Below are 144,179 nucleotides of genomic sequence, written 5' to 3' on the forward strand. Positions count from 1 at the left end.
GACTGAAGGAATGAGGTGAGGAGTAGAGTGAAGGAATGAAGTGAGGAGCAGAGTGAAGGAGGGGTGAGGGTGAATGAGTTGAGGTGAGGAGTAGAATGGGAGTGATGTGAGGGTAGAGTGAAGGAATGAGTGGTTATCAATGACCGGAGGTGTAGAAAAGGAAAGAGGGCCCAAGAACAGAGCTTTGGGAATCCCCCGAATATGGAAAAGGAGAAGAGTTGTGGGTAACACTGATGGAGCACTGTGATAGGTAGGAGAACCAGGATAAAGCAGGATCTTGAAGGCCAAGGGAATGGAGTTTATTGAGAAGGAACGGGTGGTCAGCAGTATAAAAGGCCTCAGAGAGGTCTAGTAGTAGGAGTATGGAGTAGTATGGAGTAGTAGTATGAGTATGGAGTAGTAGGAGTATGCAGTATGGAGTAGTAGGAGTATGGAGTAGTAGTAGTAGTAGTAGGAGTATGGAGTAGTAGGAGTATGGAGTAGTAGTAGGAGGAGGATGGAGTAGTAGGAATATGGAGTTGTAGACATATGGAGTAGTAGTAGGAGTATGGAGTAGTATGAGTATGGAGTTGTAGTAGGAGTATGGAGTATTAGGGGTATGGAGTAGTAGTAGTAGTATGGAGTATTAGGAGTATGGAGTATTAGGAGTATGGAGTAGTATGGGATATGGAGTATATGGAGTAGTAGGAGTATGGAGTATGGTGTATGGAGTATTTGGAGTATGGAGTAGTAGTATTGCGAGTATGGAGTATGGAGTATTAAGAGTATAGAGTAGTAGAGGAATGGAGTAGTAGGAGTATGAAGTAGTAGGAGTATGGAGTAGTAGGAGAATGGAATAGTAGTAGTATGAGTATGGCGTACGGAGCAGTAGGAGTATGGAGCAGTATGAGTATGGAGTAGTAGGAGTATGGAGTAGTAGTAGTATGGAGTATTGGGAGTATGGAGTATTAGGAGTATGGAGTAGTATGGAATATGGAGTATTAGGAGTATGGGGTATGGAGTAGTAGGAGTATGGAGCAGTAGGAGTTTGGAGTATTAGGAGTATGGAGTAGTATGGAATATGGAGTATGGGGTAGGGAGTAGTAGGAGTATGGAGTAGTAGTAGTAGTGCGAGTATGGAGCATGGAGTAGTAGGAGTATGGAGTATTAGGAGTATAGAATAGTAGGGGAATGGAGTAGTAGGAGTGCAAGTATGGAGCAGTAGGAGTATGGCGCAGTAGGAGTATGGGGTAGTAGGAGTATGGAGTATTAGGAGTATGGAATAGTAGGGGAATGGAGTAGTAGGAGTACAAGTATAGAGCAGTAGGAGTATGGAGTATTAGGAGTATGGAGTATTAGGAGTATGGAGTAGTAGGGGAATGGAGTAGTAGGAGTACAAGTATGGAGCAGTAGGAGCATGGGGCAGTAGGAGTATGGAGTAGTAGGAGTATGGAACAGTAGGAGTATGGAGCAGTAGGAGTATGGGACAGTAGGAGTATGGAGCAGTAGGAGTATGGAGCTGTAGGAGTATGGAGTAATGGAGTAGTAGGAGTATGGAGTAGTAGTAGTATGGGGCAGTAGGAGTATGGAGCAGTAGGAGTATGGAGCAGTAGGAGTATGGGGCAGTAGGAGTATGGAGTAGTAGGAGTATGGAGCAGTAGGAGTATGGAGTAGTAGGAGTATGGAGTAGTAGGAGTATGGAGCTGTAAGAGTATGGAGTAATGGAGTAGTAGGAGTATGGAGCAGTAGGAGTATGGAGTAGTAGGAGTATGGAGCAATAAGAGTATGGAGTAGTAGGAGTATGGAGTAGTAGGAGTATGGAGTAGTAGTAGTAGGAGTATGGAGCAGTAGGAGTATGGAGCAGTAGGAGTATGGAGTAGTAGGAGTATGGAGCAGTAGGAGTATGGAGTAGTAGGAGTATGGGGCAGTAGGAGTATGGAGTAGTAGGAGTATGGGGCAGTAGGAGTATGGAGTAGTAGGAGTATGGGGTAGTAGGAGTATGGATCAGTAGGAGTATGGAGCAGTAGGAGTATGGAGTAGCAGTAGTACGAGTATGGAGTAGTAGGAGTATGGAGCAGTAGGAGTATGGAGCAGTAAGAGTATGGAGTAGTAGGAGTATGGAGTAATGGAGTAGTAGGAGTATGGAGTAGTAGTAGTACAAGTATGGAGTATGGAGTAGTAGGGGTATGGAGCAGTAGGAGTATGGGACAGTAGGAGTATGGAGCAGTGGGAGTATGGGCAGTAGGAGTATGGAGCAGTGGGAGTATGGAGCAGTAGGAGTATGGAGCAATAGGAGTATGGAGTACTGGGAGTATGGAGCTGTAGAAGTATGGAGCAATAGGAGTATGGAGTACTAGGAGTATGGAGCTGTAGAAGTATGGAGTAATGGAGTAGTAGGAGTATGGGGCAGTAGGGGTATGTATTTGTAGGAGTATGGAGCAGTAGGAGTATGGAGCAGTAGGAGTATGGGGCAGTAGGGGTATGGGGCAGTAGGGGTATGGAGTAGTAGGAGTATGGAGTAGTAGGAGTATGGAGCAGTAGGAGTATGGGGCAGTAGGGGTATGGAGTAGTAGGAGTATGGAGTAGTTAGTAGTAGGAGTATGGAGCAGTAGGAGTATGGAGCATGGAGTAGTAGGAGTATGGATCAATGGGGTAGTAGGGGAGTATGGAGCAGTAGTACTAAATAATGGTGTGTAGAAATGGGTGTATTCTCCTCATCCTCCATTAGAACTTCACATGCATCTCCTGCCTGCCTTAGCGCTGCAGAGTATTGCAGGCTGGCCCCTGGAATGTGCTATGAATGGGCTAAGGGCTGTGTGTATGCCTTTTATTGTACAGCCACTCCCCCGCCCTCCAATGAATGTACAGCCACCTATACTACGTGCACTGGACTGGCTAATGAACGTGTGAGGAGGAGTGCTGAGCTCCACACACACAGGGGAGGCTCGGCAACTGAAATCTTCCCCAGCACTCTCTCACGCACATGGCAACAAGCCGACTGCCCATCAGAAAGATGGCCCCCCCATAACCCCGCCTACGTGGCGACGTACCACCAGCGACCGGCCAATCCAGACGGCGCGCCGCGGCCTCTGAGTGACAGCTGCGGAAAAGCTGCGCATGCGCGCGGCGCCTCCACTCCCGGTCCCCTCCCACCGCTGCTGCCTGCGTCTCCCTCGCCTTGTGTGTAGCGAGTGTGGGAGGAAGAGCGGGGCGATCGGGGCGGACAGCAGAGACATGAGAGCTCGGTGCCGCGCCTCCGACTCCAGGCAGTCCCCGGGCACGCTGGCTGTGCAGTGATCGGCTCCTCGGCATTGTACGGAAGGCTCAGATCGCGGTGTGTGTGTGAGATCGCGCAGACATGAGCGCGGAGGGATACCAGTACCGGGCCCTGTTCGCCTACAAGAAGGAGCGGGATGAAGACATTGACCTGCGGTTGGGTGACATCCTGACCGTGAACAGAGGGACATTGGTGGCCCTGGGCTGCGGGGAGGGCGGCGAGGCCCGGCCCGAGCAGATCGGATGGCTGAACGGCTACAACGAGAGTACGGGGGAGAGGGGCGACTTCCCGGGCACCTACGTGGAGTATATCGGCCGGAAGAAGATCAGCCCCCCGACCCCCAAACCACGCCCCCCTAGACCGCTGCCTGTGGCCCCTGGGGGCCCCCGGACCGAGGCTGGAGCAGAATCGCAGGGTGAGTCCCCGATCTGGTGTGTGTATGTGCTCTGATCGTACGATCGGCAATCACAGGCCCCAGTCACACCTCCGCGTTCCGACAACGCGTGCAAAAAAATTCTTACAGGCGCCCCGAAACGCGTGACGCTCCGAGGCGCCCCGAGAGGTGCCGCAGCGTCTGTCATAAATGCGTGATGCACAGAAACGCGTAAAAAATTTAAAGTGTGCAGAAAAAAAATGCGTTTTCGTGACGCCAGGTGTGAACGGGGCCTGGCGATTGTTTGGATCGATCGGATCAGGAGGTTGCATGGTGGATGCTGCCAGCTGGTTGGACGATTTTATCACCCCAGCCATCAGAACGATCATTTCGGCAGCCCATAGAATTGCCATAACAATAGATTTACATTGAACTGAGCCCGTCGGCCGGGACAAAGGATTATCGATCATGTTGGCATCAATCAGCAGCACTGAGATGATTTGCTGATCAATTCGATTGTATGTGGATCAGGTTAGGAGGTTGTATGGTGGACGAACGATTTTATTATCTGATGATGTGATGTGCACGATCGAATTGCTATAACTTCCCTTACTATAAAATTAAGTTGAACCGAGTCCATTGGCCGGGGCGGAGGATTATTGATCGTTCTGCATCAGTTGGCAGCATTGGAACGATTTGCCGATCAATTATATATGTATTGTGGATGCTGCCAGGTGGGCGAACGATTTTATTATCTGATCATGTGATGTGCACGATCGAATTGCCATAACTTCTCTTCTGATTGATTTAAATTGTACTGAGTCGATCAGCCAGGATGGAGAATTATCAATTGTGTTGCAGTGATCGGCAGCACTTAGACGATTTGCTGATCAAATAATTGGGTTGTATGGTGGATGCTGCCAGGCGGTCATACAATCCACCAAAACAATCATATCGGCAAACCCATTATCGATCGTGTTGCATGGATTGGCAGCACTGAGACAATTCGCTGATCAATTATTATATTTGAATCAATCAGGTTATGAAGGTAGATTCTGCCGGGTGGCCGAACGATTTTATTGTGCGATCCGTGTGACGTACAGTCAAGATGATCAAATTGCTACAACTTCCTTTCTGATCGATTTTTAGATTGAACTGAGTCGATCAGCCAGGATGGAGAACAATCGTATTGCAGCGATTGGCAGCACTGAGTTGATTAGCTGATCAGATTTATATGGTTGTGTGGTGTACAGTGCCAGTTGGCTGTACGATTTTATTTATCTGTTCATGAAATCAAAATGATCGCATCGGCAACCCATCCAATCGATCGGCCAGGATGGGAAAACGATCTTTCATGTTGCATCGATCGGCAGCACTTTGATCAGATTATGAGGTTGTATGGTGTATGCTGCGAGGTGGTCCTACAATTTATTTATTTTTTTATCATCTGATCCACCAAAACAACCATATTGGCAACACCTGTATCGATCGTGTTGCAGCGATTGACAGCACTGAGCTAATTTCTTAATCAGATAAGGTTGTATGGTGTACAGTGCCAGGTGGCCGAACGACTTTATTATCCGATCATGCCATCAAAATGATCGCATCGAATTGCCATAACTTCCCTTCTGATCAATTTACATTGAACTGATTCAATCGGCCAGGATGGAGAATGATCGATCATGTTTCTGAGATAATTTGCTTATCAGGCCAGCTTCTCCTGTGTCACCTGTATTGGTGTTCATACACACTTCAATCAGCCATCAACGTCTTTTCCAATCGATCTCTTCTGATAGGAGTAATCGATCTATAGAGGATGACCGATTGGATGGATATGACACACACAGAGGAAGTGGACCCTGATTGATGATTGAACGATTCTAAGTTATTGATCACATCTGTCTCCTCAATGCACGTGTTATAAGACGAGGCACACGGGACTTTGATGCACTTCTGGGGGAGATTTACTAAAACTGCAGCTCTGCACAACAACCAATCGGCTTCTAGCATCAGCTTGTTCAATGAAGTTTTTACAATTAAACCTGGAAGCCGATTGGTTACTATTCAGAGTTGCACCAGATTTTGCACTCTCCGGTTCTAGTTATAGTGTAATGGGGTTCGAAGGCAGCACTTTGCAAAACGCACATAAAATTCCACCACGCCAAAAACGTTGTGAAACCCGGTCTCCGATCCAATCAGATTATGAGATTGCATGGTGGAAACAGATGTGATCAATAACTCTTAATTGTATCTTCCAGCTATTAGAATCCGCTTGATCCTCGGTGTGTCATATCCATCAGATGCAGATGGGCCATTGGCTATAGATCAGGGCGAGGCAACCCGGGGCCCATCAGCTGTTGCAGCACTACAAGTCCCATCATGCCTCTGGGAGTAATTGTAATTGCCAGCCTTGCAATGCCTCATGGGAAATGTAGTTCCACAACAGCTGGGAGGTCCCCAGGTTGCCGACCAGTGCTAGAGATCAATTATTGCCATCCAGGGAGATCGATTGGAAAAGTCATTGATTTTTTTTTTTTAAAGCATATATGGCCACCAATACAGGGAGTGATCGATAATCATTAACGGTATCTTTCAGCTACCAATCAGAATCCACCTTCCATGTGTGTCATCTATAGCTTATTAGGATCTGGAGAAATTGATCAGAAAAGTCATTGATCGTTTATTGAAGCGTGTATGGTCACCAATACGGGGAGCAATCTGTAATCAATATAATCTATGATTGTATCGTCCACATATATCAGAATCCACCTCACTCATGTGTCATATCCACCGAATGGGTCAACAGTTAAAGATCAATTACTCCTATCAGGGAAGATCGATTGGAAAAGTCATTGATGGTTTATTGAAGCATGTATGGCCACCAAGACAGGGATAGATCTGTGATCAATAACCTATGAGACTATCTTCCTTCCTCCCCTGTGTGTGTCAAAGCCACCGAATATCATCAACTATCAATTGACTATTCTGTCCAATTTCCTCAGATTGATTATTTCTATCAATTGATGTGTGTGTGGCCAATAATACCTGTGATTGATCTGTGTATCAGCCATTGCACAGATCCAATCTGTGATTAAGATATAGAATGAGATATTGTTCCACGCTGCAATGGCTGCAGATATAAATCAAATATACCACCCATCACATACTATACAATCTGATTGTACAATCTCTGTTTAGATCTACCAGTGCCTGTGTAGTGCAAGGAGCGGCCAGATTGGATACAAGTTGTGGGATAGTTTAGGTAGGTCCTCAGTGTTGGTTGGTTGTACAGTCACATAGTAAGGTGTGTGATCGGTGCTTTCCCATGTCATCGGGAACAGATCCGTGCTGCATGCTGGGACTAGTGGTTGTTCCCCTATAGTTGGCGGGGCGTTCAGCGCTCAGTGTGTTCGTTTATCTCATCAGATGTCAGGATCTGGTCGGTGACCCCATACACATTTCCAGGTGTCTTCTCCAATGTCTATAGATTTCTCATCTTCAGTGCCGAGGACCACATTGTCATCAGGAGTGTAGTCCCCTCGGCCACCGGATATCCGTCTCTTGTAGCCACATCTTTACAGTCTGTGTGTATCACTGTGATCTGTGCGGTGGGCCAGGCTTGTCCCTTCTTCAGGAAATCTACAAAGACCAACCAAGGGATCCCTAAATCTTCCATTGTTTAAACTTTGCAATGCCTCCATCACATCATCCATCCCGCTCATCGCTAACGTTCTGCTACGTGATTGGAAGATTTACTGATGAGTGTGCAGACATCCCATGATCACCTGGAGGAGTGAGGACCACATCCAGTGTAGACAGATTTCTAAAGTGCTTTCAAGCCCTGAACATGTTTTACCTTAATTTATTGTCTGCATTATGGTAAAAATGTCAGCCCCCACCTCATACTTACCTGAGTCCTCACTCGATCCAGCACTGCCCATTTGTAGTGGTTCTCTGCTTTTTCAGGCTTGGCTGAGAGCAGTGGGAGTGTGTTGGTTCCAACTGCTGTCAGTCAAATCCTGTGACAGGGCAGTGGGTGGTAATGCCAAGCTACACTGTTTGTGTCTGGATGCAGGTAGCGCAGCTTGGGATTCAGCTTGCAGATGTGCCCCCATAGTATTTGACTTCCTGTGGTGGCACATGGAGAGGAGGAGCTAGGAGCATTGGTGGGGCACCCAAAAGAAGGAAGTTCTGGGCCACTTTGTGCAATTCTTCTTCTCCTTTGTTCGCCTTTCTTCTTCTCCTCCTTCGTCTCCTTTTTCTTCTCCTCCTTCGTCTCCTTTCTTTCTTCTCCTCCTTCGTCTCCTTTCTTTCTTCTCCTCCTTCGTCTCCTTTCTTTCGTCTCCTTTCTTTCGTCTCCTTTCTTTCGTCTCCTTTCTTTCGTCTCCTTTCTTTCGTCCCTACTCCCCCCCCCCCCCCCCTCTTTCTTCCCTACTTCCCCCCCCCCTCTTTCTTCCCTACTCCCCCCCCTCTTTCTTCCCTACTCCCCCCCTCTTTCTTCCCTACTTCCCCCCCCCCTCTTTCTTCCCTACTTCCCCCCCCTCTTTCTTCCCTACTTCCCCCCCCTCTTTCTTCCCTACTTCCCCCCCCCTCTTTCTTCCCTACTTCCCCCCCCTCTTTCTTCCCTACTTCCCCCCCCTCTTTCTTCCCTACTTCCCCCCCCTCTTTCTTCCCTACTTCCCCCCCCTCTTTCTTCCCTACTTCCCCCCCCTCTTTCTTCCCTACTTCCCCCCCCTCTTTCTTCCCTACTTCCCCCCCCTCTTTCTTCCCTACTTCCCCCCCCTCTTTCTTCCCTACTTCCCCTTCTCCTCCTTCCTCTCCTTTCTCCTTCGCAGGATGGACACCCCCTTTTAGCAGTTGGTCAATCTATGCCTTTGGCACCGCTCTCTCTGACAGCCGTAGAACGTCCTCTCTATTATCTCTATATCCCACACATGTATGGCCCCGGTGTGGTAGTGTTGCTGGCGTTCTGTGCTATGTTTATAGAAACTCTATACTGGACACCAAATTAGAAACAATGTTTACAAACACTGTAGAATGACTTGGGTAGCAGTTGCTCAATGTTCCCGCCGTGAATCTCTTATTACAGGCTAGTGAACTAATAGCATTGACATATGACATCTCCATCATCTGTGTGCTGCTTTGTTGTCTCTAGGTGATCCCTGGGCATTGAATTTCTCAGATATTATCATTACTGCTTAGTAATATGTAATATGCAAATCTTGTGGCTGCGTGAGACACCCCGTCTATCCCTTTTTTTTTTTTTTTTTTTTTTTTAATTGACAGGCTGGGCAATCTCTCATTTGAAGCATATTTCTGTAGGCTTTGCTCTAGACATTCTTGAGCCTAACTGAACTGTGAAGCGGTGGAATGTGCTGGCCTTGCACAAAGAAGGGCCAGTTCCTGTAGTTGGCTATTGAGTTTTCTCTTCCTTTTTCCTGTGCTGTATGCAGATCTGCCAGCTTTGTGTAGAAGACAATGGGGCAGAGGCCTCTTCTTTTACTGGTGACATTCACGGTGGACGAGTGACAGCGCCACTGCTTTCTGGGTCGATGTGCGGCTTGGATAACGTTGGAGCCCACGTAGGATGCTGTAGACCTTCTTGATGTGATTGTAGGGTCTCTTCCTCAACACATATTTGTCAGTTGTATCATTTAAAGTAAAAACTGTCAGTAATCCGAAGTTTTCATAGGAAATGGAATGCCGCTTTGTGATAGCAACATGTATGGCTTTGGTATATGGAGAGGAACAGCTTGACTTGGCTTGTCTGCATTGTCAGACGGAAGAGGCACGTTATGGGGGGGACCGGCTCTTATGCAATGCTTAGTACTGCTTTCTTTAGAGGAACCCGTCCTCTCCATGATGGAGGATAATAAAGGAACACACATGCTTGGATGACTTTTTATATCTTTCCAACTCGTTACAAACACACTGAAACGTTTCTTCCACCGAAGCGTTGCAAGCATGCATGGTTTTGCAACGTGATCTTTCTTAATTACATCTAACAAAGTTTGTATTTTGGCAACAAATATTTTGGATGTCTCAGGATTTCATTTGTAGGCATGTTGCAACATATCTGGCTTTGAATTATCGAATGATTGTTGTCACTAACTTGTTCCTTTTGCAGTTATACAGGCAGTCTGCATTGCACGAGATTGCGTTTTTTTTTTTTTTTTTTTTTTTCTCCCCTTAAAATCTAGAATCATTTATAAAATATCTGCAGAAAAGCGGCTTCCTGGCTTAAAACTGCCACCTACTGGTTGTCAGTAATGTGAGGCTGTATTATATTAGACTTGAACTAGTGATCACCTTGCATGGGGACTAACACACATATATATATATATATATATATATATATATATATATATATATATATATATATATATATATATATATATATATATATATATATATATATATATATATATATATATATATATATATATATTTTTTTTTTGTTTTGTTTTTTGGCTCATTCACACCATGTCTATTGATCCGCGTCATTCAAAGCAAGCACACAATTTCTTTCTGCGTACCTTGTTCACGCTATATAGGTGCACTACATAAAAATGTAGTATTTCTGCATTTTTTATTTTTTTTGCAATGCACTAAAACATTAATTCAACATGCCTACCATTAAAAAAATTGATGTGGCGCGTACAAAGAAGTATGTAGAAACGTGGCGCAATACATTAAAGCAGATCTTCACTGCATCTGAGCACCACAAACCAATAATGCTTTTTTTAAATTCATTTTTAATAATCAAAGCAAACTCATCCATCCATATTTCTATGCTTTTATTTTGTTGAGAAATCATTTTGAAAAAACTCCTCTTAGCATTTCTGGCTGTGGCCATCTTAAATAAGGACAAATGAGTCATGTAGCATTTACTTCCTGGAATCCATCTGTCCTTAGCTCAAGAATGCATGGGGGGTGGGGGTTGTGCTTCACTGAGAAAACCCCTCCTGAAGACTTCTATGATATATGACACCATCTGCTTTAGGCAAGGAATTAAGAAGTTGCTAAAGAGATTGGGGATCGACCAATATAGTTTTTTCGGTTATGATACGGATATTCCAGCCACCTCTCCTGCCGATATTTTGTACATTTAAAAAAACTGTCGTTTTTACTTTTACTTTATTTTAACTTTACAATTTTTTATTTTTTTTATTTTGTCTGTTTATTTTTTTTTATCACTAAGTGATGTCATGACTTCGCTTCCGGATTAGTAGATCTGAGACCCGACAAAGAATCAGCTTTGTTCGGGTCTTCGGCCAGCCTGCGAAAGTTCCAGCTGGTTGCTCTGGCCTCAAGGTGGGGCGAGGGGAGCCCGGGTAGCAGGGGGAGAACGTCCCTTCCCGCTGCTTGTAATAACAGCCGAGAAGCTGCTGAGCCACATTGGTGGTTGTTCCAATAAAGCCGACCGCCTGCTCTAAAGAACGGTTCCGGGGTGATGCATGCAGCTACGTGCATCACCCCGGATTTTTGACCGATACGTCTAAAAAAGTGAATATCAGCTGCCAATAATTGGTTGATCCCTAGAAGAAATGTAAAAAAAAAAGTTTAAGGCTGAGTTCACATCTATGCGAAATGGATGTGGCTTTCCCCGCATCCAGTTGGCATGGTAGGAAATTGTGACCGGCTCTCTATGGAGCTAGTTCACATCTCCGGTGTGAATTTGTGCTGACCAGGAGCCGATCGGCAGACATTTTTCGGTCATGCCCCTTCAAGGAAAGCCAGGCCTAACAGTCGGCTTCTATTGGACCAGCTGCAGTATACACGAGACGAATGTTGGCCGGTTTCTACTGAACCGGTCGATGGCACCTGACATTTGGACCGTGTGTACAGGACTTGACAGACAGCTAAATGGTCAGTGATAAATGGTGTCATACAGCTGGCTGTGCCAAGTGACATTGGTCCCCAGAACTTTGCAGACACCATCAAATGGGAGTACAATAGGCCACAGTTCAAGGAACCCTAGGGCTCCACAATAGCCCGATTGAGGATGGCTTCTCTAAGTATTGCCTTTGAAGTCCTTTTTTTTTTTCTGAATAAATGGAGTTCTGCTATCAGCAACAAAAGGAATGTAGGGCAGAGCAAGGCCAAAAACTTGGTTGTGTTGTCAGCTGGCATGCAGGCTAGTTCAATCTCTTGGAGACCCGGTGGTATGACGTTTCATTGTAGCTGTCATACCTTACAAGCAGCCTTTTGTCTACCCCAGAGGAACCCATGACATGTTGGGTCTCTGGGAACCCCTGCTAAAATCAATTCATCGTGGGGAAATTTGGAGGATATCTCCCCTTATATCACGCATAATGGCTGCTTTTACAGTAGTGGTCACATACACAATGCCACCCTTACCAACAGCTAAAGTTCTTTGGGGTCATGCAGCTCGCTCTGCCAAGTGGTATTGGACAATGAAACTATGCAGACACCATCAGATGGTCTGTTAGTCGGCTGCAGCTCAAGGTGTGCTGATGAAGATCTGTATTTTGCAGAGGTGAGATGTTGGCACAGATCTCTCAATTCTGGTCAACTGCTGCAGATGGTAGAAAGACAAAAGATGGTGTCATGCCTCCCAATCAGATCTTTGAGAATAAATAAATTGGAGGGTTGTGTTACAATAAAAGCATGCAATTGGTATGATTTTGTGGGAGGAACAGACGCAACCCACCACAGGAACATCTCGCCACTGAAATCTTCAGAAACTCGCTTAAAAGGAGTGACAGTTAGCTTTTAAAGGTTCATTCCATGAAAAACTGATGTTTTGTCCCACCCATTGACTGGGCTGTCATACGCTTATCCTGCCTATCATTTCATAGGGAGAATGTTCTTCCAAACAATGCTATGTGTGACAGGATCATGGCGTTTCTCATTGACTTGAACACTGAGATGTTACGCAGATTATCATGTCATCTCAGGAAGGAATTTTCACAAGGTAATTGTCGAAAAAAAACAACCTGGCATTAAATGTTCTAAATCTGTCAAGGATCTTACAATAGGATCTGTGCTCCAAATTCTTAGAGGTTGTAAACCTCCGGGGGAAAAAAAAGCCAAACCTGCAAGACAAAGGCATAATGAGCTAGTATGCATCGCATACTAGCTCATTATGAGATACTTACCTTAGAACAGTGCCCTACAGTGCTGCCCACACTCCACTCCCACAGTCGACATCTTTCCCAGCGTTACTTCCGGGTTCGGGGGCTCTGGCGCTGTGATTGGTTGGAGCCGCGATGCTGTCACTCCACATGTGCGTGGTTGCTGCCAGTCACAGCATGGGTACTGAAGAAAGGGCACGAGTGGGCCACTCCTTTAGTGCAAATGCGCCAATGACGTTGGCAGCATATATAGTAAATATCTCCTAAACTGTGCAAGTTTAGGAGATATTTACAGTACTTACAGGTAAGCCTTACTATCTGCTTACCTGTAGGTACAATTAACAAGGAAGGGAAGACTTTGCTTCCTCTAAATCAGCCACAAGCTTTGGAAATGGATTTCAATCTGGAATTTTTTATTCCTTATTTAGCTTTTTGTTTTTTAATCATTGCAGGTAGTATTACTGTTGAAATGGGGGGGAAAGGCATTGGCTGGCCGTACATTATACAATTTTCTTTATTCTATTTTACTTTAGATTTACCAAACTATATAATATGAGATCAATCTTAAACACTTTCGATTTATATGCAATCAGGTAGGCCCTTGCACTACAAAGTTAAATAAGAAAATGAATGTATGGCCAGCCTGAGGATCCTGTGAACTTTTCTTGGCCAGTCCATTCTGCTGGAGATCCCAAGAACTGCCCTTGAGCCCTGCAGGCTACGCTGACAACTGAAATCCGTTCCGTTTTAACTCGACCTCTTAAGATTAGGAGAGCTGCACTTGAATATATGAGTAAACCTCATTATCTAGAGCTGGGGGCAAGATGCGGCCCTTTGCTTGCCTTTATTCGGCCCTCCAACTGACACCAACAATCGGTCACTATTATTTCCACTGACACCAATGAGGGGACACTATTCCTCAAACTGACACCAACAATCTGTCACTAGTATGTTGTAAAGTGCAGCGCAAACTGTTGGCTCTATATAAATCCTGTATTATTATTATTATTAATAATTGTGTTTCCACTGACACCAATGATTGAGCACTAATTCTCCAACTGAAACCAGTGATAGGGCACCTTTCCTCCCTGTAATACCAAAGATGCATTGTTTAATCCCACCGGTGCCAGGATAACTTCTACTCCCAATGGCCACAGTCCGGCCCCTGTAAAGTCTGCAGGACAGTAGAGGCCCTTTGTTTAGAAAGTTTGGAGACCCCTGATCTGGAGTACCCGCCACGAGACTCCAGTTGCTATGCTTAAATCAAGGCCATCTGATGTATGTGGTTTATGTATGTCCCGAGGCTGTTGTGTTTTGTTACCATTGAGAATCCTAGCCCATACTAAGCAGCAATCGGCTTTTATCAGTGTTGCATCATCGACCCTATGAGAACTGGAGTCTGGTCTGGACTGTACTTCACAGTTCTTTGTAGGAGAGCAAACTCACGGCTTCTCCTGGTCTTTTACATTCATTGCATTCTAGAAAACTTGACAGTAGACACATAAGCGCTGTGCGGATATGGAACATTCCCCAACCCTTGCATACCAGAGTGATACTCCATGGGGATCTTTTATGAAGGAATTCTAAGTTAAAGACTTGCAAGAAAAGCACTTGTGTGGCATTGTCCTTGGAGAAGCCAATCTACAAACCTTCAGAGCTGATCTTCTAAAAGGTAATTTGTTACATCTTCATGTGTTACCGAGTCAGCCATGCCAGTAATAAAGAAATACGATCGTTTCCACTTTTTAACACTGATTACTTGCTCTACTAAGTCTCCTATGAGCCCTTAACAGGCGCTAATGAGGATAAGAAGTGATAGGACAGGTGTTTAATTGCTTACTTGAGTTCTAAGCTATACAGACGTTAAAACATTTTAATCAACAGTTTCTTCAAGTGCTTAGAGTTGGCAAGGCTTAGCTGTGCAAACTAGTTGAAACATGCACACCTATCCTGCGTTCTTCACTTGATGAGGGTTGATTTCTAGCATTTTACTAATCCCCATGCAGACTGTGAGCTCATACTTGGCAATCAAGATCCATTTTCTCACATGCGTGTTTGGTTAGGCCAGTGAACCGGGTCTTAGGATATTGAGTTAATGCAAGTAAGTGGCTAACAACTGTTCATTGTGTAAGGGCTTGTTCACACGGATGACCCAAATGTAAACCTCCTTGCCCTTGACCACCACTGAATACATGCTATTCAAGTAAATGGGGCAGCGCTGCAACTGTGCATGGTGTGGTGGGTCAGCATTTAAGGTTAAAGCAGCCAGTATAAAAGCAACATATCTCCACCACCTCACATTTGCCTGCTAAAAAGCGATCCACCACTTTGTAATTGCTTGTAAAGTGCACTTAAAATGGTTGTAACCCTTAAAATTAAAAAAAGACACAGATCCTATTCCTTTAAGGCATGATCTATAGCACAGTGCTTGTGCTGTGTAATTTGTCCCCCTGTCTGTGTTGATCACAGTAATCATGGCTGCTGAGCCATGATCTCCGTAGTCAGGTTACGTCCTCTCCCCCCTTCCTCCCTGTATATCGGCATGGGAGAGGCTCTTCTTCCCGCCGCTACTCATCCCTGCTATCACAGGGGAAGGAGCACAGGAGCTGGAACATGTTACAAACTAAAATACAGAACCAGCTGAATCTCGCTTCATGTATATTGGCTTAACCTCTCTAAGCCAACATGGTGACTTTACATGTACCAGATTATGCTGCCATTAACTATAGTGCATGTGTTTTTTTTATTTATTTTTTTAATGAAAAGGCTAAATACCCTTTCCCACACTGCCGCTGTGCAGTCATGAGATCCCCCTGTGCTGGCTGACATCACAGGGGAGTCTCGGCCCCTCCTGCTTCTCTCCATAGATCAGGGAAGACAGCGGAGGCGGATCATGTGACCACACAGCTGCGGTTGGAGAAAATGTATTTAGCCTTTTCATGAAAAAAAAAACCATGCACTATAGTAAAAAGGAATGTAAAGGCAGAAGTTTTTATTTTTTATCTATGCATTAATACAAGAAAAACCTGTGTGTGTAGCAACACCCCCCAATTACCTATCTGAGCTCCTTCTCTCTCCAGCAATGTCCACGATCCCCTCAGCCATCCAGTACACTCCTCCTGATTGACTAAGACTAGAGCAGCTGTGCTATTGGTTCCTGCGTCTGTCAAAGTCAGCCAGCCAATCGGGTAAGAAGGGGCAGGGCCAGACAGGTGATCCGTCTCTAAATGGATACATGGAGCTCTCACTCCGCTTGGGTGACCCCTGTAGCAAGCTGCTGGCTGACGGGCACTCGGGAGGGACTAGGAGCAGCTAAGAGGGAGCAGAGAAGAGGAGGATTCAGGCTGCTCTGTGCAAAACCAAGGAGGTAAGTATAACACTTTTATAACAAAAAAAGACCCTAGAGAATAAAATGGTGGTCATTGCAATATTTTACGTCACGCTGTATTTGTACAGCTGTTTTTCAAATTCAATATTTTGGGAAAAAATGGACTTCAATGAAAAATAAACAGTAAAGTTAGCCAATTTTTTTTTGTATAATGTGAAACCTGTTTGGCCCCTTTCACACATGCAGACATTATGTCCGTATTTCATCCATCCGTTTGCGGATGAAATACGGACATACATGCATTCCTATGGGATAGCGGGTGTCTGCGGATGAACATCCGCAGACACCCGCTATCGCCCGCCTCCGCAATTGTCTGATTCTGCAGACGGATGAAAATCCTATTTTTCTATCCGTCTGCAGAGCGGATCGGATGAACACGGACAGACGGTCCATGCTCATTCGATCCCCCCCATAGAGGAGAATGGAGAGCAGAGTTATCCGCTGGCTCAGCGGGGACAACGGAGCGATCCCCGCTGAGCAAGTGGATCATCACGGGGCGGATCATTACTGATCCGTCCCGTGTGAAAGGGGCCTTATGCCGAGATTCCCTAGAAAATCGTGATCTTTATTTTAAGCAAACAAAAATTGTGATTTTCATTTTAGCCAGAATCTTGGAGCTCTAGTGCAGATGCAGTACAGTGTATATTATTTTGTAATTGTCAGTGCCGACCAATGACTATAGCATGAAGACTGCAGATGGAAGAGGAGAACATGACCGCAGTGAGGATTGAGTGGGTACGGGAAGCTCAGACCTCCCACTGCTGAGGAAAGTGGGTCTGAAATAATGTACAAGTACTGTAAAAGTGGAGTTACTAATCAATGACTAAAAGAACAAACACAAACTGCACAACATTCATTAATAAAAGTAAACTGAACCCTGGGTCTCCATGTATGAAAAGCTTTAAAATGAGGAACTAGCATAATCGTATTAATAGAAGCAGTTGTGAGAACAACATATCAACTGACAGAGTCACATGGTGGGCAAGTAAACATCTCTAACATATATGCATGTGACATGGCGGTTTAGGGCTGGATGTGGAAAATTGGCCACATGGGACCCTCAACTTTTAAAATAAAGCTCCTTATTGTCAACCACAGCATTCACCAAAGAACGCGGCGCTGATGGTTTCCTCCTTGAATGAGCGACTTACTAACACCCTCAGAAATCCTCAGTGGGTACCAGGCCTCAGTGCCAGTCCTTCCATGCTGATTTTTACCTGACTTTGGTAAGTTTAGCACCCCCAATGCTGAAGTCCATTTTTTTGATAATGTATGCAATTTTATACACTGTGTTTATTGGTGCATAACACGCACTTTTTCACCCTGAAAATCGGGTGCAAATAGCGTGTGCCCGTTATACGCCAATACTTCAATTTTGACTGCCTCTGAGGGAGCGAGAAGGGGGGTAGGACGAGCGCTGTCAGATTACATACATTGAGAATCTCCTGTTTGCTTGGCGGCCTCTGTAATAGGAAGTCCCGTCTCCTGGGCCACCATTGGACCACTCTTCTGTCTATCATAGCAGAGTCTCACTGTATGTAATCTGTTGGCACTCGTCCCACCCCCCTCTAGGCTACAGATGGGCATCGACCAGGCTGCACTGATGGCAATGGTGAGGCTGCTGCCTTGAAGGCAGTGGTGAGGCTGCAGATGGGCATTAATCAGGCTGCATTGGTGGCACTGGCGAGGAGGCTGCATTGATGTGGACTAATGAGGCTACAGATGGGCATTGATCAGGCTGCATTGATGGCAATGGCGAGCCTGCAGATGGGCACTGACCCTTATTTTCCTTCAAAGTTCCTTATTTAAAATGTAAGTGTTATATTTTTTTTAAACCTCCCTCTTAAAATGAATGTGTTTTGTTATACGGTATTTATTTTTTGGAAACAGATCATTTGTGAGGAAACAAGTTCCTCAAACGTTAGCAGATCAGTCGCTCTACGTCGTGTTTGTGTCATGGCCAGCTTGCCTTGAGAACACATAACTAGCACGTTGTCGAAGGCTTTCATTTCCTGTCACTAACCCTCAACTTTGTGCAGCAATACCTTTTTTATTTATTTTTTCATTTTGTTTTCAAATGTCTTCAAAATGTGTGAAGAGCGATCCAGATGACGGAATTGACCCTGAATTAACGTTTTCCTTGGAATTTGTGGATTTAATGTGAAGGCAGCAGGGTTAAAATCTTGCATTTGTCTTGTCAGCCCGGACCTCAGAATGGTCAGGCTTTTTCCTGTCAGGAAAGCGTCATTGTTAAATGGCAGTCAGCAGCGTGACTGGCAGTTTCCTATGGATGCAGAGTGTCACCGTCACAGCTGTGGCAAGATTTGTAAAAGCCAACTAGAAGTCCGGAAAACAGTAAATGTTCAGAGACCGTTCCACTTCTTTCTGGTATTTGGGCTCCTCACTCACAGCTTTAGGAAGCTTTATTTAGGTAAAATGGAGTCGTCTTCATGTGGAAATGTCTAAAGGGTGGTAGTGCACATGTGGACGTAATTGCGCTGGTTTGTTTTCCTTAAAGCGTTTGTAAACCGCTGCACGTTATTTCATTTTTTTTTTTCTTCTTACTTGCGAGGCAAAAGCATAATGTGCTAGTATGTATTGCATACTAGCACATTATGTGAAACTTGCCTGAAAACGAAGCCTTCCAGCAATGCTGGCGACAACTTCCACCTTCACCTGTCTTGCTTCCAGGTTTGCGGACTCCAGCTCTGTGACTGGCTGGAGCCACGATGACGTCACTCCCGCGCATGCACCTGTGTCACAGCACAAGGCTCTGAGGGAACGCCACGGGTGGTCGTTCCTTCAGAGTGCATGTGCCAGTGATGTCACTGGCTGCATGTACAGTAAATATCTTCTAAACGGGACACGTTTAGGAGGTTTTTTACACTTCCTGGCAGTGCCGCATGGCAACTTGTGTTACTAAGAAATCTATACATGTAAATATATCACATGAAAGGGAATTTGGTTTTGTGCAAATGGTCCTGAGTCAGAAAAAAAATGCAGGCAGTGTGTTCCATATTTTAACAGTTTGCCGACCAGCCGCTGTCGTCATACTGTGACAGGTTGGCACAATCCCTCAAGTAGCTGTATGTTGGCTCGTGAACTTACTTTTGTGGGCGTGCGCCACCTGAGGCGCTCACACACTCCAATTGGCCTGCAGGGGAGCCAACGAGTGTGTCCAGCAGACTCTATGTCCGCCGGCCACCTGCAATCGTTCCCCTGTAGTGACAGAACGGGGATCTGCCTGTGTAAACAAGGCAGATCTGCGGTCTGACAGGGGAGATCCCATAGATCCTGTCTTTCTGCTATGCAGGAAGACGGATCCGTGTGTTTTCTCAGTCACACGGTCCCCCAGTTAGAAAACAAACGGGGAAGAAATGTAACCCCTTGATCACCCCTGATGTTAACCCCTTTCCTGCCAGTGTCAGTATAAATAACGTGCATATTTTTAGCACTGATTACTGTAGTAACATCACAGGCTCCCAAAAATAGTGTGAAAAATGTCAGGTGTCTGATCTGTCCACCGCGGTGTCCCAGTCCCGCTAAAAATCACTGATCGCCGTCACAAAAAAAAATTATGATGCCATAAATCTGTCCATATAGATTTTTGTAGACGTGACTACTTTTGCGCAAACCAATCAATATATGCTTATTGCATTTTTTCTTTTTCTTTTTTTTTTTTTGAATACCAAAAATATATGTAGCAGAAAACATATATGCCTAAACTAATACATTGAGGTTTTTTTTTTTTTTTTTATAGCAGAAAGTAAAAAATTGTAGTTTTTTTTTTTTCAAAATTGTCTCCCTTTTTTTCATGGCGCAAAAAATAAAAACTGCATAGGTGATCAAATACCTCCAAAAGAAAACTATTTGTGCGGAGAAAAGGACATCGGATTTGTTTGGGTACAACCTCGCACAATCGCACAGTTGTCAGTCAAGGCAAAGCAGTGCTGTATGACAAAAAATGAAAATGGCCTGGTCAGGAAGTTGGTAAATCTTTCCAGGGCTGAAGTGGTTAATGTGTGTCACAAAGGTGATATCTGATGACCCTCCATTCACCTCTATGATCCGATGGGTGTAAGCGTAATACATCTGCCTACCTCCAACCTGGTCCGCTAACGGAAGGGGATCCGTTCTGCACTATGTAAGCGGATGGTTTACACCCGGCTGCCCATAGAGCAGAGCGGGCTATTCCCCTGTCCTCTCTACCCGCTCTGATCAGCAGACCAACCCCCCTGCTGATCAAAGCGGAAGGCGCCCATGGGAAAGGGGCCTTAAGTGGCCCTGTTGGCACCAGCCAGCTTGATGAACATTGATCTGAAGATTAATGGATCCGGGCAGAAAAGTGTGTGAACGGTGACTGCGTCCAATCAGATGCAGTCACTGGATATTCTGACAGCCGCGGGCACCTACTGTCAGAACACAATGGCCTGCGGAGCAGATTCATCCATCTGCGCTGTTTAGTGTGAATAGAAGAATCCTCAGATTTCTATTGCTCAGTCCCAAGGCTGAACGAGAGAAATCTATGCATGTATCGCCCGCTTAGACCCCTTTCACACTGGGGCGCTAAAAATAGCACATGCAAAGTGCCCTGAAAGAGCCGCTGCTGTCTCTCCAATGTAAAAGCCCCAAGGGCTTCCACACTGGAGCGGAGCGCTGGCAGGAAAATAAAAAGTCCTGGTAGCAGCATCTTTGGAGCGGTGTATACACCGCTCCTGCCCAATGAAATCAATGGGGCAGCACGGCTATGATGCCGGGATAGCGCTGCTGTAGCAGTGGTTTTTAACCCTTTCTCGGCCGCTCATTTAAAACCCTCCCCGCTCGCGTCCGTCTAGTGCCGCTAAAACGATTGCAAAGCGGCGCTAAAAATAGCCGCTCCAGTGTGAAAGGGGCCTTAGATCCACCAGCGCACGTATTTGCGGTAACATTGGGGTTTCATTTATACTTGGAGCTGAGGTTGAGGGTCAGTTGATGATCTGTATTGTTGTGCAGCAAAATGCTTGTTGGTGTGTTGAGTGTTCCTGAAAAGCCACATTTAGAACAGTGGAAAATCGCTTTAGTTTGTATGCAAAAAAAAAGAAGCTACAAACCGCAAGTCAATCGCATAGAGTATAAATTTGGAGTTTTTCTGCTTTGGCAAATCTTGTGATGTGAAGTAAATGGTCTGGTATTGTCCTTTGTTACACTAGAAGTAATAGTAAAATTGTGTGTGTGTGTGTGTGTGTGTGTGTGTGTGTGTGTGTGTGTGTGTGCGCCTTGATCTCTTTAGAGCATTGTGTTGCCGTTCCATCCACAGTCATGGGATTAATCTACAGGCTGCGCAGTAATCCGATACCAGAGCGATCCTGTCTGAGCTGGTGTAGTCCTGTTTGAGACAGGCAAGGAAGTGCATATTCAACTTCGCAGGGAGAATAATGCGAGGCGACAGCAAGGCTTCCCGTATACACATGATGTATATTTTCATGTAATAATGCAACGCACATTTAAAAAAAAAATAAAAAAAATTATATTCCTGCTTAAAGGGTAACTCCGCTTTCGTGGGGGAGGGGAAAAAAAAGGCAAATGACGAAAAAATAATATAGCTTGTAAAATTGCTGCACAAGTTATATTGTAAGTGAATTAGAGCTGCGCAATTCTGGCTAAAATGAGAATCACAATTTTTTTATTTTTTTTTTGCTTAGAAGATACATGCACGATTCTCTTGAGATTCTCGCGGCGTAACATCAACTTTCACATTAAAACCAAAATAAAATTGGGCTAACTTTACTGTTTCATTTTCACGATTTTTTTAACGATTAATTGTGCAGCTCTAAATTAAAAATGACCTTTCTTTTTCAATCTGCAGCTGCTGTAATTTTCTCTAAATGCAATATGGCTACCTGGAGTTGTTCTGTAGACAGTGCGTGTACTGACCACTCCCCAGAAACATTTCCTGCTGTGTGATTGGCCCACCAATTTTCCTAGAAGTTTGCCTTAGACCCCTTTCACACTGTGGCGCTTTGCAGGTGCTACAGCGCTGAAAATAGCGCCTGCAAAGCGCCCTGAAAGAGCCGCTCTATTCAGTCCAGTGTGAAAGCCCTGAGTGCTTTCACACTGGAGCGGTGCGCTGGCAGGACGGTAAAAAAAAAGCCTTGCTAGCAGCATCTTTGAAGCGGTGTGTATACCGCTCATCCACTGCTCCTGGAGCACCACGGGCTATATTGCGGGTGGTTTTAACCCTTTTTCGTCCGCTAGTGGAGGTTAAAAGCGACCCGTTAGCGGCCGAATACCCTCGCAAGTACAACGGCAAAGCGCCACTAAAAATAGCGGTGCTTTTCCGCAAACGGACCCACCGCCCCATTGTGAAAGGGGCCTTAGATTTAAGTCAGCTTTCAGGCATCCCCTGCAACAAAAGTGCCATTTCCATAGGAAATCACGTCTAAAGGGATGCAGGCCCAGAAGATTTCCTCATTAGTGCTGTGCAGGTGCACAGCTGATGGATAATTATGAAACCTCTCCCATTAGAGCCCTTTCACACTGAGGGCGTATTGCAGGTGCTATAGCATTAGAAATGGCGCCTGCAATCCGCCCTCAAACTGCTGCACCATTCATTCCAGTGTGAAAGCCCCGAGGGTAGCAGAACGTCCTGCCAGCAGCTTCTTTGGAGCAGTGTGTTTACCGCTCCTCCACCACCGCTCCCCATTGAAATAAATAGGGCAGCGCTGCAATACCGTCGGCAAAACACTGCTATTGCAGGCGGTTTTAACCCTTTCTCGGCCGCTAACGGGGGGTAAAAGCGCCCCGCTAGCAGGTGGAAATGCGCAGCAAATACGACGGTAAAACGCCGCTAAATATAGCAGCATTTTACCGCTGATGCTATGTGCTCGGCAGTGTGAAAGGGGTCTTAGACCGACTCATCAGAGGAACACACAGGGGTTTCTTCAGAATAACAAAAGGTAGGAATCTGCAACAAAGGTTGTTATAATCCTTGCACTGAACATAGATCACCCAGAGGGGAATGGTGTATTTTTTTTTTTTTTTTTTTGTTTTTCTTCTCCTCTCAACAAAAGTGGAGTTACACTTTTAAAGTATAACTAAATGCAAAACTTTTTTTTTTTTTTTTTTTAGTTTTGACTTGGCGGAGATAGATTACAACAACTGATATTTTATTGCTTTTTTTTTAGCAAAAGGTGGTTCTACAAAGTATTGACTCAGGGGGGCTGAATACAAATGCACGCCACACTTTTCACATATTTATTTTTTAAAAAATTGGAAAACATTTTATTATTTTTCTTTCACTTCACAATTATGTGCCACTTTGTGTTGGTCTATCACATAAAATCCCCAATAAAAGACATTTGACGTTTTTGGAGGTAACATGACAAAATTATGGAAAATTTTGAAGGGGTATGAATACTTTTTCAAGGCACTATAAATCCAAGAAAAAAAAAAATCTTTTGGTAGGTTCTTTATCAGTGTTCCAAGGTCAGATAGATTAATGCTGCATTATAAACCAACCATTAAAAGCAGGGGGTCCGTGTTCTCATGAAAATTGCACAGCATTTGATAGTATCACTGCGGTCTCAACAAATTTTGTATGAAATCTTTTTTGACTTTTGTGGTTTTTCACTGAACCCAAACTATCTATTTATCTAGGGTTGTGACTGGTTAACTTAAAGTGATTGTAAAGGGGGAAAAAAACAAAAATAACCATGTTATCCTTGCCTGCTCTGTGCATTGGTTTTGCACAGAGCAGCCCCGAAATCTCACACTGGAGCTCTGGGTCCCACCCTCTTGCCCAGTGCTTCCATAGCAAGCCGCTTGCTATGTGGGCACTTGTGCGTGCTCACCGGCTCTCTGCATCCATAAGACACCTCAAGCGCGGCTCAGGCCCGCTCTCGCCTCATTGGCTGTGATTGACAGCAGCGGGAGCCAATGGCTCCTGTTGTTGCATCTTAGCCAGTCAGGAGGGAGAAACTTGGGAGTGCCTCAGGTCACCTGCACATTGCTGGATCAAGATCAGGCTTGGGTAAGTATTATGGGGACTGAGGGGGGAGCTGCACACTGAAGGTTTTTTTACCTTCATGATAGAGCTGCACGATTAATCGTTTATAATTGAGATCGCAAGTCTTTTTTCCCCCTCCCAATCTTAACAAAGCATTTTCCGATTCATGCAGAGTTCTCTGCTCAAGCTGACAGGCAATCTGCCAAGTTTCACAACATTCCTCAGAGCAAACTGTAAACATTGTAACATTTTTGTTCTTTAGCTCAAAGGAATGAACTTCAGTTTGTAAATGAGGGAAGTTTTTTTTTATTTATTTTTTTTCAGAGATCCTAAACAGTAAAATGGTGGTTGTCGCACTGTATTTGTGCAGCGGTCTTTTAGGGGGAAAAATACACTTTGATGAATTAAAAAAAAAATAGTAAAGTTAGCTCAATTTTTTTTATTTTGTGAAAGATGTCACGCCGCGAGAATCGTGATCTTTATTATATGGATTCCCCAGAATCGCGCAGCTCTAACTTCATGCATAGAGTATATGAAAGTAAAAAATCTTCAGCCTTTACAATCACTTTAAAGCCTGCAGGGAGTTATAGGAACAGTGGAAGGCAGAGCCAAGGTATCCAATACGTTTGCTGCTGTTTGTAGCCAAGTTTCCTATCCTAATCGAAGGACATACAAATAGTTGAATTGGGCCTAGTTTCTGTCTCTCCAGAAGAAAACGTTCCTATGGAGCATATTGTACATGCATTGAGACTCTTATAGGCGGTTTTCTCCAAGAGGAGCCTGAAAACGATCCTTTACAAATGTGCCTGTAAATGCTCAAATGTGCATGGACAAATAGGCTCACAGAGTTGCTTCTACAGGCTGCAAAAAAAAAAAGCCTAAATACGCAGCATTTTTTTATGCCAGTGTGCATGAGGCCTGTATGTGTACAGCAGTAACATTACATGGTATGATGTCTCTAAGTGGAGACCGATCCGTGTGATTCGTGGACATGTTCTGCAGAATAGATCAGCACGAAGTCAATGGGAAAAAAATGAAGTGAATTGAAAACAGCCATTGAAACGGATATTAAAGTCTGATTTAGCATTTTACTGTACATTATGCAATGACATTAAAGGTCTTACTGCGTGCCTGTGAGATACTTCCCCCCTGAGATAAGAGTAGGCTAGAAGTGAGCAACATGCAGCATTTATTGACCTTCTAGACTTGCTGGGTTAGCAGAGCGGGGTCTACAAGTATGTGCAAACTTCTATATGAGAAACTGTCAGCCAATAGGGATGCTTCAAATCAACGATTCTGCTTGATGCTTCTGTCCTGGAGGGAATAAAATTGGTTGCAGAGTTGAAAAGGCCTGTATGCTGTGCTAATCCTTTCATGTGTAGATGTCCTACATATAAGATGAAAGGATGTCAGTGGGAAATGTCTTCCAAGTATCATCTAGTGACTCTTCATGTGGACCTGTATTGTGCCGGATTGATGATCTTAGAGACTCCCTGTTGGCTGTTCTATTGCCCTCCTATAATTCATAATCTCCTTTTATACTGGGCCACTTATATATATAAAAAATGAGTTCAGGTTTGGATTTGTTAAGCTGTTTGTTTAAATTCATTCAAAATCATACTTAAAGGGGAACTTTAGTCAGCAAATTCCTGATGACTGTGGGCTGGCCCCTTCTGTAGGTATAATGTAATATATAATGTAAAACATTGAAAATAAGTGCCTATATGGTTTTAAAATCCAGTAATTCACTGTGTCATCCTGCTCTGCACATGCTCAGTTTCTCTAAATTTTTTTTTAGGCACTGTGCAAAATTTTTTAGAGGCCGATCTACTGACAGCCTAAAGATTTACTGCTTTTCAGGGGCTCTGGGCTTCGGCATAATGGCAGCCTCCAGCAAGAAGACACAGGAGCAGTGCTGGAGGCAAGTTACAGCACACACTCCTTTTTTGGTAGCATAATTTATTAATGTGGAATGTATGTTTCTTGCTAATTACTTGACTTCTGACCAGGCCATTTTTTGTGCTACTACGGGAATGTGTATCTTTAACTGACAATTGCGCGATCGTGACACTGCACCCAATTTACGTCCTTTTTTTTTTCCCCCCTACAAATAGATTTCTCTTAGTGGTATTTGATCACCACCTCTGCGTGTTGTGTGTGGTTTTTTTTTTTTTTTTTTTTTTTTTTTTTTTTACTAGTACAGTGGAACCTTGGATTACAAACATAATCTGTCCCAGGAGAATGCTTGTAATCCAAAGCACTTGCATACCAAAGCAAGTTTCCCCATAGTAGTGAATGGAAGGGAAGATAATTTGTTCCGCATTGACTTCTATTGCATGCAATACCGCATGTAATCGGGAGTGCGGATCAGTGACGTGTCACACACAGCCCTCCCCCACAGTTAGAATCACTCCCTAGGACACACTTAACCCCTACAGCACCACCTAGTGGTTAACCGTTTCACTGCCAATGACATTTTTACAGTAATCAATGCAATTTTACATTGAATGAATGAAATGCTTGTATAGCGCACAATGCGAACTGAATCGCCTCTAGGCGTTGTATTAATGCCAATGTGTCAAAATTGGCCGATGTGTCTGCCATAACGTCGCAGTCACGATAAAAATTGTTGATCGCCGCCATTACTAGTAAAAAATAAATTATGAATAAAAATTCCATAAAACTATCCCCTATTTTTGTGCAAATCAATAAACGCTTATTGCAATTTTTTTTACCAAAAATATGTAGAAGAATACGTATCTCCCTAAACTGAGGAAAAAATAATTAAAAAAAAATATATTTTTTGGAGATATTATAGTAAAAAAACAATGCTTTTTTTTTTTTTTTAAATTGTTGCTATTTTGTTTAAGGTGCAAAAAATAAAAACCGCAGAGGTGATCAAATACCACCAAATGAAAGCGCTATTTGTGGGGAAAAAAAGACGTTAATTTTATTTGGGAGCCACGTCGCGCTTCCACGCAATTGTCAGTTAAAGTGACGCAGTGCTGAATCGCAAAAAAGTGCTCTGGTCAGGAAGGGGGGTCAATTCTTCCGTGGCTGAAGTGGTTACACGTTTTGTTTCGTTTTGTTTTTCAATGGGATCAAAAACGCTGTTGAGCCATGTTTTTGATTGTTTATCTGCATTTTTTGTTGAATTTTTTTTTTTTCCAGCTGAGAAACTCCTCTCAGAGCCCAATAGTTTTGGGGTTTTTTTCCCAACCCAAAAAACGCAACAACTAATAACAGTTAACAGGCTATATGTGCATGGACATATACCGTAGGATAACATGCTGGAGAGTTTATTGACTGTCGAAAAAAATTTGGCTGAAGCCAAAAAATGCGGCTGTAAAAACGTCCAGCGGGCATGAGTCCTTAGGGATTCACACACACACATTGCATATCCTTTTTACTGCTTTGCTGCAAAGTGCCAGCGTTTTTTGGCTCAAGTTTATCCCATTGACTTTTCTACATAGGGCGATTCGCTAAGCATGATGATTTGTGATGGCCTTTCTGGAGAATAGAGCTGTAATGTTATTTCTTGAAGTACTTTCAACTCTGATGTTCCAAGCACGACTCTGATGGTGCCTCCTTGAACGCAGTGACTTCTGTGCTGACCTCCCAAAGCCGAAACAGATGTCTATGGTACAGGTGGCCGTGGAATCAATCACATATGCTTATCTGCTCTTGGCAGGGATCCATGGGGTCAGTCTATGGAACCTTTGTAGAAAAGACGCTCAGTCATTTTCTCTTTGTGGATGACCCTAAATGTTTTTGGCACACGGTGACTTTCTGCAGAGACGCACTACAACAGGAAAAGGGAGACTACCAAAGTCAAGCACATGTTGTGTTTGTTTAAAGCGTCAGCAGGCTTACCAAATAAACAGGTCTGTGGTTACTTATAACATCGTGTCTTACCCACCCCTATATAATCCTCTTATGTGCAAACAGAAAACGTGCTCTCCTCATCTTTTAGAAATTCTTTGAAGGTTCTTTAAAATACAGATTTACTCAATATGGGTAGTAGTAACAAAAGTGTATTAAACTTACTATTCTTAAAAAATAAAATAATTTTTTTTTACAAAGTGCAGGTGGCCCTTGTCTCTGTAATTTATTGAACCAGGCTGCATATGTAAGGTTTTATCTTGCAAACATTAATTTTCTTACATGTTCTGCCTTTTTGGTATCTTAAAACCTTTACAGAACTGCAGTATCAATAAAAAGAATTTTCAAGAAAAGAACTGCAGTCTGCTCACATAATTTAGTAATAAAAACCTCTATGCCATTCTGAAGCTTCCTGCCAACCACTTTTGCATTTTTTTATATATACTGTGATTCTGTACTTGCCAATAATGCAGGCAGAAATCTCCTTCCGCTGAGTCTGGCTGCATCCATTTTAACTGTGGGCAGCTGAAGCTGCTGCCTGTTCACTTCCTGGATTTACACAGAGGCACACCTCCAGCTCTGCAGCTCTCACTGGCCCTCTAATGACTCATCCCCCTCCCTTCCTGGTAAACTCACGAGAGTGAGAGAGAGAGCTGTGCATGATGTCACAAGCCTAGGCTAATGACCAGACAAGAAACAGGAAGTGGGCTGTATAAGGTATTTACTGGCAGAAAAAAAATGATTTACTATCCAAAAATAAATCAACAACAAGGGCAGAAGATTTAATAGATGGAAAGTTGAAAAAAATGACTGAAGGTTCGCTTTAATGTTTCAGGGAGCAGTAACTCAAAGCTAAAGTGCTATTTATGCAACTAATACCTTTTGCTTGATCAGCATGCAGTTAATTTTTTATATTTTTCAAATGATAGAATTTCAAAACCAAGAACGTATCTCTGGCTCGTTTTTGACATGCACCCTGCTGCCTTGATTTGTGTTTCAGTGTTTAGCTGGGCCATCTGCTGATTAGTTGCTTGATTGCATTCTCTTAACGGGTTTCCATGTAATTGATCAGCAGATTGCACAGCTAGAGTCTGCCCAGTGGCTAGCATAGTAATATGTATGACGTTTTCTTACCAAATTTATGCTTTAGATTTCTGTAGGTCAGTTTTTCTCAATTCCGGTCCTCAAGGTGCACCAACAGGTCATGTTTTCAGGCTCTCCGTTATTTTGCACAGTGGATTTGAGCAGTTTTACTGCCTTTAGTAATTACAACAGCCATTTCATCTGAGGGAAATCCTGAAAACGTTACCTGTTGGGCACTGGAATTGAGAAACGTTGGTCTAGATCAGTGATGGCGAACCTTGGCACCCCAGATGTTTTGGAACTACATTTCCCATGATGCTCCACTACACTGCAGAGTGCTAGAGCATCATGGGAAATGTAGTTCCAAAACATCTAGGGTGCCAAGGTTCGCCATCACTGGTCTAGATCAAGGCTATGCAATTAGCGGACCTCCAGCTGTTGCAAAAATCCCATGGTGCCTCTGTCATGCCTGTGGCTGTCAGTCTTGCTATGCCTCATGGGACTTGAAGTTCTGCAACAGCTGGAGGTCTGCTAATTGCATATCCCTGGTCTAGATCCTATTTTTCTCTATTCTCCCTATTCCTGTCTTATCCAGTCGCCATGTAAGGATAAAAGGTTAAACAAGTTGAACTGTCCGCCTCTTCAATGTAGATTGCGGAAAGGTGACAGAAAATCCAATTATAGTCTTTTTCCAGATTGTCTGCAGTTGGTTTAATAGAACGGTAAGGCGTCCCGTCATGACTAGGCAGATTCAGCCTTCTGAAGTTAAATCTATCATTTTCTCGCTGTCCTTTAATCTTGTTTCTAAAGGTGTATAGTGGGAACGGTAGTTTAACAAGATTACCTTGATGGTTAGGTGCGATTCCAGGCTGTAGACTCGAGTTTGGATTTGTTGGAGTAGAAGATTTTTATTATGAAGAGAGCTTGCAATGAAGAAACGTTCAGGAGGAGTCTGCTGGGTCAATGCTGAACATTTCTGTGGCACAGCGAGTTGCAACCTCTTCAAGTATTAGACAAGACTATGTATCCCAAATGGCTGAATGAGACCTCCATCATGGATCTATTTGTTTTTTGGAATAAATTGTAAAAAAAAGATATTTTTTGTCTGTGTATGCTGTATAGTACCCCCCCCCCCTCCCCCCCCCCCCCCGTTCCTCTGCAGCTGATATTTGGGGACTGACGTCATAGCCGGAAGTGACTTGTAGCCCTCCGCCACTCCTAAAAGCCAAAGGGAGGGAGGAGCTGTGGGACTGGTCTACACTTGGCAGTGTTGGAGGTTCCCCCTGCATGTCGTCCTATTTGAATCGGAAGAAGTGCCATGCCACATCAGAATATTGCCATTAGCCAGAGGTGTGGCAGAGGGCAAACAACGTATAGGGAAATGCTGTGCTGATCAGAAAGTGTTGCCGTCACTCCACCAGATATTATATGCATTACAAGGAACTGGCAGGATCAACAGGTAAATGGACTTGGAGGAAACTCTGGTGTTCATTGTATGTTCCATACTATGCCCATTGAGGTCTTGGCTTTTGCCTTGGAAGGCACTTTGAGCCCTTGAGTGAACAGAGGGCTATGCTGGTCACCGAGTTTTTATACCTACGTAGATGATTGCCAGCACACCAAGAATCGGCACAAAGTGGTGTCCAAGCAGGTAGTTTATTGCATGAGTACAACGTTTCGAGGTCACGCAGGACCCCTTCGTCACTTTGTGCCAATCCTAGGTGTGCTGGCAAATATCTACATTGTGACTTGAACCAGTATCCAGCTGGTTGTTGCTGCAGAGCTGAAATCTTGAGATCTTATACCAGGAACGTGTGCGATGGGAATATGAAGTATTACATGTTTATATACCTTTTATACGCACCTTGCAGGTTTCATATTGTTAATGTATTGCTAGCCCCAAATATTATTCGGCCTGTAATTTGAAATAGTCCGCTTCCATCTGGTGAATTCCAGTCAGTAGGTTTTTAGAGCACGTATTCTGTACGGTTATCTCCATTACTCATTGATGCCCTTGTTTTATATACGTACAGGCCATTTGAAGACTTGGCAGAAACCCAATTCTATTCATGCAGCTCTTATTTTTTTTTCCCCCTGCCTGTCCTTGTCTGTAGCATTGTCTCCAGTACTGGATCAGACTGCAAAATGGCTGCCTCCACTGTCAGGGTGACAGGTGCAATTTAATACACAAATTATATGTTGGATTAAAAAAAAATGACTAGAGGCATATAGTCTTCTAGAATTTCTGCATGACTGGCGGTTTAATCCTCAAAGCCCCGCGTAGTTGTGCGCTGTAAAATAAGATGTGGATTCATTGCTGTATTTAGTTGTGCACATACAGAGAACGCCTTTGTTAAATTCTTATGCAGTCCTGTGCGCTAAATGGAGCAGAAGCCTACTCTTGTCTGGCTCTACAGCTGCAACATGCCACAATTTAGATTGGTCCTTGGGCAGAGTCATGTTAGACTGAGATAACCCTGTGAGCAGTGGGTAATGCCACCTAAGGCCCAAAGATGGGTTCGGAGCTGTGGAAAAATCACACAAAGTTCCTGGCTTCACAGAGTGATGAAGTTGTAGTGGAGTCCATGGTGGCTGCCACTTAAACATTTTGGTTTCATCATTTTAATATGCCAACAGAAACCAATATGCTTCATATATCTGGGGCAGCTTGAAAAACATAATTAGTATACAAGTGTTGCACATCTTTTTATATATATAATATATATATATTTTTTTCACGCTTTTTATCATGAGGACCAGTTTTAGCTTTGCAAGGGGTCTTGTGATCATTATGTGACTAGTTTTGTCACTGCTACGTGTAGGCCGCACAGGACCACAATAGGTGTGACTGTCCCAGCTTTATAAGGCCCTATTTACAATAAGGCCCTATTCACACCTGAACGTAGCGTTTTCAGGCAGAAAATCGCGTGATTCTGCAGCGTTTTTTGCCACGATTTTGTGCAGGGCAAAAGGTCACCCATGTAAAAAGAAGAAAAACGCCCAAATCTGCCCGATTTGAGTGACAAAAAAGGGTCCAGAACTTGTTTGAGCTTCAGGGGACATGGAGTGGAGATGTGAACCATCTCCATTGAGAATAATAGATTTTTTCCCTTCCACGTTTTGTAGCTTCAGGCTTCAAGCTACAAAACGCTCAGGTGTGAATGGGGCCTAAATCAGACACTGGGCTGATTTGTATATGGATGTCTCTAACAGGTTTATAATATACAGTAGGTGTAAGTTTTGCCAGTGAAATAATTTTCTTCATCCGCTGAGAATGCTGTCAGCCCAGATAACCAGAACATTTGGTTCTCATGTGGTCTCTGAGACATTCATTCCATCTCTTGAACTGTAATCAAGAGAATGCTTGTCTCTCTTCCTAGAGAGACCACACCAGAATTTCTAGTTCCAGATAAGTGAGAGGAGTGTTCTCTTTTCAGTTTACATAAATATAACCCCCCTCCTCCATTATGGCATGTTCAGGCATGCTTCTGCTTGTCAAATATGTTGCCTGTCTTGCCCAAAAGCTGACACTTTTTAATGTATTGATTACCTGCTTTGTGCAACATGTTGCAGCAACTTATTACCAGTACAATTAAGAAAATGGTTTACATAGTAACCAAAAGTAATTTTACATTCTACTAGTATTTGAATTCCCCTCAGGGTGACTGAGGAATCGGTTGGCCATGATGAATTTTCCTGGGCTGTGTATTTTCGTGTGTGTGTGTGTGTGTGTGTGTGTGTGTGTGTGTGAGAGTGTGTGATTATGCAGCAGATAAAACCTGGTACACACGGGCCGAATATCTGCCGATACCGGCAGGTCAACAGAAACCGACCCATGTTCACCAGCCTGTCCAATAGAAGCCAGCCAATCGGCACAGGGGCATCAGATCAGCACCGGTCAGTGAGTGCGGACAGATGTGTTCTGGTGTGGGGTCCCTACACTACCAGGGAGAGCGATTTACTAACATCGGATAACGAGGAGAGCTCTTTACTAACATCGGATAACGAGGAGAGCTCTTTACTAACATCGGATAACGAGGAGAGCTCTTTACTAACATCGGATAACGAGGAGAGCTCTTTACTAACATCGGATAACGAGGAGAGCGCTTTACTAACATCGGATAACGAGGAGAGCGCTTTACTAACATCGGATAACGAGGAGAGCTCTTTACTAACATCCGATAACGAGGAGAGCGCTTTACTAACATCGGATAACGAGGAGAGCGCTTTACTAACATCGGATAACGAGGAGAGCACTTTACTAACATCGGATAACGAGGAGAGCGTTTTACTAACATCGGATAACGAGGAGAGCTCTTTACTAACATCGGATAACGAGGAGAGCGTTTTACTAACATCGGATAACGAGGAGAGCTCTTTACTAACATCGGATAACGAGGAGAGCTCTTTACTAACATCGGATAACGAGGAGATCGCTTTTAGATTTACATAACACCAACCTTGCAGTTTTCAACTGGGTCCTCTTTCAATTTAATTTTTCTATTAAGCCTTTTGTGTTGGGGTAAATCTTATTTTTTTGTTTTTTTTTCACTTGTTCAATTTTTTTTTTTTTTTCTTCCCTGCACAGTTGTAGCACATTTTCTAGTGGTTTCCTATGTTTTGTGAACTGCTTAGTACTGTAAAGTCTCAACCGAGGTTGATTTTGAAGTGTAAGTTCCGACTCCCTTTGTTCAATTTTTTTTTTTGCAAAATTCAGCATAATCTATAGTTTGTGCACCGCCACTTATACCCACATTAACCCCTCCATTATCTACATTGTGTTCTTGGTTTTAAACCTTTGCTGAATTCCCTGACCAGATGTCTATAGTATTATAGCATAGAAAGAAAGTTCTTGTCTTATTCTGCTGTGACCTGATTTACAGCTCCCATTTGTAAGGTCATGAAGAGCCAATGCACCCACTGAATGCTTGTGCCAGAAATCTCTGAGCCAGCCACGTTCTATAGGCCTTTTTAAAGTTCATTTTACTTGCAGATCCAACTCTGGTCATTTAGATTTTTGTGGTTGGTTTAGATTTTCCTTGATGTTGGCTACATTTCTCTTAATGACCCTGGCAGCTTTGAGCTGTGATCTTCTTAGTCCGCTGGCCGGCATCCATCAGTCAAATATCCTCTCACAAAACCTGCCTTACTAGTTGAGTGGCCAATAAAACTGATTGTGAAGTTAATTGCTGTCTTGCATCAGGTGTCATATGCCAGCTAGCTGGTTCACATTTTCCATTAACGATCCAAGGAGGTTTGATCCTGGCCTTAATTTGTTACTTTATACCACGTGCCAATCTGTAAAAGCTTTATCTTTAGCATGGATTAACGCACACTTTTTTTATTATTGAAATGAGAAGAAAATAATGACCTTGTAGTGATCCTGTAGCACCAATAGTTTGATCATGCAGAATTGACAGGTTTTAATGCGTGCGGGCACACTTCTCTGCTCTTTGGCCCATTTTATGGGTTATCCCATAAGAGGGACCATCTATGGCAGGAGTCTCCAAACTTTTTCTAAACAAAGGGCCAGTTTACTGTCCTTCAGGTTTTAGAGGGGAGCTGGACTTTGGCCATCATGAGTAGAAAATGTCCCAGCACCAGTTGGAGTAAACCAAGCCCCATCGTAGGTGCCGCTGGGAGGCATTGTGCCCCATGGTAGGTGCCGCTGGGAGGCATTGTGCCCCATGGTAGGTGCCGCTGGGAGGCATTGTGCCCCATGGTAGGTGCCGCTGGGAGGCATTGTGCCCCATGGTAGGTGCCGCTGGGAGGCATTGTGCCCCATGGTAGGTGCCGCTGGGAGGCATTGTGCCCCATGGTAGGTGCCGCTGGGAGGCATTGTGCCCCATGGTAGGTGCCACTGGGGGGGGGATTGTGCCCCATGGTAGGTGCCACTGGGGGGGGGATTGTGCCCCATGGTAGGTGCCACTGGGGGGGGGGATTGTGCCCCATGGTAGGTGCCACTGGGGGGGGGGATTGTGCCCCATGGTAGGTGCCACTGGGGGGGGGGGGATTGTGCCCCATGGTAGGTGCCACTGGGGGGGGGGGGATTGTGCCCCATGGTAGGTGCCACTGGGGGGGGGGATTGTGCCCCATGGTAGGTGCCACTGGGGGGGGGGATTGTGCCCCATGGTAGGTGCCACTGGGGGGGGGGGGATTGTGCCCCATGGTAGGTGCCACTGGGGGGGGGGGGGATTGTGCCCCATGGTAGGTGCCACTGGGGGGGGGGGGATTGTGCCCCATGGTAGGTGCCGCTGGGGGGGGGATTGTGCCCCATGGTAGGTGCCGCTGGGGGGGGGGATTGTGCCCCATCGTTGGTGCCGCTGGGGGGGGATTGTGCCCCATCGTTGGTGCCACTGGGGGGGAATTGTGCCCCATCGTTGGTGCCACTGGGGGGGAATTGTGCCCCATCGTTGGTGCCACTGGGGGGGAATTGTGCCCCATCGTTGGTGCCACTGGGGGGGAATTGTGCCCCATCGTTGGTGTCCAGTGAATGAAACCGTGTCCCAAGGGTCAGATACAAACAAGCTGAGGGCCACATCCGGCCACCACTGATCTATAGAAATACGAGCAACTTGCCTGTTACAGTTGCCCAGGGTTTTGGGCTCCTGGTCTGCAGGAAAATGCATCTAATTTATGATCCACAGTGAGAAGCCTATTTCTGTGTGTTCTGACTCCGAGCCATTTTGCTCAAATACAGCACATTTGAGCCAGGTATCATGTGGGCATGGTTCTGTGTACAGGCCCCAAGACTGATATGGATGTATTATGTATATATAGATATTGCATAATTTTGAAAAAATAAGCCCATGGTTTCATGAACCATAACTTGGAAATGTTACACAAGTTATTTTATATTCTAAAACTTTAAAAAATGACCTTTTCATTGTATAGTGTTGTTATACAGCTGGTGTTGCGCTTTAATGTGTTTTGTGTGGTTTGTCAGCTTGCTGTAAGGCCTCAAACACATTGATGTCACACACCAATAAAAATACAGTGGGTGGGCATACAAGAGGAAATGGGGCAAGGTGTGAAACTATTGTTGTATATTTTAAGCTGAAGAAGAATATAATGTTTTTTTGCAAGAGATTACAGCCGTCATCAAATGGCTAAATCTCTTTGCAACAAACAGTTGAAATCTCACTTGTAGGGTAGGCACGGCTTTTCAGTTTGTAACCTCCTACATATTGTCTACCACTCTTGTTTTGTGATCTTTTGGTGTACATTTTATGCATACAGATCGGGCCTTGTAGGCATATCTACGTAAAGGGAAGACTCACTTTAAGACTCGTTTTTTTTTGTGATGAGTTCTGTGTAAAGTCTCCTCTGTAAGTGTGTAATATTTTATAAATCTTTTATGTGTAGTTTTCAGTAATGTGTATTGGGCAATCCTATTTGTTCATTATGTACACAAGCTTTGATCAGACTAATTTTGCTTTGTTCCTCCTAATCTAGTTGCAAGACTACTCAACATGGTCTGTTTGGGGGGGGGGGGAATTGTGGCCAAATTTTTGCCTGAATGTAGCCCTGAAACAAAGCCAAAGATGCACAGGACTTCGGTACAAGCCACTCCACAGCCGCCATAGAGATGTGTGAACCGGCTCCATAGAGAGCCGGTCACAATCTCCTCTCCTGCGAAATGGATGCCCACGTCCAATTCACACTAATGTGAACCCAGCCAGAGTCTCTTGTGACTTTTTTTTTTTTATCTTTCCCATGATCAAGAAATCCAGAGCCTACTACATATGATTTGAAATTTGTACGAAAAATACTTTCAAAGTGATCTTGCAATAATCTGGTAGTTCGTGCACAGCTATCGAGAGCCAATCCGGACAGGCCATATGAAATTATCTGATAGGACAAGAATGAAAATTTCTCTCGTACAGTACCAGATCGTACAATGTTCATTTTAATACAGTTCGTCCGAAAATACAAATGGTTATTTTTTTCTGTCGTATGAGAGTTTTCGGAAACGTAACCTTCGTTTTCCATATGAGATTAGCATTCCAGAAAAATTTGATGATCATTTGTCCGATAATATCAGTGTGAGTACCTGGCTTAACTGTCTCCAGTAGAATTCAGATTCACTTGTGTATAAATGTGAATGGTCCCTGTCCAGTGAATGTTAGGCCGGGTCCCTTTTTGATTGTATCATAGCAGCAGTGTATTGTCTCTGTAAAGTGCCATTCACAGGAATGCAGGTGACCAAGGTGACACACAACACAATTTACATGAAAATGAGGTTTTCAGAGAAGTTGGTTTGTGCTCTGTGAACAGTTTTGCCACTAGCAAATATATTAAAGTAGAACAAAAATAAACATTTTGGATAGTGTAGGGCAGGTTTGTAGCATGTCTGGTTTGGATTGTTTTCTAGGATGTCCAGCTGGAGTGTCTACTGTACACCATGGGCAATACATCTGCCTGGTCAGTGGTCATGTCATATCAAACTTAGGAGCTGCATTTATCTCGGGAAGATGCACTTTATCTGCCTTTACCCGTCTTCTCTACTGGTCCTCTGCCTTCAATTCCTTATGTCCGTGACCTTTAAAGTATCTGCTTAAAGAAAAGTCAAAAGTTCTAAACTGAAAGTGGTTCTAAAGACTGAATGAATGTTTTTTTTTATTTACCTTAATACATTCTCTGCATTAAGGTAAACCTTCTAAATGCCCCCATTTTTATACTTACCTGAGGCCAATCTCAATCCAGTGATGTGGCTCCTCCTCATAGAGCGTTTACAATCACTTTAATACTGTTTCCAGGCCAATGAGTCAAAGTATTGGTGCCTCTGGGGCAGCACGACAACCAGTATACTAGCATTTTCAGGGAAGGTTATGGGTGACTCCATGCTTCTCCCATGACAATTTGCCTTTTTGAGGTACTTATAGATGTGTAATGATGATCAGAAGAACTGGTTGAGCCATCATTCTTTAGAAGAAGTTTAGACCGAGTTGTCAGCCAAGCATGCATGTTTCTGTGCTGTGTATACATCTCTATTGTTCTTCTAACCTTGGCTTATTGACGAAAATTGCAGCCCATTTGAATGTTGTCCCCAGGGCCATCTGCCTAAGGGGCGTCCATTTGGGTTGCAGACTGTCAATGAATGCTCAGTCCTCTCTACCTCTGTCCATTATTGGATAGTAAGTACATTTTCTCATATATGTATGCATCTTTGTCATTGGAGGCCTCCTTTTTTTTATTGTTTTTCACGCAAATGTGCTCTTGGTTGCCATGCAGTTTTTCAATGCTCTTTCAGCTCAGGTCAGTTTTTTCCATCCTCACTCTTACAAAGAGGACCAACATGATCTGAATGCTTTGGGCAGTAGACTCTCGTCTTCTGGTGTACATGCAAAGAAGAGCAGACATGCTTTTATAGTTTAGACCAGGGGTCTCCAAACTTTCTAAGCAAAGGGCCAATTTACCCTCCTTCAGACTTTATGGGGGCCAGACTGTGGCCAGTAAAAGTAGAAAATGCCCCAGCAATCAATGGTTTTAATGGAAGGAATATTGTCCCGTTGTTTATATCAATGAGAATAGTGCTTCATCATTAGTGTCAGTTGATGTATTAGTGCCCCAGAGGGCCAGATAAAGGCAAGTGAAGGGCCACAGTTTGGAGACCACTAGTTTAGAACATACCGTTGCTCTACCACACCATACCACAGTACGTGTAAAGATGTTGCATCTTCCAGACTGGCAGACCGGTAGTTAGATTGGTTTTTTTTTTCTCTGAAAGGGGAACTGTTACTCATGGCACCCAGTCAGCTTCTCCAACTAAGTTTGCACGGACAAACTTAAAGTAAAAAGCAGAAGATGATATGCTATAAGGAGCACATGAATTTTTTTTTTTTTGCTAGGCCTCTTAGTCCTTTACATAACAAGTTCCTAATGTGCAGGCACAGCCCTCTTGACAGGTTTTAAAAATACATACAGGACATATTTCATAGAATCTGGTCAGCATGGTCTACATATGGAGGTTGGCATATGGTAAAAAGATGTAACTTTTTGGCTTTTTCGCTCAAATAAATTAGCCAAGGCTAATGTAATGAACAGGCAGGCAACACATGCTGACGGTCACTGAGGACATTGGGGTGACCCCTCTCTGGCTCTACAGAGCCTCAGAGGTTTGTGAGAAACTAGAGTGGGCAAAATTTGGAATTCTTTTGTATAGAATTTATGTTACCAGTTTTATCTACTTCAATTGTGTGTTTTTTGCTGAGTGCCCTGCAGTTCCAGGTTTTGGTGCTTTACCAGGCCATTAATTTGAATGGGCTGCCTTAATGCAACGCACAAGAACACATTGCACCCGAAAAAAGTGTGAGGCTAAAAAACAGGTTTGGTCAATGGTCAAACATTTAGCCTAATCCTCGGAGACCCTGTCAATTTTAAGACATTAAGCCCGATAATACACTAAGGTTTGGTCAATGGTCATTTTTTGTGATAAACCCTGGAAGAAAATATAGGTGTTTGTAGCAACCAACCAGAATCTAACAGTCTGTTTTGTGATGGTGCAGGCTAAAGCCTAGTACACACTAGCAGTTTTTTTTTTTCCTTCGTTCAACCCAGCATGGCCGAATGCAAAAAAAACTGATGGCTCAGGGGGAGCCGGTGTACTAACTATCCGATGTTAGTACATCAATCTCCCCTGCTTTTGCTATTGTGCCACCCGACATTCAGCCTGTATGTGCTAGGCTTTAACCTCAGTCTTCTACGAACACACTTAAAGGGACAGCGCACCATCTAAAGAAGGGCCCCACCAAAAGCTGGCTGGTTGAATACCTTTGCAAAACCAAAGGAATTGGTACACAGTGATGGCAATATTAACTTATTTTATTGTTGGCTTGGGATATTGTAGATTTAGAGCGCCCTGCAGAGAAAACATAACCCCACCTTTTTTTTTTTTTTTTTTTTTTTGTACAATAGCTATGAAAGCATCTCAACCAGTAAAACGGAGTTGCTTGGCTTCCGACCTGGAGGTTCCACCTTTTTTGTGTTACTGAGGTTAATATAGATTTCAGTATAGGAGACTGGCAAAGGGTGTATAAAGACCCCATCCAATTTGTCAACTGTCTCACAAAAACATTAAGACTATAGGATTAACCTTTATGGAGAGGGTTTGGCAAATCCATCAACAGAGGCGATAGGACAGTCTGGTATTCTAGCAGAAAGCACATTTCAAAATGATCGTTCCTCCCTATGTTTACTCTTTGCATATCAGTGCTACTTTTAGTGTGTACAATGCAGAGAACATTCCTGCTCCTCCTCCCCCATTGCAAGAATTGTGCAACAGTTTAACCGAGTTTAAGAGGTTCTCATCTGTCAAATTCGTGCAAGCAACTACATGTGCGTTTCATTATTCAATTGCCTGGGGAGACTGCTGTTTAAGTTGGCAAGAAGTTTTTTTTTTTTTCTTAAAGATATAAAAAAAGTCAGTCTGTTGGCAAGATGCGAATGTCAGAGAGCATTGACCAAATGCCCGTGACTATGGACCCGTTTTTTGAGTTAGCGGGAGAGGGGTGCTATGTTGTCTTCTGCTGGTGCAGGGCAGGATTACTGTAAGATTCCCAGAGCACTAGAGTAGAATGTGGTTTCAATTTGTTGTTCTGGGCTTGAGATGACAGTACTATAGTAATAAAAAATGTGCCGAGTTTATTTCCAGATTGGTGGAAAATGAAGTCGCTGTTAGTTATGTTGGCAGCCTCCTAATGGCTAGTATGGTTTCCCATCCTCTTTGGTGTGAGTAAGCTCAGAACTCGATATTTAGCATTCTTCAGAGTGAATTTTCCAAGCACCCCACTGGTTTATGACCTAGCAGTCTAGTAGCCCAGGCACCCCTCCATTTACAATTCTAGTGCCACTTACATAACGTCCCCCAAGCGGTGTGCATTATTCCATGTGGCAGGAGGCGGCTGTACACACAAGATAGCGTCTCGTTTTGTAAGCCTTATCTTGTATAGACAGACAAAGATGACAGATGACAGTTTGTACTGATGGCTTTATTTTCCATCTAAAGGACATTGAAAGCACATTGGGAGTTGCAGTGTTTTACTGTTTTAGGATTTGTTCACTCAAAGTATGGTGGTGCCACCGCAAGACCATATAAAATGGCCTTTATTTTCCTGTCTGGCCACTTCTCACCAACCTGTTGGCTTGGTGTGCGATGAAAAAAAAGTATTGCATGCAGACCCTTTTTTTTTTTTTAATTATTCATGCTGCAAAGCTGGCAGCAGTTGAAATGTCTTTGTGACATTTCAATAAAGTTTGCATAAAAAAAAAAGTAAATGTGATGCACTGGGATCGGCACCGCTATCATCCTACCACACACCGGCAGCTGCATTCTAGAGTGAGTGGCCCTAGTTAAGGTTGAATCCATAACATATATATACAAACTGGCACTCGACAGCTTCTCCATAGAAAATATCTCCTAAACGTGTGCCGCTAAGGCCCCTTTCACACTGGGGTATTTTTCAGGTGCTACAGCGCTAATAATGGCACCTGTGTAGTGCCTGAAAAAATCTCACCCCTTTCACTCCAGTGTGGAAGCCGGAGGGCTTTCACACTGGAGCGGTGCGCTGGCAGGACTGTGAAAAAAAAAGTCCTGCTAGCTGCATCTTTTGGAGCGGTGTATTCACCACTCCTACCCATTGAAATCAATGGGGCAGCACAGCTATACCGCCGGCAAAGCACAGTTTTAACCCTTTTTCAGCCGCTAGCAGGGGGGTAAAACCGCATACCGACGGTAAAGCGGCGCTAAAAATAGCGCCGCTTTGACGCCGCTCCCGTCCCAGTGTGAAAGGGGCCTTAGGAGATATTTACTGTATACTGCATCGATGAGGTCATTGACATATGTGCTCTGAAGGAATGGCCACCCGTGCCATGACTGTCGGCTCCTGCACGCATGCGCAAGTCCGGGGCAAACATAATGGGGACGTTGCAGGCTTTGTTTGCAGGAAAATGTCACATCATGTGCTAGTATGTGATGCATACTAGCACATTATGCCTTTACTTTGCAGGGAAGGGGAAAACCTTTTTTCCCCCCGCGGGGTTTGCTTCCTCTTTTTAATGGGGTTTGTTGTGTGTTGTTTTTTTTGTTTTGTTTTTTAAGAGGGCACATAGTAAATTTTCTGCGTTGCATGGAGCTGGTGAGAATACCCGCATGGTCAGGTATTTAGAAACATGTGACCTGCTACAGTGACAGTGCTTGGGCCTAGCGCCAATCTCTTGTACTGTAGAATAACTGGCACGATTTAAAATAATATTTTTTTTTAAAAAAGGCTGCTTTTTACTATAGAAGAACATTTTAGGGAGGGAAACAAGGCGGCATATGCTTTAAATACTTGTGCAGATGGTTCTATAGTCAGGGTGTTAGAACTACAGTCCAAATGCTAGAAGTGATTAGCATATCTATATTGTTATCTGTGTGTTTTGCATAGTTTATCATCCCTTCACATTACTGTAAAGCAGAACTTTACCCATAACAACTTTATAGAAACGAATGTTCTTTAGTAAGGAACATACATTCCACCTTAAAGCGGAGTTCCACCCAAAAAATGGAACTTCCGCTTTAAGAGAAGGTGACCCGCCGACATGCAACATTTGGCATGTCATTTTTGTGGGGGGGGGGCAGCAGATACCCTCCTTTTCAGAGGGTTCCAGCTCCCACTTCCTTCTGGCACACCCTCGAAGCCGGAAGGAAGCTCAGCTCTCCCCCCTCCCTTTAGGCAATAATCTGGGGCAATTCACAGGTCCGAGATGATTGTGCGGCCAGTCGTGGCTCGTGCATGCGCAGTGGGTGCCTGGCTGTGAAGCCACAGCCGGGCGCCCACAGCTACAACGCCGGCGCCGCCGAGCAGTGGGGGAGACGAGCGGGGCTTCGATCCCCCCACATCTCTGGACCCGGGGACAGGTAAGTGTCCGATTATTAAGTCAGCAGCTGCAGTATTTGTAGCTGCTGACTTAATTGTTTTTTTTTTTGTTTTTTAAGCAGAACTCCGCTTTAATTGTGCTACCATAATTATTGTGCTGCAAATTGCCTCCAAAATTGCTCCTGTTTCTTCTTGCTGGAGGCTGCCATTTTGCTGAAGCTCAGAGCCCCTGAACAGCAGTAAATCTTTAGGCTGTCAGCAGATCGCCCTCTGCATGTTTGGCACAGTGCCGAAAAATAGAGAGCAACTGAGCATGTACAGAGCAGGGTGAGACCATGTATTATTGGATTTGAAACAGTATAGGCACTTATATTTCATGTTTTACAGCGCTTTACCAGCAAAAGGCGCCAGCCTGAAGTGATCTAGCAGGACCTAATTTTCATTGTTAGTAGTCAGTATTTCATCAGCTATAGAATATAGTTCATAGCGCCATGCTGAGTACAGTAGTTCACCTCTTCTTTGATCAGGTTGATCTGTATGGACATGCATTGGGCAGTCCCTAGGGCGCGGTGGCAATGCAGATCTTATTAGAAAAGTGTTATTTGATCTGCAATGAACATTTCATGCTTTGCTCCACCTAAGGTCCTGTGGAGGAGCCGTGGTGCCGGGCACAGCACTCTGGACATGATGCTAGAAAGTGACATGGATAAATATTCCTCCTACAGTTTAGCCGCTATTAGCTAGGATTACTTGTCATTTTAATTATTAATGATCCTACAGAAGTTTCCTAATGAGCCTTGAGGCCCACCCCGCGGGAAGACTTGTACAGAGCATGCAGTGTAGACTTCTATGGCACGTGCTTGGGGGGGTCGTTCACCTGCATAGTTCAATCAATCATAAATACTATACTAAATCAAGTTTATTATGGACAAAACTAAGTGCAGAAGAACCTGATGCAGAGTGTAAAAATAACCTGACAGCCTGATGTGACCTGTCAGTTGGCCAGATCTATTTATTGGGCTCCTTATCTACCCAGAGCTCAGGTCACCTTCTCCCTGGGTGCACTTACAGTACTGTGCTGCAGCATTACCCTTTCACAAAGCACACCCTCTTGTCATCGCCTATAGAAGTATAGGACTGATATCCATGAAAGATAAAGAAGATTCCTGCATTATACCCATCGCCAGCCAAGGTGGATAACCTGCAAGGGTGACCTACAGCTACTACATCATTATTAACCCACCATTTGGATGTCCTTCTTAAATTTACAATTGCCCAGTTTGTGGATTTATTTATTTATTTTATCAACCCTATTTTCAATTAATTTTATTTTATTTTGTGGTCTGTATCGGTACAAAGGTTGGATGTTTTAGGACTCGTTAACGGCTTTGTTGAGCCGCGTTGATCTGTGCAGAGCGTGTGTAAGCACAGCAGCTCTATTACAAGACTGGGGTTGCTCAGATGCTGAAAATGTTGTCTAAAGTCCCTATTTGGGTGACCTGCACACTGTGGGGTTACTAAAACCGGGGAGCGCCAAATCTGGTGCAGCTGTGCATGGTAGCCAATTGGCTTCTAAATTCAGCTTGTTTGATTAAAGTGTTACTAAACCCAGGACCCTGCATTCTCTATATCTGGTCTCACACAGAATATGGAAATGTAATAATTTAAGTAAATATTTTTTTAATGTGCTTTCTATTGGGATCTGTTGGAACAAGGTCCATCCATTTGGAATTATACTTTTTTTTTTTTTCGCATGCTAGTCTCTTATTTCCTAGATTGTAAGCTCTAACGAGCCAGACCCTCTGATTCTTCCTGTATTGAATTGTATAGTAATGTCTGCCCTCATGTAAAGTGCTGCGCAAACAGTCGGCGCTATATAAATCCTGTATAATATCGAAATCCAATGGGTTACAAAAATTCTCGTAGGGGAGAATACAACTGGGAGTGATGTGATGTTTCCCAGCATGCGCGGTCTTGGTCACTTGATTTTATTACAGTTGAATACTGTGCTGATTAAATGAAAATGGCTTGTTCTGTCATCGTACGAGAATACATTTTTGTGCTTGTCCCGATATTTTCGCATGAATTGTCATGATCGCTGTGTACTAACGAATAGATTATCGGACGATCGCTCCGAAATGTTTTTTTTTTTTTCATGCAATATTCTCATTGTGTGTACAGGCCTTTACTACTGTATCTTAGCTATGCAAGCACTTTAGATGAGGGGGAGGGGCATTATTTGGACAATTCCACCCCCTCCTGCCCAGGTCTCTACCCAAATCTAGCATTATTCACACCCCACAAGTGACCCGCAATGGAACGTTCTGGTGTTGTAAATACTTTAGGTGTCTTAACTTTTCTTTCCCAAGCTGTATTTTAGGCTTCCCAATCCTTGATGTCAAAGAACTGCTGTGTCTTTATAACTGTGGTTCTTTTAACTGTTCCAACAAATCTGCTTAAAGAATAAGATGCTTCTGTGGGATTTAAACCTAAATTGGAACAATCTCTGTTTTTGGCATTATTTTAGCTATTGATCTGAAGTGTGGTGAGCTGCTTAATACAGAGGTCACATGTAGGGGGCAGCATAACGAAGTCCAGCATTTAATTCCTTGGGGCTTCCTTCCAGAAAGTGTCTGCTTTGATTGGAGCCAACAAAAGCCATCTGTTCTCTTATTTATAGCTCCCATTTCTAAGAAGTAGATTCTATAGCGGATAAAACGTGGGTGACAGCTCATAATTTATAAATTTACCAAGGCTTCAACTGCCGAACATGATGTACAACAACCTCGCAGACCATTCACCTGCATTTGCTCTTTAGAGCAGAGTTCTGATTAGGAAAGCAGTACTTCTCTGACTGCTTGGCATTAGAGGTACTACCCAGAAATAAGGACAGCTTGTATTGCCCAGGCAGAATAGGCGGTCGTACAACAATTTCAGAAAGTGAAATTAGGATGAAGCAGAGCCCCCCCCCCCCCCCCCCGGGGTTCAAGCAAGATCTTGATTGGCCATTGATTGGGGAGATGTTCTTACAGATCCTTCAACATCATCGTATGATCGCGATCTTTCCTGACTATGACGTCAGCCGACAGCTTGATCTGCACACCTGTGATCCACAAGAAGTACAGCCAAACAAGCTTTGGCTTTTTTTTCTCCTATTAATACTGAAATGCAGGTAAACCACTAAAATTCTCACTTTTTTTTTCCTTGCTAAAAGATGTGAAAACCTGGTTTTGTGTTTCAGGTACTTCTACTGCTCCGAACGCACAGGTCCCTCAAACTCCCCATTAACTTTGCTGCTTTTAAAGCGGTTGTATAGTAATTTTTTATAAGTTTTAACCTACAGGTAAGCCTATAATAAGGCTTACCTGTAGGTAAAAAAAATACAGGTTTAGGAGATATTACCCTCGCAATGCGCCGCTGACTGCAGCAGTGCATGCGCACAGGGGATTCGCGGCTGAAAGTCCAGCAGATGCCGGACCCTGCCTGAACGAAATCTCCAGGGAGTGACGAGTGAGTGGCCGGAGCCGCGATACCCAGAAGACACGTTGAGGGAACATGTTAGCTCCCTCGGCATGGATCGGGCCAGATGTTGGGGCCTCGTTCTAAGGTAAGTATTTCATAATGAGCTAGTATGCGGTGCATACTAGCTCTTTATGCCTTTTCCTTTGCAGGTTAAGAAAAAACTTTAGCGGCTTTACTCCCTCTTTAAGTGCTACAGGACAGATTGTGGTACTTTTGCTACCTGTGCTAAAAGGGTTTGGGGGGAGGCTAGGCCAGTGATGACGAACCTTGGCACCACAGATGTTTTGGAACTACATTTCCCATGATGCTCATCTACACTGCAGAGTGCATGAGCATCATGGGAAATGTAGTTCCAAAACATCTAGGGTGTCAAGGTTCACCATCACTGGGCTAGGGTATGGCTGGGTGAGGCAAGGCCTGTCACCCAGCACCAGAGTGCGCCGTTGTGATCGATCTTCATTACTGGGACTCCTTCACAGAGGCAAAATACAGGAGTCATTTTATGCTAAATGACTGCATGGATGATAATGAAGAAATACACAAGAACACACATGCCTCTTGTATTTATGCAGAATTCGTTTGTCGGCATAGGGCTGGGGAAAAAATCCATTTAAATCTTGAATCGAGTTGAGAGGTGAAATCGATTAAAAATTTCAGCAAATCGATTTTTTTTTTTTTTTTAGATTTAGATTTTATTTATTTTTTCCCTCCAGGGCCGGCACTGACATCGCGCCAGTCCTGAGGTGCTGCAGGCAGGAGTTTTTTGGCGAGGCCGCGGCTTAGGCCTAGTCCACGAGGCCGGACGCCCAGGACTAGGCTGAAGCTGCGGCCTTGCTTAAAAACTCCTGCTTGCAGCTCCTCAGGACCGGCGCGGTGTCCATAAAAAAAATTATATTTTTAATAATAAAAAAAATTTGGAGGGGGTTGCACTTTAACGTTATCTTTTAAAACCACAGCTCTGCTTCAGTGCTTGCAGAGATTTCCTCTATGCTAAGAAATGAGATAAGATTACTTTTAGGAGTGTGCATTGGTGAAACTTCAGAGGAAAAGTAACCGCAACACATATTTTATAGTCTGTATTTAGCTTGGGTGCAACTCCAGCGCCGGTTCTCGCATCGCGTCTCTCCCGCAGGCAGTTCACACTGCCCTCTGCGAATCCGCTGCGGGGGTCAATACAATGTTAGAGACACCAACAGATTGGTCCACAGATTGCAGGGCCAACATTGGATTTGGACAGGAATCGGATCGCATGAGTGTGAACACAGCCTAAGGCTGATGTCGGAGGGGCAACTCTGCAGCGGTATAGTACCTTCCGCTTATCTCTATAGTCGCCCTCTTACTGGCTCAGGACACTGCTGAATCTCAGTCGCCAGCGATGGGAGTAATACCATAAGGTAGGCAGCCTCTTGGTGACCTTGCACTGGCATTGGGTTGCTAGCAGCATTGCTCATCTGACATCAGCCTTGGGGCTCCTACAGCAAAGCAGCTAAAATGTTGCCCAGTATGTGTTGGGAGAACTGTATTGAGCCTAAAGCGAAGCATTTGCCATGCTTAAAGTGATACTAAACGCACACTGTTTGGAATACGGAGTATAAATAATATCAATAAACTGTTATAAATTGTCATACAAATATATATTTTAAATCCAATCTTTATTATTTTTTTGGAAATAACATGGTGTGGGCAGATTTCATGCCCCTCCACCCCGTGTCTTAAAATTATTCTAAAGGCAGAAGTATTTTTATCTTAATGCATTCTATGCATTAAGATATAAAAAAAAAATCTGTGCGGCAGCCCCCCTAATGCTTACCTGAGCTTGATTTTCCTCTAACGATGTGCACGAATGCCCTTCCAGAACTCTCAATTCTGGTTGGCTGAGACACAGCAGCGGCGCCATTTGCACCTGCTGCTGTCAATCGGGAGAGAGGGGGGGCAGGGTCAAAACCACAGCTCCGTGTCTGAATGGACACACAGAGCTTTCTACTCAACAGGAGGGAGGGGCCAAGAGAGCTGACGTGGGACCCAAGAAGAGGAGGATCTGGGCTGCTCTGTGCAAAACCAACTGCACGGAGGAGGTAAGTAGAAGGCCTCGTGCACACTGGATGTTTTTACAGCTGCTGTTTTTGGCTTCAGACGTTTTTTTTTTCTACAGTCAGACTCTCCATCATGTTATCCTAAGCAGCCTATGTGTGCATGGATACAATCAACTGTTTTTGGCTGTAAAAAAAAAAAAAAAAACACAAACGCTGTAACGTCAAACGCAGATAAATGCTCAAAAGCAGTTCACTAGCGTTTTTCAATGTTTTTAATCGATTGAAAAAAAAAAACGCTGTTGCAAAACTGTTCAAAAACTCACTGCAAAGCTATTGGCATTTTTATAATGTTATTTTAATGTCCAGTGTGCATGAGGCCTAACATGTTTCTTGAAAAATTAACAATCGCTTTACAATCCCTTTTAAGCTTGCTATACGTTATACAATTTTCTTGTACAACTTTCCTTTAGCTTTACCAAAACCATATAATATGAGGTCAAAGCTTAACAGTTTCAAATGGTATGCAATCAGGCAGGCACTTGCACTATATAGTTGAAGGTAAAGGAAATGGAAGAACAAAAATTGTATAATGTGTATCCAGCTTTAGACTAAAAGGGAGGTGAAGCTTCCATTAATCAACATGTAATAGCCCACCTCCTATTGTGTTTAGCTTGTCAATGGGCATGGAAGAGGAGGGAGGGAGTGGGCTGTCATTTATACTGTATACACCCACAAGTGTGACTCTATAGTCACATGGGCTGCTCAGCTGTGATGGGGAGAAAATGCTCAGCATAGACCAGTGATGGCGAACCCTGGCACCCCAGATGTTTTGGAACTACATTTCCCATGATGCTCCACTACACTGCAGAGTGCATGAGCACCATGGGAAATGTAGTTCCAAAACATATGGGGTGCCAAGGTTCTCCATCACTGGCATAGACTCTCGCTAAAAACTGAGCATGTGCAGAGTTGCCACCACAGCTGCAAAATCCTTAGCTGAATTAGGGACATGAACAAAAAATGGAGATAGAGAACACAATACATTAAACGAATCTCATGGTGACTGAGTGAGAATGAACAGCATGTAATACACTATTTGATAGTTTTTCATGATGTGGGTCTAGTGACACTAACTGAATGCAGTCTGTCGGTGTCGATGGCACAGCCCATGCTCGGTGATGTCCAAGTCTTCTAATACATGGTAACTGAAGCTCTGGTCTACAAAGCCACCTTTGTTGGGTACTCTGTGCAGGTCTATGCCTTTTAATTGTAATATTTGTTAGGCTGATAATGTGCTTTGTACTTGCACACACGTCTACATTTATTCTGACATGTCCCCATACATCAGACGGCACTAGTGCTATGGCTCAGGTATGCGAGTCTGAAACAAATATAGAAGCTTTAAGTTTTTCCACTTGACTGTGCCAGGTATTGGCTTTATAATATCTCTTTCTACTGAGAAGCTCTCCAAAAGGTGCAGCTGTGAACTGGTTTCATCTTGCACTGTGTAGCTATGTTGGCAAGCCTCTAAATGTAAGGTATGCCGTCGGCCCCACTGTCTCTGTTCAGGCCGGTCTCTGTTACCAGGAGACAAGAGCCAGGGGATTGGAGGGCATCTTGAGCTCTGAGGCCAACTGATTTGCTCCCTGCCACTCCATGAAGGTAAAAATAGAGTTAGTGGAAAATGCTGCGTGGATGACATGTCATAGACGGGCTTCTTCTAGTACCTGCTGCAGCTTTGACGGCTCACACCGATCAACGTTCCTGAGCCAGGAGCTCCTAACGGTGCTCAGGCGCTGGTGGTGTCTCTCGCCCTGCTTTTGAAGAAATCCATCGGGCTTTGGAAAGATGATTGCCCTAAGCGAAAAGCTGATTGCGGACTGCAGCAAAGGAATCAACAAGGTGGCAAAGTTTCTCAAAGGAGGATTTGGTGCTCCAAAGCTTCAGGCTGCTTTTCAAAATGCCAAGCAAGCTAAAATGTTGTTGGCAGGTATAAGATGTTCTGTTTCCTTGATTTTCAGACTATTTTCAGCAGTGTTTGGTGTTGCAGGGAGACTTCTCCGAGTCCTGGCCAGTCTTGTACTAGAGGAAATTGCTGAGGGGCTTAAAGAAATAGCAAAAGGTCCGGCTTCCTCTTCCTGCATTGCGGACATGTTATTCATGCTGGGGACTTCTACATTTTTAATGGCCTTCTTTTCTTTCTTTTTTTCTGTTGGCTTTTGACTTGCCAGCGTGTTTTCCCCCCCTCCCCCCCCCCCCTCTCCTTGCAGTTCAGCGATTATCATTTCCTGTCTGCTTTCCTAAATGAAAAGGCACTATTCACAATCCCATTCCAGAATCCTGCATTAGCATTTACAGCTAGCAATGAGATTCAGGGGGAGTTATTTTCACAGCTCATACTCCTGCCTGTAAACTTTGAAATGCAGCTTTTCCAGCACTTCCATGATTTTCAAGGGGTGGGGAAGGGGGTTCAAGACAGTATAGCGTTGTTCTATAGCTAGTATTAGTTTGCTCTACAGATACTCTACTACAGCACTTCATATCCATCAGATTGCTTAGAGAGCTAGCCATGTGCTCCTCAACGACCAGCCTTGGTTGAGTCCACTGCAGTGGGATGTGGTTGCTTGTTGTGAATTGTTACTTATGCCTAGTACACATGATAAGAATATTAGACTAATGATTGTCCCTTTTTTTGCATGCTAGTCTCCTACCGAAAAGCAATAGGTTACTAAAGTTATGACCGTTCTTGTATGACAGAATCAAACTTCAGAAGTGATGTATTTCCAAGCAAGCGTGGTCTTGGTAACGCAATATTTTGTACAAATACTATACTAATTGCACAACGATGAACTTTCTCTTTGTCCCTTTGGGCAATTTTGGATGAACTGTCGTGTTCGGCTCTCGAAAGCTGTGCACTAATGATCAAATTATTGCATGGCCTCTTCAAAAGTGGGATTTTTCGTCCGATTTTTCTCACGTGTGCTAGACATCATTTCTGTTATTTTGAGCATGCAACAATTTGTTCTTTTAAAAAGGAACATTTTAATGAGATTTAAATTTGGAACGGTGTGTTTTTTATTTTGTTGTCTGAATGGATCCAGTTTGTTTAGCAGTTTTGATTTTTGACAAGGTTTAATAGATTTAAATTTTTGTTTCCCAAAGTACTTCAGCGCTCAACATCAAAATACCCATTATATTTAGTTGTGCCCTTCCCACCTGAATGTGGATTATAGCTTGTTGATTGAAGCTCAAAGTATTTTTTGGCCAGAGTTGCATTCTTTTGCACCCTCTAGGCCAGTGTTTCTCAACACCGGTCCTAAAGGTGCCCCAGCAGGTCATGTTTTCAGGATTTCCCTCCGATGAGACGGCTGTGGTAATTACTAAGGCAGTGAAACTGATCAAATCAGCTGTGCAAAATAATGGAAGGCCTGAAAACATGTCCTGTTGGGGCGCCTTGGGGACTGGAGTTGAGAAACGCTGCTCTAGACCAGGGGTCTCAAACTGGCTGCCCTCCAACTGTTGCGAAACTACAAGTCCCATTATGCCTCTGCCTGTGGGAGTCATGTTTGTAACGGTCAGCCTTGCAATGTCTCATGGGACTTGTAGTTTTGCAACAGCTAGAGGGCTGCCAGTATGAGACCCCTGGTCTAGACCTCAATGGCAGTGCCTGAAAATGTATTTTTGTTTGATTTCTAGCCTCTCCTAGTAACCAGCTTTCCATTGGCTAAAACAAAAATGCTGTGACCTGAAAATGCCCAAAGAACATGTGTACTGGCTCCAAAATCGCCTGAAAACACTCATGTGAATGGGAGCTAAGGAACAATGGGTGTGCTATATATAAGCTTGCAGAATTGATTCATCAACATCTTAGACCAGGGTTCCATGGAATACTAGGGTTCCTCCAGAGGTTGCTAGGGGTTCCTTGAGCGATTTCTGCCTCTTGGGTTCCCACTGACACCCTTAATCTTTTTAGCTATCTGTAAAGGGGGTAATTCTTTCCAATGTCTACAAGTGTAAGGAGCATTCTTCCCACTGACCACCACACTAATGTATCATGAGTTATAGTAATTTTTAGCAGGGGTTCCCTGAGACTGGAAAGTTTATTTCAAGGGTTCCTTGGAGTTGAGTAAGGCTGTCTTAGACTGTGCAAACTGCGAAAGGTACACAATGAATTGTGGAGTGAAGCACATAGACAATGTCTTGGCATGTAGCAAGTTGGGGAATGCAAACCCTTAAGGGTGGTCCATTGTTACAGAACAAGAATTGTGTTCAGAATTCAGCATTGTAAAATATTGTCGTCTTATTTATTTTCCCAAAATGGCCGCACTTTGGTTTGTGTCGGCCAGTGTAATCTGAAACATGTGTACATAGTAGGAATGCAAGTTTTAACCCCTATATGTGCCGCCCTTTCTTTTACTATGCAATGCTATGGCAAAGAAAAAGACGCGTGCAATGCTATGGCAAAAAAAGAACAGAAAAAGCTTTTATTCCCAATAGTTTTTTCAACAGAACATTTATTGAGTTAGTTGATAATATATGAGCTTTTAGCCTCGTAATCTTCAAAGCTGAATAGGTTCCACTTTTCTGTGGAAATTCCAGACAGCCATGTGGGCGCGTTTTTATATCTGCATGCGGTTCTCCTTCAAGGAATGAACCTTTGAAGAGAAGCATGGGGTGCACTTTGCCCTTCACTCCAGTGCTGATTATGCAAGTCTCATCGGCCTGTGAGAGCAGAAAGATTAAACGCTTGCAATATGGTCCGAGGTAGCTGCTTGCCTGTAAATTGCATGGGATTAAGAGGGGTTATTGTTTAATTCCTGTAAGCAGAGGATTAATTGTTCTCTTGTCTCCTGACAGTATAATGAATGCTTTTTCTTTATGGGGCTTTGGTTTTGTTTCGTTTGGATGCCTAAGTTATTAAATGGGTTACAGGACAAAGGAAGCAAGTCATTTGGAAATATCTTTTTGAGCAACTGGCGATTCGGAATTTTTAATAACGCGGCCAGGTTTGGTGCAGGTTTAGTTACGTTCCTTTTTGGCCTGTGGTGAGCCGAATGGACTTTTCTGATTGTCTACGTGTCGTAGGGCTTATATTGTTTCCAGGTGTTTTATTTCTTTATAAAAGTAGACCTCTAAACCTTAACTGAATGGCATTTAGCATGCTAAAGCGCTCTGGATCATAAGCAGTTCCTTTTTTTTTTTTATAAAACCATTTTAGCTTTTTTTTTAAATTCTTTTTGTTATATCTCAGTGCTTCTAATTTACTTCCACTTCCTGTCTGTATGAACTCCCGCTGCATTGCTTTTCTTAGGGACAGTAGGCCATGACTGAAATTTACATCAGTTTGTAATCTCTATTGGGAAAGCATGTGGTAGAATGACAACACTTAAGAACAATTGGGACGTAAACAGAGTGTTGTCATTTTATAACAGGAAGTGCAATCAAGAACTTTTTTACTTTTTTAAGAAAAAAAGATTGAAAACTTTAAAAGACATGTATGGATTATCTAGGTAGTTGCAGCAATTGGTCTGATGTTGTATCTGTCCCCCAGCGTTTCAAGCACTGAGAACTGAGCAATTGAACCTAGTGCCGATCCAGGCATGTGGGTGGATCCTGACTCCATTGGCGTGATCTTGCCCGAGCCTGAACCGGCTCTGTAATGCCAGCTGACTTCAGCCCGCTGTCTGCTGAAAACGGGTCACAGAAGTGCAGCACGAGCTGCACTCCTTTGATCCACAAGCTAAGTACAGCCAAACGCGTTTAACATGCGATTCTCCTTCAACTGTGCTTGGATGTGCTTTATCACCTTAGGCTGGCCATACGCGGTTCGAATCTTGGCCAGTTTAGCAGGAAACTGCTGAGATTCGAACCACGTATGGGGAGGCTGAATGTTCCAAGTCGATCAAGCAACTTGGGTACTACCAGCAAGTCAGGTTTTACCTGCTATAGCCCTGCTAGCGACAATCATGGTCTTCCTCTAGCGGGGACAGCTTCCCCTGCCCCCCCCCCCCCCCCCAATGGCCTGGCTGAAGGGATTCCCACATCAATACTGTGTTATGAGGGAATCAAGCACATTTCTTTCTTGCAACCACAGGAATTCGCTCAATGTATGGTCAACCTTGGTTTAGTTTGTGTAGTGTGCAGTCTGAATCCGGACCGATTGGATGAGGTTCATCTGCGGCATGGTTCACTAGACCAAGCATAGAACTCTCTCATAGATAGCTGAGCACTCATGGAGCACTCAGCAGGGATCGCTGTGGTATGGCTGGCAGAGGTGGTGATGTAAGCGTGCCCAGGGATTCTACCATAGAGCACAGTGTGAGTGGGCACCAGCAGGGAGAGGGGTGACGGGACAATCGTTCCAAGGCATAGTTGGATCACAGCACGACTACCCTCCTCGCATTACATGTTGGATATTTGAAAAGATTTTAGCAGTTGGGTCATCTTTTTTAACTGGTTTTATAAAACCAAAGAAATGGAAATGAAAGAATTTGGTTTGCTTGCTAAGGTTTCTTTTCATTGTGAAGCCCGGTTGGTTACTATTAACAATTTTTTGTTCAGATGGACTTTTTCCCCTCCTCTGGACTGGCTAATTGAAGACTCCCCTATAATACGGCTTGATATTTGCCAAGTAATTGCAGCAGAACTTTTTTCATCAAGCAGTATAGAAGTTGACGTTAAATCGGTTATGCAAGCACATCCACGAGTGTCCTGAGGGTTCCATGACTTCACCTGTGGTGGAGAGAAGCTCCTCGTTGGGTTCCAAGACCTGGGATGGGGTGATGATGATGCTGCTCTTGCTTTTCTCAGGGATAGATCCACCTGTGGGAAGAAAGATTTTATCTGAACTGGAGGATCATCGGCCTGCTGTATTAAAGCAGTATTAAACCCAAAAGCAAACATTTATTATAATATTTAAGATTTATATAGGGCCAACAGTTTGCACGCCACTTTACAACATGCGTGTTGTGGGGTGCTGCATTATAAAAAAAGAAGGGTCATGCACTTTATTTTTTTGCTGTTGTCGTGCTTTGGCAGCGCATTCATAACAAAGACACTATAAAGCAGAACTCCATTCTCCCAACATTGATTATTTTTAAAACTTGTGCTGCTAGCATTAGTAGATATACTTCCCTATCTATCATATTTACTTATGTTACATTTTTTATTTTTTTATTTCTTTAGTTACTTCCTGGTTTTGTGCCTAGGCAAATTATGTCATATATCCCAGGAGTCTACGGAGGAGGAGGGGTTTTCTCACCTAAGCGCACCCTCCTGCATGCTTGAGCTAAAGACAAATGCATTCCAGAAAGTAAATACTACATCAATCATTTGCCCTTACTCAAGATGGCCACAGCCAGAAATGCTAGGGCAAGCTTTTTAAAAGGGATTTCTTATAAAAAATAAAGCATGGCGACGTGGTTGGATAGGAGAGTTTGCTTTGAGTATTAGAAATAAAGTAAATGGTGTTTTTGGTTTGTGGTGCTCAAATTGCAGTGAAGATCGGCTTTAAAGTGTTACTAAACCCACAACAGTAAAATCAGTGTGTGTGTGTGTGTATGCAGTAAAGCATGCTTGTTATACTCACTGTGGATCTAAGGGGTCAATCCTCCGCAATGTCTAAAAAAAAAAAAAAAAAAAAAAAGGCTGTTTGATCCTGTCTTCTCTGATCCTCCTCCTCCTCTATTGACAACAGAACAGGTCTGATAAGACAGAGCTACTGGAGTCAGGCTGCACATGCTCAGTTTGGTGTGTATTGCTACCGTTTTTTTTTTTCTCGGGAGAGTGCAGTCTGATCAGCACAGGGCCAATCAGCACTGTCCAGACAGAGGGTCAGGGGTTCTTGATCGTGATAGGACAGGTCAGTGCAGTATGAAAACTCCTCCTACAAGCTTTAACCAGAAACTGATAGTCACGGGGCTGCTATATACTGCTGATGAGAATAGGTATTTAGCAGTTTATATTTACTAAAACGAGTGCCATTTCCATGTTCTGTGTGCTGTGGGAGACCAGATATGGTGAATGCAGGGTATTGGGTTCAGTAACACTTTAAAGCACACACATATATGATCTAAACGTTCGGGGAAAGAATGGCATTCTGTGGGGGGGGGAATCACATTAAACGCAGCACAGTGCAGAGTGCAGCCGCCGCACTGAGTAATCCCGCTCTTCAGCTTCTCCGGCTCTTGTTGCTACAGCTGTGTTCCAGTTATAATGCATCTTTTCAGCCTGAAAGCTTGTAAGAGCTTTTCCTGTTCAAATCATGTTTATGTTGGATCCAGTCGGTGCGCTCCTCCACAATCAGCAGTTTTTTTTTTTTTTAGGATTTTGCTGCCGAAGCAGGGCCCGGCTGGAACATATTTCTCCTCAAACATGGCCGCCATCTTGCCACAGTCTCAGAATGAATGGGAGTTTATAAGAAAACAGATGTCTTTGCCAGCTGCTCAGCAGCGATCAGCCCTTCTGTAAACATCCTTTTCAATAATTTAACCAGCCCCCTTTGGTACGCAGGGTTGGGGGGGGAGACGCTCCATTTTTCTTCCCTTGTGATCTGCTTTTAAAGTAAATATTTGAGATGTGCGATAATCTGGGGAATTTTACTGGTGTATGGGAAGATACGGTGGTGGGTGACGGGCTTCTGAAATGTGAAAGAAAACCTTACAGAGCGTAATAACTGCAGCCAGGGTAGCGCAAGTCCAAAAAAAATATATAAATTATATATATATATATTTATGTATAATCGACCCCTGAAATTTGCGGGGGTTACATACTGAGCACCGGTGAATTTTGGATGTGGTCAAGAAAAATGCTTATAGGGACGGCTTGAGGGTCGCCCAACTCCTGTCTGACTTTGAAGCCTCCCCTGTTCAACGCATCTTGCAAAACGACTTCTGTATAGAAGGCAATGCAAGCTGCTCCGAAGTCGCCCCAAAGTAGTACTGGAACCTTTTTCTAAGTCGGAGCGACTTGAGTCCTAGAATGGTTCTATTGTACTGCGTGGAGCGCGATTTGTCAGGCCGCCCTGATGCGGGAATGCTGGGGGAAACATCCGTGAGCGTCTGAGGCCGCAAACTCTGAACCACAAGTTTGCGGGAGGCAAGTGTGTGTGTGTGTGTGTGTGTGTGTGTGTATATATATATATATATATATATGTGTGTGTGTGTGTGTGTGTGTGTGTGTGTATATATATATATATATATATGTGTGTGTGTGTGTGTGTGTGTGTGTGTGTGTGTATATATATATATATATATATATATATGTGTGTGTGTGTGTGTGTGTGTGTGTGTGTGTGTGTGTGTGTGTGTGTGTGTGTATATATATATATATATATATATATATATATATATATATATATATATATATTTTAATCATACATAAACACATTTTTATATGTCAAAAAATCAGAATGCCATTTTTGGTAATTCTATATTGCCAATAGAGTTCCATACTGGAATGCTTTCCTATAGGATGATTAACCTATTAAAACGTGTACAGCTTTCTCTCCAAAAAAAGGCCGCCTATCTCTCCGTACACAGTACATAAGCTTGTCTGTGGCGCCCTCTACCTGTAGATGTTTGTACAGCTCTTGCCTAGTTTGTTTTCTGATAACGTTGTGCCCCGTATGCCATGCTTAATTGTTCAGCCTCCCTTGTAGACAGAAGCGATGAATGCAACATTTGCTCAGACATGTCAAATACCAAATGTTTGCTCGGAGTTTAAACTTTAACTCGCACACTGTGGTTTCTATGTGGGCTGGTGCTTCAAGCTGAGGACTAATGACTTTCCTATTTTTTTTTTTCTCTTGCAGCTTTTACACTGCCTGATTTGACGGAGCAGTTTGCGCCACCAGAAATTGCCCCGCTGGTCATCATCAAGCTGGTGGAGGCTGTAGAAAGAAAAGGTATGTTCAGGGCTTATTCATGGCTTGGAGCTGCTATCTGGTGTCATTCGTTTTTTTTTTTGCTAGGAGTGCAGCAAAGTATTCTATTATTCCTGCACTTTTTTTTTATTGTAAGTCAAATCAAAATCTGATAGATATGGCAAACGCATGTATATGGTGTTGCAGTTGCGGGGCTCAAAATTACATCAATATTGAAATCATTCCTTGTGGAAGAATATTCTGTTTAGAGATTATTATTTTACAGGATTTGTATAGCACCAACAGTTTACACAGCACTTTACAACACGGGAGCAGACATTACAATACAGTTTCCTACTAATAGTAGGAATCAATTTAATGCTACAGTACAATTTTAATACTAATAGTAGAAATCAGAGGGCCCTGCTCGTTAGAGCTTCATCATGTGAAATAATGAGATTTACTAAAACCGGAGAGTGCAAAATCTGGTGCAGCTCTGCATAGAAGCATCCGCTTTTTGTCAAATCTTAATTGAACAAGCTGAAGGTAGAAGCTGATTGGCTACAATGCACAGCTGTACCAGATTCTGAGTGCTCCACTTTTAGTAATTCTCCCCCATTGCCTGATTGTTAATCTTTTTCTATAGGAGAGTAGTTATACCTACTTATCACATGGAGCCCCCCTGTACACTGACTTTGTAATTCTGCATATCACTGAAGAAAAATTATTAGTTTGGAAGGTTCCTTATAAAAATCTTTTATATTTTTTTTTAATTTGTAATGCAACAATCCCTCCCCCCCCCCCCCCCCCCCCCAATCTTGGCAATTCATTTTTTTTTTTTTTGTGTGGAATTTAATAATCTTATACACTTCTTCCAAACAGTTTTCTGTGATTTCTTGCCATTTTATTTCTTGGTTTACCCATTATATTACTGTAATGGTCATAATGTTGTGTTTTTGTCATACATGGTGGAGAGGGGTTTATCAGTTATTAAGTTGAAATTCTCCGTTTATGTCCTTGCAACTGGCTCTCTCTGAATCTCCACAGAGCCTGAACTCAAATTACAGGCAGCCTGTTAGATGAAGCATGACATCTCTAGCCAAGCCTATAGTTTGGTGTTGGTTTACACTGGGGCGGTTTCAAAGTAGCCCAACTCTGAAGCCGCCCTGCCCAGCACGCCTTCAGCAGGGCTTACAAACGGCTTTAACCACTTGCCGACCAGCCGCCATCATTATACTACGACAGGTCGGCTTGTTCCCGCAAATTGCCATAGGTGTACGTCGGCGCCTTTTAAGAGCCATAGCAGGCGCATGTCCGCTGACCACCTGCAATCGCGGTAAAGGGAGCCAGAACAGGGATCTGTCAATGTAAACAGACAGATCCCTGTTCTGACAGGGGAGGTGAGAGAGAGATCTGCTGTTCCTAGTGATTAGGAACAGCAGTCTCTCTCTTTCTCCAGTCAGTCCTATTCCCCTCATAGTTAGAAACACATTTAACCGCCTGAGTGTTAACCCCTTCCCTGCCAGTGACATTTACAGAGTAATCAGTGCATTTTTATAGCACTGATCGCTGTATAAATGTCAATGGTCCCAACAAAAAGTGTCAAGTGTCCGATCTTTCCGCCACAATTTTGCAGGCATGCTAAAAATCACAGATCGCTGCCAATTGTAATAAAAAAAAAAATGCCACAACTCTTTCCCCAATTTCGTAGACGATATAGCTTTTGTGCAAACTAATCAATATACGCTTATTGCAATATTTTTTTTTTTTTTTTTACCGAAATAAGTTTAAAAGCTAAAAAAAAAGTAAAATAATTCATATTGGCCTAAACTGATGAAGACTTTTTTTTTTTTTTTTTTTTTTTTTTTGGGATATTTTATTTAATTTTTTTCGAAATTGTTTCTTTTTTTGTTTATAGCGCAAAAAAAAACAAAAAAATTCAGAGGTGCCAAATACCCCCAAAAGAAAGCTCTATTTGTGGGGGGAAAGGGACGTCAATTTTGTTTGGGTACAGCTTTGCATGAATGTGCAATTGTCAGTTAAAGCAACGTGGTGCCATATCGCAAAAAATGGCCTGGTCATTAAGGGGGAAAATCTTCCAGTCTGTAAGTGGTTATTAAAAGGCAATGCAAGCTGCTCCGAAGTAGTATAAGAACCTTTTTCTAATTTGGAGGGACTTGAGTCGCTCCGATTAGAACGGTTCCATTGCCATGAATGGATGGCGACTTGTCAGGCAGCTAAGTCGCCTGACAGGTGGCCCCAGTGTGAACCGAGCCTAAGAGTTTCCTGGGGTTTTAGGACATATGGAGATGCAGGTTTTATTTTATTTTTTAAATAGGAGAGTGGCCTGATCACATGATTGATGGTAAAGAAACTTGGCACATATTTTGCAAGAGTAATGACATGTCATCTGGGCACCTACAATCTACAGCAGCCTTTCTCAACACAGAGGTACCCTTGAAATCATTTTCCAGGTCTCAGGGAACCCTTCTAGAAATGACTATAGCAACATACAACTCATGATATATTGGTGTGAAGGTGACTGAGAAATGCTCCTTACACTTGTGATCATTGGGAAGAATTACCCCTTTATGGATCACTGATGTCAATTGAAACTGAGAGGCAAACATTTCTCATTGCTCAAGGAGCCCCTAGCAACCTCTGGAGGAACCCTGGATAAGAAACCCTGGTCTATAGTACAGCTTGCAATAATCTTTGCTATATACAGTTTTATTCTCCTATAAAATCAGTTGGTTTAGGAAAGCCTGTAGCGCAGCCTAATAGACTATTAATTTAACATGGTTAGAAGCTCCTGCACTAGGTTTTTTGGCAGTGAAATGTTCTAGTTTACATTGGAGACTTAACAGGTTTTCTTTTACAGGTCTGGAATCCACAGCACTGTACAGAACCCAGAGTGCCAGCAGTGTGCCAGAGCTCCGCCAAATCATTGAATGTGGTAAGTTCCTTACCTAGTAGGTCGGTCCTTACATTCAGAAACCAGCGGATGAATACAATTTACCAGCATTAATGCCAGGGTCTAATTAATTATATTGATGACCAGTTCTGGACTGTCCACCGCATATATACTGTACCTGTGTGTGATTTTTATTTTTTTTTATAAGATCCTGGGGGGATGCGTGCCGCCGGAGTTCCGCTCCCACTGTGTCCAATCAGCGGATCTGGCGGCTGCGATGGCCATCGGGACCCGCCGATCGTTCAAAAGAACAAGCGATCTGCCTATGTAAACAGGACAGACCGCTGTTCTTTCAAAGTGTAAAATAGAGATCTTCCAGAGCCAAAGTGATTAAAGTGGTAGTAACAAGATGTTGATTTTTTTACCTATAGGTAACTCTATAATAAGGCTTGCCTATAGATACAGAAAAGATCTCCTCCTAAACGTGTAGTCCTCTTTAGGAAATATATACTGTAGCAGCAGGTGGTGACGTCTCTGGTGCACTGGGCTCTGAATTGACTGCACTGTCCATTCAGAACTCTGTGCCACGACCGTGACTCGCGTGCTGGAGTGACGTCATCTTGGCTTGGCTGAAGCCTGCGAAGACTGAAGAGCCCCCTATAGTTGGGCTGTGTTGCCATTTAAAATGTAGAGCACCTACATGCCTCCTAACTTCACATCAAATCGTGACTATACTACCCCCTCCTCCAGTAATGCAAAGTCCACCAGCTCCCCCCGCTGGCACTAACATCTTCCCCTGGTCGTCTTCTGGGTTCTGGATCTTCAGCCATCTTGATTGGCTTGCCATGATCACAAAACGCCTTGCGTGGAAGTTCCTCTATCTCCGCTCATCCTGCAATTCTCCACCAAGCTGCTCATGTAGAGTACATTGTGTATAAGAAGGTGAACAGGGGGGTGAGTCCTTTATTGCACAAGACATTGTAGGTCCTTCTGCAGGAAAAAGTCGGCCTGATCGCCCTCTTTTTTTTTTTTTTTTCTATTTTTTTTTTTTTATTATTATTTATACTTCAAATACTTGTATAAAGGGCGGGGGGGGACTACTATTCCTGCTTTTTAAAATGACAAATGTAATAATTCAGAGGTTTGATGAAATGTAATAGAACACATGGTAGCTAATTAGTACAATTTATTCAGAGATGAGCTTGGGAATCCTTTGAACTCATCTCTGACCTGAACTTTTTTTTTCTACTTCATGAGTTGCCGGCCAGGTAGTTCCCTGCCTGCACCATTTGTAAGCTGGGGGGGGGTTACTTTTTTGGGGGAAGTGTAGGTTTCATGCGAGATTAAAGATCTGTTTCATGGCAGCAGCTATTTAGCTCTTCATGTGTTAGAAATGCTGTGTAAATGTGCGCAGCACCTGTATTCGTTTTAGCTTGCCTGATAGTTACCGGTGCCAGCTGTCCTTCCTGGAAATGCTCTTTTTTTTTATTTCTTTTTTTCAAGAATTGTGCACAATGACATTGCTGCCAGTAGATGGCGATGCAGACCATCAAATAGTCCCTTTCACTTCAGTGTCATGGCTCGGAACTGGATTGTAATCTGCACTTTGAGGGTTTTAGCCTAGGTTCACATTGGAACGATTTGTCATGCGATTTGAGAGATCAAATCGCATTACAAGTCGCAGCCTATTGGAGGCAATGACCCTTTTTGCGACACCGATCTTGCTGCGCCACACCGATTTGCAAAAGTAGTTCCTGCACTACTTTTGCCAATTTTTCAGGTGCAACTTCAATAGACATGTATACAGATGTCTATCAAATAGCACCCGAAATTGTGATGACCGCGCTACTTTGAAATCGCGCTACTTCAAGTGAAATGGGCATGATTTCAAAGTAGCATCAATGTGAACCATGGCTTAAAGCTTATGATTTGAATGTTTGCAAGCAATCAGATGATCTAAAGTTTACCTAATTCAACAAAGCTAGGAACATTTTGTTTCCAAACATTTTTATTATTTTAGATATTTCTTGAACTCCAGACAAAAGCTTACTTACTCCAAGCAAGGCTAAAGTAAGAAATGTTTTGGAGTCTGTAAGCGTTATATTTCTATTTTTTTAAGTGTTTTTTTTTTGTTTTTTAGCTGCAAGGTTGTCACTGCAGACTTTAGCTATGTTTTGTACATGTCTTTCCATGAAGTTGCCAGCCAGCTTTCCCCACCCTGAATACAGTCTGTTGTGTCTGTCTATACATAATATTTACAGGCAAAACACAGACTTGTTAAAATCAGCTTTTCTAACCTTCCTGCTTTGCATTTTTGCAACAAGTTTTAGTTATACAATCTGCTACTTTTGCATAGGCTTTTAAGATAAAACTGGCGTCTAGTGAAAGCAACACCGCACAAGTCCGAGTCAATGCGGAGCTCTTAGGAAAGTATTATGGGTGTGTTGACAGCAGATTGGATGCTAAAGACTAAATTTTGTGTTTTGAAGCTCGATATCACAAGTATTTTTGTTTTTATTTTTGTTACAGATTCAGCTGCAGCCGATTTTGAGCATCTCGACTTACCTACTCTGGGTGACGCTTTGAAGAGGTTTCTATTGGATCTCCCAAACCCAGTCATTCCAGCAGCTACTTACAATGAGATGCTTTCCGCTGTAAGAGGTAAGGAACACAAAGGGATTCTTTCCTGGTCTGGATTGATAATATATTCACTGATGTTTGAAGAGTGGGATTTTTTGCTTAAAGTGGGTGTTAAAGCCTAAACATTTTTTTGCCTTAATGCATTCCTTGCAATAAAGTGATATTAAAGTCTCACTTTTGTTTTGTTTTTGTTTTTTTGCGTTTAAAAAACAAACCAAACAAGTTAGACTTGCCTGCTCTGTGTAATGGTTTTGCACAGAGCAGCCCAGATCCACCTCTTCTCGGGTCCCTCGCCGGTGTTCCTGGACCCTCTCTCCTGCCACCACAGCAAGCAGCTTGCTATGGTGGCACCCGAGTGGAGTCGCTGCTTTGTGTGTCAATTTAGACACTGAGCTGCCGCTCAACCCCACCCCCCCCTCTCTGGGTTTGATTGACAGCAGGGGAGCCAATTGTACCCACTGCTGTGTCTCAGCTAATCAGAAGGGAGAGTCCTGGACAGCCAAGGCTCTTGTGCAACATTGCTGGATCGAGATGGGGTTCAGGTAAGTATTAGGGGGGCTACTGCACACTGGATGGAACCACAAAGGTAAAAAATTCTTAGGCATCAAATTTGGCCCCTCACTCCCCTTATACTCGAGCCCTCATTCGATCCAGCGCTGTGCACATCTGCAGCTCTTCTCTACCCTCACTTCGGGATCTCACCGGAGCTTATGCATAGGATACAAGACTTGCACCCCTCACTTCCCAGCAGCTTGGCTCTAAATACTTTCTGGTGCTTCGACTGGTCGAGTGCCCCTCTGTGACCTCATGTACCATGCAGAGCTATGGCCCTGCAATGTAATTGATGACATCAGATTACTGCAGCCAACGGAGCGCCTTAGAGAAGAGACAGGTCTTATAGCATGGAGGGAGCCTGTAGAAGCAGGGGATTAGATAAGTAAAAGCCCTTCTTATTTCTGGTACCCTAGACATAAAGAAACATTTAACCGTTGCAGTCCAGGGGGAGCCCAATTGTAAGGATTGTCATCTTCCCCCCCCCCCCCCCTCCCCCAGAGTTCAGCTTTAAGGGATCCATGTACTGTACATACTGACTAAAATACTGTATATTATATTCATGCGTTTCCAATAGCGATAGACCTCTGATTCAATCTATCTATACACACCCCTAAGTATTAGTCATCATCCTTGTTTGGTCCATCCCAAGCGTGTCTGCTCTTATATTCTAGGAGATGTAGGATGATTAGTGTTACCCAGACATATTCAGTAACGGGTCGTACACACGGCCGAATATTGGGAGGTTCAATAGAAACCAACCAACATTCAGCCCATGTGTATGGCAGCCGGTCCGACAGAAGGGGCACTACTAAAGAAGGTCGGCCGATCAGCATGTGTTCAGGTGGGGGGTGTCCCCCTGTCAGAACACAATAGCTCAGCGGGGGAGATCGTTGTACTGACATCAGACTGTTAGTACAGGATCTCCTCCTTTAGTTCAAAGCGAAAAAACTGAGTGTACTGTGCAAACCGCAGTGATGACCTGTATTGTATAATAACCAGTATCCATCGATTATAATCTCTGATTGATTGGCTATTGTGCGTTTAATGCATGTTCCACTAACTTAACAGATAAGAATGCGTGTCTGCGTACAGCGTAGTTGCATTGCTTTTCCTTCGTCTTGTTTTGGATCTTTCTGGATAGCAGATTTCCATGCCTGTATCAGTGGGAGGTTCACACGCACTTTACTTTTTGCTCTTTAGAGGAGTTTTATGTGTAATATTTAACAATATGAAGGCCCTCCTGCCTGTGCAGTGCAAGGTAATTGTTAACCTTTTTATCTGTGCTGGCAAATGCTCGCTCTTCGGGGAGTACATGGTGTTCCCAGGTTGAGCAGCTTCTGCAGGAATCGGCACCTGCTGCTCTGTGGAAGCCTTATCTTTTCACAAAGTCCATACAGAGCAAATGTAGGGCGTCGCAGCATTAACCCACAAGCCGAAAGTTCAGTCACATGCTGCAGAAACAGGATATCGATCTGATAACCTTCAAATAAGTACAAGACCTGGAGGTACTGTTCCATAGCCAATGACCTGCAGGGGCTGGAACAATCACACCTCCTAGATTGTGTGGTCTGATCCACATGTAGATGCAGGTTCTCCTGTCCGTCATTTCAGGATCTACAGGATTGTGACTTTCATGTATACATGCACAGTGGAATATTCATTTATTCTTCATATTCTGTCTGCAGACTCCTTAAACTCTGACGACTATGCACAACTGCTGAGGAAGATTATCCAGTCCCCAAACGTTCCTAATCAGTACTGGCTCACTCTTCAGTACCTGCTGAGACATTTCTTTCAGCTCTGTCAAAACTCCAACAGGAACCTGCTCAATGCAAAGTTACTGGCAGAAATCTTCAGCCCACTTCTCTTCAGAAACCAGATACTAAGGTGAGCTAATGCCTTTGGTCTATTGGGGCAGGGGAGGGGGTGCTGGCACCAAGGGGCTACATCCCACAGCATAGTATGTCATTACTAGGCATTCTGAAATTTGTGGTTCCTCAGTAGCAGCTATAAATCTGTCCATTTAACCTTTCATAAAAATACACATTTTCCTTGGGCAGCTACAGTAATACACTGTAGTTGTATGTGTCAGAAGAAAAAAGTTAAAGGTGGTACATGGAGTTTAGAAAGTGTTGTGGTACATGCAAGCACAAGGGAACTCTGACGTAACACTCACTGGGTTTTCCCATGGTTGAGGAGGCGCAGGTGCTGCGTACAGCCGGCCATAACAGGGCATGGCTGTACATGATTTGCCCACATATGTAATTTCCTCAATGTGAAACATCCTTGTGCCTGCAAATGTGCATGATCAGGCCCAAAAAAAAAAAATATATATATATATATATATATATATATATATATATATATATATATATATATATATATATATATATATATATATATATATATATATATATATATATATATATATATATATATATATATATATATATATATATATAATTTTTTTTTTTTTTTTTTTTTTTATATATATATATATATTATAGTGTGTGTAGTATTACTACAGGTATTTATAGTGCATTGTCAATTTACATGGCACTTCACATATATTTTGTGCATTCACAATCAGCTCCTACCCTCAAGGAGCTTACAATCTAAGGTCCCTAATTCACACTCCAATTTACACACTGCAACCAATTTAGACAGGAGCCAATTAACCTACCAGCGTGCCTTTGGCGTGTGGGAGAAACCAGAGTACCCAGGAGGAAACCCGCACTGTAGTGCCATGGTTGGGATTTGAAGCTAACGACCTTAGTGCTTAGATATAGATATTAGAGATGCACCAATATTTAGGCGAGTGAAAAATTGGTGTTTTCGCCATTATGTCAATAAAAACAAAAGCACCAAAAATGCATGCAACTGTGCCACGAATTTACCACAGTTTTACTGTGCTTATGGTGTGTTTTTCATAGGTCTTGTGACACAAAAACGTAACACTGGTGCGTTCTCGATGCGTTTTTGCTGTGCTTTCAATGCATTTCAATAGGGAGGTGCATTTTCGGCATGTTTTTTTTTTTTTAACTGACCAAAAATGCAGGAGGTAAGATTTTTACCACCACCACGGAAGCGCAATGGAATATATATATTTTTTTTTGTCTCTTAGGCTGTGTTTAAAATTAAATGTATGCTATCTAGATTTTATTTTATTCACATCATATTTGATACCTGCAGTATCTTTCCTATCTAAGCCACGTGATTCCTTTTTTCGCAGCTCGGAAAGCCCAGATTACAGCGCTCAGATTCTGGAAGTTCTCATAGGGAGTGAATGGAGTGAACGTCAGTCTGCACCAGGTACACCAGTTATCTTCAGTTTGAATATGGTTGCAGTGAAATTTCCCCTTGGGCATATGTTACAGTGTGCTTGTACAGTTCTCAGAAAACCTCTGACTGCCTTAGGGACTTGGAGATACAATGCAGTTGATAAAGATATAGTATGACTTAACCATCTGTGTGTAGGGCGTAGTGTGTTTTTCATGGCCCGGGACCTGTCCTGCAGGAGAATTCCCTGCCGATGTTGCTGTGCATGTGAGCGGGAGCATGAATGTGACCGGTTTCATTTTATAGATATGAAGTGCGGACGACTTGGGGCATTGATGTTTTAGGTTACACGGTCTCCCTAATGGTAATCTGATATTGGCATGGGAAGCTAAGCTTTAGTATTGTTTTACAGTTCCCTTTGTGACTGAGCAGAATCTTGAGTGAGCAAGCAGATGTGGACTAATACAGAAAGCCAATGTTTAAGTAGTTCCTTTTTTTTTTTTTTCCAGCTGCAGGCAAAAATAAATAATAATAAAAAGGAAATACAATTGCAAAATGTACGGGCAATGTGACCAGTGTTTGGAAGATCATGCATACTTGTCGTCCCTTTCAAGACGTATGGGTTTTAGTCTGGGTTCACACTATTGTGAACACAGACCTTGCATGTAATTTGCACCCGCATTGCTATGCCGATCACATGCAATGTCTGTGCAATGCGAGTTCAGCTATACCACTGTATTGGATTCGGATAGAAAAAAAAAAAAGTGCAGAGACTTTTATTTTTTTTATTTTTTTTTTAGCTCCCCCACCCCGCACTGAAATCAATGTCTGTGCGATGCAAATTCAGCCATATAGTTTTTGTATGGCTGAACTCGCATTGCATTCACACGAAAATGCTGCAGGGAACCTTTTTTCCCCGCACTGGAATCGGATCGCATGGTTGTTCACACTCATACGATCCAATTCCTGTCTGAATTTTAAGTTCGCACTGCGATCTGTGAACTGGTCTGGTGAACTTTTGTTTTGACACCCACAGTGGTTCAAAGAGGGCCTGCGAGGGAGGTGTGATGTGGGAACCGGTGCTGGAATTGTGCTGGTTCCCCACATTGCTATTGTGTGAACCGGGGAGAAGTTACATTAAACGTTTTTGTGTTTGTTGTTTCAATTTAAAAAAAAAACATCATACTTACTTTCTCTGTGAAAGGGTGTTGCACAGAGCAGCCCTGATCCTCCCTTTCTAAGGTCCCCCACCAGCACTCCAGGCTCCTCTTCGGCGCATGCCCCCACGGAAAGCTGCTTTCCATGAGGGCTCCCGAGCCACACTGTCTGCATTTATTGGCACAGTCCGGGAGACACGGACCGTCCCCCTACTTCCTTCTCAAAGCATTTGATTGACAGCAGCGAGAGCCAATAGCTTCCACTGCTATCAATCTGCCCAATGAGGAGGAAGACAGCATCTGCTGTCGTGCACATCACTGGATCAGACTTGAGATAAGAATGGAGGATCCTGCAGCACAGGAGAGTTGTTGTGTGTTTTTTTTTTTTTTTTTTTTTTTTTTACCTTCATAGAATGCATTAAGGTTAAAAAACTTGCGGCTTTAGAACCACTTTGTCCTTGTCATAGATGGTCATTCTATCATATTTCTCATGGCTGATCATTGAATCTGCTAGAGTACCATGGAAGAATGTGGAGAGGACTGTACACCAAAGAGAGCGTTTGAAGCCTTGACTGTGACGTTGCTTTGTGTGATGTTCTTGTACTTTTACGAGAGCCGCTGGAAGTACATCCAAGTATTAGAGAGCATTAGCAGACAATGTCAGTAGCATGTCTTTGTGCTGACGCCCCACCCATAGGAATGCCGTGGTTAGCCAGGTGTCTTTCTCTGCTAGTCGCACCACAAGGATTTATTGTTTAATTCATGCTGCTCTTTGACCTCCAAAATGACAAGGCTGTGCAGCCAAGGGGATGAGCGGTGGTGGTAGGCCCACACGCTGCTGCCACTCCTAGGTGTCAGGAGGAAATTATCTACTCTTGTTTGAAGAGCCACTAAGCCTACAGACCTGCTGATCCCTCAAAGGAATGCATGTAAAATGGCCCATATATTAAGAGATTTGATGTTTGTCTCTTTGCAGCACAGCCTGTATTTTTTGCTGGTTGACAATTTTAGGCCAGGTGGGATGAAATGCGATACACCTACCCTTCCTTTTTTGCTTGTGCCCTGCTGCATTCCTGTCCTGGACACAGCCATAAACGCATGCACTGCGGTCGCCTGTTCAGTTCTTTTTCTCTATAAAGGCCTGTGTCCATGGGCTGTCAGTGTGTGTCAATGCCATGAACTCGACCTCAGATGAAGACGCTTCTGAGATCATTCAGACCTTGACCTGCCTCAAGCGGGTTTGCATTCTCATTTGCTTGAGAGGGAACGCAAAAAAGTGAACAAAAGCCCATTGACACAGGCCTTAAGGGAAATATCTCAAATTTCGTCTAATTCCTGCTGAATCGGCTGAAATGTGAGCCATTGATGGGCCTTGCATGCTTGACAAAAGTTAGTGGTTGTCGGACATAAAATATGAACAAAGCATATCCCTTTATAGTGTGTACTTGTCTCAATCCAGAACACTTGGTGTCATTGCTGTCTGCTGCTTCGTTCCTTTGCTATCAGCATTAATCACTTCTGACAAGTTTTCCCTAACAATAGAAAAATGGCGACAGGGAGGGCACAGTCTGTGCTTGGCACCCTCACCCCTGTTGCTGTGTGAAGGGTTGTCCCTTCCCTCCAATTAGCTTTCAGAGTTCTCCTTACTGCTGTAACTTCAGCTCTCTGCCCCTCATAGCTGAGGTTCTGTGTAAATTCTGCATTTTGAATGGATGTAGGGGAAAAGATGACTATAGATATACGTGTAAAAACATATGTAGGAGGATTTGTTTAATCTCTGTGTATCACCTAAGGCCAGTTACTTTACTGGTTATATGCAAGGGTTTACAACCACTTTAAATTAAAGAGGAAGTAAACCCTGATGAGTTTACTTCCTCTTTTTTTCCCTGCAAAGGTAAAGCATAATGGACTACTATGCATCGCATAGTAGCTCATTATGTGTCACTTACCTGACACAGGAGCCAGCGAAGTCGCCGCTGTCCCCTGTAGTCCGCCGCATCCATGTTGCTTGTGGCGTCTCGCAGCTCCGACGAATCACAGCGGCGCAACCGCGATGACGTCACTCCCGCGCATGCGCACGGGAGTCGCGCCTCGCAGCTCCGCCGCTGTCATACGGCGAAGCCGCGATGACGTCACTCCCGCGCATGCGCACGGGAGTCGACAAATTTGGCAAATCCATTCTTGGATTTGCCGCATTTAGTGCGCCTGCGCGCCGCTGTCTACGGCGCATGCGCCGTAGACAGCGGTGCCCATTTTCGGGCAAATATCTCCTAAACCATATAGGTTTAGGAGATATTGCTTGGACCTACAGGTAAGCCTTAATCTAGGCTTACCTATAGGTCCAAGTTGTTTGGAAGGGTTTACTTCCTCTTTAAGTGGATGTAAATCCTCACATATACCCAGTGAAGTGAACAGCCTCAGATGATACACAGGGATGAAACAAATTTCCCTACATAAGTTTTACATGTATATCTGCTGTCTTCGTTTTTATATACTGTTTATAAATTGAACATGGTGTTGGAATTTTCTCTTCCTGATTCACCTGTGTTGTGGATTCTTGCCATACACTGTGAGACAGCTGATTGGAGGAAAGGCGCACACACCCCCTCTCCAGGTAGGTAGAGACTTGCAGAGCTGTGCTGTGAATAGACCAGCTCTCTGCTAATCTATAGCACCCAACCTGACACAAATTTCAGACTGCTTTTATCACAGTTGACAGATAACTTGTCAGAAGTTATCATGTCGATAATAGAAGAATGGAGCAGGAGAAACCCACAGGACTTAGTGCTTTGAAGAGTGATAAGAAAACACTGCAGATATACGGGCCCAGCTCAGATTTCATGATCAGGTTTATATCCACTTTAACCTAACTTAAACTTCACCCAGTTCAGTCCTTTTTTTATCAACCACACAGAGCCGTCTATGGCCAACTTTCGCCACAAGTCCATGGGGTTAGGAGACCTACAGAGAGGTGTACCTCTAAGTGACCACTCTTCAGTGGACCAGCGCTGTCACATGTCCCTTCATACCCGGAAGTGCCATGTGTTTTTCTATTGTGTTAGCATGATATCCAGTGAGATTGAGATCTCTGTTGCTTCTATTGCTGTGTAACACATTCCACCATAGAGCCCTCTCTCCAATTCCTATATCTATATTCTGATCTTTTGTTAATTGTTAGGCATTCGGTCTCCTATCCTATGGATTCTGGTTGGTTGGACATGTTGGGTTGGTTATGGGTGTGTCTGTTTTTACTGAAAACATGAAATCTGTTGTGTCCTCATACCTTAGGCTGTAGTCATCACATGCAATTATATATTCTTGGTGCATATCATTTACTTCTCTAATTGAGCTGTAAACCAAGATGTGTCTGTACATATTTTATATTGGCATCCAGAGACAGTTTGTGCCGCAGTGTAAGTTATCTATATGTGTGTCCTTGCATGCTCTGTCCCTGAAATAACTAGATGTCTAACATTTCATACACCTGCAAAGGACGCCCATCACCCCCTGCACATCAGATTTGTTTTTCATTTGCATTCTATGCTGACGCTTTGTTTCTTGTATGGCCTTCTTGTCCTTAGGAAGGCCACTTGTACAGATAGAGGTGGTCACTGTCTGGGTGACTTTGTCACGTGTGAACCTTGTACATCTATTGCCTCCATGGGTGTCATGATCCCACTTTCTGCTGACTCTTTGCTACTTGGCGGGTCTTTGTTTTAGCCTCTGTTCACACCAGTGCGGCTTTGAAATTGCACTACTTCAGCATGATTTCAAAGCTGCAGATCAGTGCGATTTGGACCTCCGATTTCAATGCTACTTGGGACTTCATTTAACAGAAGTCAATTAGGGCTGAAACAACTAATCCACTAATCGATCATGGAATTAATCAATTACTATTTTCATAATCGATTAATCAGCCAGTAATGCGTTAAAAAAACTAAAATGAGCCCTTTATAGTACAAAGAGCAAATAATCGCTACTGTAAATATTACTTTCAAAATTCTACAGTAAAAAAAAAATGAACCCCTTACAGTAGTGATTATCTTTTTCTACTATAAAGGGCTAATTTTAGTTTTTTTTAACCCCATTATGTTACTAAATGTCTTAGACCTGGTTCACATCTATGTGATGATTGGTGCTTTTTGCAGAAATGCACTACAGTTTGTTTGCATGGTTTCCTATGGGACACGTTCACATCTGAAAGGGTCGAGGACTTTTAACGCAAAATGTTGCTTTATTGGTTCAATATACTTCAATGGAGAAGCTGCAGAAACTCATGTAATGTGTTTTTGCAGCAATTTGTGTTTTTTAATCTCCCCCAAAAAATGCAAATTGCAGTAAAATCACGTGCGCAGAAATAAAAATGCACAGCAAAAGGCACTGCAGAAACAGATCAAAAGCAAACTGCATAGGTGTGTACCGAGCCTTGTGCTGGCCACACAGATCAATTTTTGGATGAGAATATTCAGACAAAAAATCTTTGTACATTCGCTGAATGGAAAAATTTCGTTTGAAATTTTAACTTGTTTTTAAAATGAATGTAATATCTGAACGAAAACCACACACTGTCTGAAAAGTCCTTTGACTAAGAAGTTTTCTATTATTTCTAATTTTTCCCGTCACTGTGGTTGAAAATGAACGTCAATTTGACCCACTTTTTTTTTTTTAAGGGTATTAATCGAAAAACAATAATCGGCCAACTAATCGATTTATGAAAATAATCATTAGTTGCCGCTCTAAAGTCAATGCAAGTCACAAAAAAAATTGACAAAGTAGTGCAGGAACATTTTTCTCGAGTCGCAGTGATTTGAGCGGTTCCATTGCTGGTCATGGGATGTGACCTGTCATGTGATTTTGAACTGTCACATGACATGCAATGTTGTGAACCATGGCTTAAGGGGGAATACCTGGGCAGCAGTCCTAAAATTCCACGGGGGCTTTTCCTGTTGACCTGTTTTTTCCTAGGCTTGTCTTGTGCTGTATAGTTTCAGAGTACCATTATTATTCTATATTGCAGTGGTTTTCAACTCCTGTCCTCGGGGCCCACTAACAGGCCAGGTTTTCTGTATTACCTTGGGGAGATACAGACTAGAATACTGCAATCACTGAGCAGCAAATGATATCACCTGTGATGTATTTCTGTTATCTTGCAAACCTGGCCTGTTAGGGGTCCTGAGGACAGGGGTTGAGAACCACTGACAGGAACATTAACAGAATGAAAGTCTAATGCAGTATGTGCAGATGAGGGTTTTTATTATTGTGTGCTTGGTCTGTACTGAAAATCGAGAATGAAAACCAACCTTTTAAAGGAACCCTGTCGTGAAAGAAATATGAGAGCTGATGTGCTCTCCTCTGAAAATGCTGGTTGCCCGGCTGTTAGGCTGGTCCTCTTGTTGCAAAGCACTGAAGCCAGTGTTAAGAGTCCACTAAAAGTCCCAGGTCCTTTATCAGCATATTTGTTCTGGATCAGTGACGCAAAGTATTGAACCAAAGAAATTCCCAGCTCAACTCGCCAGCCAGTCTGCTACCAAACAAATTATCCTGGCTAACAGTATGCGTTGGCAGAGGTTTAGTCTGCACACATTTGCAAATACATGCGTAAGCTGCAGAGCCGCTCCAAGGCACCCCAATTTTCAAAAGTGTGGCCTACAGAACTATTGGGTTGCCCTGGAGTGGCTCTGTAGCTTACACATGTATTTGCAAATGTGTGCAGACTAAACCCCTGTTTTTAACGCATACTGTTAGACTGGATAGGTCAGTTGGTAGCAGACTGGCTTTCTTTAGTTTTGTTTTGCATGCGTTGCCCTTCCATGTGATTCTTGCTGTGAAGGACAGTTATAGGTGAGGGCAATGGCCATTTGTTTGTAACGCAAAGTATTGAAGCCAGAGTCAGCCAGGCAGTGAGCGTTTTTGAGAACGAGTGACCGGTGGTAACTATGCGGATGTTATAGGCACTATCATCTAGTGGGCATGTTTTGTTGGTTGTGCGTACAAGGTGATTAATGCTTTGTGAAAAATATACTTTAGAATTTTGCTCTGATTTACTCATAATTATTTTGGATCACTGGTCAGTATAAATTTTATCCAGCAGAGGTCCTCATTCAGCAAGTTTTATTTTTCTGTCCGCACAGCAATGATGATGGGCTCCCGGCGTGTAATGTGCTTCCCAAGTGTTTAACCTGCTGCAGCCAATTTGTTTGAGGCATTGTGAATATTAACTGTGTTACTCACAGTAATGCTAGAGGTACCTTCTATTAGGTCTAAAGAAATAATAAAGCAAATTGCAGCTACCAACAGTTGTTGTTCCCAAATACCCTTTATTTTATGAGTCTCCACCATGTACTGCAGTTTAGTTTGAAAGGGGAGACTTTAGAGGTCTTTACACACACACACACACACACACACACACACACACACACACACACACACACACACACACAACACGTATGTGTATATATATATATATATATATGTGTAATGCACTGCTCGCTGCAAGGCACATGGAACAATGTGATTCCAGCCTTAAAGTGTTTGTTACCCCAACATTTCATATTATTGATATGCCTGCTGTACTATGTACTTATATGAGAGAGTATCCTGTTCTCTTTGTATTGCTTCCTTTGTGTGAAATCCCCGATGCTCTTGCCAGTCCCTCTGCTTTCCTATTAAAACTGACCACACTATGCAGGAGAGCACACTGTGTTCAGTTCTCTAGCTATGCTGGGAACTGGCCTGTTCTTCAATGATCAGACATGTCCTGACATGACTCAACTGTACAGATTTTCACTGTGTGCTGCTGTTTCTCCTCCCCCAGCTCTTATGCAGCTAAGAACAGAGGGAATGTAAGACCCCCCCTTTTAATAAAAGGTGGGGGGGGGAATATTTTTATAATGTTTATATATAATATATTTATTTTAAACTAAATGGGATGTTTTGCAAGGTGATTGTTTACAATCGCTTTAATGTTTTATGAATCTTGGAATATTGTGGATAGTAACTTTTTCTTTAGTAATCCTACAAAGATGGAACACAGGCTGGTGGATTGGCCATAGTGGTATATATATAAAAAAGGGTCTTATTGTACCAGTATGGCCGATCTATCAGCCAGCGTCCTATCTTTGCAAGATTACTAGGGTAGCACAAAAAGCCATGACAATGTGCAAAGAGCCAGTTAGCCATAGCTGCCAATCCGATATTGGTTGACCAATAAATAATGGCTGTTAATTAGTTGCTGTGCTTGAGTACCTTTTTTACATTATGTATTGAATTGCTGCCTGTTGATGGTTTTTCTCTTTTAATGTTTTTTGGAATTGTATTGGTGACCCTCTTGTAGTATTGCTGATCACTCTACCATTTGATTCTAGGCATTTCTATTATTTTGAGCTCCGCCTCTTAATTTTCTGTTGCTTTCCTGTTTTTTGATTTGTGTTAGCTTGACAAGATGGGGTTCCAAATTTCTCCCTATTTGCTATGTTCTGCTATGACTAAAGGGGACCCATAGGGTGTATGATGATGAAAGTACAGCAGTAAAGGATAGCCCAGCGGAACTATACCATATTAGATTTGGAGACCTGAAGTCAGGAGCTATACCATATTATAATATAGTCTGCTGACCTCCAGTCTCCAAATATTGTATAGTCCATACTTCAGGCCCCGAGATATAATATGATATAGCCCCTGACCTCAGGTCTCTAGATATAATATGGTATAGCCCCTGACCTCAGATCTCCAAATATATCTGGAGACTTGAGGCCAGGAGCTATACCATATTATATCTGGAGACCCAAAGTCAAACGCTATACCAGATAATAATTTTGAGGCCTGAGGTCAATAGATATAGTCCAGGACTGACTCTGGAACTATAGATTTATGTCCTCCACTTAAAATGCCATTAGTAAGAGTGATATGACAAGACGGTTCCATTATGTATTCACAGGATCCCTGTAATCTGGCACACACCCTCAAACACGTTTTACAGGGAGGAGGTCGGTACTCATTGTCTGTGTCTCGTGTTGGCACTGCACACAATCGCCCAGTCCCCTCCTTTCTTGTACAGCTCTGGAGTATAAAGCTATATAGAGCGTTGTGTATTTCATAAGGCTGTTTAATGTGGACAATGGCTCCACTGTCACTTAAAGTATAGACTACCCCTGAGCACACTTGAGTTGTCAGACCCCGTTCTCAGCCCTGGGAACGATTTATGGAAATGAGATAAAAGGAAAAAAGTAAGAGGTAGCATGAACTGACCAATCAGTTTTTCTTTCTTTTTCTATTACTGAAAAAAAAAAGTGGTTGGTCAATTTCACAGCTTTGCTTGCTTTTAAATATTCATTTCCTTGGTTTGTCTTCACTTAAAAGGGAAACTTTACCCAGCTGTCTTTTTTTCAGTCCTCTCTTGGGTTCTGTTGGGTTATACTAACATATACATCCAGAGAATCCAGTGGTGTACTGTAAAGGGAGGCCGCTACACTGCTGCACACCCAATCCTGCGCTGCCATTGTCCTCTTCTGATTCTTGTAGCCGGTCCCCTGATAATGCGCATGCACCACACGTTATCAGGGGGGCAGCTGAGAGACCCAGGTAGAGGCAGCCGGCCCCCCAAATGTGGCCAACCATGTACATTTGCAGTTGATTGAACCAAACCCTCCTGGGATATGTCTCGGGAGTATCAACGGAAGCTGTTGGCAGCTTAGGGGCTACGTCATTCTTGGCCAGGTGAAAAATCCAGAAGTGAGGGCCATTTATCAAATTAAAAGGTATAAATGTGGGGGGAGGAGGTGGAACATTATAGAAATTAGGTGTGGGCAGTAAAGGTCCGCTTTAGTCCTTGCCTAAATAAAAAAAAGTTTGCACCAATTACTGTTACATCTGCTATGATTGATACATGTTGGGGTCTGAACAAGCATTGTTGGAACTGATAGTCCAGGCATATGCAAATAGCGGACCTCCCAGCTGTTGTAAAACTACAACTCCCATCATGCCTCTGCCTCTGGGAGTCATACTTATGCTGTCAGTCTTGCTATGCCTTGTAGTTCTGCAACAGATGGAGGTCTGCTAATTGCACATCCCTGTGATAGACCATGGGTGCTCAACCTGTGGCCCTTCAGTTGTTGCGGAACTACAAGTCCCATGAGGCATTGCAAGGCTGATGGGTAGAAGTATGACTGGTAGAGGCATGATGGGACTTGTAGTTCTGCAACAGCTGAGGAGCTACAGGTTGAGCACCCATGTGATAGACTGTTACAAATCTTAAGCCTAGTACACACAATAAGAATATCGGACGAATAATAGTGCGTTTATTTTGCATGTTAGTCTCATATCAAAAGCGAATAGGTTACTTATGCCGGCCATACACGATGCGAATTCCGAACGAAAATCCGAGCGAAAGTAAAATCGACCGATTTTCGTATCGTTAGTGTGGTATGCGCGACATGCGATTTTCGTACGACAGGGCAAATTGACAAATCCAACATGTTGGGTTTTTTTTCAAAAATCGTCCAAAAATCGTATCGTTAATGGCAGAGTTGGACGATTTGACATAAGAAAATGAACTGCGCACGATCTCTGGAAAGTTTGAACCAGAAGGAAACCAACACGGAATAAAAAAAACCCGTTAAAACATAGTGTTTTAACGTACGATTTTTGTACTTAATTGATGGCACATTCGCATGTTGTTGTGAGTGCCGCTTTCGTTTATCGTTCGACGGGTCGTTCGGAATTCGCATCGTGTATGGCCGGCATTAAAGGAGTTGTAAAGTCTCAGGGTTTTTCACCTTCATGCATTCTATGCATGAAGGTAAAATTCCAATCTGTGCTGCAGCTGCCCCCCCCCCCCCCCCCCTTCTTACCTGAACCCGATCGTAGCGAACACGAGCCCAGCAGCTCCAGCCGCCGTGTCGGGTCCTCATTGGATAGACTAATAGCAGCTGTTAATCAAATCCAGTGACCCGGGCTGAGTCCTGCTGTCTGTGTCAATGGACACAATAGCAGGACTCGGGAGCACTTCCGCCTGGGTGCCCCCATGGAAATCGGCTCTCCGTGGAGGCACTCGCCAAAGAGGGGGGTCCCCAGAAAGGGAGGATATGGGCCACTCTGTGGAACACCCTTGCACAGAGCACGTATGACATGTTTGTTATTTAAAAAAAAACAAAAAAAACCTTTACAGTCATTTTAAGTTACAAAAATTCTCGTAGGACAGAATATAACTTTGGAAGTGAATGTAATGTATTCTTTCATTTCATGCATGGTCTTGGTCATGTGATTTTATTTATTTTTTTCCCGTACAAATATGCTAATTACATGAAAATCACGCGTTCTGTTATGGGACAAGAACATTTTTCGTGCTTGTCCCTTTTGCAGGAACTGTCAGCTCTCGAAAAGCCGTGCACAAACAATCAGATTATCAGACGATCGCTCCAAAAGCAGTATTTTTTTTTTTTGGTCCGATTTTCTGATCCTGTGTACTAGGCATTCGACCCGGAAAGAGTGACGTCCTTTTGAACACGTTGCCTGCACATTGATGGTTTTATATGGTATATTGGGTTTGGGTCGCTGAACCATCGCACAGACCTTTGATCTCATTAAATGTCCGCCTTTTCCCCAGATTCTCATCAGTCAGTAGGAGCCAAGCCTGCACGTTGTACGCGTGGCTGTGGATTTGAATGGCTGGCAGGAGATTGTAGGGAGCAGCATTGTGTCACACAGGGATGTGCAGCAGATTGGTCGCTGTGTCACTAAGGAGTACGTGCAGAATAATGCACATCTGTGGTGCTGCAGTAAAGCGATTAGTCCCGGGGCTGGTGGAACATGCTGTGTGCAGAGGTTAAGCAGGCGTCATTGTCGTCATCGTGTACCTGTTCTGCTCTGTCTGGGAGCAGCGATGTGGCAGCCAGCACTGGCGGAGGGAAGGGGGCTGTGTACAGACACGTCAGTCTCTTTCTTGGAGGTACAAACCTTTTTTGCACGCCAGTTCTTTGCTGCTATTTTTTGCTGGTAAGGCGAGCCACTTCCTGGATCTGGCTGCTGACGGAGCTCGGCTCGCCTGGCCACCTCTTGAACAGCCAGCGACAGAGGTTATTTTAAGTCCCCCCCGCACAATGGCCGTCTCAGTTACCGAGCTAAAACCAGCGTGCTCCCCACATCAGCCACTTGTTAGCTGATGACAGCTTTCACTGTGATTGACAGCCTCTTCTCTCTCCCCCCCTCCCCCACCCAAAATCCATAGCTCAGCAAATATTTGAACCTGCTCGAGTTAATCATGAAACTGAGATCTTTATCTCAGAGAGACGTGCAAGCCAGAGTCTCACCCCAACCCCCCCTCCTCCTCCTCTTTGCTCCCTCCTCTGAGTACTGTACTGAAATCGCCTTCACTTTTTAATCATTAACTGGATATGAAGGACTAGATTCCACTGCACTACCTCTGGCGGCTGATTTCCCTGCAAAGTAGCAGCTCCGTCAGTCCTGCCGAAATTTCACCTGTTATGGGATTTAATCAACGCTAACTGGAAGCTTTGTTCAGCACTGGAGAATTTTGGACTTTAAGCACTTTTTTGGGGGGAATTACAGCACTGCGGAATTTGTACTGGAAAACGTTTTTTTGGATTTATTCTTAAAACGGGACAATGCACGATATTCTAAGTAAGTACATTTTTAAGCTTTTTTTTTTGTGTTCTTTCATTAGAGATGATTAATAACTCCAGGCCTGTGGCCGTCATTTTTTTTGGATTTTTTTGGATAGTTGATGACTATCTTGAGTTTGATCTGGTTTCTTCATTTATTTGGCATTTTTGATTAATTTAGTGCCCACGTCTACTTTATTGTATTTAGTGAACAGATACTAGAGATGTAATGATAGCTGTGTGTTATTATTAATAGAGGCACTAGTAACGGGAAGCTGACACAAAAGGATTTAACATACACACCAGCTGATTTGTGCAGATGAGCCTCAGCGGCCAGCCCAGGCTAGGAGCCAGCAGATTGCAGAGTGGTTTTCGAGAGTTAAATCTTACTGAGCCTGCGGTGTGATGTGTTCTGACGGTTCAGGGAAACTGGAAACATGCCGGCCTCTGCCCTACTACATGCTGCTACAGCCAGCTAGACAGGTCTGGTGGGCACATGCTGGCTCCCTGCAGCTCTGCTTTGTCATGTTCAGTGCTACCATTGGTGTCACAGGCAGGTCCAAGTTCCTATTAATAATCATCTTTATCGTGTATGTGTATACATTTTTTTTTTTTTTGTTTTTTTTGCGTCTTTTATCACCCAGTTTTTATAGGGTAAAGCTCTATAGCTATAAATTTAGTGTGCTAAATCTGTAAATGTTCTTCTTTTTGCCTCCATTACATGTATAAAGCCCAAAATGCCAGGCCTTTGTGAGAGCTGATGATGTGTGTATGTGTTTAGTACGTTTCAATAGTGTTTTATACAATATACCAGCTTTTATCAACCTTTGTAACATGAAGGACCACTTAGAATAACTTCAGTTTCAGGGAATCTTTGATTATTAATATTATGTAGAGATGGGGAGAGAGATCTAGAGAGGGAGAGATATTATAAATATATAGATATAAAGATATACCGTAGATATATATCTATATAGAGATGGAGATATATAATATATATCTATCCATCTCTATATAGCTATTATAAAATCTATAATCTATATCTATCTCTATATAGCTATATATATATATACACATACATACACATATATATCTATATATCTCTCTATATATGTGTGTATGTATGTGTGTATATATATATATATATATATATATATATAGCTATATATGTGTGTGTACATATAGAGATAGATATATATATATAGATATATATATATATAGATATATATATATATATAGATATAGATATATATATATATATATATAGATATAGAGATCTCTATAGCTTATGGTACATTAGTATGATTGCCAGTAGGTAAGAATGCCCCTAAATTTGTGGCGAGTAGTAAGAACCCCCAGGTGACTATAAAAGATTATTGATTTCTGAGAGGCAGAAACTGTTTTTAGAGAAATTCTAGCAACCTATGTAGCAGCTTTTCTCAACCTTTTTTACCCCAGGAATAAGTTTAAGGTCACAGGGTACCCTTACTTAGATCATTGGGAGATCATTGGGAGGGTCAATGGGAGAAAATGCCCATTACATTAGTGGTCAGCGGGAAGAATGCAACCCTTAAGCTAGCCATCCATTATACAATTTGCTTATTCAACTTCCTTTAGATTTACCTTCAACTGTGTAGTGCAAAGGCCTGTCTGACTGCATACAAGTTGAAAGTGATTAGGTTTGACTTCATTTTATGTAGTTCCAACTTCTGGTAAATCTAAAGGAAATTTGTATGGCCAGCCTTACAGTGGTGGTCAGAATGGGCCCCCTTTTAAAAATAAATAGATAAATAAATAAATAAAAAGCTAAAAAGATTGCGTCATGCTGCTGGGTTGGCCAAGTGGCATTGTCACCAGAACTAGGTAGGCACCATCAAATGGTAGGTTAAACGGCCTCAGGACAAAGAACGCCTAGCCACCTCTGTAGGACCCCTAGACTCCAATGGAGCCCTGATTGACCATGGCTGCTTTGGAGGAACCCTGAGAATTCATGGAACCCCTAGTTGAGTGTGGCTGATATATACAATTTGGCAAAGTACACATTACATGTAGGCAGTGACAAAGTGCAGCTCATGATAAAGTTGTACAAGAAACTTGTATAATGTATGGACACCCTTGGAGTTAAATGTTCAGAGTGGGTTTCAACCCTTTGTTTCTGTAAGTTTTCCCCATCCTGCCTCTGTGATTGAAATAAAATGTTGGAGCCAAGCAAAGGGCCTAAACCACACAGGTGGTTTGAATTGGTAGTAATGTTCAATGTGATGGCAATGAGGTTATCCCCCCCCCCCCCCTCCACACCCAACAAGAGGTTAATCTTCTGCCACAAAATGATGAAACTTCACCCATGGAGGGTTAGCATCTGCTGTAATTTGGGTTTATCTTTTGAGGGATTGACTTCCTTACCTGGCTGGTCAATACAAAGATTATCAGCAAGGTGCTTTTCATACAGAGTTGGCGTGGGAATTTTTCAAGCTTTGTTTGACATGTTAGTCATTGCACCTTGAGGAAATGACACGGCTTGTATTGGAGATAATGCTTTACCGTAATATGAAAATCCATGCGTTTTTGTGTCAGGAATGCCAAGTTGTAGGTCGTCTGGTCAGCTGTCTGGCTATTTGCATGACAACATGTTAGTGAGACATTGCTGCATGTCGGTGTGCCTGCTCTTCACACAAGAGAGGAGATTGTCGGGGGTACGTGCTGCAGCCCATCAGCTCAGCAGGCAGCCAGCAGTGGAACATACCATTCTGAACACTCATAAAAAAAAAAGGGCATCGCATTGTGCCAGCTCCTCTGTCCAAGGCAAGGAGACCCATGAAAAGCTTTTTTTTATTATTATTTTATTACTGGCATTTTCTGCTCCCATCCTATGCAAATCACATTCCTCCGCTGCAAATGTGAGCGTAAGGTTAGTGTGGAAGATGGACAGAGACAAAGGAGTGGCCCATCTTTTAGTACATTCGATTGGACGGCTCCGATGATGTAATAGGTTTCTGTGCAGCCCCTTAAAGGTTTTAAAATTAATTCCAAGACAGCATTTCAAAGGAGCTCTGGGCTGTATTACTTATCTGGACGATGTGCAACACTATGTGGCGTATAGATGAAGGCAACCCGGATTATGACAAGTTAGACATACATTACGAGGCAGATCTGATTTTCTATATAGAGATGGATGCACCAGGTAACAATGCAACCTTTTTCTGCACTGAAACGAAATCAGATTTATGTAGTGCATGCACAAAATGTAGGATGCATGTATGAAGGGGTTACATTTACTGTGCACTACTTCTTTCAATGATCAGCTGATGTATATCTTTGTGTGTATAGATATATCTATATATCCAATGCACAGAGTAGCTCTTTTGTCCACGCTTGTCATACATTTTCTATCAGTGGCAGTCTTTTGTTCAGCAGTAGCCCTGTGATTTGGCACTGAATGAGATCTTCACCTAGTTCTCTTGTGGGTTAACTGCATTATATATTGTCTTTCATTGTTGCTACACTGGCACAGAGGCAGCTTGCGCGATATTAAGGCAGATTAAAATGTCGTATTTTATTCAGAGATTAGCATCGGACATATTTGGGTCACAGATTGATGCTTTTAGCAGTTTAATGTGGTGGCGTTTTCAGGGCTGAAGCACATGCATTCATTTATCTGGTCTTCAAAGTACTTCTTTCTTCAGGCTGCATTTCGTCACCTCTTTTGCAAGTCAATGAAGGCTGACTCTGCCTAGCAACATAGTGCATTGTATAGGTCCTGATTCGCTAATTGGAGTTACAGTGCAGAGGTTTTTTTTAATTTTTTTTCTTCTGAGAAATGTACAGTTATTTTTCATTTATGTTGTAGATTTTAGCAAATTGTCTTCTGACTTGCAACATTTAGTGGACAAAATTAATTTTGTATATTTTTCTTTCAGCACTGCCACCAAAACCTCCCAAGCCCAGTCCTGTAATAAACAACGGTACTAACCACAATATGTCTCTGCAAGATGCTGAATGGTACTGGGGCGATATTTCAAGGTAATGCCCTTCCTGATCTTTGTGTAATTTGCTGTCAGATTTGCTTGCAGATGATTTTCTTTCCTATTCTTTTTTCCTTTTCCTTTTTCGCTCTCCTTTTCCTTGCCTTCTCCTTTTCTTTTCCTTCTCCCTTTCTCCTTCTTTCCTTTCTTTCTTTCCTTTCTTTCTTTCCTTTCCTCTTTCCTTTTTCTTCTTTCCTTTCCTTTTTCCTTTTCCTGCTTTCCTTTCCTTTTTCCTTTTCCTGCTTTCCTTCTTTCATTTTCCTTCTTTCATTTTCCTTTTCATTTTCCTTTCCTTTCTTTCTTTTCTTTCTTTTCTTTCTTTCTTTCGTTTTCCTTTCTTGTTTTTATTTCTTTTCCTTTTCTCTTTCCCTTTCCCTTTTTTCTTCTTTCATTTTACTTCTTTCCACCAGGCTGCAGGCACTAAATACTTTAACGCTTGTGCTCAGTTTTGGGTCTTTTTGAGTTTGGCTGAAGTCCCACTTTACCTACAAGTCATGTTATTTTAGAATTTGTATCTAGCAACTGTTATTGCACTCCAGATTCCACACGACACCCACTTATGATTCAAGTGTCAGACTACTTGACTGCAGCTCCAAATACTTTGAGATCAAATGAATAGTCAAAAATAGTTGTTTGAATGGAGCATATTAGCCGGGAAAAGGCGATATCCGGTTGCAGCATGTCTAGCCATGTTTGTGGGAGTTTTTTTTTAATTTTGACTTGCACACTTCGTTGTCTTAGGTATGGCTCTGTACTGTATTGTGAGCTTCAAATTTTGTTTTTAGTTATTTGTGTTCTCAGAAATATATGCAGTTGAAGATTTATAAATGACTGTTTTATTTTCTCCAGGGAGGAGGTTAATGAGAAGCTACGTGATACCACTGATGGTACCTTCTTGGTACGAGATGCATCTACAAAAATGCATGGCGACTACACGCTTACACTAAGGTGAGAAGGCGGGATTTGCATGTAATGTCTCAGTCAGCTGTCCTATGGTCACATCTGTGTTACTCCAGACTTGATTTTAACCCCAGTGTATTTGTTTATTTTATTTTTTTAGGAAAGGGGGAAATAACAAACTCATTAAAATCTTTCACCGAGATGGAAAATATGGCTTTTCTGAACCATTTACGTTTAACTCGGTGGTCGAACTCATCACCCACTACCGAAACGAGTCTTTGGCCCAGTACAACCCGAAGCTGGATGTCAAGCTCCTATATCCAGTATCCAGGCTACAACAGGTAGGTAACACTTTATAAGCATTCCACAAACATTGCTGTTCATGATCACTTTGTCTCAAAATGTTCTCACCTGGAATCCTTCCTTAATGGCCTTGTTTTTTATTTCATTAAGGATCAAGTAGTAAAAGAAGACAGTATAGAAGCTGTTGGAAAGAAGTTGCACGAGTATAACTTGCAATTCCAAGAGAAAAATCAGGAGTATGATAGACTGTACGAGGACTACACCAGGACATCTCAGGTAAAATGCAACATAGTAATTACAGTATTGCCTTACTAGTGCCTTTAAAGAGCTTATAAGATGTTGGAAGGATTGGTTAATGCCTGATGGCCAAGGAAAAGGAGCGCTTGAAACGCATGGCTCCTTAGTGAGGCTGTAGTTTTCTGTGCCAGAATTAACAAAAAGCTTTTTTGATTCTTTCAGGAAATTCAAATGAAAAGAACAGCCATTGAAGCATTTAATGAAACCATTAAAATATTTGAAGAACAATGTCAAACACAAGAGAAGTACAGCAAGGAGTACATAGAGAAATTTCGCCGTGAGGGGAATGAGAAGGAAGTACAGAGGTATGCAAGTTACTGGTTTATTTTACTCCCTTGTTAAAGGCTGAATCTCTGAGTTTTGGAAGGGCATTGTCGTTTTTATAAAGGATATTGAAGGATGCAAATGCAGGGACTTTAATTTGCAAATGATAACAACCTAGCAATGTATTGTGATTGCTTTTGAAAAGAGACTGAACTTCAAGTTGAAGTTCAAGAACAAGCACCATGGATGCTGGACCGCAAATGCACAAAGATTTCTGCGCCTTTAACAGATGGACGTTATAATAAAAAAAGAGTTGTTTTTTTCCAGTGATACAGGTCCTTCTAAAGATGCAGAACACTGTGTTCTCCCTTGAAAGAGGGGCTTTACAACCAAGACAAGTGTTTGCTAATCTGTAGAGTAATGTGGCCCTTTGAAGGACTCAGTTTTTAGCTAGTTTAGAGGGTAGCAAAATCTATTGTAGAGTATGAGAATCTTAAAGGATTTGAAAAGACTTGACCCAAATTTACCCCAACCAGCACCAATCCCCCCCCCCCCCCCCCCAAACCTACAGATTTGTCTTTTACTTTATTCCTGTAACCATAAGTGGATTGTATTAATCTCTGATGTCATTACCCCAGTTTTAGTAAAACAACCCCAGTGTGTGGACAGTCCCAGTGACTTAAGGGAGCAGCATTGGTTTACTTGAATATACATCACTGTATACATGTGGAAAGGGCCAAGGAGTGGCAGAAGACAGATGGATTTCTATAATTCAGCAGAGAATAAGGCAGGTAGAGCTGACAACTCTGCTCAGGATTTCAGTGCAGCAGAGGCAATGTTGTCAGTCCAGACAGGAAGATATGAGCACACAGGCTTTCTGGCAGATCAACAATTAATTGCAGCATTTTAAAAGGGATAGAACATGGGGAATGTGCATGTATTGCAAGGATGTTTTTTTTTTTTGCCTAGACTTACACTTTAACCAATTTCTTTTTCTCCCAGGATCTTACACAATTTCGAGAAGCTGAAGTCACGAATCAGTGAAATCGTGGACAGTAAACGTAGACTTGAAGAAGACCTAAAGAAGCAGGCTGCAGAATACCGTGAAATTGACAAACGTATGAACAGCATTAAGCCCGATCTCATACAGTTGAGGAAGACCAGAGACCAGTACTTAATGTGAGTACCTTGTATTTATTTTTATATATATTCATTTCACTTCTTTTAAAGTATAGGGTTTTTCCTGTGAAAGTAAAACAGGTTCACCTAATTTTGTGCTTCTTTGTTTTAGGTGGCTGACACAAAAAGGTGTTCGACAGAAGAAGCTAAACGAGTGGCTGGGCAACGAGAACACAGAAGAGTAAGTAGTACGAAGTCACTAGGCCTAACTGCCATATCTAGGACGAAACGTATAAATCAGCACTTTGCAGATTTATCAGTATCCTATGACCAATTTAAAATCTTGGCTGTTGCATAAATGTCATGTAGCTTATTTTAGACTTCGGTGTTATCAGAATTGTTTGAATTTTATTTGACAGATCAAAGTAGCATAACAAATCTTATTAGCCTGTTTGTAATAGATTTAAAACTGGAACAGTTTTGTAGAGATGCATTTTTAGCTTTTCTGCACAAAGGCATCAGAATCAAAGTCAAATGCTTCATTTTTTTGAGAACATTCTTAGGATGCATTTGAAATACTCCTGACTTTTTTGATTGCATTCATGTTGATTTGTATGAGAAGCAACAACAGTTCAAACTTAGATGGACAGGAGGAGCAGCAGCCAATACAGATGAACACTGCTCCATTAGATCCAAATCAAAATTCAGAGAATGCAATCCAAACGGTTTTGAAAATGCAAGTCAAAAGCATGAAGCCATCTGGCCCCCTGCAGCTTTATTAAGTCATAGTGTACTAATATGCACCGCATACTAGCACATTACGACATATCTACCTGCACAAAGATCCTTCTAGGGGCATGCTGGCATGGCTCCCTGAGGCTTTCACCATCATCCGGCTTTCCTTCCAGGTTTGTGGGCTCTGGTTGTATGAATGGCTGGGGCATGGAGCTCTGAAGGTACGGCACAGGTATGCCATCCTTTCAGAGTGCATGCGCTGGTGACATCGGCTGTATCCCATGTGAATATATCCTTTAATAGTCAAGTTTAGGAGATGTTCACCGTATCTACAAGTAAGCCTTATTATAGGCTGGCATGTATGTATAAGTTAAAAATTATTTTTTATTATATTACTCAAATGGTAACACTTTACAACCATTCAGACAGTTTTATGTAACTTTGACTTAGGACCTTAAAGCAGAACCTAACCAAAAACATCAAGCAAGGAACATACATTCCACATTAATAATTATGCTGCCAAAATTAGTGAGTGTTGTAAACTGCCTTCAGAATTGCTCCTGTTTCTTCATGCTGAAGGCTGCCATTTTGCTGTAGCCCAGAGCTCCTGAGTAAATCTTTAACCAGTCAGCAGATCAGCCTCTATTGGCTCTAATTTTTGGCACATTGCCAAAAATGTAGAGCAACGGAGCATGTGCAGAGCAGGGTGAGACAGTGTATTACTGGATTTTTTAACAGTATAGACACTTATTTTTAATGTTTTTTTACATTGCTATACCGGCAAAAGGGGGCATCCTGAAGTGATCTATCTTTCTGACTAAAGTTCCACTTTAAGTAATTCATCGATACAGGAGATTTAGAAAACATATTTTTTTGTGCTGCTTCATTAGGTTAAACTTTCTCAATTTTCTCCATTCTAGTCAGTACTCTACAGTGGAAGATGAGGACTTACCTCACCATGATGAGAGAACATGGAACGTAGGAAATATTAACAGAAGTCAAGCCGAGAATCTTTTACGTGGAAAGCGTGATGGTACATTCCTTGTGCGGGAGAGCAGCAAACAAGGGTGCTACGCCTGCTCTGTAGTGTACGTATATTTATTCGTTTTACCATACTTTGAATGTTTAACGAGTGCTCAGATTTTTTTATTTTACCTTTTAAAGCCCAGCACTAGGAAAGTTGTTTTTTTTTTTTTTTTTTTTTTTTTAGGTTTTTTTATTTGAATGGAGTGTACTGTCTCCATTGGAGATACTGGGACAGAAAATGGGAGGGGACACTGGGATTGGAAGTACCGACAGCATTACATAGCCACATACAGATTATCAAAGTGTTTTGTTGCAGTCTAGTGCCAATCAGGAGACTTTCAGTCGCTTCCTGTTCTATTGTCCCCTATCAGCAGGAGGTAACTGGCTATCTCAGGGGGAACACAGAGGGCTATAAAGACAAAGGATCTAAGCTATGGATGCACCAGTACCATTTTTTTTTTTTTTTTTTTAATAGTTGTAAAGGCAGAAGGGTTTTTTATCTTAATGCATTTTATGCTTTAGGAAACAAAAAGACTTTGGTGTGCAGCCCCCCCCCCCCAGCACCCCCAATACTTACCGGGCCACAGCTCCGTGTCTGAATGGACAAAGGGAGCTGTGACTCAGCTCGGGTGCCCCATAGCAAGCTGCGATTTTGAGCCACATGTCAGTGCAACTTGCGTGGCACCTGTGCAATTGAATGCACTGATATCTATGCAAGCTGCACCTTGAAATCAGCAAAAAAAAGTGCAGGAACATCTTTTTCTTTAATCTGCAGCATCGCAAAGATTTAAATGGTTTCATTGCTGTCAATAGGGTGCGACTTGTTATGGGATTTGGACCTGTCTAATCGCATGACAAGGTGCACTGGTGTAACCGGGGGGCTAAATTTCTAACTTGAAAGATTAGTTAGAGGTGGGACCCAATAAACGCATGTCTTTTCCAGTTTAGGTAAATCTTGCTCTGTGTTTCATTACATTTCTACAGTACCAAGGTTGTTCATAGATCTTATTTTTTTTATTCCCTTGCAGGGCGGATGGGGAGGTCAAGCACTGTGTCATAAACAAGACGCTTACAGGCTATGGATTTGCAGAACCATACAACTTGTATAACTCTTTGAAAGAACTGGTGCTACATTACCAACATACGTCACTTGTACAGCACAATGACTCTCTGAACGTCACACTAGCATATCCAGTATATGCACAGCAAAGGCGATGAACACCTAACAGACTCTCCTTCATCAACTAAGCTGATGCCGGTTTCGGCAAAAGGGATAAAATAAAATCCTAAAGCTCCCTCGTCCGCCTACTTCACAAGATTGAGCTGCAGTATCAAAGCTACCTTCAGATGAGAAAAGAGCTTTCTATCGCCATGGAAGCAGGAGATGAGTGTTAAGCTGTGAATGTATGTTTCTAAGCTATTGTGCTTGCTTTGAAAGAACCCAAGAAGCACAGCAACAGAAAGATATGGTATTACAAGCCTATCTCCCGGGCCTGCAGGTTCCTTGAGGCCTTCACCATGGTGCTTGTTTACATTCTTTTGAAGCTTTACCAGCTTGAATGTTGGTCACCGCAGATCCAAGAAGCCAAGGTGTCTTTTTGTTAGAGTACTGATTTCTTTTTTGGGGGGGGTGGGAAGGGGACACACGACGTTCCATTGCAGCCTTTGGAGGACTTGTGGCCTAGCGCTCAGTTGATCTACCCACACAGCCTTGCAGATTGTTTCAGTTTCCGAACCGAAAACACAAATATGTAGCAGAACGGACGGCACTTTCATTGTTTTCTAAAGAGAAACCTGCATAAAGGACACTGGTTCACAATTCAGCCCCACCAAGTGTATGCAGCAAAGTGCCAGGAAGTGTTTTATTGAGACTAGTCTTGAATCAAATGAACCTATTTAACATGGATGATGACAAGATGGAATAAGACTATAAACAGTATATATATAAATATATATATATATATATATGTACATAGCAACTGGGGAATAGCTATCAAAATGGAACCTACCAATACCAAACTGTCTACTTTTTATTTTGCGGACTGCTAAATCCTTAATGCTATGCAACATCACTTTTTCTTTAAGCTGTTTTTTTGTTTTTGTTTTATACGTATCAATAACATACCGTTTTTTTGTTTTTTTTGTTTTTTGTTTTGTTTTTTTGTGTTAAAGAATTGTGCAGTATGTTGAGAGAAAGAGGAGAGTGGTCGAAGTGGAGAGAATCAAGGAACTTTAAAACAAGAGCTATTTTACCATACAATGTATAGAGAACTTGGTTTAAGCCCAAGATTAAAGAAGAAAAAGATTGAGAATTCAATACAAATATTTGATTTAATGCATTGTTGGGCAGTGCCTAATGAGCTTCAAAGCTGCTTTCTTAATAAAGAAGAAAAAAATAAAAATAAACCTTTAAGATATATAAATATATAACAAAGATTCAGCGTTTGACAGTGTTGTATAATGGTTTGTTTCGAATTATGGTACTTTTTTTTTTTTTTTTTTTTCGGTAATGTGCTTAGGGCATTCTCGTCCTCTGTCCTTACTGCTTCTAAGTAGGTAGAAAGCACGCACAAAACATCTTTCTGCCTTTTCCCGTTCATTCTGAAAGATTAGACCCATCATTTCAATGTGTAGCATGCTAATCCTGCCATAAGATGATGTCACTGCAATGGTTTTAAAAGAAACTTTGAAACGTGTTTGGAAAAGGAAAGGGGGCAATTTTTGGGATGGCATGGTAATAGTTGGTTTTGTTTATTCAGCCACCCCGATTTAAAAAAAAATGTTTTTGCTTTTTTTTTTTTTCTGAATCAGAATTTCTGTCCTCCCAGTTTTGGTATCCAAAGATTTTAATGGAATGACTTCCAGATGAGGGTGACATACTGTAGGATACAAAGTGTCGTTGGCTGTACCATATATTTTTACCGTTTTTTTTAGCACTTTTAACCCTGCTGTGACACAGGTCAACTTTTTTTTTTTTTTTTTTTTTCCAATCTGTTTTGATTGGTGGCTGTTTCAAGCAGTGGTACACTCTGCTAAAGTTTTGTATTCTATAGTATTTTCAACTGCCTGCCTTGTATTTACTGACACACTATATATTTTTTTTTTTGGCTATTTGACTACCGTACCTTAGCCACTGTACATTGCTTTACACGTAAGACCGGGGTGAATAGTACTCCACAGCGATATTCAGTTATTGTGCATTGTCGGTGCTCTAGGACTCACAAATAGCTTGCAAACTTTCGAGGCCTGGACACAAATGTATTTATACGAACTACATGGTGTCTTCTAAAAAAAAAAAAAAAAAAAAAAAACACAAAAACTTTTTACTCTGGGGTTCGTGGATTTTCAGACTTTTATTTTTATTATTTCTACTCCTTGTTAAAAAACTCATTTTTTGCTTCCGCAATCTGTAAATCAATTGCGTGTTCTTGCCATCGTGTTAAACTTTTAAAACCTCTAATACTGAATTTCATTTCTTCAGAAATGTAAAGTGCTGGAATCATATGGCCCCGGTTATTGTATGCGTGAATAGTAACCCTGTATCATTGATTCACAATGATAAATGCAGACAGACGTTTGGTACTTTGAGAACTATAGACGTTTTGATAATTTAAGGTTTTAAGACCATTCTTTTTTCATATGCAGTTCTCCGTAAGACTCCGGGAAAAGCATACTTGATTTTTTATTTTATTTTTTCCCGATTTTAAGCCATATTTTTTTCCCCTTTTTGGTATCGTTTATTATAATCTCTCATACCGGTAATAGAACATGAATAGCTGAAAGGAAGTTTCTTTACATTTAAAGGAAAATCCACATTTATGAAATGCACTGTTCATCCTATTTTTAAGGTACACCATGCTGATTTCTGAAGCACAACACTATGCTTAATCGTTTCAGCGGAGACTTTTTCAAAAATGACGTGAATAATGTGGTTTGCTAAGGGGAGATCAATTGGCGGAGAGCAATTTAAAGGGCTACTAAAAGTAAAATACCAGTTGGGACGCAGTGCTAAGACATCTTACATTCAGAAACAGAGCAGCCCAAATTCTCAGCTTTACAGAATGTCAGATCATTAACCTATTAATGTGTTTTGAAGCTATTGCTGTCTGTTATTAGCGAACTACTGCCTAATAAAAGAGGCTGAATACAGTTTCTTTCAGTGGTTTTACAGACAGTTTAACTTTATGAATGTAAAAATAAAAAAAACTTTTGTATGACAACTTGTGTTTTTACATTTAGTAGTCCTTTTAATCTATGAAATCATTGTGAATATGCATGAGTAGTTTTCAGCAATCTAGCCATAAGCTGGGCTACGTGCCCCTCGGTGCTCAACACATATTTGATGTTCAAGTTTTAAGCAATTTCTGGAGTGCCAAAGCTCACTGATTTTTTTTTTTTTTCTGTATTGTAAATAACACTTAAAGCTATGTACCTAAAATGTAAGGTAAACTATATGACGAGACAAGTTAGATTGGGTTGGAACATAAGATATCTAAATATACCATTACAAGTGGCAAGCTGAATGCAAGACTTTGCTCTTTTATTTCATATGCAAAGAGCGGTGATAGATGGAAGTCAGAGCAAGCAATCTGATTTCAAGATCTGTGGAAGTGCATTTTTGATTTGTTATGGGTATTGCACATTCCTTGTTTTGTGGTTACCCATGAGAATTGGCTTCCTCTGGGTTTTTTATTTTTTTTGTAATGGTAAACAATTGGAAAAATAGAATGTACCTTTCTAATGTTAAAGTATACTGATTGCCATAAGTGGTGCTAGCAGGCCTTTTTTTTTTTATGTAAAGATGATACTTTAGATAATGTGGCCTGTTTCTTGTATGCACTTGCTGTCATATGAAGCACTTTTTGCCTCGTGACTCTATTGTATCCTGGTGAATTGATAGATGTGCTATCCTTATGTTCATCACTGCAGATTTTGCTTATTGCGGCTAAGTTGTCTCTTGAAAAAATACAAGTCCACCCTTAGACAGACCTCCAGATGTCTATTGTGTATTCTTCTTTTTTTTTTTTTTTTTTTTTTTAACAATTCGAAAGCAAAAAATAATTTGTGGAACAGAGACAATGCTAATGGTTTAAATAGATGGCTTGCACCTGTTTTCAGAGATCACTTAGCTTGAAGCATGTTGCGTGGAGTGGTTTTTTTGTATACTACAGCCGATATCTCCAGTTCCAACTCATGTCTAAAATGTTTACATTTATATTTATGAATGTTTCTAGAAGATCTCTCATATAAAGGCACCTCTGTATTACACAGTGAGCTGGACTTGACATCTCTATGAATTTCAAAATCTGGGCGACTGTCTTGTCACCTGTAGGCCCGGGTACTCATGGTATTTTGTGTTGGTCACATCTTTTTGTCTGGTGTTCGGGTTCTCTTTGGAACTGAGCGGGTTTTGTGCTCATTTCCTGGCAGAAGCAAAACATGCCAAATTTTATATCAACAGTTGAATGCGTCACTCTTTATGACTTGCTACGTCACTAAATTCATGATTACATGTCACCGTACGACTGCATTAGCTGCCCAATGTGCTGCTATTATTTTTATTTTTATTATTCCTATTTCAAACAGAAATTCTGTTCAATGTTTATAAAACATTAAAGAAATTTAACTTTGTTAAACACCATTAATACTTTGGTCTTTTGTTTGGGGGAAGAAAGGATGGTTAGTAGTAATTTGCCTTTACAAGGCAATTTAATAAAGTTGTGCCTCTGAAACTTTGAGCTATAGCTTTGATAAAGCTCTGTGTCTCGTTTTAAGTTGCTTTAAAACATTGTATTAGACCTTCAAACAAAATAAAGATTGTTTTGAAAACGATGACGTTGTCTGCCCGTTATTTTTGTAATGACTGTTATGTTCTCTTTTTAAAGTGGTTGTAAACCTCAGACATGAAATATGAACGAAGCATATCCCTCTATAGTGTGTACTTGTCGCACTAAGTGTAATTTTCTGTCTGCTGCCTTGGTCCTCTATCAGCATGAATCACCTGACAAGTTTTCCTGACACTTAGGTCCATTCACACCTGAGCGATTTGCAGCTGCAGCCGCTTGTTTATTTTTATTTATTTTTTTTTTACATGATCGTTTTTGAAGTGGCACCATTCATTTGAATGGGCCTTCCTCCACTCCAAAAACGCTCATATATCAAATCTTGGCATTTTTGCCGCAATTATACGGAGCAACAAATTGCAGCAAAAACCATGTTTGTGGCGACATTAAGAAATCATGGCGTTGCAAACTCGTTCCGCGTATTGCCACGATTCTGGAATTGCGGGCGGAATTGCCACGATTCTGATCCTGGTCACTCAGGTCGGAACAGAGCCTAAGAGAAATGGTGACAGAGGAGGGTCCTCCAGCTGTTGGCCTCAGATCTGTTACTGTGTGAAGGGGGGGGGGGGGGGTGTCCCCTTCCCTCCAATCAGCTTTCTGAGCTCTCCTCACTGAGCTTTGCCAATTGAGACTTCAGCTTTCTGCCCTCCTTTTCTCTGAACTCTCCGACAAGCTTCAGCACTTTGAACAGATGTAGAGAGGACAGCAGACAGGTACAACTTATGTAGGAGGATTTGTTTAGTCTGTGTATCACCTGAGTCCATCCACTTCACTGGGTATATGTAAGCATTTACAATCACGTTAAGGTTACAGTACTGATGTATGAATGCCGAATCTTCCTGGCAGAAAGTTCCTCTCCAAAGAAACACAAGTGTAGTCCGTATTGTGTGCAGATATCACAAGGATTCTTCTGGCTCCCACAATGTTAAATAATACAGGGAAGATACGATTTACATGCATATTTGCACATAGGCATTTGAAATACCAGTAATGCAAATTTTATGTATTTTTTATTTTATTTTTCTGATCTAAACAGCTCTTGCTTACTGGTCTTTATGCTTCTGTGTGTGTGACTTAATTGGAAGCAATGGGCTGCATTCAGATCAGTAAAAAAAAATGCCTTTGTGCCTAAAATGATGAATAAATAGATGATGCGGGGTAATGGGTAGAAAAGTCAACAGAAACTGGCCTATGAGCTTTGGAATGCAAGTCTTGCAGCACGCTGATTCAATGTCATGTGTCAGTGGCTTAGGTCATGTGACACTCGGCAGCTCTACGCTCTGGGTACTGATGTCATTCTTTGTGACCACAATGGCTTCAGATCACCCAGAATTGGCATGATGTGCTACCTGTTTTTCAGTTGATTGGTATCTTGGCTGATTCTTTGCCTCCCCTATAAAAGTATAACCAAACCCAAGAATAAAATTGTAATGCAGCTTACCAGTCCTTAGATGTGGTGGCTGCATTTATTTTCAGGCTAAATACTCTTTTCACAAAGTACAGAAAAATACCTGCTAATCCCAATAGAAATCAGCTAGGTGATCTGGGTGAAAGTGAGGGTGGCTACCTGTCAAAACCAGGTACCCGCTCCCCCCCCCCCCCAAAAAGAAAGTTGTCTAAGGTCGGCCACAGACAGAGTACATTTCTTTCCTGCAACCCAAAGAAATTTTGCTCAATTCCCTCTAACACAGATTGTTGCTAGCGGCTATAATTGCATGTAAAATCCAGCAGGCTGGTTGAACCCAACTTGATCGATCAGCCTGCCCATACGTGGTTCGAATCTCAGCTGGTTCCTGCTGAACTGGCTGAGATTTGAACAGTCTATGGCCGATCTATGGCCAAATTAAAGTTGAGGAGGGGAGAGTCTTGTAAAAGATACAGGACTTCCTCTGAATGGCTGAGAAGCACTCAGCCTGACTCAACTTTGTTTCAGCAGCAGACAGGAAGTTGTCCATGATGCTGGCAGAACACCGTGCTCTGGTCCAGTGGTTCTCAACCCTGTCCTCAAGTATACCCCCAACAGGCCATGTTTTGGGAATTTCTCTTAGATAAAATAGCTGTCCAAAATACCAAGCCATTGACTCTGATTTAAAGCACCTGTGCAAGATGAAGGGAAACCTGCAAACATGGCCTGTTTGGGGTACTTGAGGACAGTGTTGAGAACCACTGCTGTACACTGTATGTAGCGAATGCTACTAGGGTATGATATAGAGCCAACACCAGCAGAATAATAATAAATGTTTACTTGTGTACATGGATGGATGAGTGGCCCTGGTTGCAAGTGAATGCTCTGATCTGTGGTTACCAGCATTCAGCCGCAGCCTGTCATTGATTTGTATGGGTGGCTGCATATAAATACTGGGTACACAGATGCACGTTTTTCCTCTGAGCCCATGTGAATGAGCCCTTAGGGAACAGGTTGCAGTGTGGATTGGTCTCAAACAAATTTCCTGTCTGCTTATCTTAAAAGTATTTTTAACCACTTGCTTACTGGGCACTTAAACCCCTCCTCATGCCCAGACTAAGTTTCAGCTTTTATTGCTAAAGCACTTTAACAACTGCGCGGTCATACAACACTGTGCCCAAATGTATTCTCATTTTTTTCACACAAATAGAGCTTTCTTTTGGTGGTATGTAATCACAGCTGGGATTTTTAGCTAAACGAAGAAAAAAAAAGATGGAAAAGTTTGAAAAAAATAAAATAAAAATCATGTTTCAAAGTTTGTTACAAAATTTTGCAAGGAGGTAATTTTTCTCCTTCACTGATATGTGCTTATGATGCGGCGCTAGTGGGCACTGATGGGCACAGATAAGGCAGCACTGATAAGATGGCACTGATCGGGGGAACTGATAGGTACTACTGATAGATGGCACTGGCAGGTGACACTGATGGGCACTGATTGTGGGCACTGATGGGTGGCACTGGGCTCTGGTAGGTGGCACTGTTGTCTACTGCAAGGTGGCACTGGCAGGTGGCACAAATGGGCACTGAGCAGCTCTCCATGATTGGGACTGATGTCCCTCTCACGGCCACCAGTGATCGGCTTCTTTTTCAGCGCGAGGATAATACCTAGCCGATTACCAGCTCTATTTACAGCACATGATCAGCTGTCATTGGCTGACAGCTGATCACGTGGTAAGGGGTCGGGACTCCGATCTGTGATCCAGTGAGTCTCAGACTCGCTGATCACAGAGCGCACCGTGCTCGGGCACGGGACGTCAATAGAAGTCCTCTCGACAAAGCAGGTCCGTGCTGTAGCCGTCATTCGCTATAGCGCAGATCTGAAGTTAAGGGCAAAACTTTTTTTTTTTTTTTACTTTTGGACAGAGTGGAGAGGGATTAGAACACCAAATAGGTTTTTATGGCTGTCTGCCCCCCTATTGGGGAGATGCACCCTCCCTATTTGTTCTGTTTACCATAATCATTGAAAGTGAAAGTATGGAAAACCCCAAAATTTGGTTTGTCCTCAGAAAAGTAATGGGAAATCTTCCAATGGGGACACTAGTTCTGGTCTCCCCAATGAATTGCCTTAATGTTACAGGGATTCTCACAGTTCCTGTTTTGTATATGGGGCTGGAAGTGAAGGTATACAGTGCCTTGCGAAAGTATTCGGCCCCCTTGAACTTTTCAACCTTTTGCCACATTTCAGGCTTCAAACATAAAGATATAAAATTTTAATTTTTTGTGAAGAATCACCAACAAGTGGGACACAATTGTGAAGTGGAACGAAATCTATTGGATTTTTGAAACTTTTTTAACTAATAAAAAAAATGAAAAGTGGGGCGTGCAAAATTATTCGGCCCCCTTGCGTTAATACTTTGTAGAGCCACCTTTTGCTGCAATTACAGCTGCAAGTCGCTTGGGGTATGTCTCTATCAGTTTTGCACATCGAGAGACTGAAATTCTTGCCCATTCTTCCTTGCAAAACAGCTCGAGCTCAGTGAGGTTGGATGGAGAGCGTTTGTGAACAGCAGTTTTCAACTCTTTCCACAGATTCTCGATTGGATTCAGGTCTGGACTTTGACTTGGCCATTCTAACACCTGGATACGTTTATTTGTGAACCACTCCTTTGTAGATTTTGCTGTATGTTTGGGATCATTGTCTTGGAAGATAAATCTCCGTCCCAGTTTCAGGTCTTTTGCAGACTCCAACAGGTTTTCATCCAGAATGGTCCTGTATTTGGCTGCATCCATCTTCCCCTCAATTTTAACCATCTTCCCTGTCCCTGCTGAAGAAAAGCAGGCCCAAACCATGATGCTACCACCACCATGTTTGACAGTGGGGATGGTGTGTTGAGGGTGATGAGCTGTGTTGCTTTTACGCCAAACATATCGTTTTGCATTGTGGGCAAAAAGTTTGAGTTTGGTTTCATCTGACCAGAGCACCTTCTTCCACATGTTTGGTGTGTCTCCCAGGTGGCTTGTGGCAAACTTTAGACGAGACTTTTTATGGATATCTTTGAGAAATGGCTTTCTTCTTGCCACTCTTCCATAAAGGCCAGATTTGTGCAGTGTACGACTGATTGTTTTCCTATGGACAGACTCTCCCACCTCAGCTGTAGTTCTCTGCAGTTCATCCAGAGTGATCAGGGGCCTCTTGGCTGCATCTCTGATCAGTCTTCTCCTTGTCTGAGCTGAAAGTTTAGAGGGACGGCCAGGTCTTGGTAAATTTGCAGTGGTCTGATACTCCTTCCATTTCAAAATGATTGCTTGCACAGTGCTCCTTGGGATGTTTAAAGCTTGGGAAATCTTTTTGTATCCAAATCCGGCTTTAAACTTCTCCACAACAGGTATTACGGACCTGCCTGGTGTGTTCCTTGGTCTTCATGATGCTCTCTGCGCTTTCAACAGAACCCTGAGACTATCACAGAGCAGGTGCATTTATACAGAGACTTGATTACACACAGGTGGATTATATTTATCACCATCAGTCATTTAGGACAACATTGGATCATTCAGAGATCCTCGCTGAACTTCTGGAGTGAGTTTGCTGCACTGAAAGTAAAGGGGCCGAATAATTTTGCATGCACCACTTTTCAGTTTTTTATTTGCTAAAAAAGTTAAAATTATCCAATAGATTTCGTTCCACTTCACATTTGTGTCCCACTTGTTGGTGATTCTTCAAAAAAAATTTAAAATTTTATATCTTTATGTTTGAAGCCTGAAATGTGGCAAAAGGTTGAAAAGTTCATGGGGGCCGAATACTTTCGCAAGGCACTGTATCTCCCCAATAGGACACATATGGCAAAACATATACTGACGGGGGGTTGTAACGCTCCTTTACTCTATCCAAAATGTAAAAAAAAAAAAAAAAAAAAATTGCATTCAGTTCTACTTGCACTGAGGAAAATGTGCTGGGCGTCATTGCTGCCTTCCTTCTGAGGATGCTAGTAATTCAGCTGTCTGTTTTAACGCTTTTACTGGCAAGCATAAGATTGAAGCCAGGCCTCCTGATCTGTATACTCTGTATTAGCATGATCAGTCAGGCAACCAATAAAACAGGATAGCCTAGATATTCTCCTACTCAAGTCTGCTTCGAGTTCTGTGCAGAATCCGAGTGACAGTTACGGGAGAACGGTGATGAGGATTCTGGAAACTCCAACCTAAGAATAAACACAGTTCCTGCAGTTGCAAGGAAAATACGTTTCTTGGTAGTTGTTAAGAGACTGCTCTTTCGTTTGTTGGCACTTTTAGATAAATTCTAGCAAATATGGCTTTATTTTATATCTCTTCAGAAGGACTTTGTCTGTGAAGTGAATGGCAGAAAATGAATCTCAGTATGTTGTAATACAACTTTTCTAGGAGAAAGCAGATTACTGCAGTGTTCTTGTTAGGTTTGGCAGGGATGTCCAGAGTTTGTCCTTCACCTGATGGTTAGATTTGACATCCTGGCCAATACGAATTCTTTCCTAATTCATGGATCACATTCTTTATTGGCTTAAGTAAACACACAATGCGAAGAGCGTTAGGAAATCACTAAAACTGTTGCCCAGTGAAATACTAAAATGAAGGTCCAACATCTCGGCCTGAATAATCCACATTTTTAAAATTCAAAGTTAAAGTGACGTCCTTCTAAATAACTGAACTTTCATTAACACTATTTTTTTTTAAAGGGGGGGGGGGGATATATATTTTTGTTTTGAGATGATTTTTTTTTAACCACATGACCTCCTGAAAATGTTATCTTCATGTTAAAAGCATTTTTTTTTTTTTGTATTCAGCACTGTGCTACTTTAAATGGCAATTGCACGGTCGTGAAACACTGTACGCAAATTCAACATTTACAATTTTTCACACAAATAGGCCCCTTTCACACTGGGGCGGTGAGGGCGTCGGCGGTAAAGTGCCGCTTTACCATCATTTTAGCGGCAGTCTTAACCCCCGCTAGCGGCCGAAAAAGGGTTAAAACCACCCGCAAAGCGTCGCAGCGGTGCTTTGCCGGCGGTATAGCCACGCTGCCCCATTGATTTAAATGGGTAGGAGCAGTGAATACACCGCTCCTGTCGCCGCTCCAAGGATGCGGCTAGCAGGACTTTTTTCACCGTCCTGCCAGCGCACTGCTACAGTGTGAAAGCTCTCCGACTTTCACACTGGAGTGAAAGGGGACGTTTTTTTCAGGCGGTACACAGGTGCTATTTTTAGCGCTGTAGCGCCTGAAAACCGCCCCAGTGTGAAAGGGACCATAGAGTTTTTTTTGGGTGGTATTTAACCCCCTCCCCATTTTTTTTTTTTCAACTTAAATACTGAAAATTTGAAAATTGTGAGATTAAAAAAAAACAATATTTTCTACACTCTGTTATGAAACATATCCCGTAAAAAAATTTTATTTCTTCATAAATGTAGGACAAAATGTATTCTGCTACATGTCTTTGGGTAAAAAAAAAGGCAGATTTATATGCTTATTATAGGAACAAATCACAAAGAATGTAATGTGAGCCTGTCTCCAGGCTTTGGACATTCATTTGAGTGTTCACATTTTCTTCACAAGCCATAAATGAGCTTTACAATAAGCCTTCACTGACCTCTGCAGCTGCAGGTACTATGGACCAATTCATCCTGAAATTTTATAGCAAAAGCACTAGTTATTCAAATGTTTTTTTCACAGCAGTCCAGCCCAGCCTTCTAATCTCAAATATAAACACAGCAGGGGCTTTGGGAGGGAGGGGACAGCATGTGCTGAGCTGCTGAAAGAACTATTTAAATGACTTGAGTGCTTCTGCTGTAAGCTGTAGGCATGAATTGCTCCACAGTACCTTTAGCTAAAGAGGTCAGTGAGGGCTTGCTTCAAAGTTAGTGTACTGCTTGTTAAAAATGTAAATGCTTGAATGTTCATGGCCTGGTCACAGCTTCACATTACAACTACAGTCAAAATATTCATTCTAAATTTTTAGCAGCGTGGGCAATAGTTATGAGAGAGACTTTAATTTACTTCCTATGTGATGACAAAGTTTGTAAAGTGGTTGAGGATGGGAACCTCTAAGTTAGGTTTGTATTGCTGTTTTGACATCATTAGGGAATTATCACTTCTTTTTTGGTCACCAGAACAGTAAGGCTGCTTTCACACTAAGGCGGTTTTCAGCCGCTACAGCGCTAAAAATAGCGCCTGTGTAGTGCCTGAAAAAAACGGCCCCTTTCAAAAACAGCCCGGAGGGCTTTCACACTGGAGCGGTGCGCTAGCAGGACAGTGAAAAAAGTCCTGCTAGCCGTATTTTTGGAGCGGTGAAAGGAGCGGTGTATTCACCACTCCTAAACCGCTCCCACCCATTGAAATCAATGGGGCAGCGTGGCTATACCACCGGCAAAGCGCCGCTGCAGTGGCACTTTGCGGGCGGTTTTAACCCTAAAACGCCCCGCTAGCGGCCGCAGACCACCGCTAAAACTACGGTAAAGAGCCGCTAAAAATAGTGGCGTTTTACCGCCGACACCTGCACCACCCCAGTGTGAAAGGGGCTTAAGAGAGGTGTTGGGATCTTCTGTCTCAAGCAAAGACACAGAGGTTCTAACCCTATTCCCACTCTAACCAAAACTTAGAAATTCAGTATGTTTTGGTAGGTAGCTGGGCTTTTAAATGTGAAGTCTAGGCAGTCAGCTATATACACAATTCAAATCAGGAGTCCCCTAGCGTTTCGGCTCATCACCCTCTTCATAAAGTTTCAGATTGTTCATCAACCATGTATGAAAATAATTTGATGCATACCACTTTAAATAATAGTACAGCAAATAATAGATGATAATCTTTTGAATACTGTCACCACTCTCTTCTGGCATCAGCAGATGCCATTATGATTGTAACAGTGCTGAAATGTTGGTAAATATACAGCAACCTGTTTTTTTGGCAGAACTGTTATTGCTCTGGTGTACTCACTGGATCTCCAATGGTGTCTGGAGTTGGGGGAGTATGGGAAGTGAACACGTACATTGATCTTTTGTGGCAGGGCACAGCCACACAAAGCAAAGCATGCTGGTAAACAAGACCAGTATCACCCTTCAGCAGATAGAGGCAACTCCAAGGCCACTCTTGCTGGTGGTTGATCATCCAACCCTTGGTATCAATATCTTACTTCTAGCCACCTTACCCCCAGGAATAAGGATTAGTGTGGAGCTTTACAAAGACCTCAAAAAGTTTTTTTGCCATATTCAGCCTTTAGCCATTTACAGTGTCTAGAAAAAGTATTCGTAATTGTGAAGTGGAAGAAAAATGATAAATGGTTTTCAATTTTTTTGTGCAAAAAAAAAAAAAGTGAAAAGTGTGGCATGCATTTGTATTCAGCCCCCTTTACTCTGATACACCTAACTAAAATCTAGTGGAACAATCTGCCTCCAGAAGTCACCTAATTAGTAAATAGAGTCCACCTGTGTGTAATTTAATCTCAGTATAAATACAGCTGAAGCCCTCTGAGGTTTGTTAGAGAACCTTAGTGAGAAAACAGCATCATAAAGGCCAAGGAACAAACCAGACAGATCAGGGATAAAGTTGTGAGGTTAAAAAAAAAATTCCAAGCTTTGAACATCTCACGGAGCACTGTTCTATCATCTGAAAATGGAAAGAGTACGGCACAACTGCAAACATATCAAGACATGGCCATCCACCTAAAATGACAGGCCGGGCAAGGAGAGCATTAATCAGAGACACAGACAAGAGGCCCATAGTAACTCTGGTGGAAGATTCTGTCCACAGGACAACTATTAGTCATGCACTTCACAAATCTGGCCTTTATGGAGGAGTGACAAGAAGAAAGCCATGTGGGGGACACCGCAAACATGTGGAAGAAGGTGCTCTGGTTAGATGAGACCCAACTTGAATTTTTTGGCTTAAAAGCAAAACGCTGTGTGACAGAAAACTAACACTGCACATCACCCTGAACACACCATCCCCACTGTGAAACATGGTGGTGGCAGCATCATGTTGTGGGGATGCTTTTCTTCAGGGAAGCTGGTCATAGTTGATGGGAAGAAGGATGAAGCCAAATACAGGGCAATCTTAGAAGAAAACATGTTAGAGTCTGCAAAAGACTTGAGACTGGGGCGGAGATTCACATTCCAACAGGACAATGACCCTAAACTTACAACCAAAGCTACAATGGAATAGTTCAGATCAAAATATATTTTTTTATTCATGTGATATAATGGCCCAGTCAAAGTCCAGAACTAAATCCAATTGAGGATCTGTTGCAAGACTTGAAAACTGCTGTTCACAGACGCTTTCCATCCAGTCTAACAGAGTTTGAGCTATTTTGCAAAGAAGAATGGACAAAAATGTCACTCTAGAAGTGTAAAGCTGGTAGAGACATACCCCAAACAAATTATAAACAATTTATCATTTTCCTTCCACTTCACAATGTGGCACTTTGGTCTATCACATAAAATCCCAATAAAATACATTTACGTTTTTGGCTGTAACATGACAAAATTTGGAAAATTTCAAGGGGTATGAATAAGTTTATAAGGCACAGTATTAATCACCTATCAAGCTCTACATATTACTTTTGACTAACCAAACCTTTGGAGAGTAACATGAACCATAGGGTCAATATTGACCATTTAGCAGATCCATGATTTAAATGCCAATATGGGAACTCTTTTATCCTGAAAAAATATATTTCTCCAGTCATCTTCCAGGACGGCACACCTGAGAGATGACTGGTCCACCTGACAGGAAAAACAATCAACAACAAAGTTAAAAGTACCCACCTCTCCCTCAGACCCTCAGTTATGGCATATGTGGCGGACGCAGCAGAGGAGACTGTCAGAACCACAGCCAAATCAGTGGCACTTCTAAATTCCGCTAGGAGGGCCCTATGGGTAAAAACCTGGGACGGGGACTTCACCTCTAAGTCTCGTCTGTGCGGGATCCCTTTTGAGGGCTCCATGCTCTTTGGTTCGGGTCTGGATCAGGTGCTCTCCCGGTCCACAGAGAAGGGAAAGAAATTGCCTTTGAAGCCTAAGAGAGAAAAGGGCAAGAGATTTTTTCGTGGCCCCCCTTCAAAGGGTCAGCACAAGGGGAGAAGTGACCAGAGGAAGAAGTGGGGTCTTGGGAAGGGAAAGGAAAAGAGTGGCATCCTTTTTTCCCATAAAGAAACCAAATGACGCCACCGTAAAAGTAGGTGTAAGGCTCTGCAGGTTCCTTTCAGAGTGGAAGAAGGTTACGCAGAGTCCATATATTTTAAGTCTCTTAAGAGAGGGGTACAGACTAGAGTTTCAGCTGTACCCTCCACAGAATTTTCTTGTCACCTTTCTCCCCAGGGACCCTGCCAGGGCGGAGGGTCTTCTGGGAAGTGTATGGGAGCTGGCAGAGCAAGACATTATTGTTCCGGTGCCAGCCAGTCAGTTAGCCCAGGGGTTTTATTCCCACGTTTTCGTGGTCCCAAAATCCTCGGGCAAGTTTCGATTGATAATAAATTTAAAAGGACTCAATCGTTACTTGTTACACCAGAAATTCAGGATGGAAAGTATCTATTCTTTAAGGAAGCATCTTCAGGCAGGAGTTTTCATGGTCACTCTAGACCTGAAAGACGCGTATTTACATATACCCATTGCTCCAGAACACCAGAAATACCTACGCTTTGCAATACGCACTTCCCTTTGAACTAGCTGCCAGTCCAAGGATTTTCACCAAAGTAATGGCCGAAGTGGTGGCATACCTGCATCTCCAGGGAATAGGCTTCATAACCTACCTGGACGATTTACTGATCTACAGTGTGGATCATGCGCAGGCTTTGATTGACAGGGACAGGGTTCTACTCACCCTGGAGACCTTGGGTTGGATGGTCAGCCGGGAAAAGTCCTCACTCCATCACAGTCCAAGCTTTACCTGGGTTACCTGATAGACTCACAGGCACAGAAGATTTTCCTACCAGCAGAGAAGGTGGAGAAAGTCCAGGGGGCAGTATCCACCCTCCTCGAAGGGGGAGAAGCCTCTCTCAGGTATATCATGAGACTTCTGTGACTCATGACTGCATGCATACCAGCGGTGACTTGGGCACAACTCCATTCTCGGGAACTCCAAGCTTTCCTGCTTGCCTCTTGGGGGGAAGAAGAGAAGCACTGGAGGAAAGAGTGTCTCTCACAGAAGATGTCACCCTTTCTCTATGATGGTGGCTCAACTCAGACAATCTCTCGAGGGGTCGCCCCTGGTCCCTGATAGACCCTCCGGTCTTGACCACGGACACCAGCATTTGGAGTTGGGGTGCTCACTTGGGAGACCTGTATACCCAAGGGTCCTGGAACAGCAGCCAAACCAGAGAGTCCTCCAATTTCAGGGAACTTCTGGCAGTGGGCAAAGCGCTAAACTTTTTCCAACAGCAGCTTCAGGGCAGAGAGGTACAGGTCCTCTCGGAAAACCTGGTTACGGTATCCTACCTGAAACACCAGGATAAGGTCAGGCAGACTGAGGAAATTAGCGCAAGGGATCCTAGAAGAGGCGGAAGGCAAGATCCTGTCACTCTCGGCGGTACATATAAAAGGGTCACTCAACCTTCAGGCAGATTTGCTAAGCAGACAACCCATCCTTCAGGGAGAATAGGGGTTGAACAAAGATTTTTGCCCTGGTGTGCAGGCATTTCAGCAGGCCAGAAGTAGATTTATTTGCTTCCCGGAAAAATGTGAAAGTCTGCAGATTTTTCTCCCTCTACAAGGAACAGGGGGCAGAGGGGGTAGACGCCTTTGTTCAGACATGGAGTTTTAGGCTAGCGTATGCCTTTCCTCCACTAGTACTCGTACTGAGGGTACTACAGAAGTTGGTTCAGTCGAGGACAGACCTCATGCTAATAGCACCCTGGTGGCCGAAGAGGGTTTGGTTCCCCACCATTCAGAACTGCTCAGTGGCTCCCCCGCTACGTCTGTCGGTACTGGTTGACCTGCTCAGTCACGGTCCAGTTTTTCACCCCGACCCGGACCGTCTCTCTCTGACAGCATGGCTCTTGAGAGGGAAATCCTCCATGACAGGGGTTGCTCGGAGAGAGTGATATATACTCTCCTCCTCAGTAGAAAGGCAGTTACCAAAAAAATGTATGCAAAAGTCTGGAAAGTTTTCTCCCACTGGTTACAGTCTAGGGAGGGGGCTCTCCAGATGATACCTACCATCCTAGATTTCCTTAAAGAAGGGGTGGACCAGGGGTTGGCAGTTAGCACCCTTAAGGTCCAGGTGGCAGCCCTGTCTGTGTTTTTTGACAAGAGACTAGGACAGGAACATTTCAAAATAAGCAAAAAACACTGCGCTATCCAAACACAAACAGAAAAAAGCAGCAAACACACTAAATTGGATAAATTCAATTCAACTAATCAGTGTACAAAAAAGTGTTGCGCTAAAAATGAAAATAATGTGAAGGTGTGTTAGTAATACTTAGATATCACACTCATCTGTATTTAAGACTGATAAACATCTAAAACAGTGCTTTATAGAAATAAACTGTAGACAAAAAAAGAAGAAAAAACAAGAGAGTCCTTTGCTGGAAAGTCAAGGTTGTGCTCGCCCTTGGTGCAGACAAAAAGATATGGAAATGTTCATTTCATCTGTGGTATGTTTGATCCAAAGAAAACACCCTGGTGCTGACACCACCACACCCAGAAGTAAGATGTGAGCTTACCGACTTCCAATGACCCCTACGAGCATAGGCTCCAGGGGTCAAAAACGCTTTTCAATTATATCGATAGGAGATCCTCAGGTCAGGAAAGATGAACTTTAAATATTGGTGGTAGCTCCTCTCTCATTCAAGCTGAATTGGAAACGGAGACACTGCTCCCAGAAAGATCGCACCCTCATTCACGGAACCATATGGGACAAGAAAAATTTGCCGTCACACCCCAGACGATGTTCAAGGAGACAAAACGCGTCGGGAGGACTCTACTGCTGCCTTTTTATTTGCAAAGCGCTTGTTTCACTACTTTAATGTAAGTGTGATTTTACTTTAATAAATTCATTTATTGTATGGAATTACGCTATTTGGCCCAAATTTTTCGTGTCCCATATGGTTCCGTGAGGACTCTCTTGTTTTTTCTTCTTTTTTTGTCTACAGTTTATTTCTATAAAGCACTGTTTTAGATGTTTATCAGTCTTAAATACAGATGAGTGTGATATCTAAGTATTACTAATGCCCCGTACACACGAGAGGAATTAAGTCTGACAGACCTCCAAAGGAGTTCCGCCGGAGTTCCGCTGGAGTTCCGACGGAGTTCTGGCGGACTTTTCGACCGAACGGACTTGACCACACACCATCACACCAAACTCCGACGGAGTCGAACGTGATGACGTACGACTGGATTCGACGTAGGAAGTTCATAGACAGTAGCCAATAGCTGCCCTAGCGTCGGTTTTAGTCCGTCGGAGTAGCACACACACGAGCGGATTTTTCAAAGGGGACCGGGTCCGGCGGAGTTCCGTCGGGAAAATTTAAAGCATGCTTCATTTCTAAAGTCCGTCAGACTTTAGCTTCGCTAAAGTCCGTTGCAGCCCACACACGATCGGATAGTCCGCCGGACTCAGTCCGTCGGAGTTTGGATGTCGAAAAGTCCGCTCGTGTGTACGGGGCATTACACACCTTCACATTATTTTCATTTTTAGCGCAACACTTTTTTGTACACTGGCTAGGACAGGAACCCCTGATAAAAATATTTCTGTTGGCCAGGGAAAGGGTAGTCCCAGTCAGGTCAGTTAGGTGCCCTCCGTGGGACCTATCTCTGGTATTAGATGCCCTGACAAAAGGGCCCTTTGAGCCGGTGGCTCAGATTTCTGTTAGGTTATTATCATTTAAGTTAGCCTTCCTTCTGGCCATTACCACGGCCAGAAGGGTTAGTGATATACAAGCTCTTTCGATTAAAGAGCCGTTTTTGCATATCCTAGAGGATAGGGTAATCCTCAGGCAGGATCCCCTTTATTTGCCAAAAGTAGCCTCTGTATTTCACAGAACACAAGAGATTATTCTCCCGTCCTTCTGCCAGAATCCTAAGAACAAGAAGGAGGAAAGGTTCCATCTCTTATGCCGCGTACACACGATCAAACAAGCGGGTGGAAAAGTCCGGCAAACTCAAGTCCGCCAGACAATCCCCCCGTGTGTAGCCTCAGGCATATTTTTTGACCCGAAAGTACGGCGGACTTAGAAAGAAGTTTTGCACTCCAATCTTCCCGCCGGACTCGCATTTCGGCGCACATTCCGGCCGTGTGTATGCCAGTCCGCCGTACTTTTGAAATGAGCGGACTTTTCCCGCCCGGAGAAAAGTCCGCTCATTTCGAGCTGGTCTGTAGGTAGGCGGGGCCCGCGAAGGAGACGTCGCTGGCCCCGCCACCTGGTATGGACTTAAGGGGGAACCCCAACACCGAATTGTTCCCCCAAAGTCCGCAACAGACCCTTGTCCGAGCACGCTACCCGGCCGGCCAGGAAAGGAGGGGCGAGCGAGCGCCCCCCCTCCTGAGCCATACCAGGCCGCGTGCCCTCAACATGGGGGGTGCCTTGGGGAAGGGGGGCTGCGTGGCCCCCCCACCCCAAAGCGCCTTGTCCCCATGTTGATGAGGACAAGGGCCTCTTCCCGACAACCCTGGCCGTTGGTTGTCGGGGTCTGCGGGCGGGGGGCTTATCCGGGGGCCATCTTATTAAAGGGGGCTCCCGGATTCCGATAAGCCCCCCGCCCGCAGACCTACGACAACCAACGGCCAGGGTTGTCGGGAAGAGGCCCTTGTCCTCATCAACATGGGGACAAGGTGCTTTGGGGTGGGGGGGCCGCGCGGCCCCCCCTTCCCCAAGGCACCCCCCATGTTGAGGGCACGCAGCCTGGTACAGCTCAGGAGGGGGGGGGGGGGGCGCTCGCTCGCCCCTCCTTTCCTGGCCGGCCGGGTAGCGTGCTCGGACAAGGGTCTGTTGTGGACTTTGGGGGGGACCCCCACGCCAATTTTTTTTTTTCGGCGTTGGAGGTTCCCCTTTAAGTCCATACCAGGCGGCGGGGCCAGCGGCGTCTCCTTCGCGGGCCCCGCCTACCTGGAGACGCGCTCGAAATGAGCGGACTTTCCTCCGCGTGTGTGGGCGAGTCCGTTCATTTCAAAAGTACGGCGGACTTAGTGTGCCGTATTAATCCGCTGAAAAAGTGCCGTGTGTGGGCAAGTAGCCCGTTCGGAAAGTCCGACGGACAGTCTGGCGGAAAGTCCGCCAGACTAAGTACGTCGGACAGACGGCTACGTGTGTATGCGGCTTTAGACGTCAGGCGCTGTCTTCTCGTGTATTTAGAAAGAGTGAGAGACTTTAGGAGATCCAGTCACTTACTGATCACCTTCTCAGGGAAGAAAAAGGGTCTGCAAGTTTCTAAGCCAACAATAGCTAGATGGATCAGACAGACCATAACTATAGCTTATAGGCAGGCAGGTAAACCGGTGCCAACCCACCTTAAGGTGCACTCAACCAGATCCCTGGCGACCTCCTGGGCAGAAAGGGCAGGTGCCTCAAATCGACCAGATCTGCAGGGCAGCAACTTGGACGAGCTATAAGACTTTTCTGAGGCACTACAGAGTGGAGCTGTTGTCCCCTCAGGACTTGGCAATTGTCAGGAAGGTCCTACAAGCGGTGGTTCCATTCTAAGGTAGGCCTGAACTTCTTGCTCATCGTCTCAGGTGTGCCGTCCTGGAAGATGACTGGAGAAAATGACCAGTTACACTTACCGGTAACAGGTTTTCTGGGAAATCTTCCAGGACGGCAGGCCTACTTCCCTACCCTTTTTGTTGGTGTGGTGTATTCACTCCTCACAGAATGTTCCCTCTGACACTGGTGTGGGTCTATCCTTTGCCATAACTGAGGGTCTGAGGGAGGGGTGGGGACTTTTAACTTTGTTGTTGATTGTGTTTCCTGTTAGGTGGACCAGTCATCTCTCAGGTGTGCCGTCCTGGAAGATTTCCCAGAAAACCCGTTACCAGTAAGTGTAACTGGTAATTATTTTATTTTTTCATTTTCTTTCTTTACCAAAAAAAAAAAGATCTTTAAAGGACTCCCTATGCCTCTTATTAAATACATTATCTGCAAGCTATCTACTTTCCAAAATGCTATCATTTAGCAGATGTTTCTACTGTTCTGGCACTTCAAGGGCTTCGTACATGTGATAGGTAGGGATATCGTTTTGTGTGCATGACAGCCAGTTTAATGCCATATTGTTTTGTGTGCATGACTGCCAGTTTAATGCCATATAGTTTTGTGTTCGTTACTGCCAGTTTAACGCCAAATCGATTTGTGTGCCTTACTGCCAGTTTAACGTCACATAGTTCTGTGCGTCACTGTACATTTGGCGCATTATATTGCAATATATTATAGTGTAGCCGTGGAGTGTGTCTGTGTAGTGTGAGTACTCAAATTAAAGTGCACAAAACACCTCTTTACGTTGATTAAAGTGCATCTACAGATTATACCTTCTTCTTTACATTTGCTTATAAGCACCACCCCCTCCCAATAATGTCTAGGAGGACAACAAGGATAGACAGATGTTTCCGTGGCACTGTAAGAGGGCCAGCAACAAATGTGTCCACAGGCAAAGGTGGACATGGTGGTCAGTCCTCAGGCAGGGCATCATTTCCTCTGTTTAGTGAGTTTGCCCATGCTATCCAGCCGCAGCATGCAGAGGAGGTGGTAGACTGGCTTACTAAACCCTCCTTATTCTCTGTCACGCAAGCAGAGACAAGTGTGCAGACCCCTGCTGTTGCCAGAGTGGATAAACCTTCCTCCTTGTCCACAGCCAGAGGAAACTGAAGGTGAGGCGGCACAACCCCAAGGAGGCCGACAAGAAAGAGTAGAGAGCAGCCACCCTATTCCATCACATTCTGCAGCTGTTATCTCCCAGCCCACTCCCCAAATCTCAGCTGTCTGGGCCTTTTTCAGCACATCTGCAGCGGATTGCACTGTTGCTATCTGCAAACTTTGTCTCAGGCACATCGAACGTGGCAAAAACATCAATCATTTGGGTACCACATGCTTAACAAGGCATTTAACATCCAACCACTCAGCCCGTTGGCAAGAGCACCTAAAAGCCACACAAAAGGGGCACAAATCTGTCCCTCCTCCTCCTTACCCCGTTCAGGCTGCCCCTACGATTCAGTGTCATTACCTTTCAGCAGCCTCCACTGACCGGGATGATGATATGTCCCAGGTCCTAGCAGCACATTTGCCAGCAGCACACCACCAGCTGTAGACTGTTGCCGGAAAAATTTTCTGCCCCATCTGCTGCAGCGGAAAAAAAAATACAGACCCTGCCACCCATGTGTACAGCATCTGAATGCAAGCTTGTCAAAGCTGTTGGCTCTCCAACTTCTGCCTTTCAGCCTGGTAGATTCTGCCCCCTCCTGTGAGTTCGCACAATGTGCTGTACCACAATGGCAGGTTCCCTGTTGATAATACTTTTCACATAAGGCCTTTCCTACCATCACGTAGAAGGGAATGTTCTGGCATCCCTGGGCAAGGCAGCCAGCCATAAAATCCACCTTACTGGTGACACATGGTCCAGCAAGCATGGGCAGGGATGATATATTTCATTCACAGCACACTGGGCAATGCTGCTTGCAACTCGAAAGGATGCAGGACAGGGCTCGGTGCTGCAGCTTGTTGTGTCCCCATGTCTCCATACAGCTGGTGGTGATGATGCCAGACCTGTGAGCTCTACCCACTCCTCCTCCTCCGCCACCTCCATGCCCTCCTCTGCAGAATTGTCCTATGAACATTAGGTGCCCCCTAAGTGTTCAAAGAGTCAGGCTAAAAGGTGCCATGCACTGCTTAAGCTGGTGTGTTTAGGGAACAGGAACCACACCGGAGCAGAGATTCTTGCAGCTCTGCAGGGACAGGCCCTGAGGTGGTTCACACACTATGCCAGCTGGAGGAATGGTGGTGTCTGATAATGGCTCAAACCTCCTGTCCATCCTTAGGGAATGTTGACGCATGTGCCATGCCTAGCACATGTCCTCAATTTGGTGGTGTAGCGTTTCTTAAGTACGTACCCAGGGTTGCAAGATGTACTAAAGCAAGCCAGAAGAATCTGTAGCCATTTCAGGTGGTCATACACAGCCAGTGCTCGGTTGGCTAAAATTCAGCGGGAAATCCACCTGCCTGTAAACCGCCTGATTTGTGACATGCCCACCAGCTGGAACTCAACTTTGGGAATGCTGAAGCGGCTATACATGCGGCAGAGGGTCGTCAACGAGTACCTGTGCTAGTACGGCACAACGACAGGCTCATGCCACCACAGCTTTTTTCCCCCACACTATATGGCTAATCATTAAGGATGCATGCGCTGTATTGTCACCATTTGAGGAGGCCACAAGGATTTTGAGCAGTGACAGTGCATGCATCGGTGACACAATCCCTGTTGTGTTCCTGCTGGAGCAGACTCTGCGTGACATTATGGACAGGGCACTAAAGGCAGAGCAGCAAGAGGAAGAGGAGGACTTCCTTTCCTCTCAAGGCCCACTTTATCCAGACACCATCATTCATATGTCACCGAAGACACAGCACAGGAGGAGAGAGGGGAGGAGGATTCTGGTACTTTCATAGGCTTTGAAGAAGAGGAAGACATACGTCAATCTGTAAGCGATGGCTTTCTCCCGGGACCCTTGGGAGTAGTACGTGGCTGGTAGGAGGAAGTTCCAGATGCTGTCATCCTGAGTGACCCCAAGGAGTCTGCTTCTCAAGCCTTGGCAAATTTGAGGCGCATGGGCAACCTCATGCTTCAAAGCCTGTGAAAGGACCCAAGCATATGTGGCATGAAGGAGAAGGATAATTACTGGTTGGCAACCCTCCTTGACTACCGTTATAAGGATAAGGTCTCAGAACTCATCCCATCCCCACAGAGAGTGCAGAAGATAAAATCTCTTGAGGACACATTACAGAGGATTTTACTGAACATTTTTCCTGACTCCAGTAGGTTACAGTGTCATGGAAAAGTAGTTTTGAGTCTTCTGTTGGTCAAGAGAAGAGTGTTGGAGAAGGCATTTTGGGATTTTTTTTAGTCCTTGCAGCCCAGAGCTGTCAGCTTCCACATCCTATCGGCAGCATCTGCATCCCATTACCTTGGGCCAAAACAGAGATTGAGAGCTTTCCAGATGACGATCCACTAACTTATTGGGTCATGAGAATAGACCACTGGCCAGAACTTTCCCAGTATGCTGTTGAGTTGTTGGGCTGCCCTGCATCCAGCGTGCTTTCAGAACGGGCATTCAGTGCTGCAGGAGGTTTTGTTACTGATCATAGAACACATCTGTCCACAGACTCCGTGGACCGTTTGACTTTTATAAAAATGAATCAGTCCTGGATTACAAGTTATAAAGCCCCTGATGCCGATGTCACTGATTAAGTCTTTTTGGGATATGAAATCTCTGCATGACTTCGAGGCTGCCTAGCTTTGAGGGTGTTCAATCATTTCATCTGGAAAAATGTTTTTGATATAGGTTTTATGGGCACAATTAACACCCAAAGACCAATTTTTCAGCACCTGTTTGACAGGTGCATATCATTGCAATTTTTCATAGCAAGGCTAATTCTTGCTTTCATCAAGAGAACCTCTATAGGGTTATGGTGAGAAGGCGCCACAACACCTAAAGACCAATTTTTACACACCCGTTACTTCTATCCAAAGTCAAAATGACACCAGAAAAAAAAAAATCTGTAATCTTGTTCCCAGTGCACTACATTGTGGCCTCATCATACACACTGGCTCCCCAGCTGTTGCTGATCAAGATAAAGGCAGCTTGCAGGGAAAATGTCTTTTTTTAGGCTTTATAAATGCAATTATTGCTGCTGCAGATTCTAGACATGGTACAGATCTACCACTTTGCAGGTAGATTAACCACTAGAATACAGGGCACTTTCACCCCCTTCCTTCCCAGCCCAATTTTCAGCTTTCATCGCTCTAGCGCTTTCAATGACAATTGCGCGGTCATGCTACACTGTACCCAAATGAAATGGTTATCATTTTGTTCGCACAAATAGAGCTTTATTTTGGTGTTATTTATTCACGACTCCGTTTTTTATTTTTTGCGATATAAGCGCGCGCGATCCCGCTACTTCTGAAGGACGTTCCTGAACGTCCTATCAGGAGTAGACGGCTCCCACCCGGCTGTATATATGCATTGGCCGGGTGGGAAGTGGTTAAGGGGACCCCCAGGCACTATATTGGAGGGAATTTTTCATTTTAATGCTTTCACTTTAAAAATCCAAAAATCACTGCTCATTTAAAAATGACATTTTCACCAATTTTTTTTTCATTGATACATGTCCCTCAGCGCAGGACCCGGACCCCTATAACCATTGTATGCCCAATTACTTGCATATAAGCCTTCAAAATGGGCACTTTTGATTTTTGCCGTTTCGGTCCCTTTGACTTTAATGGGATCCGTTATTCGGGTCCGAGCTTTCGCGGTGTTTGAAAGTTCTGGTGAAAACCGAACAGGGGTCCATTTGGCCCATCACTAGTGATAGGTAGTTAGGAAATTAGATGTGTAATTTATGCCCCTTAAAGGTCCTCCTTGGATTTAGGGCTCCTCTTGTAGCTAAGGTGCAAAAAAAGTCTCACATGTGGCATCACCATACTTGTAAGGAGAAGTAGTATGTGTCTTTGGGGCCCAAAACCTTTGTTGGTCTTTGCTGTAATCTGGCACAGGTAATTTACTGGTAATACCTATAACCAGGAGCTGGTAGGAGGCTGGTAATGGTACTGGCTGTAATCAGGCACTAGTTGTAGATTTTAAGAGGCGTGGCAAGGGGTGCCGCAAGTGTAAACAAGCCCCTAGGCTGGTGCTGGCTTTAATCGATCAGGCACTGGTGGTGGGCTGGTCCTGTTGCAATAAGGCACTTGTATTAGGCTGTTGCTGGCTACACTAGCTGTAATCAGACATGGTTGCTCACTAGTACTGTCTGTAAGCAGAATGTAGCAGCAGGCGTCATGCACAATGGATATTTAGTCCATATTCATGAGATCCCAGTGTTTTGTGCTGGCAGAAGGCACAGGTGCACCATCCAGCCCTGCTGTCAGTAGCCTATAAGACTCTATGAGAGGCTGAAAACTGCTGTGGCTGGATGGTGCACCAAGTGGTACTAATGTTTAGGGCATTTTGAGCATTAGTCCCAGCCACAGCAGCTTTCAGCCTCTCATAGCAACCATTGCTTATATTTGTGATGCACTGTGATTGGTGAATGCGATCACGTGGTACAGAGCCAATCTGATTGACTATTTTTTGCCTGTGATCTTCTGTGTCCAAACAGCACAATCACAGGACTATTTTTTGCTCATTCTTAAGTAATGAACCTCTTCTCGCTACTGAGTAGGGATGAGCTTCAAATTCGAGTCGAACTCATGTTTGACTCGAACATTGCCTGTTCGTCTGTTCAGAGAACAGTGAACAATTTGGGCTGTTCGCTGCAAATTCGAAAAGTCGGAACACCCTGTACAAGTCTATGGGAGAAATCTAAAGTGCTAATTTTAAAGGCTAATATGCAAGTTACTGTCCTAAAAAGTGTTTGGGGACCTGGGTCCTGCCCTAGGGGACATGAAGATCATGCAAATAAAAAGTTTTAAAAACGGCAGTTTTTTCAGGAGCAGTGATTTTAATAATGATTAAAATGAAACAATAAAAGTGTACCGTATATACTCGAGTATAAGCCGAGATTTTCAGCCTCTTTTTTGAGGCTGAAAGTGCCCCCCTCGGCTTATACTCGAGTCATCGCTGTCTGCCCGCTCGATCAGCGTGTCGAGCAGACAGACAGCGGCCATTCTATTCAAAAGCCGCGCCTCCGGCTCCGCCTTCGCCTGTGATAGGCGGAACACTGAATTTCCCAGCAGCCTGTGTTCCGCCTATCACGGACATCGTATCATCCTCGTACTACGGACGAGGATGATACGACGTCTGTGATAGGCGGAACACAGGCTGCTGGGAAATTCAGTGTTCCGCCTATCACAGGCGAAGGCGGCGGCGCAGCTTTTGAACTTTACAATGGCCGCCGACGAAGAGGGCACGGGACGGAGGCAAGGGAAGGCACGGCACGGGACGGGACGGGACGGCGGCGGCAAGGCACGGCACGACACGGGACGGATGCAAGGAGGCAAGTCACGGCACGGGACGGAGGCAAGGAGGCAAGGCACGGGACGGAGGCTCGGGACAAAGGTAGGCTGGACACACACACACACACACACACACACACACACACACACACACACACACACACACACACACACGGATGGAGACACACACAGGGATGGATGGATGGATGGAGACACACACAGGGATGGATGGATGGATGGATGGAGACACACACACACACAGGGATGGATGGATGGATGGATGGAGACACACACACACAGGGATGGATGGATGGATGGATGGAGACACACACACACAGGGATGGATGGATGGATGGACACACACACACACAGGGATGGATGGACGGACACACAGGGATGGACGGACACACAGGGATGGACGGACACACAGGGATGGACGGACACACAGGGATGGACGGACACACACACAGGGATGGACAGGCATGTCTCACCCTCGGCTTATACACGAGTCAATAAGTTTGCCAGTTTTTTTGGGGGTAAATTGGGGGCCTCGGCTTATATTCGGGTCAGCCTATACTCGAGTATATACGGTAATATTCCTTTAAATTTCGTACCTGGGGGGTCCTGGGGGTCTATAGTATGCCTGTGAAGCGGCACATGGTGCTTGAGGGGTCGCATGTGGCCTGGTACGGTTCAGGAGGGGGGCGCTCTCTCGTCCCCCCTCTTTTCCTGCGGCCTGCCAGGTTGCGTGCTCGGATAAAGGGTCTGGTATGGATTTTTAGGGGGACTCCACATCAATTTTTTTTTTAATTTGACGCGGGGTTCCCCTTAATATCCATACCAGACCTGAAGGGCCTGGTAATTGAATTCAGGGGAACCCCCCGTTTTTTTTTATTTTTTATCAATGAATGAATTGTCGGCTCCGTAATACAGAGAATATTTACGTATTACGCCGCAAGTGATTTTAAAAGACTTTTTTTCCTGCAGAAATGACATTTTGTGCAGGGACAGTTCTAAGCACGGGAAACATGCACCCCTTCACAGGCATACTATAGACACCCCCCAGGTACGAAATTTAAAGGAATATTACACTTTTATTGTTTCACTTTAATCATTATTAAAATCACTGCTCCTGAAAAAATGTCAGTTTTTAAAACTTTTTTCTGCATTGATCCATGTCCCCTGGACTTCTACCTTTGGCAGGGCAGAGGCTGTGATCAGTCTGTGTGTCCTCTCCCGGCTCCCCGTCTCCCCCGCTTGCCCAACAATGTCATCCTATCAGCAGAGCAGGGGTTGAGAGGAGCTCTCCATTTCGATCTTCAGCTCCTCTTGCCCTGCTGATTGGATGACATTGTCGGCTGGGTGAGCAGATGAGCTGCGAGAGGACACACAGACATGGCTGCACAGCAAAAGGTGAGCGACAACCGCAGTCTGTGATAGCTGTGCGGACCGCGGTCACTGCTCATCTGCTGTGCGGCCCGGTTTTCAACAGGCCACAGACCGGCCCGGGGGTTGGGGACCCCTATTATAGGGGATGTATCAGTATCTTTTTTTTTGCAATGTCCAATCACCAGAAGGTAGCGGCATATAGCCAAGTCATAGTGATTAAAATTAGGACCAGCCACTGTGCACCAAAACAGTTGGTCAGCTAATTTGTTGTTCTGGGAGGACATATTGATACCTCCTCCCAAACCTGAGCATGTGTTTGTACAAACTATTGTATCTGAGAAGTCATCCACACTACCTACTGTGAGCAGAGATGCTTTTTCCCCTACTTTACCATTGGAGGGGGAAGTTTTCCAAGCCCTGGGATTTCAGTTTTAGGTGGATAGAATAAAAACCAATTGATCTGCACATAACTACAGATCAAGGTGGATCAGGTATATCTGGTTGTCTGCAGGGAAATTAAAGTTTGGTGTTTCCATTTGCTATGTTATCGGGAAATATGAGAAAATTGCAAATTGTGATCTAGTAGTAGAGTGTATGATACCCAGGGTTATAGTAGAGAAGACCTATGAGTATAGCTGGATTTACACTATAGTGTTATAGAAAAAACTAATTTCACTGCACTTTACAGCAACAAAATACACTGACGTACTAAATAACAGTTGTCGTGAAAATGTGTGTGAAGTGGTTTTCTGGGTGATACATTACTGTGTGTGCTAAAATAAAAAAATAAATAAAAGAAAAATCGGTGTCACTAGCCATCACCAAATTAATTACAATCTCATTAATAAAGTACAGCAAATGTTATTTAATAGATAAAGAACTATGTCTAGGTAATAAAAATTAATTGTTAATTTTTGCTCAGTGTTATCACGTATCCCAGTGTTATAATAACTGTACAGTTGCAAATTTAATACCTAGCACCCTCTGTACACCCAGAACACCCCTTATCTATACCCCTGGGCTAATTATAGGGCATCCAAGTATGATTTCCATCAACGAAAACAGTCAAATTTGCTGAAAACTGAGATTGTGTTTTTTTTTGTGGGAGTATATTTGTGTATATTGGTTATTTTATATATTGTTTGTTGTATTTATGTTTTTTCCTTATTTTGTGTGTATTTAATCATTTATGTACCATCACTCAAAATTAATTATTTGTCCTTTTTTTTCTGCTTTCATTTGTCAGTGTAGCACTACCCCCGTAGAAGCCACTGGATCGGATGGATCACCTGTTCTTTGCTTGACCTTCTCAAAAACCTTAGCCCCTCTAACACACCAAGTTGAGTATACAAACAATATCACAGGAAATCACTGAAAATAATACTAATAGTAGTGCTATATCAAAGAAAACAGGCAGTAAGGGCAAACTTAATACAGTCAGGTCCATAAATATTGGGTCATCTACACAATTCTAATTTTTGGCTCTATACACCACCACAATGGATTTGAAATGAAACAAACAAGATGTGCTTTAACTGAAGACTTTCAGCTTTAATTTGAGGGTATTTACATCCAAATTAGGTGAACGATGTAAGAATTACAACAGTTTGTATATGTGCCTCCCACTTTTTAAAGGGACCAAAAGTTATGGGACAGATTAACAATCATCCATCAAACTTTCACTTTTTAATACTTGGTTGAAAATCCTTTGAAGTCAATTACAGCCTGAAGTCTGGAACGCATAGACATCACCAGAAGCTGGGATTCATCCCTGGTGATGCTCTGTCGGGTCTCTACTGCAACTGTCTTCAGTTCCTGCTGGTTCTTAGGGCATTTTCCCTTCAGTTTTGTCTTCAGAAAGTGAAATGCATGCTCAGTCGGATTCAGGTCAGGTGGTTGACTTGGCCATTGCATAATATTCCACTTCTTTTCCTTAAAAAAACTCTTTGGTTGCTTTCGCAGTATGCTTCGGGTCATTGTCCATCTGCACTGTGAAGCGCCGTCCAATGAGTTCTGAAGCATTTTGCTGAATATGAGCAGATAATATTCCCCGAAACACTTCAGAATGCATCCTGCTGCTTTTGTCAGCAGTCACATCATCAATAAATACAAGAGAACCAGTTCCATTGGCAGCCATACATGCCCACGCCATGACACTACCACCACCATGCTTCACTGATGAGGTGGTATGCTTTGGATCATGAGCAGTTCCTTTCCTTCTCCATACTCTTCTCTTCCCAACACTCTGGTACAAGTTGATCTTGGTCTCATCCATCCATAGGATGTTCTTCCAGAACTGTGAAGGCTTTTTTAGATGTTGTTTGGCAAACTCTAATCTGGCCTTCCTGTTTTTAGGCTCACCAATGGTTTACACCTTGTGGTGAACCCTCTGTATTCACTCTGGTGAAATCTTCTCTTGATTGTTGACATACACCTACCTCCTGGAGAGTGTTGTTGATCTGGCCAACTGTTGTGAAGGGTGTTTTCTTCACCAGGGAAAGAATTCTTCTGTCATCCACCACAGTTGTTTTCCGTGGTCTTCCGGGTCTATTGGTGTTGCTGAGCTCACTGGTGCATTCTCTCTTTTTAAGGATGTTCCAAACAGTTGATATGGCCACACCTAATGTTTGTTTTGTTTTTTCAGCCTAATGATGGCTTGCTTCACTGATAGTGACAGCTTTTTGGATCTCATATTGAGAGTTGACAGCAACAGATTCCAAATGCAAATAGCACACTTGAAATGAACTCTGGACTTTTTATCTTCTCCTTGTAAATGGGATAATGAGGGAATAACACACACCTGGCCATGGAACAGCTGAGCAGCCAATTGCCCCATTACTTTTGGTCCCTTAAAAAGTGGGAGGCAAATATACAAACTGTTGTAATTCCTACACCGTTCACCTGATTTGGATGTAAATTCCCTCAAATTAAACCACAGAAAACAGATCTGCCTTAGCGCAAATCCCGGACGAGCCCCCAATTGTTTTTCTTGGTGTCTATTAAAGGGTAATTGTGGTACAAGCCAAGGAAGCTTGGACCTCTATAGTGTATGAATACTTTTACTAAACAGAAAACTACACATACAACTGCAGGATACACAATTTATAGCATGCAAATTGTTACAAAATATGCCTTCAATATGCACAAGCCAATTCCTTTCTAGCAAAATAAGCATGTACAATATGTATGCAATAAGTAAATTAAACAGTTACTCAACTTCTTAACGATGATGTAATCTCTTGGAGTCTGACATCAAACATCTATTTCCTCCAAAGTCTTCCAGCACTCCTTTTGCCGCGTACACACGATCAAACAATCGGGTGGAAAAGTCTGGCAAACTCAAGTCCGCCAGAAAATCCCACCATGTGTAGCCTCCGGCATACTTTTTTTGACCCGAAAGTACGGCGGACTTAGAAAGTAGTTTTGCACCCCGATCTTCCCGCCGAAAAAAATCGAGGGTCCACATCAGACCCTTGTCGGAGCACGCTGCCCGGCCGGCCAGGAAAGGGGGGGATGAGTGAGCGCCCCCGCCCCCACCCCCTCCGAGCCGTACCAGGCCGCGTGCCCTCAACATGGGGGGTGCCTTGGGGAAGGGGGGCCGCGCGCCCCCCCCTAATCACCTTGTCCCCATGTTGATGAGGACAAGGGCCTCTTCCCGACAACCCTAGCCATTGGTTGTCGGGGTCTGCGGGCGGGGGGCTTATCGGAATCCGGGAGCCCCCTTTAATAAGGGGGCCCCCGGATACCGGCCCCCCACCCTATGTGAATGAGTATGGGGTATAATGTACCCCTACCCATTCACCTGTAAAATAAAGTACAAAAAAAACACAACACACACAAGATAAAATCGTTTATTGCACAGCTCCGGGGGTCTTCCATCTTCGGGGGTCTTCTCGCCGGAGAAGACCCCCGCTAGCAAAAGAGCTAGAAGAAGATAGCGGAGGAGCCCGGCTTTCTTCCTCGCCGCCGCCCTCTTCTTCCGACTTCGGGGGTCTTGTCCCCCTCTTCGGTTCTTCTGCCGGGCCACCGCGCCTTCTTATAGCTCTTTTACAGGTGGTGGCCCGGTCTTCTGTCGCCGCCGCCACTTTCCGTTCTTCTTCTTCCTCTCCTTCTTATATAGGGACAAGAGGCGGGGTCATCGGTTGATGTCACATGGGTTGATGTCACATGGCGACAGTCCCAGCATCCTCCGGGACTGTGACATCGTAAGGGGGCGGGGTCATCGGTTGATGTCGCATGGTGACCCCGCCCCCTTATGATGTCAAAGTCCCGGAGGATGCTGGGTTCCCCCCTCCCCTCTCTTGTCCCTATATAAGTCGCCGCGCAGCGTGTCCCTGGCATTGCGGCCGGAGAGAGTGTCGAGTCAACATCTCCAGGAGAAGAAGGAGAAGAAGAAGAAGAACGGAAGGCGGCGGCGACAACCAATGGCCAGGGTTGTCGGGAAGAGGCCCTTGTCCTCATCAACATGGGGACAAGGTGCTTTGGGGTGGGGGGGCCACGCGTCCTTCCCCAAGGCACCCCCCATGTTGAGGGCACGCGGCCTGGTACGGCTCGGAGGGGGGGCGCGCGCTCGTCCCCCCTTTCCTGGCCGGCCGGGTAGCGTGCTCCAACAAGGGTCTGATGTGGACCTGGGGGGACCTCTACGCCGATTTTGTTCGGTGTTGGAGTTCCCCTTTAAGTCCATACCAGGTGGCGGGGCCAGCGACGTCTCCTTCGCGGGCCCCGCCTACCTGGAGACCCGCTCGAAATGAGCGGACTTTTTTCCGCGTGTGTGGGCGAGTCCGTTAATTTCAAAAGTAGTGCGGATAGTACGGCGGACTTAGTACGCTGTATTAGTCCGCTGAAAAAGTGCCGTGTGTGGGCAAGTAGCCCATTCGGAAAGTCAGACGGACAGTCTGGCGGGAAGTCCGCCAGACTAAGTCCGTGGGATAGTCGGCTACATGTGTACGCGGCATTTGTCTCACCATTTGCTTGTTCAAATGCCCCAATCTCCTCCCCCATACTTCCATTAATAAATCATATCCTGTAATCTGACTTAAACTAATCTGACTGGTTCATTTGCATATCAATGGGGGAGGCTTTGCTTTTAAAACAGCACATGGTCTTAAAATCTTACTCCATATTAGTGCTATAAAATCACTACAAATAGCCATGGCAACACACCACTCTGGTTATACTGGTCCCCAAAGCCTGCCTCCATATCTATCCCTGATGCCGTCTCTGCCCACTGACCACTTAGGCTTGCCATACACAAGCTATTTTCTTTTGCTCAACTCGCTGGTTGAACTAAAGAAAACTACTCAATACCCCCATCTACACACACTTGATGTGCATGGAGCAATGCTCCTGCTGTGCCTTTGTATTCTGACAGCAGAGAGATTTCCCCACCATCAGAATACACTCATCAGCTCTGCAGGTTATAGCCGGCAATGCTGATCGAGAAAACATTTTCCAACGGGTTGGTTGTACACAAGTATATTGATAGATCAACTTGTGTACTGTAACCAATTCACATAGGGGGAGACCAGGATCTGGGGGACCCCTTGTTAAAGGGGGCTTCCAGATTCCGATAAGCCCCCCTCCCACAGACCCCCACAACCACAGGGCAAGGGTTGTGGGGATGAGGCACTTGTCCCCATCAACATGGAAACAAGATGCTTTGGGGGTGACTCCAAAGCACCCCCCCATGTTGAGGGCATGTGGCCTGGTACAGGCTCTCTCGCCCCCCCTTCTTTTCCTGCAGCCTGCCAGGTTGCGTGCTCTGATAAGGGTCTAGTATGGATTTTAGGGGGACCCCACGCAATAAAAAAAATGCAGCATGGTTCCCCTTAATATCAATACCAGACCTGAAGGGCCTGGTATGGATTTTGATCTTCCCCTTAATAGTCATACCAGACCCAGAGGGCCTAGTAATGGACTGGGGGGGGAGGGGGGGCATGCGTTTTTTTTTTTTCAATGAGTTTTATCTATATTGCAAAGACCCGACAATTCATTACAGCCGCGATCAGTTTTAAATTTATTTTTTTCATTTAGAAATGTCTTTTACTGTGGTATTGTTCTAAACATGGGAAAACTGAGCCACTTTACAGGCATACTAAGGACACCCCTCAGGCACGATATTTCAAGGAAAATTCGATTTTTATTGTTTCACTTTAAGCATTATTAAAATCACTGCTCCCGAAAAAACATCAATTTAAAAAAAAAAAAATTTTTTGCAGTGATGCATGTCCCCAAACACTTTTATTGACAATAACTTGCATATGAGACTTTAAAATGAGCACTTTTGGTTTTTCATGTTAGTGTCCCGTAGACTTTAATGGGGTTCAACGGCTTTCAAATTTGCTGTGAACACTGTATAATGTTCGTTGCTCGCCGAACTTCTGAATAACAAAAGTTCAGCCCGAACATATGCTCGGGCCCGAACCATTCGCCCATCCCTACATTACATCCCCCCCACCACCAGCCTGAACCGTTGATACAAGGCAAGATGGATCCATGCTTTCATGTTGTTTACGCCAAATTCTGACCCTGCCATCTGAATGACACAGCTGAAATCAAGATTCATTAGCCCAGGCAATGTTTTTCCAATCTTTAATCTCCAACGTCCAAGTTTAGTGAGGCTGTGCACATTGTAGCCTCATGTTCCTGTTCTTATGCCAGTAGATCCCAGTGAATATCAAAGTAGATCAGCAGTTTTTGAAATACTCAGACTAACCCTGGCCCGGACTGGGACAAAAAATAGGCCCGGGCATTTTGGATTGAGCATCCCATGACATGGTAACCGGCCCCTTCCCCACTCTCCACTCTGACAAATCCCCTGAGAGAGGGGAGGGGGGAACCCAGCAAAGGTGTGGGGGGGGGGGGTGAGGTGGGACCAGGAAAGAGCATGGGGGTATGGAGAGCACAGGGAAGAATCTTGAGAACATGGGGTGGGGCAAGAGCACAGGGAGGAAGAGAAGAGCACAAGGGGCAGCGGAGAGCATGGGGGGAGGTGGAGAGGACAGGGGGCAGCAGAGAGGATGGGGGAGGTGGAGAGCACAGCAAGGGTGGTGGAGAGCACAGGGGGGGCGGTGGAGAGCATGGGGGGAGGTGGAGAGTGCAGGGAGTGCGGCGGAGAGCATGGGGGGAGGTGAAGAGCGCAGGGAGGCAGCAAAGAGCATAGGGGGAGATGGAGGGCACAGGGAGGGTGGTGGAGAGCATGGGGGGATGTGGCAAGCACAGGGAGGGTGGCAGAGAGCATTGGGTAGGTGGAGAGCACAGGGAGGGTGGTGGAGAACATAGGGAGGGGGCGGTGGAGAGCATGGGGAGCACACTGGGGGTTTGGCAGAGGGCATGGGGGAGGTGGATTGCACTGAGGGGGCGGCCGAGGGCATGGTTGAGGTGGATTGCACACTGGGGGGGTGGCAGAGAGCATGGGTGAGGTGGATTGCACGGGGGGTGGCAGAGGGCATGGGTGAGGTGGATTGCACTGGGGGGGTGGCAGAGAGCATGGGGGAGGTGGAGCGCACTGGGGTGGTGGCAGAGGGCATGGGGGTTGTGGAGCGCACTGGGGGGGTGGCAGAGGGCATGGGTGAGGTGGATTGCACTGGGGGGGTGTGGCAGAGGGCATGGGGGAGGTCAATCGCACTGGGGGATGCAGCGGGCATGGTTGAGGTGGATTGCACTGGGGGGGGGGGGGTGGCAGATAGCACGAGAAGGCAAAGAGTATGGGTGGTGTAGAGAGCCGGGGGGGGGGGGGCAGCAGTAATAAGCAGGAAAGGAGGAGGGGTGGGGGCGGCTGCATATAGAACAATCATTCTCTTCATCTTCCTCCTGCAGTCTCCTGCTTCTCCTCTCACAGACATTCTGATACTGCAGGAGGAAGATGGAGAGAATAATTGTTCTATATGCAGCCGCCCCCCACCACTCCTCCTATCCAGGTTATAAGGGGGTGAGCGCAAAGCACGGCGCGGAACTCACGTTTTCTGTTATCCGGTGTTCTGCCAGGACTCAGCAGCAGGTGTCTGCTTTGGCTCCTCCCCCTTCACAGTCATCATATACAAGAGATGACCAGAGACTGCAGATCTATTACAGGAGATGACCAGAGACTGCAGATCTAATACAGGAGATGACCACAGACTGCAAATCTAATACAAGAGATGACCAGAGACTGCGGATCTATTAGAGGAGATGACCAGAGACTGCGAATCTAATACAAGAGATGACCACAGAGTGCGGATCTAATACAGGAGATGACCAGAGACTGCGGATCTAATACAGGAGATGACCAGAGACTGCGGATCTAATACAGGAGATGACCAGAGACTGCGGTATAATGCAGGAGATGACCAGAGACTGTAGATCTATTACAGGAGATGACCAGAGACTATGGATCTAATACAGGAGATGACCAGAGACTGTGGATCTAATACAGGAGATGACCAGAGACTGCGGATCTAATACAGGAGATGACCAGAGACTGCGGATCTAATACAGGAGATGACCAGAGACTGCGGATATAATGCAGGAGATGACCAGAGACTGCGGATCTAAGGCCGCGTACACACGCGGGGACTGTTCGCTCAACTTTGTTCGTCAAACAGTTTCAGCGGACAGTCCGCTCAAAATTAGCATGGACGGACATGGCCACACACGACGAACGAACAGTTTGCTGAAACCGTGCGCGATGACGTGAACGGCACGTACGACGGGACTAGAAATCGACGTCCTATACACTGCAATGCAACCTTCGGCGTATAAATTCTTTCTGAGCATGCGCGGAACTTTGTTTGACGAACAAGCCAACACACGAGGGGACTGTTCGCTGAAACAAGGTTTCAGCGGACAGTTTTTCGGAAATTCCGAAAAACCTTGTTCAGCAGACTGTTCGCTGAAACTGTCCGCTGAGAGCCCACACACGAGCGGACTGTCCGCTGAAACACTGTTCAGCGGACAAAGTTGTGCGAACAGTCCCCGCGTGTGTACGCGGCCTAATACAGGAGATGACCAGAGACTGTGGATCTAATACAGGAGAGGACCAGAGACTGCGGATCTAATACAGGAGATGACCAGAGACTGCGGATCTAATACAGGAGATGACCAGAGACTGTGTATCTAATACAGGAGATGACCAGAGTCTACGGATCTAATACAGGAGATGACCAGAGACTGCAGATCTAATACAGGAGATGACCAGAGACTGCGGATCTAATACAGGAGATGACAGAGACTGCGGATCTAATACAGGAGATGACCAGTGTGATACGGATCTCTAAGAGAGACTGACCACTTTTATTTTTTATTAAGATCAGTTTAAAGCATTGCCAGGCATGAAAAAAAAAAAAACACTATCAGCCAAGATACAAAAAACACATTGACAGGCATGATAAAAAAAAACAAAAAAAAACATTGGCAGGCATGAAAAAAAAAAACACATTGGCAGGCATGAAAAAAAAAAAACACATTGGCAGGCATTGAAAAAAAAAACACATTGGCAGGCATTGAAAAAAAAAAACACATCGGCAGGCATTGAAAAAATAAATAAAAAAAAAGACATTGGCAGGCATGATAAAAAAAAAAAAAACACATTATCAGCAAAGATGCATTAAAAAATATACATATATACAGGCGGGCAATAGTGTCACTTACCTTTCTAGCAGTTGCAGGTCCTTTTACGACACTAGGCAGATGAGGTCTCCTCCAACTCCTCCCCCTTCGGTCACATGACCTCTTCACTTCCTCCTAAGGTGAAAGGCTGGCCGGATGGCCGTGGAGATGGCTTTGGTGAGCGGCGCTGGCACAAGGAGCAGCCCAGCCCGCAGCCCAGCCCAGCACGCAGCCCAGCCCAGCCCAGCCCGGGACTCTGGCAGAAATAAATGCGGCCGTCTCCGTGGAGTCGGCCACGGAGCCGGCCACGGAGCCGGCCACGGAGCTGCCGTGGAGCCGGCCGCGGAGCTTGTTGCAGGACCAGTTTCACAGTGCCGAGATAACATGCGGCCCGGCGGTCCGCGGCCCACCGGGCAAATGCCCGGTGGGCCCTATGGCCAGTCCGGGCCTGGACTAACCCATCTGACACCAATAACCATGCCACATTCAAAGTCACCTAAATCCCCTTTTTTCCCCATTCTGATGCGTGGTCGTCTTCACCACATCTAGATGCGTAAATACTTCCTGCCATGTGATTGGCTGATTAGCAATTTGTGTTACCAAGAATATGAACAGGTGTACCTAATAAAGTGGCTGGTGAGTGTATGTTGTACCTGTCTGTCTGCAGTCTTCTCTACATCTGTTCAAAGTGCTGAATTTTAAAACTTGTCTGGGAATTCAAAAAACAGGGGCAGAGAGCTGAAGTTGTACTCTGCAGAGCTCAGCGAGGAGAGCTCTGAGAGCTGATTGGAGGGAAGGGGCGCACCCCCTTCACACAGCACACAGAAACAGATCTGAGGCTGTCAATCAGCTGGAGGTCCCTCCCCTGTAACCATTTTTGTCTTGGAGTCAGGAAAACTTGTCACAAGTTATTTATGCTGATAGCAGAGGAATGAAACAGCAGACAGAAATTACACTTAGTGCCCTTAACCACTTGGGATCCGCGCTATTGCCAAATGACGGCATTAGCGCGGACCTACTTTTCCGGGACTACGTCTATTGACGTCGTCCCGTGCACGAGCGGCCTGCGCGCCCCCCGAGGGGCGCGCGCGGCGCGCTCTGTGATCGGCGAGTCCGTGAGACTCGCCTGATCACCGATCCGAGCAAGGGGTCGATCCCGACCCCTTATCACGTGATCAGCTGTCAGCCAATGACAGCTGATCATGTGAAACAACGGAGCCGGTAATCGGCTATTATTCCTCTTCGCGCTGACAGCGCAAGGAGAAAAAAAAAAGCCGATCACCGGCGGACGTGATCGGGACATCAGTCCCGATCATGGCCAGCCCTGCTAGTGCCCACCTGCCCCCTGCCAGTGCCCACCTGCCCCACCTGCCCACCAACATTAATAAAATGTTAGTGCCACCCAGCAGTGCCCACAGTGCCACCCAGCAGTGCCCACAGTGCCACCCAGCAGTGCCCACAATCTGCCTCAAAAAAGGTGCTGCACCCCAGTGCCACATATCCGTGCCCATCAGTGTCATCTACCCGTGCCCATCAGTGCCCATCAGTGCTGCCCATCAGTGCCCAGCAGTGCCACCTATCAGAGCCACCTATCAATGCCCATCAGTCCCATCTATCCGTGCCACCCATCCGTGCCACCCATCCGTGCCATCTTATCTGTGCCCATCTTTGCCCATCAGTGCCGCCTTATCTGTGCCTATTAGTGCCGCCTTAACTATGCCTATCAGTGCCCACCAGTGCAGCCTATCAGTGCAGCCTATCAGTGCCCACCAATGCAGCCTATCAGTGCCCACCAGTGCAGCCTATAAGTGCCCACCAGTGCAGCCTATCAGTGCCCACCAGTGCAGCCTATCAGTGCCGCCTCATCAGCGCACTTCAATGAAGGAGAAAAATGACCTGTTTGCAAAATTTTATAACAAACTATTAAACATGATTTTTTATTTTTTTTTTGCAACTTTTTTTGTTTGTTTAGCAAAAAATAAAACTCAGAGCTGTAATTAAATACCACCAAAAGAAAGCTCTATTTGTGGGAAAAAAATGATAAAAATTTCATTTGGGTACAGTGTTGTATGCCCGCGCAATTGTCATTCAAAGTGCATCAGCGCTGAAAGCTGAAAATTGGTCTGGGACTGAGGGGGGTTTAAGTGCCCAGTAAGCAAGTGGTTAATTAAGACAAGTGCACACTATAGAGGGATATGCTTTGTTCATATTTCATGTCTCAGCGTTACAACTACTTTAAGCCTACCTTACCTTAAGATATCTATCTGTCTATCTCTTGTAATCCTGCACACCTTTCTCTAGAACACACAATGCTGCATTATCCAAGGAAGAGCCAGGAATGCATTGTTCATCTGTAACTGTGAAGGTTAATGCTTACTTTGAACCCAATACAGAAATAAATGAGATGATGTAATCTTTACCCTAAATGAATCATTGGTTTTATTTGCCTACTGTTACTCGCAAGATATATGCTTGTTAAAGGGAACTGATAAAATCTGCTTCCAATATTCATAGCATATAGCTTTATTTCCTCATTATTCTTGTCACAGGTCTGGAGAAATTATATGACGAGATGGGTATACACGTTTATCTCTCCTCTGGGCTTCACAATTGGTCTCCACCTTCATGTGGAAAGGGTACAGACACTAAAACTGCTCATGTATGCCTGCACAAAGAGGTGCCTTGATATTTTATAAATTCCCCGTTGTGTTGTGAAAATGACATTTCATGCATGTTGTGCGTTACCGTGTGGTAAGACTTGCTACATTAGGAAGCCTATTCACCGTAACACAAGAAAAAAAAATAAAAAATAGCTGACCCTGTTTTGTTAACGCACAGTGGTCTGCTGCAGTGCAGGTACATTGTCCACTACTATAGCAATGTGTCGGGGGGTCCTTTTAAAATGAATGGCACCATAATGCATTGTGCTGGTGTTGAAACGCAAAGATCTGAAATGGCACTTCAAGTGCAACTGCAGCCAAAACTTTTTTTATGAATTCTTTTATAAAGTGGAGAAGTATTATAACAGTGTTTCCTCAACCTTTTTCCAGTCAAAGCACCCTTTAAAATTCTGCACAATCTCAAGGCACCCCATTCTAAAATGTAAAAAAACTAAACAGTTTTACATGACATAGCACCCTTAAGATTAGGTAGGGTTGCTAGTAAATGTATTTGCCAAGTGAAAGTTGCCTTGGCCAATTGATAGGAGGTCAATTGATTTCACCCTAATTCTGGAATTTCTGCAATTCTCTCTTCTGTCACTAGATGGCCGGGTATCTGGTGGCATTAGACAGGACGAGGGCATTGTAAGGACAGTTTAGGAATGAATGAGGTATCTCAGCCAATGGGCAGGGATTTTCTTAGGCTCTCCCATCAGACCAAGGGACAAATTTATTTGGGTGCGGTCAGGTGACCAGGATTCTGTGCCACCTAGACTGCTGTCTGGGTGGATGTGTTTTGTGCTGCCCTGGGCTGCTAGGCCAGAGACTGATGCCTATCCCAGGGACATCTGGCTGCTAGGTTGTCTGAGGGCCTATCCAGAAGCAAGACCATAGGGTTGTGATTGAGGCTTGCAGTTCAACCAGAAGTGACGGTTCTGCCGGCTGGAGAACCTGTCAAGGTCAGAAGTGGAGGGGAAGCTGTCGCCACTAAGGGACCATCCACCTTACTACCAGGTGCCAATGTGAGTAGTTGAAGCAAGTACCAGAGCAGTATTCTCACCAAGCAGGGACGGTGAAGATTTGGAAAACTTCAGCAGATGTCAAGCAAGGGACCCAGCCAGTGGAGGTGATGCTTGCAGAGCAATATTGTGTGCCAAGCCAGGAACCAAGCAGGCTAGTGGAGTGACGCTTGAGTATCTGTGGGTGCCAAGCTAGGGACCCAGCAGAGACGCGGGGGGTGACACTTGAGGAAGATACTGAATGAGAAGAAGTTTGGAAGAGCTCAGGGGATCCAGTGGCAGTGGATCAGCAAGTGTAGTGAAAGACTGGGATCTCAGTTGAATGAAGATCTAGGAGATTGTAAAAGAAGTGAACAAGTTCATTATAACCTTTGTTAGAAACAGTTTCAAGATTGTTGATATTTCAAGCAAGGGTCTCTAAACTTTTTAAACAAAGGGCCACTTTACTGTCCTTCAAATATTGGGGGCGGAACTGTGGCCAGTAGGAGTAGAAAATGCCCTGGCATTGGTGGGGTTAAACAATGGCATGGGCTTGGTGGTCAGTGGGAGTAAAACAAAATTACATCATTGGTGACAGTTGGAGGAATAGTGCCCCATCTTTAGTGTCAGTGGAAGGACTAGTGCCTCATATTAGTGGAAGGAATAGTGCCCCAAGGGCAGGATAAGGGCAATATGGTAGCCCACTTTTATTGAAAGTAACAAATGTAAGTTCATACATGCATGGGTTGCCCACACAAGGGATCTTCTCCCAAAAATTACAACACAAACAATAATGCCAAGCCATCTGACTCTCAAGGCTCACTCGGCCTTGGTTGCAGTACAAAGCTGCGCAGGACCATGCCTGGCCTCTAGGAAGTGGTTCTCCTGGCACTCCAGGCTTTCAAACTCCTCCAAGGCTCATTGTCCCCTCTTCCAGTTGTCTCAGCTATGGTCTCCCTGCTGGCCCAACTCTCTCAGTCCACTGGCCTGGAACCTCTCCCACATGGACTGCTGTCTCAAGGATATTGCCTGGGTTCTTAAACAGTAGCACACCTCCCACCTCCCCTGAGCTATGCGAGTGTGTACACCTGAACATACACACATAACCTGCAGAACTTCTGGAAAGCTCGGGCACAAGACTGAAGACTCCATCCCTTCCAATGCTCCTTGAAGTCTTCAAGTTTCCAGCCCCACCCAGACTTACAAAATCCAGAGAAAACTTAAAGCATAGTTTTCTCTGCTCACCAATCTTCTGCTGGAACTTCTCAAACTGCCTCTTTGAGAGTCCTCCTTTTCACCGAGACAGGGGCTCTCACAAAATATATATATATTATATCTCACTTTAGCTCCTACCCATAAAAGTGCTGCTTTTTTGTCTTTTGATTCCTGCTCCCCATTTCTCCAGTGGTTGGCAGCTGCACTGGGTATCAGTTTTATCCACATATTTTTTTGGACAGTTTCTAGCGCTTCAGGAACTTGTTGTCTGCCATGCGCACACATAGGCATTTCCAGGCATATTACAAGAGGGGCATTTAGCGACTGAAAAAAATGATACCACCAGAACATTCAAGAGAGGAGCTTTTGGCCAGAAAAAATGCTGAACAACCTAAATGCATGTAAACTTGTTTGAATCCTACCTCCCAATTTTTTGAGATGGGAACAAGGGACACCTATTAGCAAAATTATGTAGCATAGGACACACCCCTTTATAAGAAAATTCTTTAAAAAAAAATAGATTAGTTAAACCCACAAGTGCTTTTTTCCCCCCACAACTATTCCTTTATATTGGCTTTTAAAATTTACAAATGTAGCACTTTAGAAATTGAATGACAGGGTTAGCTCTGGAAAACACTTTTTGAATGGCCAAAATAAATTCATATTCCAGTCAATGGACTCAATGAATGCCCAAGCACTTGACATGCCTAAACACACCTAAACATATGCACAAAATGCATTTTTTGCTTATTTAATTCCAGGAGAGTTAAAAAACAAACAAAAATAACTGTATGCATGAGGCCTAAAGCCCCATACACACGAGCGGACTTTTCAACATCCAAAGTCTGACGGAATGATTCCGGCAGACTATTCGATCGTGTGTGGGCTGCAACGGACTTTTGATTCGCAAAAGTCTGACAGACTTTAGAAATGGAACATGCTTCAAATTTTTCCGCCAGAACTCTGCCGGACCCAGTTCCTACCGAAAAATTTGCTCGTGTGTATGCTATTCTGACGGACTAAAACCGATGCTAGGGCAGCTATTGGCTACTGGCTATGAACTTCCTTATTCGAGTCCAGTCGTACGTCATCACGTTCGAATCCGTCGGAGTTTGGTGTGATTGTGTGTGGCCAAGTCCGCTCATTCGGAAAGTCCGTCAGAACTCTGTCAGAACTCCGGCAGAACTCCTTCGAAAGTCTGTCGGACATAAGTCTGGTCGTGTGTACGTGGCATTAGAGTGCCTCCACTCTGGATGAAGGAGCACAGGGCACCATTGGAAAGCAGCATCAGTTTGAGGGGAGTGTTAGAAGTACTAGCAAATTTAGATACCTTAACAAATTGAAGCTCACACTGCAGTTACAGCAACAGTCTTTTTCTTTTGGGATAAAGATTTTACCTGGATAATCAAAAGCTGATCATTGTAAGCACCCCTATCAGGGATAAATGATTTTTCTCAACACTCTAACTGCTACGTTTGCAATAGAGTTTGTTCTGTTGAAAAACAGACTCTGTCCAGCTCCCTAGATGAAAATAGAAAAAGAAAACAAATGCAGTCATCACATCTAAGAAATCGTAAACTGCTGTATAGTAAGTGTTTGCATTTGGATTTAATACACCTTTACAAACTTCCCAACTTTTTGAGATGGAGACAAGATGTATGAGCAAAAGTAAGTAGGCATAGAACACACCTCCTTAAAGGAGACGTATACAAATTAAATGATTAGTTAAACTCACAAGTGCTTTTTTTTTACCTCTATTATTCCTTTATATTGGCATCTGACATTTACAAATGCAGCAATTTAGAAATTGGATGAGAGGTTTAGCACTGGGAAACACTTTGTTAGATAAGTAGAGCATTTTATATACAACTATATGGATCAGACCAAAATAAGGGACAAATGAGGAGGAAAGAGGGACTTTGCTCCAAATCAGGAATGGTCTCTTGAAATCAGGGACAGTAGAGAGCTATGCCTTTAGGACTCAAGAACATTGGGCGTTTGTCCAACTCTTGTGAATGTCTTTCGCCTGGCAGGACAAAAGAAGCATAAAAACGCACATTTAGATGCGTTCAGGCAAGCGTTTGGGCATTCATTCATTTCATTATCCAGAATATTATTTTATTCTGGCCATTGAAATGTATGAACCTTCAAGTACTAAGTGTACCTAGTGTTTTTTTTTTTTTTTAAACAATCAGTTTATTGGTAATTAAAATAGTAAAAGTTACAGTTTTTGTACATCCAACAATGGAGGGAAACAATAAAGAAAACAGTTCCGTAACATATAAAGGCACGAGTCGACATCCAGTAAGACCATTACATTGTACTTATATGATCACGTGCATTATAGGACATAAAAAAAAATGTCGTCCCATTGAGACATGGCGACAGCAGGTACTGGTCACCGACTAAGGTGAAGGGACAAATACCACATCCAGAATTTGCGCATTATGTTGGAGATAACGTTACCCAATCCTTGCCCTCCTATGCAATCCCTGCTCTAGTATACCAAAATCACAGCCCGCCCGGTCCCCTAGTGTAGATCAGATTAGATTGGCTCTTCCCCTACTGCTCTCCCGGTGATCTCATAGCGGTTTAGTAGGGCTAGTCCGCACAGGTGTCTGGGTTATTAAGCCATCGGTCCCAGATCTTGTTAAATTTGTTTGGGCAGCCTCTATGCGCGTATATAACTTTCTTTATTGGCAATGTTAAGTTTACCTCAGCTACCCAGGCCCTGAGTGTCGGAGTCTTGGACTGCATCCACAGCTTGGCAATCAGCTTCCTAGCACTAAACAATGTCTCTTGTATAAAAACAGCATGTGAGGGGTCGGTCGGAGCATCCAACACCAGGCCTAGTAAACAGTTTTTAGGATCTACCTGAAGGGGGGAACCCATATGGTCATGGAGGAATTGAATAACATGTAGCCAAAATGAATGGATGTCCGGGCAGGACCATATCAAGTGGTAGAATGAGCATGGAAGGCCCCCACACTGCGGACACCCCGGCTCCTGGGAGGGTTTGTATTTGCAGATTCTTGCAGGAGTGAGATAAGATTTGTGTATAATGTACAGTTGGGTCAACCTGTCCGCTAATCTAGGGGAAGCCTGTTTAACATTATCGAGGATCTCCTCCCAGTCTTCACTCTCTAATGGACCTACCTCCTCTTCCCACCTGTGCTTCGCTACCTCAGCAATTCTGGATTCTGAGCGTTTTCTGAGGGAGTCATAGATGGTAGAAATCAGTTTAGAGGGCTCCTCTCCAACCATGACGCCCACCAGTGACAGTTCTTGAGGGTTAGGAAACCGCTGCCCAAATTGAGCCTGGAGGGCATGGGATAGTTGCGCATAGCGAAACAGCATATGCGAGGGGGAACTCAAATTCCCCCTGCAGCGCCTGGAAACTACGTACCCCCAGAGGAGCGATGACTTGATGCAAGTACACAACCCCCTTGGAAGCCCAGAGGCCCGCACCCGGCAGCCCCTGGTGTTCCCTCAGTTGAGGGTTGGGCCACAAGGGTGTCTGGGAATGTACCCAGTCCGCACCCACCAGCTTTTGAGCGATTTCCCACACCCGCCTATGTTGAACCAGCAGAGGGGCGTGAGCCTTCTTGCACCTGTTAGTCTCCCTCCCCCTAAATAAGACCTGAAGGGGGGAGTGGGCATAACTATATGGATCTCTGCATATCAGTGCTTGGTACCTAGGAGCATCTGATTTATGCAGGTGATAAAAATGGGAGAGCTGGGCGGCGATATAGTATGCGTGGAAGTCGGGGAGCGTCGCCCCCCCCCCCCTGGTCGGTGGGATTCTTGAGAGTATTTCAAGCCAATTTGTGTCTTCCAGAGCCCCAGATGAAGGAATTAAGAATAGTGTCTAAGGTTTTGAAATATTTAAGGGGAATAATAATTGGTGCATGCCAGAATTTGTAAAGGAACTTGGGTAACAAAATAATTTTAACTAAGTTTATCCTTCCCATTACACCAAGGGGGAGCCTAAACCAGGATTGAGTTTTGCATTTCAAGTATGAGATCAGAGGTTCTATGTTATTAGATATATAATCAGGGGGTTCCCTAGTAATCTGGACCCCCAAATACTGGATGGAGGACACTTTTCGTAATGGGAGGGAAGCTGCGTCTCGCGTTGACAGAAACATGTCAAGGGGGAGAATCTGTGACTTCGTCCAGTTTATGCTGAGGCCCGAAGGCTTACCGAAATCCTCGATGGCATGAAAAGCGGCCCGCAAAGAAGGCCCCTTGTTCTCAAGGTATAAGAGCATGTCATCTGCGTACATGCTCACGGTCTCAGCTAGGGATCCCATCCTATGTCCTTGTGTGTATTAGATCTGAGGGAGCTAGCCAGCGGCTCCACCGCCAGGGCATATAGGATCGGGGACAACAGGCATCCCTGTCTAGTCTCCTGCCGTAAGGGCAGGGGATCAGACAGCCGCCCGTTCACCGCCACCCGTGCTTCCGGAGAAAAATACAGTATTCTAACCCATTTTATAAAATTGGGCCCAAACCCGAATCGTCTAAGGCATTCCCACAGATATTCCCACTCTACTGAGTCGAATGCCTTAGCTGCATCCAACGCTATCACGGCCCTAGTACCCACTGTCTCATGGGAGGCCTGCAGGTTCATATGAAGTCTACGAATGTTCATCGCTGTGTTCTTACCAGGCATGAATCCTGTTTGATCTGGGTGGATAAGGGACAAAATATGTGGGTTCAACCGGGATGCTAATATTTTGGCCAATATTTTTATATCCACCTGTAAGAATGAGATCGGGCGGTACGAGTCGGGGCGATGCGGGTCCTTACCCGGCTTTGGAATCACAATGATCATTGCTTGACGTAGAGTGTCGGGGAGGGACTCGGATTCGAACAGGTAGGTATACAAATTTAATTGCTCGGGGGCTAACACATCGGGATATGCTGCATAGAAGTCTAACGGTAACCCATCTTGCCCAGGAGCCTTAGATGCGGCTAGGGACGAGAGTGCCAGCTCAATCTCCTCAAGCCTGACCGGAGCCTCCAATTCTGAGATCTGAGCCACAGACAGTTGCGGGAATGAGACATCTTGTAGAGAGGTGTAGAGGTCTGCATAGTAAGACCATCTACCATCTAAGAACATCTCAGCGACTGTCACCGGGTCCGAGATAAGAGCCCCACTCCCGTCCGCTAGAGACACCACTACCGGCGGCCTCGCATCCTGGTGAGCGAGGTACGCCAGGAGTTTAGCCGCTCTCGCCTTGTTCAAATATCCGCTGCTGCGAAATAAAGTGTTTTTGCCTGGCTTGTTCAAAGTGTAGTTGGTCTAGAACGTGTATTTGGAGTTTGAGAGCCGAGGCGTTCGCCGCGGTGGAGTTCAATGCAAACTCACGTGTGATAGTGTCTAGTTTCTCCACCGCCTGACTGGCCAGCAATTTAGAGGAACTTTTCAGTCTATTGATCCGCCTCACTAAAATGGACCGTGCATGTATTTTAAATGTCTCCCAAACACTGCCACCCGATGCCGTTCCCCTATTTGTGTCAAAAAAATAACGCCATTCCCCTGACAGGTCGTCCTGCTCCCCCAAAGCCTTCAGCCAAAAAGGCTTGAGGCACCAGGTGCGAGGTCCCACCTGCTGTGCAAGCTGAAAAGTGGCCCAGCAGGGAGCATGATCTGACAAGGATCTAGCATGAAACCCTGCATCCTCCAACTGAGGGAGCAGGACGTCCGACACCAGAACATAGTCTATGCGGGACATGGTAAAGTGTGTGGCTGAGAAGCAGGAAAACGCCAGGGTTTTGGGATATTTATATCGCCACACATCAGTCAGCGAAAATTCCGTAAGGGTGCGACTCAGTCTAGATCTCGTTGGGGTCGCAGGGTTAGGGCTACTGTGCAGTCTGTCTATGCTTGGATTGAGGGCAATGTTGAAATCCCTGAGCCATACGGCAGGGGTACCTGGGTATTGAGCCATATATGATAATCCCTCAGTCACCAGACTAGCAGAGTATGGGGGTGGTATGTAGAGGGCTAAGATGAAATACTGTCTGCCATGTACAGTGCAGTGCATAGAAATAAACTGGCCCTGGGGATCCGTCCGCATGGTGATCAGGTGAAATTGCAGTGTTTTAGCTACTAATATAGATACACCACGGGAATAGGGGGTATGGGTCGCGTGGTATGCCCACCCAACCCATGGCCGCCTCAGTGCCAACTGGAGCTGGCCCGTAACATGCGTCTCTATTAGCACTATAATATCCGCCCTATATGATTTAAGACAATTATAGATTGCCGTGCATTTAAGTTTATCCCTGATTCCTCGGACGTTCCACGTCAGAAATTTAACTGGAGCCATAAGTCGGCGACATACATCCCAGTGCGGGACCCACCCCATACCCCCCAGACACAAAACTCCATCTCGGTATTGAATGCATCAGCTCAATTCTTAGTACCATAAACTCTAAAACAATCAACCATAAAACAAATACAAACCCGATCTCCAACCTACACCCCCCACCCCCCTCCCAGCTCTCAGCTTGCCCAACTGAGCTGGAGCATTTATCCCCAAATTGCCAAACTATCGTTTGCAGCCCCTGCACCGATGGTGTCCAGAGCGGCTGCCACATGAACTACCCATCTTTACAGGTGGGCAAACAAGGCACTCAACCGAACGTGGGGCGATCACTCGCTGTATTAGTCCCAGATAGAAGCCCTCCGGGCTTATCCGCGTAGCAAGGGTCGCGGCCTCCGCCCCCGGTAACATTGGAATTTATAACAGAAAAAGAAAAGATAACAAAAAGGAAAAAATAAATAGCAGGCGCCTGGTCATAGCACATACAGGATGTGGGATCAGCCACCTGCATAAAAGCTAGGAGCCATAAAGTATTAAGCACAAGACTATCCCCATCGGTTGAACGGGTGGGTTTGTGACCGGGCCAAAAGTCATCAATCCACGCTGGGTTTTACTCAGATAGTATCGTGGCAACCGGCACTTGATTGTCTCAGGGATATTAACAGTCACATCAGTCTGTGCTTGCAATTAAGGCAGAAAATGCAGCGCCACATAAACTGGCGCCGCCCGGCGTAGAAAGTGTGATGTCGACACATAGTGCACGCACACCAACCCCGCGCAAGGGGCCAGGGTGAGGGAACGCCCGCAGAGTGCATCGCAGCTCCCGGACCAGAAGAAAACCAAGACAGGGGTAACATAAACCACATCAAGACCACTGCCACAGCACACACAACCCTGAGGGATCCTATAGGGCAGTGATGGCCAACCTTGGCACCCCAGATGTTTTGGAACTACATTTCCCATGATGCTCATGCACTCTGCAGTATAGGTGAGCATCATGGGAAATGTAGTTCCAAAACATCTGGGGTGCCAAGGTTCGCCATCACTGCTATAGGGGAAAAGGGGATTAAAAAAAAAATATTTTTTGGTATATGTAAAGGTTTGAACACGACATCTGTTTGCTCAGCGCGTTTCGTGACTTGATGTCACTCATCAGGAGAAAGCGTGTACATGTGCAAGATATCTCTGTAATGATATATTGTACATTTCTAGTTGGTCTATTATAGTCAGAGGTGTGAAAAATATAAAAAGAAATGGGGGGTAAAACACCCTTTATGATACTTATGCATCCATGTGCAATTGGTACAGTATTGAGGGTCATGAATATTACCACATGGGGAACATCTCCTCCGGGAGCTGAGATTGTATGTTAACCGACAGCCAGCCCAACAGGCATCCTTCCAAGGGACGGTCATGCATCAGGCTGTGATATGTGAGTGAGCATGTGTGATCACGAAAACCAAATTGGGGCTGTAGAAAGTAAATAAAATTATAAAGGTGAGTGATGTGTATTTATAAATCTTATTTGGTTGCCATAAAATTCAGTTTTAAAATTGCCAGAGGACTGCAAAAAGATGGACGCATGCTTTAACCACCTGACCTTTTTTTTTTTTTACCTTACCAGAAATCCCTGTCTTCCTAATCTGCCTGTTCCTACTCCGCGGTGATCTTCGGTCTTCTCTCCTCCTCGCGTTGTCTTCTGGGTAATGGGGCATGCTGTTTTCTGGGAACTGTGTGTTTCCTAACACAGCGTGTCCCATTCACAAAGTGCTGCACGACTCGCGCATGCACAGTAGGAAACGGGCAGTGAAGCCACAAGGCTCAACTGCCTGCTTCACTTAGTGAGGATGGCAGGGCTGGAACCCGAGAGCTGAGGGACGGTGGGTGCCCTGGAAAGGTAAGTGTCATTATTAAAAGTCAGAAGATACTTTTATTTTACCTGCTGGCTTTTAAAAGAAAATGTTCCCGCAATCAAAGTAGAAACATAGAAAAGTTACGGCAGAAAAAGACAGAGAAGTCCATCTAGTCTGCCCATTTGTTTTCTTTTTTTGTTAAATGTGTTAAATTTGGGCCTAGCCACTGTGTGACTGTGTGAGATGCTTTTACTAGGGGAAGTACCGTATATACTCGAGTATAAGCCGAGATTTTCAGCCTCTTTTTTGAGGCTGAAAGTGCCCCCCTCGGCTTATACTCGAGTCATCGCTGTCTGCCCGCTCGATCAGCGTGTCGAGCAGACAGACAGCGGCCATTCTATTCAAAAGCCGCGCCTCCGGCTCCGCCTTCGCCTGTGATAGGCGGAACACTGAATTTCCCAGCAGCCTGTGTTCCGCCTATCACGGACATCGTATCATCCTCGTACTACAGACGAGGATGATACGACGTCTGTGATAGGCGGAACACAGGCTGCTGGGAAATTCAGTGTTCCGCCTATCACAGGCGAAGGCGGCGGCGCAGCTTTTGAACTTTACAATGGCCGCCGACGAAGAGGGCACGGGACGGCACGGCACGGCACGGGACGGGACGGGACGGGACGGGGGCAAGGCAAGGCACGACACGGGACGGATGCAAGGAGGCAAGGCACGGCACGGGACGGAGGCAAGGAGGCAAGGCACGGGACGGAGGCTCGGGACAAAGGTAGGCTGGACACACACACACACACACACACACACACACACACACACACACACACACACACACGGATGGAGACACACACAGGGATGGATGGATGGATGGATGGAGACACACACACACAGGGATGGATGGATGGATGGATGGAGACACACACACACAGGGATGGATGGATGGATGGATGGAGACACACACACACAGGGATGGATGGATGGATGGACACACACACACACACAGGGATGGATGGACGGACACACAGGGATGGACGGACACACAGGGATGGACGGACACACAGGGATGGACGGACACACACACAGGGATGGACAGGCATGTCTCACCCTCGGCTTATACACGAGTCAATAAGTTTGCCAGTTTTTTGGGGGGTAAATTGGGGGCCTCGGCTTATATTCGGGTCGGCCTATACTCGAGTATATACGGTAATGGATTTTTATTCCCTGCTTTGCGGCAAAAGAGAATCTATTCCTTCCTCGCAGTGGCATTGCTATGGCGGTGCGGGGGGTGCGGCCCGCACCGGGTAACACCCACCAGAGGGGTGACACCGGGGAAGCCACTGAACACTATAGCTTGGAACGGTGCAAGCAGGGCATTCAGGGACGGGGGAGGCTGCCTATAATACTCCCCAGCTGTCACTCAGGCCAGGATCTCCAATAGCTCCCATGGCAGCCGAATTAGGTGGGCGGAGCTGGGGGTGTGGCTGCCTCCTCCACTCCTCCCACAGACCCCTTCATGCCGATCCCACAGCTGAAGGAGTTAGACCCGAGGACACAGCAGCCCCACCCACGTCTTCATCTGCAAGCATGAGATAATCAGAGGTATGCTGTAAGTTACTGCACAGCACACTGTCACACATCCCTACCTGCCTTGTACCACCCCAAACCTGCCCTGTGCCACCCTAAACTGCCCTGTACCACCCCAACCTGCCCTGTACCACCCCCAGCTTGCCCTGTACCACCCCAACCTGCCCTGTACCACCTCCAACTTGCCCTGTACCACCCTAACCTGCCATGTACCACCCCAACCTGCCCTGTACCACCCCAAACTGCCCTGTGCCACCCCCAACTTGCCCTGTACCACCCCAAACTGCCCTGTTCCACTGCAACCTGCCCTGTGCCACCCCCAAACTGCCCTGTACCACCCCCAAACTGCTCTGTGCCACCCCATCCTGCCCTGTACCACCCCTTCCTACCCTGCACCCCCTCAAACCTGCCCTGTGCCACCCCAACCTGCCCTGTACCACCTCCAAACTGCCCTGTGCCACCCCCAAGCTGCCCTGTACCACCCCCAAACTGCCCTGTACCACCCCAACCTGCCCTGTACCACCTCCAAACTGCCCTGTACCACCTCCAAACTGCCCTGTGTCACCCCAATCTGCCCTGTGCCACCCCAACATGCCCTGTGCCACCCTCCAACCTGCCCTGTGCCACCCCAACCTGCCCTGTGCTATCCCAACCTGCCGTGTACCACCCCAAACCTGCCATGTACCCCCCAAACTGCCCTGTGCCACCCCAATCTGCCCTGTGCCACCCCAACCTGTACTGTACCATCCCAACTGGCCCCGTACCACCCCCAACCGGCACTGTACCACCCCAAACTGCCCTGTACCATCTCCAACCTGCCCTGTACCACCCCAAACCTGCCCTGTACTACCCCAACCTGCCCTGTACCACCCCAAACTGCCCTGTGCCACCCCCAACTTGCCCTGTACCACCCCAAACTGCCCTGTTCCACTGCAACCTGCCCTGTGCCACCCCCAAACTGCCCTGTACCACCCCCAAACTGCTCTGTGCCACCCCATCCTGCCCTGTACCACCCCATCCTGCCCTGCA

The 144,179-nt window shown here is 44.2% G+C and overlaps 1 protein-coding gene across 4 annotated transcripts; it reads left to right on the forward strand.

Moving 5' to 3' along the window:
* The first annotated feature begins 3,127 nt into the window (after window positions 1-3,127).
* PIK3R1 (phosphoinositide-3-kinase regulatory subunit 1) lies at window positions 3,128-95,001 on the forward strand. Of its 4 annotated transcripts, none has more exons than XM_077462661.1 (15): window positions 3,128-3,671; window positions 58,290-58,382; window positions 61,222-61,296; window positions 63,784-63,915; window positions 66,135-66,336; window positions 67,682-67,761; window positions 84,421-84,523; window positions 85,375-85,473; window positions 85,586-85,766; window positions 85,879-86,004; window positions 86,188-86,330; window positions 87,292-87,468; window positions 87,581-87,649; window positions 89,064-89,231; window positions 90,198-95,001. In XM_077462661.1, the coding sequence occupies exons 1-15, from the start codon at window positions 3,338-3,340 to the stop codon at window positions 90,385-90,387; spliced, it is 2,172 nt and encodes a 723-aa protein (XP_077318787.1). In that variant the 5' UTR covers window positions 3,128-3,337; the 3' UTR covers window positions 90,388-95,001. The 4 variants fall into 4 exon arrangements, with proteins under 4 accessions (XP_077318787.1, XP_077318789.1, XP_077318791.1 ...); XM_077462663.1 differs by lacking the exon at window positions 3,128-3,671 and adding an exon at window positions 50,234-50,468; XM_077462665.1 differs by lacking the exons at window positions 3,128-3,671; window positions 58,290-58,382; window positions 61,222-61,296; ... (1 more) ...; window positions 66,135-66,336; window positions 67,682-67,761 and adding an exon at window positions 80,151-80,522.
* Window positions 95,002-144,179: the final 49,178 nt, after the last annotated feature.

The sequence above is a fragment of the Lithobates pipiens genome, unplaced genomic scaffold (genome assembly GCF_037356315.1).
Source record: "Lithobates pipiens isolate NorthernLeopardFrog02 unplaced genomic scaffold, aLitPip1_a1.2 Scaffold_3, whole genome shotgun sequence".
NCBI lineage: Eukaryota > Metazoa > Chordata > Amphibia > Anura > Ranidae > Lithobates > Lithobates pipiens.

Excerpts from the sequence above, each read along its gene's own strand:
- PIK3R1 (XM_077462661.1), top strand. The coding sequence starts at position 3,338 with ATGAGCGCGGAGGGATACCAGTACCGGGCCCTGTTCGCCTACAAGAAG. Across the intron at positions 63,916-66,134 it reads GATGCTTTCCGCTGTAAGAG|ACTCCTTAAACTCTGACGAC; the intron begins GTAAGGAACACA and ends TTCTGTCTGCAG. Across the intron at positions 87,650-89,063 it reads GGCAACGAGAACACAGAAGA|TCAGTACTCTACAGTGGAAG; the intron begins GTAAGTAGTACG and ends TCTCCATTCTAG.